The sequence below is a fragment of the Oryctolagus cuniculus genome, chromosome X (genome assembly GCF_964237555.1).
Source record: "Oryctolagus cuniculus chromosome X, mOryCun1.1, whole genome shotgun sequence".
NCBI classification, from domain to species: domain Eukaryota; kingdom Metazoa; phylum Chordata; class Mammalia; order Lagomorpha; family Leporidae; genus Oryctolagus; species Oryctolagus cuniculus.
Window position 1 is genome coordinate 73,395,243 of NC_091453.1, and position 141,842 is coordinate 73,537,084.

At 46.4% G+C, this 141,842-nt stretch overlaps 4 protein-coding genes across 13 annotated transcripts in view; 3 read left to right on the plus strand and 1 right to left on the minus strand.

The window, feature by feature from the left end:
- The first annotated feature begins 828 nt into the window (after positions 1 to 828).
- SEPTIN6 (septin 6) lies at positions 829 to 77,415 on the plus strand. 9 transcript variants are annotated; one of them, XM_008272933.4, is made up of 11 exons: positions 970 to 1,292; positions 17,037 to 17,151; positions 26,767 to 26,962; positions 42,349 to 42,535; positions 45,364 to 45,525; positions 55,953 to 56,049; positions 60,043 to 60,211; positions 63,874 to 64,006; positions 67,265 to 67,455; positions 69,767 to 69,811; positions 76,405 to 77,415. In XM_008272933.4, exons 1-10 carry the CDS (start codon positions 1,263 to 1,265, stop codon positions 69,768 to 69,770), a joined length of 1,284 nt encoding a protein of 427 aa, XP_008271155.1. In that variant the 5' UTR covers positions 970 to 1,262; the 3' UTR covers positions 69,771 to 69,811; positions 76,405 to 77,415. The 9 variants fall into 9 exon arrangements, with proteins under 9 accessions (XP_002720170.2, XP_008271155.1, XP_069923195.1 ...); XM_070067094.1 differs by having other exon boundaries at positions 69,750 to 69,811; positions 76,405 to 76,749; XM_070067095.1 differs by lacking the exon at positions 76,405 to 77,415 and adding an exon at positions 74,455 to 76,202 and having other exon boundaries at positions 69,750 to 69,811.
- Positions 77,416 to 90,453: 13,038 nt separating this feature from the next.
- NKRF (NFKB repressing factor) lies at positions 90,454 to 114,956 on the plus strand. Of its 2 annotated transcripts, none has more exons than XM_070067098.1 (3): positions 90,454 to 91,147; positions 110,473 to 110,603; positions 112,000 to 114,956. In XM_070067098.1, the coding sequence occupies exons 1-3, from the start codon at positions 90,882 to 90,884 to the stop codon at positions 113,955 to 113,957; spliced, it is 2,355 nt and encodes a 784-aa protein (XP_069923199.1). In that variant the 5' UTR covers positions 90,454 to 90,881; the 3' UTR covers positions 113,958 to 114,956. The 2 variants fall into 2 exon arrangements, with proteins under 2 accessions (XP_069923199.1, XP_069923200.1); XM_070067099.1 differs by lacking the exon at positions 90,454 to 91,147 and adding an exon at positions 91,341 to 91,470.
- A 3,144-nt stretch (positions 114,957 to 118,100) lies between these two features.
- On the minus strand, positions 118,101 to 126,530 carry UBE2A (ubiquitin conjugating enzyme E2 A). Its single transcript, XM_017349883.3, has 6 exons — positions 126,289 to 126,530; positions 126,067 to 126,147; positions 125,642 to 125,667; positions 120,553 to 120,642; positions 119,664 to 119,752; positions 118,101 to 119,373 (listed from the first exon to the last, which is right to left on the minus strand). Exons 1-6 carry the CDS (start codon positions 126,330 to 126,332, stop codon positions 119,245 to 119,247), a joined length of 459 nt encoding a protein of 152 aa, XP_017205372.1. The 5' UTR covers positions 126,333 to 126,530; the 3' UTR covers positions 118,101 to 119,244.
- Positions 126,531 to 137,531: 11,001 nt separating this feature from the next.
- Positions 137,532 to 141,842, plus strand: part of STEEP1 (STING1 ER exit protein 1) — a 25,157-nt gene continuing 20,846 nt past the window's right edge. The window contains exons 1-2 of the mRNA XM_051827342.2: positions 137,532 to 137,757; positions 140,675 to 140,792. Coding sequence (XP_051683302.1) covers positions 137,634 to 137,757; positions 140,675 to 140,792 — 242 coding nt within the window. The 5' untranslated portion in view covers positions 137,532 to 137,633. The remainder of the gene's footprint in view (positions 137,758 to 140,674; positions 140,793 to 141,842) is intronic.

Consider the following 141,842-nt stretch of genomic DNA (forward strand, 5'->3'; position numbering starts at 1 on the left):
CAAGGCAATTCTCCAGTCACAGGCAGCTAGCAAGGGGCCAATCCCGGCAGAGAGGGGAGGGTGTCAGGGCTGGGGAGGTGGAGAGATGTGGAGAGTAAGGGACTGCGGTTGGCCAGAAGGAAAAGGAGGGCAGGCACAATCCCTGCCTTCTGAGGTTCTCTCCTTTGCTGCGCGCTGTCCGCTGCCTTGTCCCGATCTGAATTCATGTTAAGGGGAAATCTTAGCGACTCCAGGCTACCTCGCATCACCTGCCCCTCCATCCGGCTCATCAGAGCTGGGGACTCCCCATGAGCCCTGGCTCTAGGAGAGGTGGGTAGCCTGAGCCTCTGCTCTCATTGAGCATCTAAAGCTGGTTGGAAGAGAGGAGGCATAGATTCTGTTTGTATTAAATACCCAGTGGTGGTGAGCTGAGCTCCATGAAATTATAGTCCACGGCACTGGAGGCTTGGGAATCCCGGGGCAGAAGGGACATCTCCCGACCCCTGGCCTAGGACTCCACAAGTCACAGTTCAGTTGCCGGCCGCACTGCGGCTGGCCCCCAGCTGCCCCTTTCTAAGCTCCACTGTGGAGCTGCAGGTGCTGCAGCCCCCTCCCCCTGTCCCCTGCCTCACCCAGGCTTCAGCAATGTTCTCAGGCCATGGATGGGGTGGGGAGGGGACACAGTGGATCACTGAGACTCCAGTGTCCAGCTCTCCCATCCAACCACCCCGGGATCTCAATGGAATGGATGAGAGGGCACAGGGGGCTAGGAGCAGAGGGAGGAGGACCACAGAGCTCAGCCACCACCGAACTGAGGGCGAGAAGGGGGAGGGGCAGGGGCTCCCTTCCAGCCTTCAGGGTCTGGAGACTCAGGGATGTAAAGGAGAGCAGGGGGGTGTGACAATTCAGCAGAGGTCGGGACGTACCATGGAGCCTAGTGGTGGGGGGGGCAGAGGACTTGGTCACCGAGGGGAGCCCCCGCCCCCCTTCGCAGAGGCCTATGGCTGGGGTTGCACCGAGAACTAGAACTGGGCTCGCTGTAGGGAGACGGCGGCACGTTAAATCCACCCTCTCCTCACACCCTACTTCCGAGGGGGTGGGCGATAGAGGCGAGGTTGGGGTTGGAGCAGCGGTGAGGGGGCCCCTCCCTTGCACCTCCCCCCACCGGACTTGGTCGCGCCCGAAGTGTAACACTTTCTCTTTGTCGGAGGAGCTCCTCTGTTTCCTGTGCAGTAGCTCCCGTTGCGGCGGCGCCTGTGGCAGCCCTGGCGGACGCAGGAGCGATGGCAGCGACCGATATAGCTCGCCAGGTGGTGAGTGCGGGGCTTTGGTATCAGCGTCAGGGCCGGGAGCCTGGGGAAGGTCGAGGAGACCCGGCCACCTCCACCGCCACGGAGAGGAGGGCATTGGATAGCATCTAAGAGCCGTGGTACGGCGGGACTTCTGCTCCAGGGGTCAGTGTCCCAGTCCCCCTAGCAGTCCGGGGAACCGGTGGTGGCGGGCTGCTGGGGCTGGTGGCCACAGCCTACGGGCCGGCGGCTGAACTTGCATTGCCGGAGTGCTGCAGTAAACGCCGCCACCTCCCTCGCTGCAGCTGCAGCCCAGCCGCTGGGGCGTTGCCGAATGAATGGCCGCACGAGCTGCCTAGTGCTCCCGGGTCCCTGGCACTCTGGCCTTGCCGCTCTCCTTCGCACAGCTGCCGGCCGGGACCCCGGCCTGTTCAGGAAGAGGGACGTAGGACTGGGGCTAGCCTGGGGCCGAAAGCGGTGAGTGGCGAGGGGGGCGGGGAGGTGACTGGCTGGGGTAAGGTTTCTCCATATGCATTGCATATGTGACTGCGTCTGTGTGTATCAGTGTATGCGCGTATCTGTGCACGCGCGCGCGCACTTCTGCCTGCCGGGGCGGCCGGGTGACCCCAGATGAATCTGCCTGTTAGAGTGTGCTCACCTCTGATGTATGTCCGTGTGTCCGAATGCCTCTCTGTCTGCTCGTGCTGTGTACCTCTGGGTCCCATTTGTGCGTGTTTGCGGGGTGCAGTTCGCGGGCCTATTGCGTATTTTGGCGTATTCCAGAGCGGGCCTCTGGGGGTCTGTCCCGAGTGCATGTTTAACTCGACTGGGCTTGTGAGCCAAAACCTGGGGAGCTGGCTTCCTTCCACGGGGACTCGGGAAAATAAGTGTGAGACTTGCAAAAGCGCCGCTGTCTCTCTTTTCGTTGGCGACCAACTCTGGAAAAAACATCTTCATTTACAAAACTGAAGTTTTCCAGGCTGGGTTATGTAGGGAAATCATACTGAAATGACCTGAGGTTCCATGGTGGTTTTTTTTTTTTTTAGACCAGAAGTTGGTTGTAAAGGGAGGAGGTGATTCCATTTGAGGGGAAACCTAGCTTTTCTACCCATCCTTGAGCACCTGGTATTCTAAGAAGCCCACCTACACTGAGGTGAGGTAGAGCTGGTCAGATCCCAAGACCCCAGATATTACTTGATGAAAATCTCCAAACCACACAAAAACTATTTTAAAACCTTGTAGCTTACTTGTTTAGGGAAATCGTCCATCCAGTGCAATTCTAGTGCAAAACAAAACAAAATAAAGAAAACACACCCACCTCTAGGTATTTGTTGTAATGGAAATGGATTTGTTTTAAACATCTGGATCCGGAATCTGATAGTATTTTCTCTAGAGAAGATCTGTTGATCTATTCGATCTTCTTGTCCCAGTTTGGAAGGGGCAGGGTCGTTTCTTGGAATCCCCCCGCCCCACACACCTCAACACAGCTTTCTATGTAGTCAGGATGTGGAAGAACCAGGCGTCGATAGGAGACAATGGTCTGTGATGATGGAATTTGAGAGAATTCTCTTTCCCTCAAGACTGACACTGTACTACTTCTTGCTTTCGTGTTTCGAGGCCTCTGGGAGTGATTTGCTGCTCCTCGTTACCCGTATTTGAGAGCTTGCATAGCTGAAGTAGAAGGGCAGTCACCTGGATTACACTCATTCCATGTTTAGTGACCAAAAATGACATGAATAATTTTTCTTGTCAGCTAATGAATTTGCATCGATCTGTCCATACTCTCCCCTTGCCTGGATTAGGTCTGCAGGCAGTTGTTGCAAGGGGGAACATTCCAGAAGGTTGTGTTTCATCTCAGGCACAACTTTAGCAATCCCAGGTCCCCTTTGTTCTGCAGATGAGGGCTCTAGGGTGGTTTAGGGCCACTTGGTTTTCTTGGCATGGTTCCAGTTTGCTCTGGCTGGCCTTGCCGTTCTGTGTGATGAAGAACATAATTGTACACCAGACTCTGAAGCTGGAGGAGCAGCCCAAGCGCTTGAGACCTTGTTATCGTGATAAATGGGTTTCTGGGAAAACTGACGTCACTCCCCATGCCTCCTCCCCCCATCCAGGGAAGCTCTTGTTTATGTGTCATTTGTCTCTCTGCTCTCTTTTGTGTCTGCAAGTAATTGTAATTCACCAAAGGAAGATGGAATTAACTCAAGAGACCTTGGATGGGTGGTTGCTGCTGGTTTCTTGCAAGGAACATTTGTCCAGGGCTTGGGAAGAGAAGACTAGAGAAGAAACCTGAGTGTGGCTAGCATAGGAGCTATTTGTAATGAGGTCTGAGACATGTTGTCATGTTGAGTCGCACCCTGGTGTAGATGGGAGATGTCCTTTCCAGGGTCAGGTGAGGGTCACTGTGGCTAAACACCCTTAGTGCCTAAAACAGGCCTTAGAGTTTCTGGGGAAGGTCTACATTTGGACATGGATACAACTTGGAAATTCAACCGTTAGATACATAATATCAGGATACTTCAAAAAGTTCATGGAAAATGGAATTCAAAGTTGTTTATTTTGGTGCAAAACCTTTTTGAAATTCATGCATACCAGGGGTCTTCAAAAAGTTCATAAAAATGTGCATTTTGAAAAAAACTGTACATGGTTTTTCAAATTTTTCGCACCAAAATTTTTTTTCCCATGAACTTTGAGGTGCTCTGGTAACAATTCCATCCGATTTGAATGAAAATCATCAAGGATTCTGTCTACCAACACTGTTTCTCCACTGTGTCCAGCACTAAAGCTAACCCATGACAACTATACAAAAAAAAAAAAGGTAGTAGACACGATCCATGGCTTTTAAGCTCACAGCCTAGTTGGAGAGACAAATTGTGGACACTGAAATAATCAGAAAATTATGGACGATCCTTAGGATACCCCATTGCACCCCCTTGCCTGCAAGATGGTGAGGGCTGCTATTAATACTGTCTGGAAAGGTTACCGACTTGCTTATGGCTCTTCCACTGTGCTGTTTCTTTCAATGTTGCATTTTGGAGCCCAGGCTATATGTAAGTGCTGGCCCACAGGGAGAAGATTTTGTTGATTTTGGCTTGACTGTAACCTACAATGTGAACAATGATGCTTTTTCCTGTGGCAATTTAGGTAATGGCTGTTCTCCCTAATGAAAGACCGGGTGGAGGCTCCATGTGCCCTAGAAAGTTTGGCCTGGGGCCAGTGTCCCAGGCCAACTGCTTACAAGTGGGGCAGAGATTGTTACTGCATGCTGCTCTTGTTATCAAATGGCCATTACCCTTTGATTTCCCCTCGCAGTTCCCTGCCTCAGCCATGCCTACCCCCCCACCCGCACCTGAAAGGTGATCCTATACTCCAAGCAGAGAAAACAAAACCTCCATGTTCACCCATGGGTCTACTGGAGATTCAGTCCTGAAGAAAATTTACCTGGCTCCAAATAAAAAAAAAAATTGAAGATAGATGGGCAATCATTACACTATTTTTCAACTTTCCTGTGTGTCTGAGAGTTTTCAAAATAAAAAGTTAGGAGAGAATGAAATATCCCCCAAACACACATGTCTCCTTTTTTTTTTTCAAGTTTACAATCTAGCAGTGGAGACTGACCCAAATAACTATACAATTATCATTGTAATAAGTGCCACACAGGCAGAGACTGCCTGCCACGAGATGTCATTACAAGGGACCTACTCCAGCAGTGGATGGGGACACTGGGTGACAGAAAGGCTTCCTGAGAGCTTCAGACAGGAAGTGGGTAGCTGTGCAGATGGGGGAGATCTTACCTCTTCTCCTGGGCTGGGAACATTTCATTTGTTAATTTACCAGCTTTTATTTTCATTCATCCATTCATTGTCTTTATTGGGCACGAATTCCGCCAGGCCCTGTGCCAGGTGCTGGGGATGTCGTGGTGGCCAAGGCACGCAGGAACTCTGGCCTCTCAGAGCTTCCAGATGAGAGGCAGGAATAAGCCGTGTTTCCTTTTCACATCCTAAATCCTGCACATGTGGTAGTGGTTTCCTTATTACAAAACTCCATCACAGCAGAATGATTTGTCTGCATAGGAGAATGAGATTTTGATCTGCAGTCATGTGCATAACATTGACTTTGTGGAGTCTCTGCTGTCAATTTTCTATTAATTACGAGCTTTGTTACACAGCTCGGTCCCTCCCTTTGTGTGCTAGAAGGGAGCAAACCCATTGCACTAGACTGAGCAAAACTAATTAAGAAGATAGGTCCCCTGGAAAAAGGTATTCCAAAAGTAAATAGGACTGATTTCTGAACTTGCCTGGGTTTCTAGAGTCTCATTGCCACGGTTTAGCATTAGCATGAACAACTGAGAAAGACTTTGAGTTGCATGTTGTGGAACGGGGTGGGGTTGGGGGGCGGGGAGGGGAAAAAGAGAAAACTGCAGATCTATGGAACATGTTTCTCTCCACTATCTCAAAATGCTTCCATCTGTATGATTTCATTTTTCCCAACAGCTTCCTGGACAAGTCTTATTGTTCTCTTCATTTTATGGCTGCAGGGAGACCAAGTGACTTAGTCCAAAGCGGATGAAGCACTCAAACACCTACCAGATGACACTGATTCTTTTTTTTTTTTCAAATGATGTTTCTAAGAAACTAAAATCCTGCCCTGCCCCCTTCCCCCTCTTCTGATTGTGTTTCTCCCCTCCCCGATGCCCAGCACCCTCATAGGGATCAGAGAAGAGTATACTTGGGGGATTTGAAGACTGATGCTAAAAAGATTCTCAGCTTCAATCCAAGATAGCACAGTCACGGGTTGTGTGGGTTTTCTTTTTTTTTTTTCCTCTCCATATTGCTTTAAATAAAAATCTTGGAGCCACCAGCCATGTAACGATGGGTTATTTTAAGTAACAACTGGAGGGGGGGGTGCAGAATAAATGAGAAAGACAGACCCTTCCTCCTGACTTTGGCAGGAGGCGGCCTGTGCTGTGGGCATTGGAAGTCGTGGGCTTCTCGGCTCCCCGCACATGCTCAGGAGGGTGAGAAAATAATGTTACCCCCTTCTCCGGTGTCTGTTCATTAGAGGCAGCCATCTGCCGAACCACGCAGCGGGCTCTCAGCTGGCCCGGGAGTCGGGTCACCCATTGCTCTCACTTCAGGTGCCTGGGGGCGGGGAGGGTGGGCATTTGCAGGCCTTCTCAGGGACAGGCCTCAGGGCTCAGCTTTCCCTTGCCAGGGCCCTCTCTGACCCCTCGCGAAGGCCCTGGGGTAACAGGAGCAGAACTGTGCTTTCGCGGCCCTGATGAGGTGTGAGGTGGTGTTCGGTTTCCTTTCACAGCGGAGGCCCCTAGCCCTGAACACTGGCGCTGAGGCAGGAACTAGGGTTTTTTTCTTTCTTTTTTTTTTTTTTAAGCTCCCCATTAAACGAGACCAGATGGAGGCAGAGGCAAATTCACACTCCCCAGAGGGCAGTTGGGCATTCACCCAGAGGCCTGTGGGTAAACCTTTGCTTTTCTTTTTCTTTCTTTTCCTTCCTTCCTTTCTTCTTGTTTCTTTTCTTTTTCTTTAACAGATTGGAGGTAACAAAGGCTAGAACACCCAGGAAACTGTTGAGATTGCCTGGCTTGAAGGCGATTTGATTTGTCTGGCTTGTGTGGGAAAGTTAACCAGTCCTGACCACGAGTTGCCCTGCTCTAGGGTAGAGATCATTTACCTGCACTCGGGCTTGTGGCATTAGGTAGGGGCTCCCAGCTCTGGGGCTCTTGAGCGGAGCTGGCAATTGGCCAGGCTGAGGCTTGGGCCAGAATCAGAAGAGGAGGGAAATGGGAAAGAAAAGGAGGGGAGAGGATAAGGAGAAAGGAGCACAGGCCCTTTGTGGCGTCCACTGCCTCAGTTGCCTTCTGTGGGCCAGAGCCTCTTGGTGAGCCCACGGGCTTCTGCGTCGCGTTGCCTGAACCTTCTGCTGACCAGCATCAAGGGCGATGTTCCAGACTTTCAGCAGTGTGCAGAGCTGCTTGTGCCTCTTGAGTCAGCGTTTCCATTTAAGTGTGGCGTTCTGCTTGACAGGGGCCTGGATCCTAGCGCCGCTCCTCACCACTAAAATCACTCTGACTCCGGACAAGTCACTTCCTCTCTCCGGGTCTCTGTTTCCCTTTTTGCAAAAAGAGCCGATTGGATGAGGTGATCTTTCGGGGCGTTTCCAGCCCTTAGCATTGTATGGTTCTTCTGTTTCCTTGTCTTCCAGCCTAGTTTCTTTTAGGCCTTTGCCTGCTTCTGCTTCCAAATGAGGTGGCAGACTGGAACTCCACCCCTTCCCTGCTCTGACTCCTTGAGCTGGGTGGGGAGAGAGTTGGCGAGAAGGCTGCTGTCTGCTTTCTGCTCAGCAGGGGCTCTGTAAGTGGACTAGAAACAGCACTCCAGCCCGGTCTGTCCGGGCAGGTGTGGATAGCTATTGTCTTCCTATGAAGGTACATGACAGCTGAGTGTTCGTCTATTGAATCCCATTTTCAATGCACCAGGAGAGCTGGCTAGTTAATGGAATCCTACTGTGAATCCTTTTATAGAATGAAAAACCACTCTGGAATTTATCTCTGTGTATGTATTTGTGTGTGTGTGTGTGTGTGTGTGTGTGTGTATTTGAAGGTTTGCTGTGTTTTTTTCTTTTGATTTATTTATTCATTTGAAAGGCAGAGTTACAGAGGGAGAGACAGAGACAGAGATCTTCCATCTGCTGGTTCACTCCCCAAATGGCTGCAATGGCCAGGGCTGGGCCAGGCCAAAGCCAGGAGCCTGGAGCCCCATCCAAGGCCTTGGGCCCTCCCCCGCTGCTTTCCCAGGCACATTAGCAGGGAGCTGGGTTGGAATTGGAGCATCTGGGAGTGGAGCAGCACTTGAACTGGTGCCCATATGGGATGCCAGCACTGCAGGCAGCAGTTTGACCCACTATGCCACAGCACCGGCCTCTTATCTTGTACATCAGAGTTTCATCTATTGGATTTGCCAAAAATGGCCCATCCACCCTCTCCCTGTATGGTAGGGTGGTCTCCCTTGTGCTTCCTAGGGTCCCCACGCTGCTCCTCCACTGAAGAACATTCTCGACGGTGCTTAAGGGCACTGCCAGTTTTTGCAAGGCTTATTTCTCCTTGGGACCACCCCCAGATTTCTCTCGGCCAGCACAGGGCGTTAGTACTACTGTCAGTTTCTCTTGCCCTGGCATAATGAGCATGAGGGAAATCCTCATATCTGACGTGCTGGGTATATTGGAAGTGTTGTTTTATGTTTTTTTTTTTTTTTTTTTTTTTTGAAACCTCTGAGAAGTTGACAGGGCTTTTGTGGTTCATATACCTGATGAAAGGATGGCTTCCATTCCCTTGACAACACTGGAGGCAGCACATGGGCTATGAGCCTCCTGATATCAGCTCAAGACTTTTAGCTGCCTGTTCCATTATATGTGATTTTGACTTCTGGTTCCCATGAATCTTTATAATTGTAAGTGATATTCGTTATGCATATTATATGCAATAAGAAGTTAGAATGAGAATAGGGTTTTATTGTATTGTAAAGTAAATATCTTATATACCTTAAAACTGCCCAAAAGCTGAATGCTCTGATTAACCAAATTTTCTGGCCATCTGTGAAGGAAGCACCCTTTCTGGGTGTAGTTTAGGGTTTTTCTAAAACGTCTGAGGTCACTCTCCTGCCTGGCAACATGTCACTGTAGAATCTTTAAAAAAAAAAAAAACACCTTTTTCCTAGTTATAAAATTGAAATATGCCTATTGAAGAAAATTTGGAAAACACAGAGAAGCAAACATCACCAACAACCCTTCTACTCCAGAGTAACCAGTGTCATGATTTTGGTGTCTCTTCTTCCATTCTTTTCAAACGTGTGAGTATACTTTCCTGCCACCATTGAGATGACTCTCTAAGATGTGCTGGTTTTCTGTTGCATTTGCCTATCAATATTCAGTGAGTATTTCCTCACTTCCTTAGGTTTTCTTAGACAACTTTTTTGTCAGCTACTTAATAGTCCATTGGGCATCATTGAACTGGTGAACTGGCTTTGGCAGTCGTGGGGATTTGCAGGCTCTCACAGAGATTCAGTATTAGGTGGGGAGAGAGTTGGAGAGAAGGCCAAGGGGAGAAAGTTTCCGCAGAGCTCGGCATCAGCAATGAGCTCCCAACTTTTTGCTGTCCTCCTTCAGAATAGCAGCTATTAACTCAGTCACCCCGGTTTGAAATGGGGACCCGAGATTCTCCACTGACACAAATGTACCCTCGGTTCGCAGAGGCCTCACATACTGTTTGCTTACTCCACCACTGAGGTCGGAGGAGGTGCAGGGAACCTGGGTGGGTGGGTGGGGGCTACTCGGTGCTTATGCATTTCTTTATTTTCAGAATAACAGCAGTGGGGGAGAGATGCACAGCTGCAAGCACCATAACTCGCGCTTCGTAATGGGAACCTTACGAACATTCAATTAAAAAACGAAATCGGTGTGTCCTTGGGGGAGGAGGAGGAAGAGCAAAAGAGCAGTGTTTTCTGCCCGTGACATGAGATGTGGTATAACGTATTGCAAAACCGCAGGTGACTGCAGAGGAGGGGAAAACAGGAAGTGTGACTGGGGCGGGCTGTGGGCGCTGTCCCAGTTCTCAGGAGCACTCTTTCATTTTGCCTGCCTTTCAGCGCCTCTCAGGCTCTCTGCATCCTAATTACCCCTGCTGCAAAGCTGAGCGAAGGCTCTCTTTTCTGCTATTAAAAATCTTTTTAAATTACACAGGTAATACGTGAATACTTGCTTGCTATAAAAGAGTCCAACAATACGGCAGCAGCCTGCCTGCCCCTCTGACTGGGCCCCTCTTTCCATTCCCCCACCAGAGATAGCCACATTTCTCCGGTTGCGGAGTATCTTTGCAATCCTCTATCACATTCCTTGTAAATACACATATACGGGGTTTTGTGTGTGTAAGGGCTCATATATGGTGCTTGTTCTGCAACTTGTTTTCTACCTTATCATGTGTCTTGGAAAGATTCACATCAACGCATACAGAACCACCATTTTTCCTTCTAGTGGCTGCAGAACATTCTAGAATAGGCATGTGCCATGATGTAGTTAAATATCTTCCTGGTTTTGGACATTTAGGGTTTTGTTTTTTCTAGTTTTCCTGTATTATAAACAACACTGTAATGAATTTCCTTGTGCATAGATCTTTGGCCAGATTTGTGCATTCCTGCAGGTAAATTCTGAGAGGAGGTTGCAGGGTTATGGGTGGTGTGCAATTTACAATTTTGGCGACTGATCTTTCTGGCATCTTAGTTCAAGTCTTGAACCTGGCATCAACTGCTACTCAAGATGACAGCTTGAGGTTTTAGTGTCAGACATGCTGGGCCAAGCTGCCGGTTCCATCTCCTCTTGGGTACACTGTAGTCAAGGAACCATTCAATTAACTGCAATCAAAGTAATCAGGTTCTCAATCAATCAGACCACCTTAAGGAGAAAGAGGAAAGAGATAAGATATCAGGGGCTTAGAGAGGAGGAAAGAAACTTCCAGAGGTCTTCCTGGGGTCAGTTTACATTCAGCCCAGTGTTTTGTCCTTTCTACCGCTACACATTCAGCTTTGAACAATGAGGACTGATACTCATAATGAAGACCTTGGTATCTTACAAGATTCTTCAAAGCAAGAGTTCATGCTTGCTAGACAGGATTTTCTAAAGCAGGAACTACACAGATACAATATTGAAGTTCTCTTTTTTTTTTTTTAAGGATTTATTTATTTATTTGAAAGTCAGGGTTACACAGAGAGAAGAAAAGCAGAGAGAGAGTTCTTCCATCCGATGGTTCACTCCCCATTTGGCCGCAATGGCTGGAACTATGCTGATCTGAAGCCAGGAGCCAGGAGCTTCCTCTGGGTCTCCCACATGGGTGCAGGGGCCCAAGGACTTGGGGCATCTTCTACTGCTTTCCCAGGCCATATAGCAGAGAGCTGGATTGGAAGTGGAGCAGCCAGAACTCAAACTCAAAAAGCTGGCAGCTTAACCCACTAAGCCAACACCAGTCCCCAAAGTTTTCTTAACCACAAGAGATTGAGACAAAAATTTTTGCTGCTCAAATCTTGAGAAGCAAGAAAAACATATTAACTAGTCCCATGCCCCTTTCTTTGTCCACAACATCTTCAGTTAATTTTGGTATAGTGGGTACTAAGTAAAAGATACAGAAGAAGTAAGGATTCTCAGGGTCATCAGTGACCTTCACCAAATCCAAATCAATGGCCATTTCTCTGCAATCCTTCTTTGTTTTAAAAAAGGTTGATTTATTTATTTGAAAGCTAGAGCAGTAGAGAGAGGCAGACACACACACACACACACAGGTCTCTTCCATCCTCGGGTTCACTCCCCAAATGGCCATGCCAGCCAGGTCTGGGACAAGCTATGAACTCCATTCAGGTCTCCCACGTGGGTGGCAGGGACCTTGTCTCTGCAATTGTTCTTTCCCTTTGACTTCTGATGAGGGAGAACTGTTGGATCCTCTCTTTACTTTTCTGATCATTTCCTCTTCTTGGAAGAATCCTGTCCATCTTTCTGTCCTTACTCAGGCCATTTCTTATATCCAGTCTTCAGCTCTTCTCTCTCTGAAGAATATATCCAGTTTCATCTCTCTCAGATTCAGTCCTGAATTTATTTCACAGTCCTGAATTGCCCCAGAGCCTAAAATCCCACATTGCTAACTACTTATTAGATTTCTTCTCCTGGATATCTCACCATAAAATTAAAACTACCTTATATTCTTTAATATATGAAATGCTTTGACAAATCCAAAAGAGAAATACAAGTAGATAAAGGCAACTACAGATACACACACAACACATACACAGTTGAACAATAAAAAAATGCTCACCCTCAGTAATAAAATGCAAATTAAACAACACGATGTTGCTTTTCAACAAAAATGGTTAAAAAGCATCAGAGGGGCCAGCATTGTGGCGCAGAGGGTTACGCCACCACCTGCCATGAAGGTATCCCTTATCAGAGTGCTGGTTTGAGTCCCAGCTGCTCCACTTCTGATCCACCTCCCTGCTAATGTGCCTGTAAAAGCAACAGAAGATGGTCCAGGTGCTTGGGCCCCTGCTGGAGAGACGAGGCAGCCTGGCCCAGCCCCAGCTATTGTGACCATTTGGGGAGTGAACCAGGCGATGGAAGACCTCTTTCTGTCTCTCCCTTTCTCACTCTGCCTTTCAAGTACACAAATCCTTTTTTTTTTTTTTATTTAAAAGCAAGACTTATTTAAATCAGAAGTCTTCTAGCAAAGTGGCAAAACCTGAAGGGGCTGGTATTACTGGGGTTTTTAAGTACAATTTTGGGGAAGAAAAAAACCTTGAGAATCAGGTTGACATTTAGTTACAAAGCAAGGACAAAACCCATCAAAAGACCTATATGTTTGCAAATTAAGACAATGAACCTTGATTTCCTTTATAAAATCTAAAACCTGATCAATGTAATTTTTAAAAAAAATTTTTTTATTTGACAGGTAGAGTTATAGACAGAGAGAGAGACAGCGAGAAAGGTCTTCCTTCCGTTGGTTCACCCCCCCAAGTGGCCTCCATGGCTGGCGCTGCACCTATCCGAAGCCAGGAGCCAGGTGCCTCCTCCTGGTCTCCCATGCGGGTGCAGGGGCCCAAGCACCTGGGCCATCCTCCACTGCCCTCCTGGGCCACAGCAGAGAGCTGGACTGGAAGAGGAGCAACCGGGACTAGAACCTGGCGCTCACATGGGATACCAGTGCCGCAGGCTGAGGATTAAACAAGTGAGCCACAGCGCAAGCCCCTCAATATAATTTTTAAAATAACACTGATTTAGGGGCCGGTGCTGTGGAGTAGCAGATAAACCCAGTACCTGACATCTCATAGAGATGCCGATTCAAGTCCTGGCTGCTCCGCTTCCCATCCAGCTTCCTACTGATGTGCCTGGGAAGGCAGTGGAGGATGGCCCGGGTGCTTGGGCCTTTGCTCATGTGAGAGATTTGGAAGAGGCTCCTGGACCCCAGCTTCAGATCGGCCCAGCTCCAGCTGTTGTGGCCATTTGGGCATTTGGGCAGTGAACCAGTAGATGGAAGACCTCTCTCTGTCTCTCTTCCTTCTCTCTCTCTCTCTCTCTCTCTCTAACTCTGCCTTTCAAATAAATAGATAAATCTTTAAAAATAAAACACTGATTTGAAACCAAATGTCTTGGGCCAGCGTTGTGGTGTAGCAGGTAAAGCCGCCGCCTGGGACACCGGCATCCTATATGGGTGCCGGTTTGAGTCCTGGCTGCTCCATTTCTGACCCAACTCCCTGCTAATACACCTGGGAAAGCAGCAGAAGATGGCCCTAGGGGGAGACCCAGAGGAAGCTCCTGGCTCCTGTCCTCAGATCGGCCCAGCTCCAGCTATTGTGGCCATTTGGGGAATGAACCAGTGGATGGAAGATAAATCAATCTCTCTCTCTCACTCTCTCTCTCTTCCTCCTCTTCCTCTCTGTAACTCTTTCTTTCAAATAAATAAACCTTTTTTTTAAAAAAATATTTTATTTATTTATTTATTTGAAAGGCAGAGTTACAGAGAGGGAGAGGCAGAGGCAGAGAGAGAGACAGGTCTTCCATCCAGTGATTCACTCCCCAAATGGCCACAATGGCCGGAGCTGTGCTGATTCAAAGCCAGGAGCCAGGAGCTTCTTCCAGGTCTCCCATGTGGGTGCAGGGGCCCAAGGACTTGGGTTGTCTTCTACTGGTTTCCTGGGCCACAGCAGAGAGCTGGATTGGAAGTGGAACAGCCAGGACTTGGACCAACGCCGATATGGGGATGCCCGCACTGCAAGCGGTTGCTTTACTCACTACATCACAGTGCCGGCCCCTCATATATAAATAAATCTTAAAAAAAAAAAAACACCAGACTTCTCAATGTCCCCACTAAACAAGTTCACTTCCCTGGCTTTCCTCTTTCTTTCTTAAAGATTAATTAATTTATTTGACAGGCAGAGTTAGAGAGAGACAGAGAGAAAGGTTTTCCATCCGCTGGTTCACTCCCCAAATGGCTGCAATGGCCAGAGCTGGGCCAATCCAAAGCCAGAAGCTAGAATTTTCTTCAGGTCTCCCACGTGGGTGCAGGGGCCCAAGGACTTGGGCCATCTTCTGCTGCTTTCCCAGGCCATAGCAGAGAGCTAGATCGGAAGTGGAGCAGCCGGGACTAGAAGCAGTGCAGAAGGCGGGCCAGCATCGCAGGTGACGGCTTAATCCGCTACTCCACAGCACCGGCCCCATGCCTTCCCTCTTTGTATCCATGGTGCTATCACTCCAAGCTCCTTAGATGTTTAGTCAGCTTTGATTTTTCCCTCACTCTCTCTGCCCAGTCACTCATTGAGTCTCATCCCTTCTTTAGGACCTGTCTGGAATTTAGTTCTTCCTTTTGAGTTCCAAGCCATGTCAGTTCCCTTCAGCTGGCGTTTATTGCCCCAGTGTCGGGATGTCACTCTAACTGTTCAGTGTTATTGGAGTGTCTCGCTGCCCCTCATCTCTCTTTCAGCCAAGGACCTTTTGAAATGGATCTTTCAAAAATACTACCTTGTATTCTGGACCTCTGTGCTCAAAACTCCAAATCCCCCCAACCCAAAGCCCATACTCTTTTGTTTTGCTACTTAGGGCTCTTTACAGCGTTGTGCCTAGTGGGGGATAATTCTGGGCACATGGGAGGTGTTGGGTGGTGAGTTTTTGACCGTGAAATAGAGCTTTCAGAAGAAGGTGTGGAAGCTCTGCCCACTGCTCTCCACTGGCTTCAGTTTGAAAATGCCGTTTCTCTCCTTTTGGCACTTGGACCAGAAGCTTTGAAGCACTTGAAGTTTCAATGCTGCTGAATTTGGAGACAGGAAGAGGCAGCCGGGGGCGATAAAACATGGCTCAGGAAACCTCAACTCTGAGGCCGTCTCAGCTTCCGATGCCTGCTACGTAGGAGGCTCCGTCGAGGAAGCCTGTTAAATCCCTCTCTCCCCTGCGTGGTTGGGGCCCGAGAACCAGTAGTAGGACCCTCCCTCAAACTTTGCCTTAATGAAGAGAAGAAGGGGAAACGGGCACGGGGAAGTGGAAAGGGGTGAATGTAGAAGGAAGCCTGTAGTGACGTGGGCTCCTCCTGGAACTCCGCTGTCCTCAGGTAGGGGCCCAGAATAACGCACTCGGCCTAGATGATGCCATGCCGTTGTCTGTTGAGAATGCCCCGCTGGGGAGTGCGTGCAGTGAAATGGGAGAGGGTCAGGAACTTTCCAGATGACAGTTACCGGCGCCAGCCCTGTGGCTTGTTCTTGGGGGAGCCCGTGATACCAACGGGAGTGGTATCCCAAGCTGGGCAAATGGGCTGCTTAGGAAGCGGCTCCAGCAATGTTGGCTGCCACCGCGAGGCTCCTCCACCGTCGCAGCCCGCCCCTTCCAGTGTGAAAGTGCACCCTGATTACTGAAGAGCCTACTAGTCTAAAAGCAGGTCCAGTCCGCCATAAAAGCTGCCTACTGGCGCAGCCTGGGATGCTGGTGCAGACCTCCTGGCACTAAGCGTGCCTTTCTTGGATTGCTCTTGGCATTGCTCTCGTTATGGAGAGCTTGGTGCAGCCCCACCCGACAGAGACTCTGACTCCTTACATAGTCTACTCCTCTAGCTTGGCTGTCTCTTCTCCCCTCCCCACCCCTGCGGCCCTTGGCAGTTGGCACGTTTCTTGAGTACATGCAGGCCCCTTTTGTCCTTCTGCCTGGCTCTTTGGAAGCCTGCCGCAGTTTGAGACTCTCCCTGTTTTATAAAACCATTAACTATAAGAAGCTCTGGGCCTCGCAGGCAAAGCAAACACCCTCTGCTTTCCAGGGCTGGGAGTGGCCTGGCTGACCCCGATGGAGTAAAGGGAGCAGGGAGGAGGTCATGGAAGCCGCTCCCTCTGGCTAGAGGGAGCCACGTGTTCCCTGGCACTCCAAGTCAGGTTGGAGCGCTGAGGATAACCTCAGGGCAATGAGAAGAGCAGGTACTGTTGACTGAATGCTTCCCACATGCTAGAAGACACTATTCTAAGTACTTGCGGAGCGTTTTCCTCTGTAGTCTTCACAGCAACTGCAGGTTTCTGATTTCACACGTGGGGCGACTTGAAGAAGTTAAGTCACTTGCCTGAGATCACACAAGCAGAAGGTGATGGAGGTGGGGCCCGACCTCAGACATGCCTGACTTAAAGGCCTGTGCGTTGAACCTTTGCACTTTTGTAGGTCCCTACAATGTCCTAGAGTGCGGATTAATTGCTTTATAAAGTCTCTTTGTAATACTTACAGATCCCTTATGCATGCACTGGGCTGGTTATATGAATGAGCACGTTTGAATCTCCCAGTCACCTCTAAGATAGGTCATCTTATATGACAGACATGGAAGGAAATCGAATCTCTGAGAGGTTACCTAGCTGGTGAGTGTAGATTTAGCTCAAGTCTGTGAGCATTCAGGGCCAGCATTCTCCTCCTCTGCCCCTGCCTTGCTGCCCTTGATAAAGCCTCTTTGCAGTTTGCTCTGTCTGGAGCTGTGGAGACAGACATCCAGTACTGAGCTTAGAAAATGCCTGTGCCCAGGAGCCCTGATTTCCAAGCTGATGGGCCATTTTGCTTTGAGACTGGGAGTAGCCGAGGGAAGAAATGACACACTGGGCTCTGGAGAGTGTTACTTCCTAGCACGAGGAACATTTGGATGGAGAAGCGAATCTCAGATGGCTTTTACACACATTTTCATTTTCACCTCTCCCTCTCCTTCCATATTAGGGTGAAGGTTGCCGAACTGTCCCCCTGGCTGGACATGTGGGGTTTGACAGCTTGCCTGACCAGCTGGTGAATAAGTCAGTCAGCCAGGGCTTCTGCTTCAACATCCTGTGCGTGGGTGAGTATTTCCATAGCAGGAAATTCTATTACAGAATATGGATCCTTAATGGCTGGATGTGGCTTTGCAGGTAATTAGGTTAAATAATGTGTCATTCTGATCTGGTTGGAAGAATGTGTCCTCCCCTCTTCTTCTTTTAGCCCTCTGCGTCTTTTTAGTAGCAGTGGTTGTTACCAGTTGCTCCTTGGCCAGATCAGAATATGGGGCCACACTTTGGGGGAAACTGAACTATATGAAACTCAGTGGACATTATATAAGGGAGCTGGCTCGCTTGGTTACCGTTAGTAAGTTCATTTTGACTACAGAAGACAAGATGCAGGGCAGAGTTGAGAGGGAGGTGATGGCTGAGGCCTCTGCATCTTACGCTTGGTACAGTTTGAGCTCAAGTACAGAGTTCTTTTATTCCTCTTGCCTAGATCTTGACTCTGAACTTGTGGGAACCTCATCTTAGTCTCCTCTGTGTGCTGATGGAAGCATACAGAGTTCAGTGATGTTTGTGAAATGGGATGAATGGGTTAACCCCATAGGAACCACTTATTATACTTCTCACATGCTTTCTCAACATTAGCTCTTTTTAAAACATTTTTTTTAATTTTATTTATTTATTTATTTAGTCAGTTACAAAGAGAGACAGAGCGAAAGGTCTTCGATCTGCTGGTTCACTTCCCAAATGGCCACAACAGCCAGAGCTGGGCCGATCTGAAGCCAGGAGCCAGGAGCTTCTTCCAGGTCTCCCATACGGGTGCAGGGGCCCAAGCATCTGAGCCATCTTCCACTGTTTTCCCAGGCCATAGCAGAGAGCTACATCGGAAGAGGAGTAGATGGGACTTGAACCGGTGCTCATATGGGATGCCGGCGCTGCAGGCCAGGGCTTTTAACCTGCTGGGCCACAGTGCCGGCCCTAATATTAGCTCTTTCAGTCCTTACTAGACTGTGATGTGGCAGAGAGAGTAGCATTCACGTCTTCATGGAATAGATGGAGACCCAGAGACTCAAGGAGGGCAAAGGTTTTTATCTGAGTCAACACAGAAAAAATGTCAGAGCTTTAACAAGGACCCAGATCTGGGAGACACCTTGTCCCTCCCACTGCTTCTCTTAACTGCTGCCAGCAACATCTCTTGAGAACACGAAAGCACTTGGGAAACCGTTGAGCACCGATCAAACAAGCATGAGGGACAACGGTTCCTTGACACTCTATAAGACTCTGTCCTTCCACCTTAAAAATTTCAAATTTGCAAACATAAGCATAGCATATAATTCTTACCCTACTGTGCAGGCAAGCATACCTGCATATTTTCAGTGGCCTCCTTCCAAAACTTAATGATCATAAATACTATAATAAAGCCAGTGTTCACACTGGCTGCCACACTCAAACGCTTTTGTTAATTGCCTTTTCTCATTTTTGTATAGAGTGTATGGGGCACTCATTCATGTTGTAGATCTGAGCCACCACTGAATTGGTTGCTTTACTCTTTCATGTACCCAGAAATTCTGTTTTCCCACTAAAGTCATTCATGTACTCTGACTCTTTATTTTGAATAAATGTCCCCAGCAGTCTTTTTCCAGGTCATTTTCTGTAGGAGAATCGCTGCACGTTCCAGGACAAGTAGGGAACAACAAAGCCACATGTAAATATGGATGACAGCCAGCCAGCCAGGCTCACTCACGAGCTAAATCCCCAGGCCCACGCCTCAGCTTTGGAACCTGTGAGGTGGAAATACGTGCTTCACAAGGTTACACATCAGGGGCTTGCACGTCCAAATCTGGGCTGTTAACCCCTCAAATGCTGCAGGTCTCACTCATGGTTATGTTGAGGTGCTATTAGAAGAGATATAAAATAGGGGCCGGCGCTGTGGTGCAGTGGGTTAACACCCTGACCTGAAGCACCAGCATCCCATATGGGCACCAGTTCTAGTCCTGACTGCTCCTCTTCCAATCCAGCTCTCTGCTGTGGCCTGGGAAAGCAGTGGAGGATGGCCCAAGTCCTTGGGCCCCTGCACCCACACGGGAGATCAGGAAGAAGCTCCTGGCTCCTGGCTTCGGATCAGCTCAGCTCTGGCATTGCGGTTAATTGGGGAGTGAACCATTGAGTGAAAGACCTCTCTGTCTGTCTGTCTCTCTCTCTCTCTCCCTCTCTCTGCCTCTCCTCTCTCTCTGTGTAACTTTGACTTTCAAATAAATAAATAAATCTTAAAAAAGAGAAGAGATATAAAATAAATAGAAGTCATAGTGATCAACATTAAGAACAAATGATACCACATCCAATATCAGCGCCACTGAGTCTCTGTTTAACCAACAAGGCCTCTAGTGTATTGCTGCTGGCCAATTTATTTCACCTAGTATTTGATGGCTGCAGTATTTCTGCACAAACATGCAGGAGTCACTTGGCATTCCTCCGAGAGTTCTGTATGTCCTGCAATCTGAGGAAGCTGAGGAGATGAGAAGTGAAGTGACAGACCCTCTCTAAGCATTAACTTTTCAAGCAAGTGCAGTTGGGTGGGCTGATAAGACTTTAATGGAAGGCTGTGGATCAGAATGGCTCTGTGGTGGCAAAGTGCAGGGTAATTTGACATGTGGATCACAGGTTCTTCCTGGGGCCCAGTGGAAGAGGCAGCCAAGTTCAAGGCAAAGCGAGGGGGAAAATAGCGAACCATTGTCCTCTAGCTCCCACCCAGACATTGCACAGCTGCAACGGCCTCAGTATGTACCTGCTGGGATGGGATTGCTCGGGCATGAGGACAGACCCTCTGGGAGGGGAGGCATAGGAAAGGGATCCTCTCACTCCCAAGGAATCACATCCTCTCTTTTTCTCGCCACTCGTCAAATTCCACTAAATGGCTGTCTCAGGAGCTCCCCTCTTACACCTGCAGGTATAACCATTGGAGAGACTGCCATAATTTCATTCCTCATCCCTGATCCAAAAAAAGCCTATAGCTCACGCATCCTGCCCTCTTGCTGTGCTTATAACCTTGTCATTGCTCTGAGAACTCGCAGTTTGGGGGGCCAAGGTCATGAATGGAGTACATCTGAGACTGCGGTCTTAGCCCAGCCATGGGGCTGGGTCCCGTTGCTAATTTGGCAAAGCGCTCATAGCCTGGCTGCTGAAGGTGATCTTCTCTCTCGGAGGACTTCCTGCGACCATACTTTCCTGCCTACTGCCTGTGCTTAACAGTCAGGTTTACTTCCTTAACTCCTGTTATAAAAAGATTCTATTTGAGCATAAAATACTAGGAGTCTTCAAAAGAGTTTGTGGAAACATGCATTATCTTCTAATTCCATTTGTCCACAAAATTTTTCGAATTAACTCTTGTATGTTTTTCCAAAATATTTTCTTTTCTGATAGGACCTTCTCAGTGTCAAGGTACGGCAGTAACTTGATTGTCAACAGAGGCCTAGGATATTTTTTCACGTTGGTATTTCTTTTGGTGCTGGGCTACAGATTGTAGTTCCACGCCTAGCAGAGTAAGTATCCCACATGCATATGTGCGTGTGTGGGTGCACACGAACAGGTGTATGTTGGGAACAAGAGAAAGGGAGAGAGATTTTTTTATGAATCCAGAGCCTAATTTATATGTAAGAGTACAAATAACAGAACCTACAATTATTCTTTTAAGAGGGCTAAGTACATGGGCATGAGCATAGTACAATTCTGCTTCAATAGATTCTCTAGGGCTGAAAATAATCACTAAGTGGGATAAAGTTCCCATCCTGTCCATAAGAAACAACCATATGCTCATCCCTTAGCTCTGGAAATTTCGACTATCCCCTGATTCTAGCCATAGCACTGGAGGCATCAGAGGACCCGCCAGAGCCAGCGGCAGTACAAATGTGCCGGGGCCTGTTGCTTTGCACTGCTGGGAAAGAGACACATCTGTCCAAATGTGCCAGCAACAGTAATGGCTGTGAGAGGCACAAAGGGTCATAATGATAATATTTACTTTGAAGCTGCTCAGGATTCCAGGCTCAACTGGGCTCTGTTGAACTTGGGGAAAAACACACACACAAGAGAATCAGGATTGCAGGAGGAGGGGAGAGGGCAGCCAGCATTCTGTCAAGGTCAAGGGTCAGCTGTTTCATCCCTCTGGCTCTGGGAAAGGTATCTGCTCACCCACTGAAGATAGGCTGATGGCTGTGGCGTGCTGGCCAATGGCTCACAGCCATCTTGGGAGAAAAACTGCTGTGGTTTGCAGTGTCTGCTGATTGCTATGGTATCATTACTCCCACCGTAGCTGATTTTTTAACAAACTGTTGCCATGACTTTTACTCTTTTTTTAAAAGATTTATTTACTTATTTGAAAGGCAGAGTTACAGAGAGGAAGAGAGAGAGAGAGAGAGAGAGAAAGGTCTTCCATCTGCTGGTTCACTCCCCAGATGGCCACAACGCCTGGAGCTTCGCCGACCAGAAGCCAGGAGCCAGGAGCTTCTTCCAGGTCTCCCACGTGGGTGCAAAGGCCCAAGCACTTGGGCAATCTTCTACTGCTTTCCCAGGTCATAGCAGAGAGCCTGATCAGAAGTGTGGCAGCCGGGACTCGAACCGGTGCCCATATGGGATGCTGGCAGTGCAGGCGACGGCTTTACCCGCTACGCCACAGCGCCGGCCCCTGTAGCTGATTTTAAGCTACCAATATGATATCACTACACATGGGCATGGGAAAAGATGCAGGACGTGGGAGGAGCTGGCTCTAGTACACCAGCGTCTGCCAACCCTCTGCAAGATCAGGAAAGAGAAAGGGCGGGGCCACCAAGCCAGCCATGACCTCCGCCCTGTCCTTAGGCTCCCCTGGCCAGCTGGAGTTCCTGAAGTGTTTCCTTTTGGACACCTCCCCATTGAACTCAGAGACATTTTTCTTGGTCTATTCTAATACTCACGGAGCTGGAAGAGACTTTAAGTCCATGAAAACAGGAATTGCGGCTGTCTTGTTCGTTACTGTAACCTCAGCCCCTGAAACTGCGCCTAGCTCGTCTTAGTGGCTTTCTAATTACTTGTTGAATGACCAGATGAACAAACATATGCCTGTGGAACTTGCTAGAACATATTGGTTGAAAGCATGGGCTCCAGCATTGCCTGGATTTAAATACTGGCTGAGCTACTTATTAGCTCATGTCCTTGCACCAATTACTTCCTCCACGTTTTATGGATGAGGAAATCCAGGTGCAGAGAGGTTGAGGAGTTGGTGAGATTCGCACAGCGAGTGAGGGGCTTGGTTAACCCACCTGTAAACTGAGGACAAACCATAGTATCTTCTGCTCAGGCTTGTTGTGAGGCTGAGTAAGAAAATACGTGTCACTTACTGACAGCAGAGCTGGTATGAAGAAAGTGCTCCATTAAACAGCACTCTCCTTTTACGGAGAAGAGACTGGAACCCAGAGAAAGGAGAGGGCTCAATGCAGATCACACAGCAGTTTCCTGAAAACCCAGCCGGGGCTCTTCATTTAATCACTTGTAAGTGACTTTTATGCAGTCGCTTGCATACGGTGCTGGAGAAGGCCCCTGTTAGCAGCCCAGAGGAAAAGGGCTGAGCTTTCCTTTCTTACAGTGCTTTTATTTTTCTTAAAGATTTATTTATTTATTTGAAAGTCAGATTTACACAGAGAGAAGAGAGGCAGAGAGAGAGAGAGAGAGAGAGGTCTTCTATCCACTGGTTCACTCCCCAGTTGGCTGCAATGGCCAGAGCTGTGCCGATCCGAAGCCAGGAGCCAGGAGCTTCTTCTGGGTCTCCCACGTGGGCGCAGGGGTCCAAGGACTTGGGCCATCTTCCACTGCTTTCCCAGGCCACAGCAGAGAGCTGGATTGGAAGTGGAGCAGCCGGGTCTCGAACTGGCGCCCATATGGGATGCCAGCGCTTCAGGCCAGGGCATTAACCTGCTGCGCCACAGCGCCGGCCCCTTACAGTGCTTTTTTAACCCAGGGTATGGAGCCTGGAGGTCCACGTTGGATTGTCCCAGGGCACATGGTTTGAAAAAGCATGTTTCATATTATATGTTTTAAATTTTTTTTAAAAGACAACTGTTATATCCAGGATACCATCTCCATTAAGCCAAGCAGCATGAGGTTCTCTTGGCTGGTGTGAGCTTGGAAAGGTTAAGAAGTCCTCTGTCCACTGGGAGGAGCCCTGGGGGGGGGGCTGGCGAGGAGGAGCCAGAAATGGAGCCCTTGGGACTCCTCGGGTTTCCTGCTGCAGTCTAGTGGCCAGTTTCCCTCTTGCTTGCAGGGACTTGGAATCTGCCGACCTGATCCCAGTTAGGCCACTTGTGTGTATGCCTTTCCCCCAACACTGGGCCCAGGGCAGCTGCAGGAGGGGCAGCACCCTAGGCTCAGGCATTGGCAGAGTCGCCCTCCCCGCTCCCAGTAAAGTGCAGCGGGAGCCCTTGGCAGCCAGAGGCCAAGCTCGCTCCATTTGCTGCCCTCTTTTAGCATTGCCTTTAGCACCATTTCCCTAGTGCCTGCCACTTCTCTCTGCAGACATTCACTGTTGGGCAGCTGACTTCCACAGCCCTTTTGTGCCGGCAGGCATCTGGGTGGTCATTGTCCCGCCTGTGCCTCCCTGCTGCCTGCCCTGCCTGTCCTGGCTCCAGTTCTCCAGCTGTGCAAACAGGGTGGATCCTTGGCTCCACAGAGCTGCTCCTGAGGCCTGCTGTGTGACCCTCAGGACTGCACGAAGATTCTGCCTCAGAGTTCCTAGCATCAGGGAGCCAGCAAGTCTGCTCGGGGTGCTGGAAACCGCCCAGTCCTCTGTGGGAGGTGCAGGGCATTTAGCCAGGAGCTCCGGGACAGAAGAGCAGATAGGGATGTACCTGGAGGTGAGTTAGATGGAGGGAGCCACCTTTGGGCTCCTGACTCGGAGCTCCTGGCCTCATGTGCAGTTGAGCTGCATCCCCACCCTGGGCTGGGTAGAGCACGATATATTCTGTTGTGTGGCCAAGGCTGCCACCTCCCATGGCAAAGGCTCCCACTTCATCGATGTTTTCTTGGGAATCAAATGCTTCCTGTTCCTTTAAGGGAGGGGGGAAAGGGAGCCTCTTCTTGGAGAGTCTTTGCAGCTTATGGGCATAGCAGACCCTGCTGGAAACAGGATCTGTGTGAGGAACCATCTCCCCACACTCTGGCAGTGCAACACACTGCTCAGACCTGGCTGTGAATTGGGCTGGGGCCGGAGAGCAGGGCTGAATTACTGAGTGTTCTTGTTCTCTCTCTCTCTCTCTTTTTTTTTTTTGACAGGCAGAGTGGACAGTGAGAGAGAGAGACAGAGAGAAAGGTCTTCCTTTGCCGTTGGTTCACCCTCCAAGGGCCGCCACGGCCAGCGCGCTGCGGCCGGCGCACCGCGCTGATCCGATGGCAGGAGCCAGGAGCCAGGTGCTTTTCCTGGTCTCCCATGGGGTGCAGGGCCCAAGCACCTGGGCCATCCTCCACTGCACTCCCGGGCCACAGCAGAGGGCTGGCCTGGAAGAGGGGCAACCGGGACAGAATCCGGCGCCCCAACCGGGACTAGAACCCGGTGTGCCGGCACCGCTAGGCGGAGGATTAGCCTAGTGAGCAGCGGCGCCGGCTGTTCTCTCTTTCTGCACACACAGCTGACATCCTAGACACATTTGAAAGCACCTCCTGCATTCATAGCTCATTATTCAGGATAAAAAAAAGGCTTGGAAGATGCAAAGCTTTACACACCCAGAGAGCGGAGGGCAGAGGGAGCATTTCTCGTTTCTCATCATGCAGCTTTAACCCTAGCCCTGGAGCACCTTGTAAGTGTGTGCAATGGGTGCCAAGGGGGCATTTGCCAGGCCAGGAATTGTCCAGTGCAAACCTACTACTGACTAGAGTAAGAAGTTCAAGCTCAAGTTCCCTGGGCTGGGGACGTGGAGGGAAGAAGAGGGCTGATGCTGGCAGAATAGTAGGGCAGTCGATATATTCAAAGGGAAGTCTGGGGTGAATAACTACAGACTGCTATTTCTGCGATTCCTGAATCACTTGGGCTGGGTGAGGGGCCGATGTAGTCTGAGCTTATGGAGATGATGAGTGGTTTCAGTGCCTGGCCCAGTTTGCAGCTTCATATTAGATTCCTGCCCAACTCCCATGTCACCAACTTCCCTCCTACTCAGGACTTCTTGTGATGTCCCATTCCCTAAGATTCCTTGGCTCCTGGCAGTGCCTTGATAGCCCTTGGTCTCCAGAAATAACCTCCCTAACCTTCACCAGTCTGTCCCAGCCCTCCCCCCGCCCCTGACTCCTGTCCCTAGTGTGAAATTGAAGTCTTTTTGAAATTCCAGTCGTTTAATTTCTTAGTGTTCTGCAGCCTGTTAGTTAAACACACCGATGGCTGGTTTGTTTGAAATTAAAGGAGAAGAATAATCTGTGGCCTCCTAAGTTCCCATTAGCTAAAATACAGTCTCACTGAAAAGTCAACCAGGCAGGGAGGACAAGGCAGGGGCCCATGCAGTCTCCCCACTGGGAGACACAGAGTGCATGGACAGAGCCCTTCCTGGGCCCTCAGGGAAGTGGTGAGACAGGGGCTAGAGGAGAGGCCATGTGTTAGACCAGGGGCCAGTGTCTCTTCTGAAAAATTTAAATAGCTCTTTGATTTTTATTACAAAAACTATACACATTCCACTTAACAAACTAGGAAAATACAGAGAAGCATAAAGAAAGAAATGAAAACCACTTATAATCCCATAACCCAGAAATAAATTTTTAATATATATACAACTTCTGTTTATTATAGCAACAATGCTTTTCAAATAATGAAAATAATAGAAATAATGGAAAATAAAATGGTAGAAAATAGAAAAGAATAAAATGGGGCCGGCGCTGTGGTGCAGTGGGTTAAAGCCCTGGCCTGAGGCACCAGCATCCCATATGGGCACTGGTTCTAGTCCCAGCTGCTCCACTTCCAATCCAGCTCTTTGCTATGGCCTGGGAAAGCAGTAGAAGATGCCCAAGTCCTTGGGCCCCTGCACCCGCGTGGGAGACCTGGAGGAGGCTCCTGGCTTCGGATTGGTGCAGCTCTGGCCATTGTGGCCATTTGGGGAGTGAACCAGCAGATGGAGGACCTCTCTCTCAGTCTCTACCTCTCTCTGTAACTCTTTCAAATAAATAAAATAAATCTTTAAAAAAAAGAAAAGAATAAAATGAAATTTACTGTAATTCACTATCTTTTAAAAAACATATATTTATTTATTTATTTGAAAGGCAGAGTTATAGAAAGAGAGGGAGAGAGAGAGAGAGGGGGAGAGAGAGAGAGAGAGATCTTCCATCTGCTGGTTCACTCCCCAAATGCCTGCAGTGGCCAGGGCTGGGAAAAACCAGTTGGGAGCAAGGAACTCACTCTGGGTCTCCTGTGTGGATGGCAGGGAGCCAAGTACTTGAACCTTCATCTACTGCCTCCCTGGGTGTGCATTAGCTGGAAGCTGGAATCCAGAGCAGAGCTCAGAGTAGAGACTGGAACTGAGGCACTCCAATATGGAATGAAGATCAAACACATGCCCTGTAATACTTTTATTAGGTTTAGTCTATGATTATGTAAATTTTCCCACATCAATAAATGTACATCTGAAACGTGGTGAGTAATGACTTCTTAGTCACCATGTGAACGGACCATAATTTATCCTTTCTCTTTTCAGGAGAGACAGGTTTGGGCAAGTCTACTCTCATGGACACCTTGTTCAACACAAAGTTCGAGGGGGAGCCAGCCACCCACACACAGCCCGGTGTCCAGCTTCGGTCCAATACCTATGACCTTCAAGAGAGCAACGTGGGGCTAAAGCTCACCATTGTTAGCACAGTGGGCTTTGGGGACCAGATCAACAAGGAGGACAGGTAAGGAAGGCAGTGGGGTGAGGACGTTGTTGGTGCCCCTGAGTGGAGTTTACCACAGGGGTCAGGGAGACAGCACAGATGCTGGACCCCAGCTTGTCCCCAGAGGGTGTGAGCTGGCAACAAATGCCCCGCATACACCACCCCCACCCAGGGCCTCTGTCCTCAGTTCCGTTCCATATGTGTTGCCGAAGGAAGAGTTTCTTTGCAATACAGGAGGCGATTTCAACAAGTTCATGGCAAAGTGGAATTAAACATAAGTTTAATTTTGTTACAGAACATTTTTGAAATCCATGCATTGTTTTTCATATGCGTCATCTTCTGTGAATAGTGTGAAGACCCCGCCCCCTACACGAATGGGGTCTCAATTGTGTTCTGCAAACATTTATTGAGCTCTTATCTTGAGCCAGGTGCTGCCATGCTCTGACAATCTAAAAAGGAGCAACTCAGTCCCTGCCCTTGGGACTTGCACTCACAGGCAAGACCAGTTTTAAGCAAATAATTTCCATAGAGCGTGATTTCTTCTGTAAAGGATGTGGTACAAACAAGGTAAAGGACAAGTGACAATGAGAGCACGGAGGCGAGAAGAGTCGATTCCGCGTGGGGAGGTCAGGGAAACCTTCATGGAGGGCGAACTCCCTGAGCTGACTCAGCCAGACGAGGGAAGGAGACAAGGGCACTCCAGGCAGAGGTAACCGCTTGGACAAAGGCAAAGTGATGCGGAAGGTTCTGGTATGTTCTAGGGAACTGCAGTTTCTTCTGTTTGGCTAAACAGAGCCAGTTACTGTGCAGCTAATGGAGCATAAACTTCAGCCCCCCCCCCTTTTTTAAGATTTATTTATTCATTTGAAAGAGTTAGAGAGAGAGTGAGAGAGAGAGAGAGAGAGGTCTTCCATCCACTGGTTCACTTTCCAATTGGCCGCATTGGCCTCAATGGCCGAAGCTGAGCCAATCCGAAGCCAGGAGCCTGGAACCTCCTCGGGTTCTCCCACCAGGGTGTAGGAGCCCAAGGACTTGGGCCATCTTCTACTGCTTTCCCAGGCCACAGTAGAGAGCTGAATCAGAAGTGGAGCAGCTGGGACTCGAACCGGCGGCCCCACCTGCTACGCCACAGCGCCAGCCCCCAGGGCCCTTAAGTACATAAAGTCCCTTCTAAGACCTGTGATAATATTGTATTATTTGGGGGAAAGTCCTTATGTTGTATAAATATGAGGCCCTACAAAACCTGGGGCAGCCTGTGGGCTAGCACTTGGAGTGAACTCGAGGAAAGTACGGATGATGAGCCCAAAGAGGAAAGCAGGAGCCAGATCGCGGAGGGATTTAGACAATGTGTAAATATGGAGCTGTTTGAAGAGTTAAATAGAAAAAGGTGCTTTGGGAGAGTATGGAGATAAGCTAGAAGAGCAAGAATATCAATTAAAACACTAGTTAGGGCGCCGGCGCCGTGGCTCACTTGGTTAATCCTCCGCCTGCGGCACCGGCATCCCATATGGGCGCCGGGTTCTGGTCCTGGTTGCCCCTCTTCCAGTCCAGCTCTCTGCTGTGACCCGGGAGGGCAGTGGAGGATGGCCCAGGTCCTTGGGCCCTGCACCCGCATGGGAGACCAGGAGGAAGCACCTGGCTCCTGGCTTCGGATCGGCGCAGCGCCGGCCGTAGCAGCCACTTGGGGGGTGAACCAATGGAAGGAAGACCTTTCTCTCTGTCTCTCTCACTGTCTATAACTCTACCTGTCAAATAAATAAATTAAAAAAAAACACTTGTCAACCAGTTAGATCAAAGTAAGGGGTAAATTGATGCTGAGGTAGGGAAGAGGAGACAGAGTTGCTAAATATTGGGTAGATAAAACCTACGGGAGTTGGAAGAGACTTGGTGTAGGAATGTGAAGGCAAAAGAAAGCTCTAGAATGAGGCTCAAATTTTTGACTTCGGAAAGTGGACGAATGGTGCCAGGTGTTCGGGAAGAGAGGTCATATAAGGTAATATAAGAGACCAGGTTTTTAAATAATCGGCTTTGTTTTGGATAGGTTTTGAGTTTGTGCTCTCTGTGGAATATCAAGATAACACGATGACCTTCGGTGGTAGGCAGTTGAATACACAGAGTTGGAGTTCACATGAGGTCTAAGTTGGAAATACAGATTTGGGTTACTAAGGCATGAAGGATATGTTCCTACCGTGGACGCATGTAAGGTAGCCCAGGGAGCAGAGTAGAGTGAGAACATTGGGAGGAAGACAAAAACCTGGGAATGTTAAGTCAGCAGTTGGAGGAAAAACCATGCTGAAAAGGGAGGTAGGAGGTCCAGGAAAGACTCTGCGGCCCTGACAGTGTGGGCAAGTGAGGGGTGTGGCGAGGCTGAGAGAGGAGGATGTGCTAAGTCCTGGGGTCAGCGAGGGGGTGGGGGTCACACACCATCTGCCTGTAACCAGAAGTCACGTGGCTGTCAGGTGGGCGGTGATTCAGAAAAGGCTACACATCATGTGGAACAGTGTCCACTCAGCCTTGGAAGATTCTCTTGCTTCTGAGAGGAACCATATCCCAAATTTTCCTGTTTCTTCCTTAAAGCTGCAACAGCCATACTCATTTCCTTGTAATGAATACATCTGTGCAGCTTCTTAATTGAACTGAATTCTGTTTTCTGTATGAAATTCCAGAGTGACTTCTCTGCCTTTTATAGCCTTGCTTGTTGTGCTAATTGTGTTTCACTGAGAATAAATTGGACCCTGGCGGTGGAGGGGGCTTAGGGAAGGTAGGGTGCTTTGAGCTTAGCAGTTAAGACACCAGTTGGAATGCACTCTTCCCTGGGATCAAATCCAGGCTCCACTTTTTTTTTTTTAGATTTATTTATTCATTTTGAAAGAGTTAGAGAGAGGGGGAGAGGGAGAGAATCTTCTATCTGCTGGGTCACTCCCCAGATGGATGCAATAGGTAGCACTGGGCCAGGCCAAAGCCAGGAGCCAGGAACTTCATCCGGGTCTCCCATGCAGATGGCAGGAGCCTAAACACTCAGGCTACCTTCCACTGCTTTCCCCAGGCAATTGGCAGGAAGCTAGATGGGAAGTAGAGCAGCTGGGACATGAACCAGTGCCCATGTGGGATGCTGGCCTCACAGGTGGCAGCTTTACATGCTATGCCATAGCACCAGACCCTGGGCTCCACTTTTTAAATAAGATTTATTTTTGAAATGCAGAATTACAGAGAGAGAGAGAGATCTGCCATCCATTGATTCACTCCTCAAATGGCTGCAATGGCCGAGGCTGGGCTAGTCCAAAACCAGGAGCCAGAAGCTTCTTCCAGGTCGCCCACATGGGTGGCAGAAGCTCAAAGACTTGGACCCTCTTCCCCTGCTTTCCAAGGCACATTAGCAGGGAGCTGGGTCAGAAGTGGAGTAGCCAGGACTCATGGGTTGCTGATGTCACAGATGGTGGCTTAACCCTTTGTGCCACAACACTGGCCAACAGGCTTCACTTTTGATTCCAGATTCCTGCTAAAGCAGATCCTGGGAGGTAGCAGATGATGACTGAAGTAGTTGGGTCCCTGTTACCCACATGGGAGACTCAGATTTAGTTCTTGGCTCTCAGCTTTTGCCTAGTCCAGTCCTGGGTGTTGCAGACATTTGGGGAGTGAACCAGCAGATGGGAGATCTCTCTCTGTCTCTATCCCTCTCTGGCTTTCTGCCTTTCAAATTAATTAATTAATTAATTAATTAATTAAATCAGCAACAAAAATATTTATTTATTTATTTGAAAGTCAGAGTTACATAGAGAGAGAAGGAGAGGCAGAGAGAGAGATCTTCCATCCGCTGGTTCACTCCCCAGGTGGCTGCAATGGCCAGAGCTGCGCCGATCTGAAGCCAGGAGCCAGGAGCTTCCTCTGGGTCTCCCACACAGGTGCAGGGGCCCAAGGACCTGGGCTATCCTCCCCTGCCCTCCCAGGCCACAGCAGAGAGCTAGATTGGAAGTGAAGCAGCTGAGACTTGAACTGGCGACTATACGGGGTGCTGGCACTGCAGGCGGTAGCCCCACCCACTACGCCACAACGCTGGCTCCAAGAAACAAAATTTAAAAATTAAATTAGAGCCCAGGGGACATTTGGGCCAGAATATCTTATTTTTTTATTTATTTTATTTTATTTTTTTATTTTTTAAAATTTTTTGACAGGCAGAGTGGCCAGTGAGAGAGAGACAGAGAGAAAGGTCTTCCTTTGCCGTTGGTTCACCCTCCAATGGCCGGCGCGGCCGGCGCGCTGCAGCCGGTGCACTGCGCTGATCCGATGGCAGGAGCCAGGAGCCAGGTGCTTCACCTGGTCTCCCATGGGGTGCAGGGCCCAAGCACCTGGGCCATCCTCCACTGCACTCCCTGGCCACAGCAGAGGGCTGGCCTGGAAGAGGGGCAACCGGGACAGAATCCGGCGCCCCAACCGGGACTAGAACCCGGTGTCCCGGCGCCGCTAGGCGGAGGATTAGCCTAGTGAGCCACGGCGCCGGCTTGGGCCAGAATATCTTGCTTCATCTCAGCCGCAGGTTGCTCAGGAACTCCTCCATTGCCTTTTTCACCATTCTCTCAGTTACATACATTCAACATATCTGGCATTGGACAGTGCCTTGGTAATGATGGTTTAGGAGGACTGAACTGTTGCTGCCCCTTAGAGGCTAATCTATTGCTGTTACAGTTTTAAAGACCCTGTTGTTTTCCTGGTTACAAAAATATAATCCTGCTCCTAAAAATATAAACTCAGATACATAGAAATACACAGAAATGAAAAGCCTCCCTGAAATCAAGCTGGGGGTCCAGGAGTGAAGCAAGCTCTAGGTATCTAGTAAAAGCAGTGTTTTCTTGTTTTCTTTTCTTTCTTTCTTTCTTTCTTTCTTTCTTTGTTTCTTTCTTTCTCTCTCTCTCTCTCTTTTTTTTTTTTTTTTTTTTTTTTTTTTACAGGCTGAGTTAGACGGTGAGAGAGAGAAAGGTCTTCCTTCCATTGGTTCACCCCCCAAATGGCTGCTACGGCCGGTGCACTGCGCCAATCCGAAGCCAGGAGCCAGGTGCTTCCTCCTGGTCTCCCATGGGGTGCAGGGCCCAAGCACTTGAGCCATCCTCCACTGCCTTCCCGGGCCACAGCAGAGAGCTGGACTGGAAGAAGATCAACTGGGACAGAACCGGCGCCCCAACCGGGACTAGAACCTGGAGTACCGGCGCTGCAGGCGGAGGATTAGCCTAGTGAGCCATGGTGCCGGCCTAAAAGCAGTGTTTTCTGCATACTGTCAGGGCCATTCTAACACAGATAGGTCGCTGCAGCCGCGTTGGAACCCAGCATCAGAATGCTCTGCTTCATTCAGGGAACGCCTCATGTGGGAGACCTGGATTCAGATCTGGTCTCCCACCTTCACCTTGTCCCAGCCCCGGCTGTTGAGGCCATTTGGGGAGTGACCCGGCAGCTAGAGATACCTCAGTCTCTCTCCTCTTTCAAATAAAACCAATTTATTTTTTAATAAAGATTTATTTATTTATTCTAAAGTCAGAGTTACACAGAGAGAGGAGAGGCAGAGAGAGAGAGAGGAGAGGCCTTCCATCTGCTATCTGCTGGTTCACTCCCAGATGGCTGCACTGGCTGGAGCTGTGCTGATCCGAAGCCAGGAGCCAGGAGCTTCTTCCAGGTCTCCAACATAGATGCAGGGGCCCAAGCACTTGGGCCATCTTCCACTGCCTTCCCAGGCCATAACAGAGAGCTGGATTGGAAGTGGAGCAGCCGGGACTAGAACCGGCGCCCATATGGGATGCCGGTGCTTCAGGCCAGGGCTTTAACCCACTGCGCCACAATGCTGGCCCCCAAATAAAACTCATTTAAAAAATAAACTAGAAAGAGCAGTTAATAAGGCTGGATGGCTGGATTGTGAAAAAGCTACCAAAGAATGCTGGAAAGAAAGGAACCAAAGGGGAAAACTGAGGACAGGCTTGGGTTCAAATCTGGGTTCAAATCACATCTCGCCATTTGTTAGCCTAAGGATCTTGGAAAAGAGACTTAAATTTTTTATAGCTCAGTTTTATCACTTACTTAGTGAAGATGATGATGTTTCTCACCTATTTGGTGAGGATATTGATGTTGATAATAATACTTTAGGGGCTGGCGCTGTGGCTCACTTGGTTAATCCTCTGCCTGTGGCGCCAGCATCCCATATGGGCGCCAGTTCTAGTCCCAGTTGCTCCGGATCATGGTGAAACACACTAGTGTATGGCTCATGAAATACTTTAGTAATACCTGGCACAGAATAGCTACCTAATAAACAGACTGTATTACTCTGATCATGATTTTTATTGATGGAAGAATCAAGGGAGTGTTGTATCACGTAGCATATGAGAAGGCATGAGAAATGGTGTCTTGGAAAATAAGTACCAAAAAATATTCATTAGACTTGGCAACATGAAGGTCATTGCTATGTTTAGGAATAATAATTCCCAGGGTAATGTGGATAGATTGACGTGACTGTCCAGAGCATGGAAGTAAGGACATAAAGGTATCAAAATAACAAAAAGAACAACAGAACAGAAGAGTAAGTCCAAGATCAGACTCCTGTTTATGTGGAAATTTAGCATATGTAAGTCTGCAGGGAAACAATGGACTATTCAAATTGAAACTTGGAAAATAGGCCATCGGTTTAGGGAAAAAAAAAATGAGACCCTCCCACACAAACACCATTCACAAAAACAGATTTTCATCAGACTAAAACAGTAAGTTCTAAAAATATAGGGAGGAACTGTTGGATAATAGTTTTGTAGTTTGGGGCTAGTGATAGCTTTTCCAATTTTCACACAAATCCAAAGTCATAGAAGTGAAGGCTGCCAGACTTAAATTCATTAAAACAATTTTAAAAAAAACTTTGTACGTTGAAAGATACCAGAAAGGAATGTAAAAACAAGCTATATGCATATGGGGAGGAAATATTTGCAACCTATATAACAAAAGATTTTTCTAAAAGATAAAATGGGTTTCTACAAGTCACTGAGAAATAAACAGATAATTGACAGAACAGGGAAATACAAATGGCCAATCAGCACATGAAATGATGCTTATTCAGCTTCTCCAGTAATTAAGGAAATATGACAGGAAACAATGAAATGTGTTTTATTCATCATATTTGAAACAAAAATATGACATATGCCCACTGACATGAGGTCATTTCATGTTGCTTGGAGAGTACATTGTTACAGGCTTTGGAGGACGAATTTGGCAGTCTATTAAAATGGAAAGTGTGAGCGACTTAGCATCCAGTAGTTCTACTTTGAAACAAACAGCCCAGAGGAACAACTGTATGTGTTCATGAGAAGCATACAAAAAGGATGTTTACTTCAGCATTGGTATCAAATTTAAGAAATCTCTACAGGGGCAAATATTTGATACAGTGGTTAAGGCACCACTGGGGATTCCTGCACCCCATATGGGAGTGCCTGAGTTCAAGTCCCTGCCTCGATCCCAAAACCGGCTTCCTACTAAGGCAGATCCTGGGAGGCAGCAGGTGATGGCTCAAGTAGTTGAGTCCCTGTCACCCACAGTGGAGACCTGGATTGACTTTTGGGTGCCTTTGGTCTGGCCCATCACCAATTGATTTGAGCACCTGGGGAGTGAACTAGAGGATAGGAGATCTCTGTTTGTCTCTCTGCCTTTAATTATTTTTCTAAGAACAGATTTATTTATTTATTTGTAAGGCAGAGAGGGAGAGAGAGAGAGAAACAGAGATACCCTTTCCATCTGCTGGTTCACTCCCCTAATGGCCACACCAGCCAGGGGTGGGCCAGGCTGAAGCCAGGAGCCAGGAACTTCATCCGTGTCTCCCATGTGGGTACAGGGGCCCAAGTACTTGGGCCATCTTCTCCTGCTTTTCCAGGCACATTAGCGGGGACCTGGATTGAAGTGGAGCAGCTGGGACTTGAACTGGTGCTCATATGGGATGCCAGTGATGTAGGCAGTCACTGCTACACCACAACACCAGTCCCCTCTACTTTTCAAATAAAAATAAATCTTTTAATTTTTGAAAATAAAAAATTTAAACAATTTAAATATCCATCAATAGAGCAATTAAATGACCTGTGGTTTAGCTACACCATGGAATTGTGTTTGGCAGTTCAAAAGAATGAGGTAGATCTGTATGAGGATACTTCAAAAAATTTGTGGAAAATGCAATTAAAAGATAAGTTTATTTTGATGAGAATAACTTTTGAAATTCTCGCATAGTTTTTTTCATAATACCCATCTTCCATGAACTTTTTGAAAATCCTGGGGCTGGTGTAAGCCACAACCTGCAATGCTGGCATCCCATATGGGTACCAGTTTGAGTCCCAGCTGCTTCACTTCTGATCCAGTTCCCTGCTAATGCACCTGAGAAAGCAGCAGAGGACATCTCAAGTCCTTAGGCCCCTACACGCAGAAGGGAGACCTGGAAGAATCTCCTGGCTCCTGGCTTCAGCCTCACCCAGCCCTGGTTGTTGTGGCCATTTTGGGGAATGAACCAGTGGGTGGAAGATCTCTCTCTCTCTCTCTCTGCCTCTCCTCCTCTCTCTCTGTAACTCTGACCTTCAAATAAATAAGTAAATCTTTTAAAAATTAAATAAATAAAAAATAAAATCCCTCAGCTGTATGGATTTCCAATTTTTTGTACCAAAATTGATTTATCTTTTAATTTTTTTCACACACTTTTGAAGTCTCCTTGTATGTACACAGTTGAATAGATTTCCAGCACACGTTAAGTGAAAAAAGAAAAGTTGCAGAGTGATACACAGATCATGATGCCATTTGTATAGATCTGTCCCTCTACTCCCAATAAAATGAGACATTTCTATTTATGTGTATAAATGCATAGAAAAAAGATCTGGCATGGTAGCCAACAAACTGAAAATAGTGGTTACCTCTGATGAGGGAAGAGTTATGTGCATGCGTTTCTTGCATAATTAAAAATAAATGGAAAAGAATAAAGTTTTTAGAAAGGAAGCAAAGTGGGTGTAGACGACTCACTTTTTTTAAAAAAGATTTTTATTTTTTATTTATTTGAAAGACAGAGTTACAGAGAGAAGTAGAGACAGAGAGAGGTTTTCCATCTGCTGGTTCACTCCCCAGGTGGTCGCAATGGCTGGAGCTGTGCCGATCTGAAGCCAGGAGCCAGGAGCTTTTTCCGGGTCTTCCACGTGGGTGCAGGGGCCCAAGGACTTGGGTCATCTTCCACTGCTTTCCCAGGCCATAGCAGAGAGCTGGATCAGAAGAGGAGCAGCGAGTACTAGAACCGGCACCCATATGGGATGCCGGTGCTTCAGGCCAGGGCTTTAACCAGCTGCGCCACAGCGCCGGCCCCTAGACTGCTCGTTTAAAAACTTTCTCTGGAGAGAGAGGCGTTGAGCAGTCCCTAGGAAGCCCTCATTTCATCAGAGCCCCCCTTCCCTCCTGGCAGGACATCTGGCTTCAGACTGGTAGTGGCGGCGATGGGCCGGGAGGGCCAGAACCAGGTTGGGTGGACCCCCGACCCTGCCTGAGCTTCTAGGGCCCTCCCGGGGGTTGCACTGGGCGCCGAGGTGTGGAGGATTCCTGCGTGCCCGCTGCCGTATGACTTCTGCAGAGCGATGGCATCCTGCGCCCTGCAGCTCGCCATGGGCCTCCTGCCTCAAGGCAGCCAGGAGACCTCTCAGCCCGAGGGCAAGGCAGGGGAGCATTTCTGAGGGGGCCCTCCCCTGAGTCCTGTGCTGCCCCACCTGGCGCAGTGAAGCTGGAGGAGAAGCTGGAGCAAAACCCCAAGGAGTCCCAGGACATCAAAGCTCTACAGAAAGAGCTCTGACTTTTTTTTTAAAAAAAGATTGTATTTATTTATTTGAGAGGTGGAGTTACAGACAATGAGAGGGAAAGAGAGAGAGAGAGGTCTTCCATCTGCTGGTTCACTCCCCAAATGGCCGCAACGGCTGGAGCTGTGCGAATCCGGAGCCAGGAGCCAGGAGCTTCTTCCAGGTCTCCCACGTGGATACATGGGCCCAGGCATTTGGGTCATCCTCCACTGCCTTCCCAGGCCATAGCAGAGAGCTGGACTGGAAGAGGAGCAGCCGGGACTAGAACCAGCACCCATATAGGATGTCAGCGCTGCAGGTGGAGGATTAACCTACTGCACCACAGCTCCAGCCTGTGACTTTCAATAAATAAATAACTCTTTAAAAAAATACTTAGTAACCATGTCGATGTGAGGGATCTAGTGCAGCTTATCAACTACTAAATATCTACTCTGTGCCAGGTACAGTGTGCAAGTCTAGAGATGAAAAGGAATACGGCAGTGCCTTCAGTTAAGGAGCTCTCAGCTTAGAAGAGGGACAAATATGTACGCAGATTCTACCTAATGTGCTAAGTACAGTAGCAAGTATGTGGAGGGGGACTGTGGGACAGGAAGAGCATCGATTGGTCAAGTCTGCTGGTGAGAGTATAGGGTAGAGGTTGCTGAGAGAGGAGAGCAGGTCATCAGGAAAGGCTAAACTCAGCCTTGAAGTCTTGTAGGATGAGTACAGGATCAGCTGGCATATAGTGGATATTCAGTATGTATTTGTTGAATAAATGAATGAATGAAATATACATTGCCGAGAACAATATAGAGAATATCTGTAAGTTTTCATCATTTAAAACCAAAAGTGCCCATCGAATGTTTCCTAGGATGGTGGTATTAGGATAGAATACAGCCTACAATGTGTTGAAGACTGCATGAGAATGCGATATATATATATATATATATGAGTAAATTATTCTTTGAAGACATTTCCATCCATCTATTAAATGGTTATTGGGTACCTATTGTATGTGTGAGATGCAGAAGACAAACATGGCTGTGAAGGGCAGGAAAGACATAAGGAAGTAGTAGTTGGGCAGAAATGGGTGGCTGGGGAGGAATGGGTTGAGAAAAGTTATTTTTAGAAATGAGAGAAGAGGCCGGCGCCGTGGCTCAATAGGCTAATCCTCCACCTTGCGGCGCCGGCACACCGGGTTCTAGTCCCGGTCGGGGCGCCGGATTCTGTCCCGGTTGCCCCTCTTCCAGGCCAGCTCTCTGCTATGGCCAGGGAGTGCAGTGGAGGATGGCCCAGGTGTTTGGGCCCTGCACCCCATGGGAGACCAGGAAAAGCACCTGGCTCCTGGCTCCTGCCATCGGATCAGCGCGGTGCGCCGGCTGCAGCGGCGGCCATTGGAGGGTGAACCAACGGCAGAGGAAGACCTTTCTCTCTCTGTCTCTCTCTCACTGTCCACTCTGCCTGTCAAAAATAAAAAAAATAAATAAATAAATAAAAAGAAATGAGAGAAGACTTAAGAATGTTTATAAGTTACCAGAAAAGAGTCAGTGGGAGGTGAAGTAGGTAGATGGAGCAAGGATCTCACAGAGCCTGAAAGGGCTGAGATTGCGTCCACCAGGGGCAATGAGTCTTGACCAGGATAAGGAACCCTTCATGTTCAGAAACAGGGAAAGTTCGGTTCATTTTAATTAAAATGATGTTTTGCACCAAGGTGAACTTTAGCATTTTAAAATTTTACTTATTTGAAAGGCAGAGTGAGAGAGAGACAGAATATCTTTCTTCTGTGTTCCCCAAATGTCCCCAACAGCCAGGGCTGGGCCAGGTCAAAGCCAGGAACTCAGATCTTCATCTGGGTCTCCCACGTGGGTGGCGAGAACTTGGGCATTGTCTGCTGCCTCCCAGATGCATTCACAGAAAGCTGGATCGCAAGTGGAGGTGAGACTCAGTCCCAGGCACTCCAGTCCAGGTTGCAGGCATACCGAGTGGTGGCTTAACTCATTACACCACAACACCCGCCCCATGAGTCATTTTTAGAGGATGGAGAGTGAGGCGGAGTGAGCGTGATGGCCCCAAGTTTGTCGGTAAGTTAGAAGATACAGTCATCTTGTGAGAATGAAGGAGTTAAGTTTTGGAAGTTGAGTTTGAAGGAGGTAGAAGTTTGGAATGGTCAGTGCGGTCGATGGGAAGGATTGTCATTTTGCTCTAAATGCCCATCTGCGACAGGAGACTGTAAATTTGTAGTAGTGTCAACACCTAGAGTGTTGTGTTTCTCTCCAGCCAGCTTCAGCAGCAGCAGTATACTAGCAGAGCAAGCAGACCCTGCAACTTAATTCAGAGGAGCAATTTTGTTAGACAAGTAGAGTAGGAGGTCAGGGGTGGAATGGAGATGAGGGTGTTGATAAAAAAAAAACGTGGCTCGTGTAATTGATCATGGGATTCAGCCTGGGCAAACAAGGAAATGAGGCCAGGAAGGAACTGATATCCTGTGAGATAATGGAGAGAGCGAGGCTACAGAGGCCTGTATGAAGTGAAAGATGGGCTTCAGCAGGATTGAAGGCCTAACAGAGTTGTATAGATGGGTGTGTAATATATACATATCATTATTTGAAATGAATAGACATTCTCTAGATCAGGGGTATTTTGTGCCCTTGCCTCCTTTAGCAACCTAGTAAGATCTATGGGCTCATTGTCCAAATGGCATTTTTAAGTGCCTGGATAATGCCACTAATACAAACAATGCAGTTACCCAAATATTTAAACATCGTGATTTAATAATCCATGTGCTTCTCTGCTAATTCCTGACATAACCATATCCATAGGCAGGCTTAACAATGATAAGAATTTAGAAGTTGTTATGAGCAGAAATGCTATCTTGAGGTATTTTCAACAACTGGAACAGAAAATGAAAATAACAGTGGGTTGGTTTTGTTTTTTTGTTTTTGTTTTTGTTTTGGTTACACAATCACGGGTGCTGCAAACATTACTGTAGATAGTTTCCTACATTTGCAACTGAAGAAACTGCTGGACTTCAGTTAGAAATCAATAAGGCCGGCGCTGTGGCTCACTAGGCTAATCCTCCGCCTTGCGGCGCCGGCACACCGGGTTCTAGTCCCGGTCGGGGCGCCGGATTCTGTCCCGGTTGCCCCTCTTCCAGGCCAGCTCTCTGCTGTGGCCAGGGAGTGCAGTGGAGGATGGCCCAAGTGCTTGGGCCCTGCACCCCATGGGAGACCAGGAGAAGTACCTGGCTCCTGCCTTCGGATCAGCACGGTGCGCCGGCTGCAGCGCGCCAGCCCTGGTGGCCATTGGAGGGTGAACCAACGGCAAAAGGAAGACCTTTCTCTCTGTCTCTCTCTCACTATCCACTCTGCCTGCCCCCCCCCCCCCAAAAAAAAGAAAGAAATCAATAAAAGATTTTTTTTTCTCATCCAAGTTCAAGGATCTTTGATCCTTGGACCCCAGGTTAAGAACTGCTGTCTTACAAGGTCAAAAAGACTAACAGCGGCTAAGAAGAAGGTTGAGTCTGCTGGAAGTGGTCTTTGTCAGAGATGGAAGGGATCCTCACAGAAAGGCAGGGAAGAAAGAGCTAGGGAAGCTGCCTTCTCTCTGCCTCCGTAGAACTTAGGTGTAGGGGGTGTATAAGTGTCCAGTCGAAGGACCTGAGGTATCACTTGGAAAAGAAGCAGGGTGTGAGGAGGTTGCCTCTGTGGGGGAAGGGATTTTGTTTATCATGGATCAGGGTCCAGAGAGCATAATGGAATGAGGGGAGCACTGTGGGAAGATGAGCCACTGGGGGTGCGGGCAGGGGAGCACAGGGTGGTTCCTGCCAGACAGCAGGCTAGACACTGAGGACACAAAGATGACTAAGACAAAGCTGAGTCACCCATCTAGGATTCGTCTAAAGCAGATCTTGCTGGCTGATTGGCTGGTCTGACTGGGCTGATCACGCACCTCTTCAGAGACTCTGAGAGCCAGAGGCAGTAAGATAGGCACAGGGTATCACTGGAGACTCAGGGAGAGAAAAGCTAAAAACCTACTTTTTTCTCTCCCCTCCTTTGATCGCTTTTACAAAGCAAAAAAAAAAAAAGTTATATAATGGAGGAAAAAAATGAAATAGTGTCATGTTCAGATAATTCAAAGCAGCCAGTCATCCAAAAATTAATTAGATAAAGCTAAGGGATGTGTCCCCCTCCCTCACTCTGAATTCTTCGGGAAGCTTCTAAGGATCTTTGCAACCAACAGGTTCTTTGATGCTCTTACCCTTCAGAACACTGTGGACTGGGAAGGATCAAAGGAAGACAGGATAGACTATATTTTTAGATTTGTCTCTGGGGCTCCTTGCGCCTGGATCTCTCCTCTGTCTGCAGCTCTCAGAATTTAGGATTCTGGGATTCTTTTTTTAAACTTATTTCCCCCTTCTCTTTTAGGAGGATCTTTCAGAAAGGCTCAGGATGGAAGCTGCTGAAGGTGGGAGGTGTTGGTTTGGGCCCAGTTCCTCCTTTGATTCTGTTCCCTTATGCCAGTGGGAGCTGCGAGCTCCCTGCCCTGTGCCCAGTTAACAAAGCTCTTCTGGGCTAAAGGGAGGCTGCCCCTCAGGTGGAGAGGCAGCGGATAGACAGGGGAGGTGAGAACAGAGGCAGGGCTGAAGCTAAGCTGACCTGGATAGAGCAGAAGCAGGCTGTGGGGGTGGTGGGAACAGCCTGGGAGGGAATGGTCCAGGGAGAGAGGGAAGCATCCCAGGGGGGCCCTGGACACAGAGGAGTAGGGAGCTGACTATCATTTAAAAAGCCTTGGCAAGACTTGGAGGCCACCCAAGGAAAGCTGTGTGTGGGTACAGTGAGCTGGGATGCATGTGCACACGTGTGCAAGGTGTATGTGTGTGTGGGAGGGGTTGTCTCTTTATCACATGTGCCCCGAATACTTCAGCTTCAGTGGCACAACAGTGGAGGAAATGAGAACTGGAAAACTATATGAACCTTTGGGGAGCTCCACTCATCCTAGAAAAAGTGCTAGAGTGTTCTGCCAGCATTTCCCAGTAGGAGGTCAAGGAGAGATCTTGTGTACCCAGCTCTCACCCTGGGTACCATGGTGGGGAGAGACACAAAGCCAAGACACGGGGCCAGCTTGGAGGACAATCAGTCCATCCACAGATGCTACCAGTAGGCGCCACACTGTGTTGGGACCCTGTGAGGAGTAGAGATGCCCTCCAGGAGGACACAGACTGAGACAGCACTGATCCTTATAAAGCCACACTAAGCAACCTGTTACTGTATATGCTTGTTAATGCTCCTGGCTCACAGAAGGGGTTCTGCCTGGAGGAAGGAGGTGGCCATTACACTGAGCCCTGAGGTCTGGGAGGGCAGGATTGGGATGAGGAGAGTGACATGGGCTTTTCAGAGGGAAGGTGCACAGGTGAGCCTAAGTTCGGCTCATACGGGAACCAGGTATGTGGCCAGGCTGACAGGATCGGAGGCCTACCGAGGGGCAGATGGGCAAGTCCATGTGGATGGGGGAGAGTCAGATTCCGGAGGGCATTTTAAACTTCTAAAGGGACTGTGTCAAGGGTTTGAAGGGTTCTGATCGTTTCCCTACTCTCGCCCTTAGCTACAAGCCCATCGTGGAATTCATTGATGCACAGTTTGAGGCCTACCTGCAGGAGGAGCTGAAGATCCGACGAGTGCTGCACACCTACCACGACTCTCGAATCCATGCCTGCTTATATTTCATCGCCCCCACCGGTCATTCCCTGAAGTCGCTGGACCTGGTGACAATGAAGAAGCTGGACAGTAAGGTATGCAGGTGGGGCGGGGCTGGGAGACTGGACCAGCTGCACTCACACTTACTGATCTCCTGGCAGAGGAGATGCCAGATTTCAGGAGAGGTTCTGTGGCATCCTCCTCCCACCCCTCATTCCCTATTTCTCCAGAAGGATGGTGTTATGGATCCAGCACCTGTGTCTTAGGCTTTGGCATCTGTTTTCCTAGTACTGGGGCTGGCATGGCCCCGAGCCTTCTTTCTGCCCTGCTCCCTCTTGGGAAGGAGGGTGCAAGATGGCTGCGCAGGTCTAGGAGCAAAGCCTTGAACAAGGGAAAGGTGCTTCTTCTTTCTCCCAACAGTAACTGCCCTGTGCTAGAATCGAATATGCAAACTTGACATTGAGAATTGTCATTATTCTTATCAATAATAATTTTTATAATAGCAGCCAACATTTATTAAACCGTGATTATATGCCACCATTGCGTTATGCATCTCATGGAGAATCTCACTGAATCCTCACACCGCTGTGAGGTGAGCACCACAGAAGAGAAGAGAGGTTGAATGGCTTGCCCATTGTCATATGGCCAGCTACTGATAGAGCCTAGATTTGAACCCAGATCCAACAACAAGGGGGCCGGCACTGCAGCTCACTAGGCTAATCCTCCACCTTGCGGCGCCAGCACACCGGGTTCTAGTCCCGGTCGGGGTGCCGGATTCTGTCCCGGATGCCCCTCTTCCAGGCCAGATCTCTGCTGTGGCCCGGGAGTGCAGTGGAGGATGGCCCAAGTGCTTGGGCCCTGCACCCCATGGGAGACCAGGATAAGTACCTGGCTCCTGCCATCAGATCAGCGTGGTGCACCGGCCACAGCACGCTGGCCACAGCGGCCATTGGAGGGTGAACCAACGGCAAAGGAAGACCTTTCTCTCTGTCTCTCTCTCTCTCACTGTCCACTCTGCCTGTCAATAAATAAATAAATAAATAAAAAATAAAAAAAAAGAAAGCAACAAGGACAACTGCCTTTGTCTGCCCTTCCACCTTGGCAAGGGCTTTGACACCCCACCCTTAGTCCCCAGAGACTTCTAGAGAATGCCCCCAAGGTCCAGATCCTGATTCCTGTGTGATATCAGCCTTCAGAAGCACCCCGAAGCTGAAGTGTAGAGGAGGCAAGACTTATCTTCCAAGTCTAGAGCTCCCAGACCCCGGGGCCTGAGCATCACCCGTGCTGCCCCACTGAGGCCTACTGGCAGAAACTATTTTGTTCTCCCTGCAAATCTGAGCTTAGATGTGCTCTGTCTCACACAGCCATGTACATTTCAGGATTCTTTACCTCTAGATAGTAAAAGCTGAGGGTTGGTGTAGTGGCATAGTGGGTGAAGCTGCCACCTGCAGCGCTGCCATCTCATATAGGTGCCAGTTCTAGTCCTGGCTGCTCCTCTTCCAATCGAGTTCTCTGCTAATGCACCTGGGAAAGCAGCAGAAGATGGCCCAAGTGCTTGGGCCCCTGCACCCTCATGGGAGACCTGGAGGGGCTCCTGACTCCTGGCTTTAGCTTGGCTCAGCCCTGGCCATTGTGGCCATTTGAGGAGTGAACCAGTGGATGAAAGACCCCACCACCACCACCCCGTCTCCCTCTTTCTGTGTAACTGTGCCTTTCAAATAAATAAAAATAAAAAGATAGACAGTAAAAGCTTTGTCCTCTCTTGGAGGAATTTTAAGGACCAGGGTTCAGGTGGGATGAACTTTGGGATGACAGTAAGTCTTTTGCCTGCAGTCTGAAATAGAGCATTTAGATCTGCTCTTTTACCAGAAATTAGCCAAGAGACTCGGGCAGTATAACTATTTTGCATAAGATTCATATCAAATAGGTAACTGAGAAAGTCTTCACCTAACTAGGTTGGTTCATTGTTGTTTGTTGTTGGAAAGAGAACCAGGTTTACATTCTCTCTGCGTGTTGCTCCTACCTCCCTTCTCTGCCATCTCCTATATGGATCCATATTACAATAAGTGTAGCTGGCTGGATGGGTTAATACAGTTTACTGTTAGCAAGGAGTGGCCACCTTTCCCCCTGGCAACCATAGATTCCCAACTATCATCTTTCTACTTCCAGTCACCCAGCAAGTGACCTTGATTCCAAGATATCACATAGCTCATTCACTAGGATCTGAACTGGTAGGCAGCTCATAGCTAAGACTGTGAACTTGGGATAAGGGTAAACTTGGATTTGAATTCCAGCTCTGCTAGTTGCCTACTCTTAATTTTTTAAAAAATATATTTATTTAGAAGGCAGAGTTACAGAGAAGCAGAGGCAGAGAGAGAAGGGTCTTCTTCCAACCATTAGTTCACTCCTCAAATGGCCACACCAGCCAGGGGTGGGCCAGGCTGAAGCCAGGAGCCAGGAGCTTCTTCCAGGTCTCCCACGTGGATGCAGGGGCCCAAGCACTTGGGCCGTCTTCCACTGCTTTCCCAGGTCATATCAAAGAGCTGGATCGGAAATAGAGCAGCCAGGACTGCAGGCAGTGGCTTTACCCGCTATGCCACAGTGCCAGCCCCCTTTGACCTTGGACAAGTTACTGAGCCTTTCAATGCCTCAATTTCTCATTGGTAAAATAGTGGTCATCATATCCCCTGGATATTAATCTCGCAGGATTAATGGGATTAATCCATTTGAAATACTTGGTTCAGTGCCCAGCACACAGTACATCCCCTTTGCTTTTGTTGATGATATTGTTTGGCTGCAGAGTTGGTCATTCTAGACCACTGGGCTGAGCTGTTCTCTCTGATGGCTGCTGCAAGTCCTAGGTCATGCTTCCGTCACTTGCAAGTTACCAACAACGATCCCACTTTGCTCCTCCTTTCCTTAGGTGAACATCATCCCCATCATTGCCAAGTCAGATGCCATCTCTAAGAGTGAGCTAACGAAGTTCAAAATCAAAATCACCAGTGAACTTGTCAGCAACGGCGTCCAGATCTATCAGTTTCCTACAGACGACGAATCGGTGGCAGAGATCAATGGAACCATGAATGTGAGTGGGAAGAGAGAGGTTCAACTCTCCAGTCATTTTCTCTTTATCACTGTTATTTTACATACTAGCACTCAGCATGTTCGCCATCCATCTTAGTGTAGTCAACTCTCAATGATCGAATCTTGGGTATTTGTGAGAAGATCCAGAACCCAGACATCTCCTCCTTCCTGGTGGTGGCTGCTGCAAGCCTCAGAGGTGCCGAGGTTAACAGCCAAAGAATGAGGGAAAGGCAAAGGCCGGCTCCAGGACGAGTATGGAGCAGGGAAATCAAGCCCGCCCTCCACCCATCCATCTCCTTGATTCACCTCTGATCTAGGCCAGGGAGTCCCCGTGGGCCTGCAGGAATGCAAGCAGGTCTTTGTCTCTGACCAAAACAATGCTGGGCCAATCGGTGCAGTGCAAGAAGTGAGAAGTTCATTGGTTTTGCAGACTCAGGGATAATCTGCACTCAGACCATCAAGCCCCCTGCCCTGAGAGTTAGACATGACGCATAGCCTCGAACTTCGTGCTGTCTAGAGACTTGTTGTGAAATATTAGGGTTATGTTTTGCTTTATGAAGTGTGACTGAATAACAAAACCAGGCTGCCCTCTTTCCTCTCCTCCCCCACAGTCCCCTACTGGAGGAATGAGTAACAAAGGAGGCAAACCTCTCCTCATGCTTCTTTGCGATGTGTTGATGCTGCTGCTGTGAAATGTTCACTGTTGTGATTTCAAGGAGACAGTTAATAGCTTTCAGAAAGCCTCTGCTTTGGGAACAGATTTCTTTTTCTCTATTGAGAGGCATCACTTTTTCCTAATGACATAATGCCCGGGTATAGCCAAACTCAGGAAAGCCTTGTAATAAAAGCCATTTTTAGAAAACTTTCCTGCTGCTGCTGCCCTCTAGATTCTCATTACGGCGTCAGCTGTAATCACCCCCTAGGAATTGGCCAACAAATCAGCATAGCGGGGCAGCAAGGCATTGTCTCGCTTGGACTTGCTGCACCTCAGTACACCCAAGATATGTTTGTTATTAGAAGTCTATCATCCTCTTTGGCAACTCGAGCTCAAGAGTAAGGCCAAGGGGGTTGTGGGAGGTGGAGCTAGGTCTTCTTTGCTTGCCTGTGGGCAGTCAACAGCAGATTAGCACTTGTCCTCAGGAGCAGTTAGGGCATTCTGCTGGGGAAGCTTGAAAGGGTGCCTGGCCTGCAGCAGAAGGGGAGCCTTTGAGAAGTGTTATCTGGGTGTCGCTGGCACTGATGTCTGGAGTGTCCAGAGGCCTCAGCACATCGGCCCCCATAGAGATCTGGCAGACTGCTTCCCTAGGTCACTGAACAGCTTTCGGTCTTATGGTTTGCTTTGCTGAGAATAAAAAAGAACTAAGAGTTCTCAGCACTCTGAAGGTGTCACACACAAAACTGCAACTCACTACATTTGGATTGGGAGTGACAGCTACCCTGGTCCCTGTTCTCAACTCAGCTCTGGCCTCCTGACTGACCCTCCAGCAGGTTCAATCACAAGGCTAGAAGCTCCCTGAGTCAGGAAGCAGCTGTTCTCCACCGTGCTGGTGTTTGTGTGTGTGTGTGTGTGTGTGTGTGTGTGTGTGTTTGACAGGCAGAGTTAGGCAGTGAGAGAGAGAGAGACAGAGAGAAAGGTCTTCCTTTTTCCGTTGGTTCACCTCCCAAGTGGCCGCTATAGCCGGCGTGCTGTGCCAATCTGAAGCCAGGAGCCAGGTGCTTCCTCCTGGTCTCCCATGTAGGTGCAGGGGCCCAAGGACCTGGGCCATCCTCCACTGCCTTCCCGGGTCACAGCAGAGAGCTGGCCTGGAAGAGGGGCAACCGGGACAGAATCCGGCGCCGCAACCGGGACTAGAACCTGGGATGCGGGCGCTGCACCAGGCAGAGGATTAGCCTAGTGAGCCGCGACGCCATCTCACCGTACTGTTAAGGCTGTGAAGAGGTTATCAGCCCTCTTTACTCATCCTAGTTTGCCCATGTTTTACTTTAAAACACTAAATTCAAGTGGATTCAAGGTATGCTATAGTGACGTCACTCACGGCTCACTTCCTTGTATTCCAGCACAGTTTTTTTTTAAAGATTTTTTATTTATTTATTTGACAGGTAGAGTTATAGACAGTGAGAGAGACAGAGAGAAAGGTCTTCCTTCTGTTGGTTCACCCCCCAAATGGCCGCAACGGCCAGAGCTACACCAATCTGAAGCCAGGAACCAGGTGCCTCCTCCTGGTCTCCCACGCAGGTGCAGGGGCCCAAGCACCTGGGCTATCCTCCACTGCCCTCCTAGGCCACAGCAGAGAGCTGGCCTGGAAGAGGAGCAACCGGGACTAAAACCCATATGGGATGCCGGCACCACAGGTGGAGGATTAACCTAGTGCGCCACAGTGCTGGCGCCCCCAGCACAGTTTTTTGAGTGGGAAAGAGAAGGGTGGCCTCACAGCTAGTGTGCCTACAATTGTGCATGCCTGTGGGAGGGGTCTGCTTGGGAGTGCCCTGGGCTTCCTGTGCTGCGATGGCGGAAAGAGTGAGGAGTTACTGCTATAAAAATACATACACAGGATTGCTTAGCCTGCTGGCCACCAGAACCACTGTGGCAAAAGTTCCCAAGTTCGGGGCGAGCCTTGTGGCTCAGCGGGTTAGTTAAACTATCACCTGCGATGCTGGCATCCCACTTGGGTGCTGGTTCACATCCCAGCTGCTCCACTTCCAATCCAGCTCCCTGATAATGCTTCTGGGAAAGCAGCGAAGAATGTCCCAACTGCTTGGGCCTTTGCCACCTGCGTGGGATTCCTGGAAGAAGCTCCTGGCTTTGGCCTGGCCCAGCCCTTTCTGTTGCAGCCATGTGCGGAGTGATCCAGCAGATGGGAGATCGATTTCTGTCTGTCTCTCCATCTTTCTCTGTAATTCTGCCTTTCAATTAAATAAATAAATCTTTTAAAAAGTTCCCAGAATCCCCAGACAAGTCATGATTGTCTGAATGAGGCTGCTTCATCGGAGACCTGTGCTTGGACGGTAGGAATAATGGGTGCTGGCCTTTCAATTCTGAACTACAGTCCAGCTCCACAGCCTCACCACCCCAGCCAATTGCCATGGGAACTAGATTGGAAGAAGTGCAGGAAGTCTGTTGCCTAAGTGGAGATTATACAGCTATCTCATTGCTTACCATTAAGATTTATTTGTTTGTTTATGAGACAGAGACGGACACACGAAGATGGGATGTGATCCTGTCTGTTGGTTCACTCCCCAAATGCCTGCAATAGCCACGACTGGGCCAGGCTGAAACCAGGAACTCGGTACTCAATCCAGGTTTCCTGTTTGGGTGGCAGGGACCTAATAACTTAAGCTGGAGCCAGAACTGAAACCCAAGTACTCAGTGTGGGACACAGGCATCCTGACTGGCAGCTTAACTACAAGGCCAAATGCCTGCCCCATCACTAGGCTTTTATGGCAGTAAATGTGAGTGGTGAGATCTCAGCCTCTCACTTTGCTTATGGAAGGCTCAGGGAAACCTTCTTTCAGGTGGGAGGAGGGTTGGGCCAGACAAGGGAGAGAGAGAGTTTCTTGCATGCAACTTGCAACCTGTGCTCTGATCTCTCTCAAGGTTAATATAGTAGAGTTTAATATTTAAAATTGCTAAATTGTCTAAATTTAATGTTTTTCTTTGAACATCTCAAATCCTGACCAGGAACCAGGGCAAAGCCCAATTATTCAATTAAGCTCAGTTGATTGGCCGTTTTTGAGGTCTTGGAGTTGACTCCCACAAAGGGCATTTGGGCCGAGTGAGAGCACATTGCTGGCCATTGTGGGTACAGGGAGACCCGCAGGTACAAGCCCATCCCTTTCCTGAGACAGCAATGGTATTTTGACTGTTTGCATGTGCAAATGACCCCCTACTTAGAATGGTTTGACTTAATTTTTCTGTTTTACAATGCTGGAAAAGTGATGCACCTTCAGTGGAAAGCATACTTCAGAATCTGCAATTGTGTCTTGTCCTGGGCTAGCCGTGTGCAGTACCATCCTCTCTTGCAGTGCTGGGCAGTGGCAACAGCCACAGCTCCCAGTCAGCTTCATAACCACAAGGGCAACAAGTGAGACTCCAATGGAGTTCTGTGTTGCTCAGCTAGGGTATGTGGTAGGTTAGGTGGATTCAAATGCATTTTCAGCCTATGATATTTCCAACTTATGATTATGTTATTGTACCTTAGCCCCATCATAAGTCAAGGAGCATCTATACTTTTGGAAGAATCACTAAGGCTTGACTTGAGAGAAAATTAGGTAATGATCTTTCTCAGCTGCCAGTAGGAGCTTGAAACAGGGACAACAAGACCTGGGAAACTTTCGCTTGTCCACCCTGGGCAGAAGCCAAGCACAATCAAAACACTACCATCATGGGTGTTGGTGCTGTGGTGCAGTGAGTTAAAGCCCTGGCCTGCAGTGCCAGCATCCCATATGGGTGCCAGTTTGAGTCCTGGCTGCTCCATTTCTGATCCAGCTCTCTGCTAATGCACCTGGGAAAGCAGCAGAGGATGGCCCAAGTGCTTGGGCCCCTGCACCCACATGGGAGACCCAGAAGAAGCTCCTGGCTCCTGGCTTTGGATCGTTCCAGCTCTGGCTGTTGTGGCCATTTGGGGAGTGAACCAGCAAATGGAAGACTTTACTGTCTGTCTGTCTCTCTCTCTGTCTATAATTCTGCCTCTCAAATAAATAAATTAAAAAAAAATGATGGGGACCAGCACTGTAGTGTGGCTGCTGCCTGCAGTGCTGGCTGGCATCCCATATGGGTGCTGGTTTAAGTCCCAGCTGCTCCTCTTCTTCTTCCTTTTTTTTTTAAAGCCTGGCTGAGCATGAACTGACAATTTTATTTTATTTATTTTTAAAGACAGATTTACAGAGAGAGGTAGAGTCGGGGGGATAGAGAGAGAGAGAGAGAGAGAGAGTCTTCCTTCCGCTGGTTTACTCCCCAGATGACTGCAATGGCCAGAGCTGAGCCAATCCAAAGCTAGGAGTCTGGAGCTTCTTCCAGGTCTCCCACAGGGGTGCAGGGGCCCAAGGAATTGAGCCATCTTCTACTGCTTTCCCAGGCCATAGCAGAGAGCTGGATCAGAAGTGGAATAGCTGGGTCTGTGAACCAGCACCCATATCGGATGCAGGTGCTGCAGGCTGGGGCTTTAACCCACTGCACCACATCGCTGACCCCTCCTCTTCCAGTCCAGCTCTCTGCTGTGACCTGGGAAAGCAGTAGAAGATGGCCCAAGTCCTTGGGCCCCTGAACCCATGTGGGAGACCTGGAAGAAGCTCCTGGCTCCTGGCTCCTGGCTTTGGATGGGCGCAGCTCCTGCCGTTGCGGCCAACTGGGGAGTGAACCAGCGGATGGAAGTTCTCTTTCTCTCTCTGCATCTGCCTCTCTGTGACTCTGCCTTTCAAATAAATAAATAAATCTTTTTTTAAAAAAAAAAGATGTACCAAGAAGAATCTAAGGTTAGACACAGCCAATAAAGGGAGTACTGTGATTTGGATATGCTCCTCTGAATTTCACGTGTTGCCCCTGTGATAATATTAAGAAGTGGTGATTAAGCCATGAGGACTGCTTCCCTTGTGTAGGGGATGCAGGCCCTTGTAAAAGAAGCATTGGGGTGGGTGTTTGGTGCAGCGGTGAAGCTGCTACTTGACACCCACATCCCACATCAGAGTGCCAGGGATTGAGTGCTGCCTCCACTTCCAATCCGGCTTTGAGCTCATGCTCACTCTGGGAGGCAACCGCTGACAACTCAAGTCCTTGGGCCCCTGCCACACATGTGGGAGACCCAGATGGAGTTCCTGGCTCCTGGCTTCAGCCTGGACCAGCCCTGGCTGGAGTGGGAATTTGGAGAGTGAGCTAACGGATGGAAGATTTCTCTCTCTCTCTCTCTCTGCCTTTCAAGTTTAAAAAAATGTAAACAAAACAAAACAAAAAAAACCCTTCATGTAGGATTTGATTGGCTTGCCCTTCTGCCTTTTGCTATGTGAGTATGCAGCAAGAAGGCCCTCATCAGACCTAATGCCAGAACTTTGACTTTGAACTTTCTAGCCTACAGACCCATGAGAAATACATTGCTGTTCTTTATAAATTACCCAGTCTTAGTTATTTTGTTGTAGCACTATGAAATGGGCGCAGATGGGTAGTGAATCTGGGAACATATTTGCAAGGGGAGGCTTGAGACCACCTTTTGGAATTTTCTGAGATGGGGACACCTGCTACCCGGGCTCTCCGTAGGAGATCCGAATGAGAGTTATATGGAATCTGTCTCCACGAGAGCCTGTCTGCACTTCAGCAGCAACACCGCCTTGCATCAGTCACAGTCTCCTCTCTGGGCCAACACCTACAAAAAAGTCACTCCTGGCAGTCTCTTGGAGTGACCTGGCAAAAACAACAACAACAACAAAAATAAAAGCAGAGAGCTGAGCCTCAGATTTGGATGCCATGGGTAGGAGCTAGGGGTGTCGTTGGAAGCTGTATATCTCCTCCCTGCTCTGCTCAACTCCATTCTGGGTATCACAGCCATCTGTCTCTCAAAGAGCAGCAGGACACATAGCCTGGTCCCCCATGATTTCCTGCCTGTCATGGTTAGCTTACTTCAAGCAGATGCCATTTAGCAAGGGAGCGGATCTCAGGCCAGTGCTGGGTGGCTGGGGGAAGCAGGCAGCCACACTGCTCCCTGGCAAGAACTGGGCCTGGGGTTAGGGACTTGGGTGACTCATCTAACCCCTCTGTGCCCCAATTCCTCCAAAGCACGAATGGGGTTTGTAATTATGGCCCTGGAAGGCTGTTGTTAGAAGCAAATGAAATGGGAGTACCCAGGAACACTCTCTTTGCATATGCTTAGCAAAGCGGACTTTGATGTCAGTTGCAAAGTAGTGTGCTGTGGGAGGTCTGGGGAGGCTTCTGAAGTCGATTTAGTGGGGGCTGTGTATTTGAGAGCAGAGACAGAGCTAGAGGAATCCGGTGCCAGCCGTTTGAGAAAGAGGGGAAGCAATCTCTTGATGATAAGAATAACAGGCCCAAGGAAAGACTGACATCTGTTATACCTTTATTTCCTTCTTGGGTTTTATTCCACTTTTTGTCTTGAGCGCAGAGGAAAAGTACCTCCCACTTCACACACCTTCTTCCTCCATCACTTCCAGCTGAGAGCAAGATGTGACATGGTTTCTATTTCTCGCCTCCTCCCTCGGTCTAGCCTTCTGCAGGCACTGCCCCTCGGAGTGTCATGTGGCTGAAGCCTTGGCATCCCTGCAGGGGGAACACTTTCCCAGAAAGTGTTTGGAGGTGGATTTGAGGCTTCTGACATGTCTGAAGTCCCTGAGTGTGTCCCTGCAAAGCCAGCTAGTAAAGTTGGAGATGCTCAGGTCTTTGGGCAGTGTTTGCGGGAATTTAGGGCTCCCGGGATGCCCCGTGTGTCACCTCCGTTGGTCATTCTATTAGGGCTGACCTTTCCTACGGCCACCTTCCATATCCATAGCTTCCTCTTCCCCTCTTTCCCATGTCCCTATTTAAGGACACTCAGTGGGCTGGAAGGGGCTGGGGAGGACCAGAGATGATCATCTGAGACAGCAGAGTGAAGGAGGAGCAGCCTCAGCTGATGGCCAAGCTCCTTGGGGGAACCCGTGGCCGTCCTGGGGAAGCACCGCTGATGAAATCCTGTGTTTTTCCACTCTGAAGAACCTTCTCGAGGTCCAGAGCTAGAAAGGAGTGGAAAGGAGGATTTGGCTGTGAGATCACAGGCCAAGCAGATTAAACAAACAACAGATACGCTGTGGAGTTCCCAGAATCGAACTGCCTCCTTCAGTCTGGCCTTGCACAGCCAGCCAGTTCTACACAGGGCGTAACATGCCCGCATCTGCTGCTCGATCCCATAAATGGAAGGGGCGGGCGGATTGTGCACCGAGCTCTGTCCCTTCCTGCTGTGTGCCTGCTGGCAAGTCACTGAGCCCCCCCACTTTCCTCATCTGTAAAATGAGGATAGTAAGTACCCACTTCATAAAGATTCAATGAGATAATGCATTGTAAAGTACCTGCTACATAGTGCCTATGGCTCTGTATGCGTAACTTGTTGCTGCTACTGCTTCTGTAGCTGCTAATGCTATTAGTACCATTGCTACCACCTACTCTGTGATACCTGCTTTGACTTCCTGTAAAGTTGGTTGCCCCCAATTTGGGTTCCCCCAGCCCTTGAGCCTGATCTTACTGTATTGTTGATGCTTCTTTCCCTCCAGTTAAACTATAGCTCTCTGGAGGCAGGCCCTCTGCTTTTTCAACGTTGTATTCCCCTTAATGCCCAGCACACAGTAGGAGTGATGTAATTTTTTTTAAACAAAAGGTTTATTTATTTGAAAGTCAGTTACAGAGAGAGAGAGAAAGAGAAAGAGAGAGAGAGAGAGAGAGAGAGGTCTTCCATCCACTGGTCCACTCCCCAGATGGCTGCAACAGCCAGGGCTGGGCCTCTACGAAGCCAGGATCTTCTGGGTCTTCCACGTGAGTACAGGGGCCCAGTGTCTTCTGCTTTCCCAAGCACATCAGCAGAGAGCTGGATCAGAAGAGGAGCAATCAGGACACGAGCCAGCGCCCATATGGGATGCCAGTGCTGCAGGCAGAGGCTTAGCCTACTACGCCAAAGTGACGGCCCCCCCAACGTAAATTTTTTTAAAAAGATTTATTTTATTTATTTGAAAAACAGTTACAGAGAGAGATAGAGACAGAGAGAGAGAGAAGTCTTCCATTTGCTGGTTCACTCCCCAGATGGCTTCAAGGACTGGAGCTGGGCTGATCCAAAGCCAGGAGCCAGGACCTTCTTCCGGATCTCCCATGTGAATGCAGTGACCCAAGTACTTGGGCCATCTTCTACTGTTTTCCCAGGCATATTAGCAGGGAGCAGGATAGGAAATGGAGCAGCCAGGACTCAAACTGGTACCCATATGGGATGCCCATGCTACAGGCCAGGGCTTTAACCCTGCTGCACCACAGCGCTGGCCCCTGCTAAGTAAATATTTGTGAAATGGATGAGTGAGCAAATGGGTCAGACTGCCAGAGACTGTAGCCTGTTTCTCCAAGCAGGCTGAGAAAGCCTGTTCCAGTGGACTCCTTACCTGCCCGTGGAAGGCCCCGCCTGGGCTCACCCATTTGTCAACAGCATTTATTCCGTGATTCCATCTGCTGCAGAGCAGGGCACTGTGAGTGTTTTCCAGGCCTCTCACTCCCAAATGGGGGCGGCTCCCCTCTTCTCTGACCTCACAGCCAGGCTCCACACCTCATCTGTAAGCTGTTCTTTCTTCCACCATTCCCCCTGCCATTCAAGCAGTAGATACTAAGTGCCTACTATGTAGGGGGCAGCAGATCCTACATTTGGGTCCATGGTATCTCATATGACTTGGGGTGTGTGTGTGTGTGTGTGTGGTGTGGCTTCCCCAAAATGATTTTAAGCTCTTAGAGGGTGAAGTATATCTTCCACTTTTTTCTTTTTTTAGGATTTACTTACTTATTGAAGAGGCAGAGTTATAGACAAAGGGGGTGAGACAGAGAGAGAGGTCTTCCATCTGCTGGTTCATGCCCCAAATGACTGCAACGGCCAGAGCTGGGCCAGGATCTTCTTCTGGGTCTCCCACGTGGGTACAGGGTCCCAAGCTCTTGGGCCATTTTCTACTGCTTTCTCAGGCTATAGCAGAGAGCTGGATGGGAAGAGGAACAGCCAGGATTTGAACTAGGCTCCATATGAGATGCCAGTGCTGCAGGTAGAGGCTTAACTTGCTATGCCATAGCACCACACGGCTGCCCTCCCCCCCCCACCCCTCAGTTCTTTTGTCTCCCTTACACTATCCCAGACAGAACGGAGCACAGCCATGGGCATGTGGGTGGACACTCAGTGACTTGCTCTCTAGGTGCAAGCATGATCCTTGCTGCAGGGAAAGATGAAAACAGGGACAGTACAGCTCAACCAGCTGTGTGGTTGAGGGACACACTACGCTGGGGCTTTCACCCTCCAGGGAAGGGGCACAGGGCCAGTGATCCTAGCCCCTTAGTTTTCCTGCACCCTCTGTGTCCCACCTAACCCCCTCATCCCATTCATTCACATTCCAAAGGCTCTTCTCTCAACAGCAGCTAGAAGTGGACAGCTTGCTGATCGCTGTATCTGCCTGTTATTCTGCTCATTTTCTCTTTCTCCGTGCCCTGTGCATGTGGTTGTTAGCTTCTGTTGGGCATTTCTGAGCAGTGGAAACTTGGACTAGTCCTCTTCTCTTGATTCCACCCCCTGCCCCCGTCTACCCCCACATGCCCCCACGCAGCCCGGGAGCCTGGTGATGATGACACTGAGGGGCATTGCAGAGCAGGGGCCAGAGGCCCTTAGGGCATACTCAGTGCCTTTCTCTGCAATCCCACGTTTTTGTTTTTGCTTTCTGTTTCAGGCCCACCTGCCATTTGCTGTCATTGGAAGCACAGAAGAACTGAAAATAGGCAACAAGATGATGAAGGCTCGGCAGTACCCTTGGGGCACTGTGCAGGGTAAGTGAGAAAGGAGCACCTTCTGTCTGTCTCTTTGTCCCCAGCCACTATCTATGACAAATCCCTAACTTGTCCCCATGTAGCTTGAATCTCAAACAGCCCATAGGGGGCGCTAGCAAGCAAACTCTGGCTGCCTACCTGGATTCTCTGATGTGAGCTCATTCCTTTCGTCTCTACTGGCGAAAGCTCTCCTAAAACAAAAGCAAGGTAGGAAGGCATGTGCAAGAAAGCATGCATAGCAGCCCAATAAATAAATAAATCTGTGAGCCAGAATGCTTTCAGCAGTGCTCTTTGTACTGACATGCTCATGTGATGGGATATTATGCAGAAGGGAAGTGAATGAACTACAGTTACATCTGCGTGAATGAGTCTCAGAAACATAGTGCTGAGCTAAATCAATCAGAGAGTACATGCTGTAGGATTCATTGATGGCAATTCCAGAAGTAGGCAACACTAAACAAGAGAGAGACAGACTTTTAGCGGTACACTGGTAAAACTGTAAAGAAAGACAAAGCTATGAGAAACCACAGAGTCAAGGTTGTTGATGAGTCTCATTGCCAGAGCAGGTAGGGGATGGAGAGGCAGGCCTAAGACTGAAGGGTTACCAGCAGTTTCTAAGGTGCTATTAATGCTTAAGTTGGATTGTGAAGACATTGATATTAGTGGTTTTTTATTTTAATTCTCTAAATTGTGTATACAAGGTGTCTGTTAAAAAGTTCATGGATAATATGCATTACAAAAAAAAATGAATGAGTTTCAAAAATATTTTTCACCCAAGTAAATTTACCCTTTTAAAAGCAAGATTTATTTATTTGAAAAGCAAAGTGACAGAGAGAGAGAGAGAGAGAGAGAGAGAGCTTCCATCTGCTGGTTCACTCCCCAAATGGCTGCAACAGCTGGGGCTGGGCCAGGCCAAAGCCAGGAGTGAGTCAGGAGCTTCTTCCAGGTCTCCCAGGTGGGTGACAGGAACCCAAGTACTTAGGCCATCTTCTGCTGTCTTCCCAGGTACATTAGCAGGGAGCTGGGTCAAAGTAGAGTTGCCAGGCCAGCGTTGTGGCATAGTGGTAAAGCTGTTGCCTGAGATGCAGGCATCCCATATGGGCACTAGTTCAAGCCCCAGCTGTTTCACTTTCTATCTAGCTCCCTGCTAATGTGCCTGGGAAAGCAGTGGAAGTTGGCCCAAGTGCTTGGACCCCTGCTACCCATGTGGGAGATCTGGAAGAAGCTCCTGGTTCCTGGCTTCAAACTGGCCCGGCTCTGGCCATTCAGGCCTTTTGGGGGGTGAACCAGCAGAAGGAAGATATCTGTCTCTTTCTGTAAACTCTGCCTTTCAAATAAATAAATAAATGCATCTCTTTTCCTTAAAAAAGAAGAAGAGTTTCTAGGACTGGAAGTAGCACTCCAATATGGGATGCCAGTGTTACAAGTAGTGGCTTAACCTACTGTGCCATAACGCCAGGCCCCAAATTTATCTTTTAATTCCATTTCCATGAACCTCTGAGTCCCCTCCACATTTCATGCACTTTTTTTATGCTTCCTAACTTTAAAAAACTCAGATATAATGTATAAACACTCACTCAAGAATGTTCCATTTGTGGTCTGCCTGACACATGTTAAGTTATTCTTGGGACTAGTTGGTGCAGTGAATAAGACAGGGCCTAGACACTGCCATGGGTGGGAGAGGTCTCTGGTCCTCAGAGTCTACAGCTGTAAACTGGGCCACAGACTCAGGGGCCTCATGTGATAGTGTGGCAGCTTCTCTGTAAGCTCCTTCCTAACACTGGGCAAACAGCTGACAGTGGCTGGTGAGTTGTCCACATCACATACCAAAGCTGGGCACACTAAAGACCCTCTGGAAATAGCTGGATTTTCAATAGATAGGACTATTCCAGTGATGAGAAGTGTGCTAAACTGTGTTCTTCTTTGCCATTGAGGGCTGGAGATGCTCCACCAGGAACACTTGCAAATGGTTTCCAGAGCAGTGGTCCCACCTTGGGGTGACTTTGTGGTCTAAGAGACAGGAATCCAAGGTGAGAGGAAGAGAAGCCAGCAGACATGACTCCAATGAGTGATTTCCTCTGACCTGAGCTACCCTGTACCTAACCAACAAGGGGCATTTGGAAAGCTTTGCTTCTGAGTCTGTGTTGACTGTTGGGTTTGAATGAGGCAGAAATTGTGTGCTGCTTGGGCAGCCTGCAGGGGCCCTGGACTCTCCCACCTTCTGACTGAGTACTAGGCGGCATTGTCTGGAGATGGACATGCAGATGGAATGTAGCATGATCCTGAGAATTTGTCTTGCTGATGCCAGTGTTTTTAAAAAAGATTTATGTATTTTATTTGAAAGTCAGAGTTACACACAGAGAGAAGGACAGGCAGAGAGAGAAAGAGGTCTTCCGTCCCCTGGTTTACTCCCTAGATGGCTGCAATGGCTGGAGCTGGGTTGATCTGAAGCCAGGAGCCAGGAGCTTTTTCCAGGTCTCCCACGTGGGTGCAGGGGCCCAAGCACTTGGGCCATCTTCTACTGCTTTCCCAGGCCACAGCAGAGAGCTGGATCGGAAGTGGGGCAGCCAGGACTGGAACCGGCACCCATATGGGATGCTAGCACTGCAGGCAACAGCTTTACTCATTACGCCACAGTGCCAGCCCCTGATGCCAGTTTTAATATTAACCCATGTTCTAGGACAGCAGGGAGCTTTATCTCAAATGCACCGCTTCCCTAAGCACAGGGGTTGTTATGTGGGTCAAGTTGAGCTTTGAGAAGATTACTCTGATGACTGCAAGGCAGTCTGCCACAACTCTCCCTGATCCTGGATCCCAGAACCCCTTCTCTACCACATCACCCTCTCCCAGCCCTTGCAAGCCAGAATCTGGAGTGCCTGGACCTGTTCCCCACTGGCCCTACATGGCCAGGCCAAACGCCACATCTCACACAGTGCAGTCATGCCTGCTCAAGACCTTCTGTTCTAGCTGGAAACTATGACTTGGTCCTGCTATGACTTGGTCACACATCTCTGTCATTCTCAACCCATATATAGATCATTGCCACATTCTCTCGAGGTGGGAGCTTGTTCATGCATGCCAGAAAGTGGGGTCCACTTTCTCCTGATCACCATTGCTACTGTCAGGCTATTACCTGCCCTTTAAAATATGCCTTGGAAGCTTTTGCCATCCAGATGGGTCATGCCTTTGGGCCACACCCTTCCTTTTCACTGTCATCTATCAGTGCCCTCATCCCCCACCCCCTATTCTTTGGAGATGTCGTCACCGTTTGTAGCCTTTGCCTCTCCCCTTCATTGCCTGAGTTTGAGTCCTAACTCTGCAGCTTGCTAGCTAAGTGCCCTTATCAACCCCATTGAGAACTTCCAAGGAGTGTTCTTTTCTGTACTGGCTAAATCCCTAGTCTTCCTTCCAGAATCATCCTGGGGGTTGTCTCTTTGGGAAAGCCTTCACTCCCCAAGGAGTTCTTCCAAACTTTCACTGTGAGGATGGCTATAGCTCCATTTTTGTGATTTTTGCATTGTATTATATTTGTCTTTGCACATCTGTTCTTCCACTAAGTAGTAAACTGCCAAGGGCAAGACTCCATGGTTCATTTCTAAATTTCCAGTGCCTTGGACAATACTGGGAACAGAGGTTCCACAAATATCTATTGACTGGCTGGCTGGCTGGCTGGATGTGCATGTGCTGTTGTCCATAAAGTGGTGCAGAGCAAACATTCCTGTGAGATTGTGACTGGTGAACTTGTATTGAGGTGCTCTGAACATATTCTTAGATAGTTTTATGGTATGACAGTTTTGCATTACTGCCATTTTTCTAACATTTCACTTGCATTTCCAGTAGAGAAGCGAATCAGGAGATAAATTTGCAGGCTGTGTGTACCCAGGTTGCAAGATGATGTCAACTGCTACACATTCTGCCTCTCATTTTTGTCCATTTCTGCTTCTGCTGGCCTTGCTTTCAATATCGTCTCAATACCCTAATCCTGCTGTGCAGTTGAGAACGAGGCCCACTGCGACTTTGTGAAGCTGCGAGAGATGCTGATTCGGGTCAACATGGAGGATCTGCGGGAGCAGACCCACACCCGGCACTACGAGCTATACCGCCGCTGTAAGCTGGAGGAGATGGGCTTCAAGGACACCGACCCTGACAGCAAACCCTTCAGGTACCACTCACGCCAGCCCAACCGAGCCCACCCAGGTGGTGTAGACGCCTTGCCCTGGAGAATTCACAGGAGAAGCAAGACTTGGGTGCTATGACCGGAGGAGCAGGGGTCATTCACTTGCTAGTTCCACTAGCCCATCCCCTCTGTCCAGGGGAGCTGTGGCAGGCTTAAGAAGCGCTGTGGTGCTGCTTGTGAGAGTGAGGGAAGGGAGGAGGCTCAGGGGAGCAGCAAGGCTGGTGCGTGCACTCACACACGCACCCAGCAACTCGAGTCAGCTGTGCTAGGGGGAGCTTGAGCTGGGGCCTTGCTCCCCAGGGTGGCAGTTTGTAGCTGTCCTCTGCCCCATCTTCTCTATCCAGTTCCTGCTGCAGGTTTCGTGTGTCTTCTTTCCCCTCCTTCCCATTAACAAAACCAGATGGGACTCAAGTGGCAGTCCCTTTCCGTGTGTTGATGAACTGTAGGTTCTTCATTCCCTGTCCCAAGTGTTTGCATTCAAGTGCCAGTTTTGTTTTGACCACAGGATGTTAGTGATCAGCAACATATTTCTTTAATCAGAATCTAAGATGCTTTCTGGGAAAGGGGAGGTTGTGAAAGCAGTTTATTATGTGATGAGAGTGGCAGACAAGGTGGAAGCGTCTGAGCTCTGTGCATGATGTGTGACATAAACCTTACATTGGAAATGACCATGCGCTGTCCTTCACTGTGGCTTGGATTCCTTTCAGGAGCTGGCAGGCATCGCTAAGCAAGTGGGAGGGATCTTTGTGGGTGAAGACAGCCATCAACTGTCTTGCAGATCCCAGAGAACCTATTACAGCAGAAAGCTGGCCCAGGGCAAAGCACAGCCAGTCCTTTGGGGACACCTGCATCAGGAGGGGCAGCCTTGCTCCTGGACAGGCAGGGACAGGCACCACTGGAGCTGCTGAGGTTGGAGGGAGGCATGCCTGACTCTCCCTTGTGGGAGCCCCCAGAACTCTTCTGTCTCCTTCTTCTCCAACAGCTTTTGCGTGCATTTGTGGAAGAGGAGGCGTGCTTCTCCCTGGTTATTTAGTCGCCTCCCTCTGGCCTTGGTTCCATACTGAGTCGTTCTGTTTCCATGTTATCCTCTGCACTCCTCTGCTGGTTGCTTTCTGTGTAACTGTTCTCATCCTGGAGCAACTCTCCCTTAACTCTGCTCTTTCTCTGCCCTATCAAGAAGTTTGGCACCATGCAGTCAGTCATTCCCTTGGTATTGGGGGGGGGGGGGGTTGTGGAATTGGACTTTCCTTCTTTTTTTTTTCTTTTAAAGATCTTATCTATTTGAGATGTAGAGTTACAGACAGAGAGAGGGAGGGAGAGATGGACAGAGAGAAAGATCTTTGATCCTCTGGTTCACTCCCCAAATGGCCACAATGGCCGGAGCTGTGCCGATCTGAAGCCAGGAGCCAAGAGCTGTTTCTGGGTCTCCACATGGGTGTAAGGGCCCAAGCACTTGGGCCATCTTCCACTGCTTTCCCAGACACATTAGTAGAGAGCTAGGTCAGAAGTGGAGCAGCTGGGACTTGAACCAGAGACCTTGTGGGATGCTGGTGCCACAGGTAGTAGCTTTACTCACTATGGTACAGCACCTGCCCCAGACATATTTTTTTCAAATATTTTCTATCCACAGTTGATTGACCCTTTAGGTGAAGACCCTATGGATACAGAGGACTGACTGTATTTGCCACATCCTCTTCCTAATCTCTCATTTACTGCTCAACTCAGTGCCTCTGCTTTGAGCACTCTACTGAAATGCCTCTCAAAGGCCAGCAATCAAGGACTTATGACCGATTTTAGAGTGGCCATTGAGTTCCATCTTCTTTACTCACAATATGATATTTGATACTATTTCCCACTGTTTTCCTTCTTGAAACACTCTCTGCCTTTGGCTCTTGTATTAGTGGCCTCACTGTCTGTCTCTCTCGGTTCTGAGCTTCCTCCCTCCTCTGCAGGCTCATTTACTTTAGTTTACTGCTTTAAATGTTACTGTTTCCTCAGGAGTCTCTCCTAGGGCCTCTGTCCCTTTCCCTCGGTATTCTCCTTGCAGCTTGGTCCTTTCTACTCTCACAGCTCTAATTACGTCCTAGAAATAGATGACTCCCAAGCTGAACTCTAACTTGAGTTCTAAACCCATTGATCTGGTTGCATACTGGACTTTCCACTCACACACTCCATAGAGGTCCTACTTGCAACTCAAGCTATCCATTATCTAATTCATCTTTTGTTGTTTTAAACATGCTACATTGCCATTGTGGAAACTTGATGGTGGCACTTGATGGTACTGCCACCCACGTGGTTGCCTAAGCCGAACACTGGAAACATCTTTGATTCCTCTCAAGTTCCAAGAGTTCTGCTGCCCTTACTGTTCCTCCAGCTCCTCCATTCCCTACCAGCTCTTAACATTAAGATACTGGCATTGCTTACTTGGATTGTTGGGGGAAAAATCTGTCCTTTGCAACAGCCAGAGTGGTCTTTTCCTTTTCAAATTGGATCCAGTCTTCCTGCTTGAAATTATGCAGTAGCTATATGTCCAACTCTCTTTTTTTTTAGATTTATTTATTTATTTGAGAGGCAGAGTTACAAACAGAGACAGACAGGTCTTCCATCCACTGGTTCACTCCCCAAATGGCTGTAACAACTGGAGCTGGGCTAATCTGAAGTCAGGAGCCAGAAGCTTCTTCTGGGTCTCTCACGTGGGTGCAGGGGGCCCAAGGACTTGTGCCATTTTCTGCTGCTTTCCCAGGCCATCAGCAGGGAGCTGGATCAGAAGTGGAGCAGCCGGGACTAGAACCGGCATACATATGGGATACAGGCATGGCAGACGGAGGCTTAACCTACTATGCCACAGCGTCGGCCCCCAATGTCCAACTCTTTAATACAGTATCTAATGCCTGCTGTCCCCTGCCAGACTCAGGAACCTCGTCTTTCACTATTACTCTGCAGCTCTGATACCCTCCTACCATGTTGAACTGTCTCCAAGGGTGCCATTCTCTTTCCACTTGTGCCTTTACCCAGGCTGCTTTCTTTGGGGGCACAATTCTCGCTCTCTGTGCCAGCCTAATTCCTATTTCTTTACAAATGAGCCCAGGCTGGGGCAGGGAACCTTAGCCCAGGGATCTGCCAGTTCATGAGTTCCTTGATGGCAGGCACAGTGGCTACTGGCTCTAGATGTTGAGTGACGAGCATAGTGGTCAGCACGTGGTGGCATCCCACCAGATGTTGTTGAAATAGTGAATTTCTGTGGTCAGTCTCAGAGCCGGCGCCTTGCAGTGCAGTGCAGCAGGTGGGCCCAGAGGAAGAGCCAGGAGACACAGCTTCTGGTCCCAGCTCTGCCTCTCACTAGCTGTGTGATCTTGAGCAGGGCATCTCATTTCTCTGGGCCTCAGTTTCCTCATCTGTAAACCAAGAGGACAGAGCCAGATGCTCTAGGTCGTTCCAGCTCACCAGGGCTGCGCCAGCCCCCAAGCAGCCCTGTGATCCTGCTGTCATGTGCTGAGTTGACTGTCTTGTGCTTCTGGTTTTGTGCTTGTCTCGGAGTTGGGTGGCGGGGAGAGGACAGAGAAACCCTGGGAAGATTCCCAGGGACCAGTTTTCATGACATCGGAGCCATTGTGAGGGCAGAGGGAGTAACCTGACCCTGTTCGCAGTTTACAGGAGACATATGAGGCCAAACGGAATGAGTTCCTAGGGGAGCTGCAGAAGAAAGAAGAGGAGATGAGACAGATGTTCGTTCAGAGAGTCAAAGAGAAAGAAGCAGAACTCAAAGAGGCAGAGAAAGAGGTAAGCGTGATCTGGGGTGCTAGGCAGGAAGGGAGAGGCGGCTGTACCTGACAAGGAAGCCTGTTATGGCGGCTTCTGCCGGAGGAGAGCGGCCCCTGGGCAGGGCTGGGGCGTAATGTCTATAGCCCTGCCTTGGCTGGTCCTGGGAGGGGCTGTGAGAGCTGGGTCTCTGTCACCCCTATTCCCCAAGGCCAGGATGTTTTCCATCCTGTGCTACTCGGTTCTCCAGAGCCCTGCTGTCCCACGTGGTAGCCACTAGCCATAGGGGGCTGTTTAAATTGCTTTTGGAATTTTAAAACTTCTATTGTTTTAAGGTTATTTTATTTATTTGAAAGGCAGATTGACAGAGAGGGAGAGGGAATAAGGGGACAGAGAGAGAGAGAGAAGAGATTGATTTTCCATCTTCTGATTTGTTCCCCAAATGCCTGCAACAGCCAAGGCTGGGCCAGGCCAAAGCCAGGAGCCAGGAATTCTATCCCAGTCTCCCACATGGGTGGCAGGAGCCCAAGCACATGGACCACCTTCTGCTGCCTTCCCAGGTACATTAGCAGGAAGTTGGATCAGAAGCAGAGTAGCCAGGCCTCAAACCAGCATTCTGAAATGGGATGCAGGTGTCCCAAGTGGTGGCTTAACCCAGTGTACCACAACACCTGCCCCTAAAATTTTATTTTTAAAGGCAAATAATAATTGTATATGTTTATGGGAAACAGTGTGATGCTTTGACATAGTTTACATTATGGGATGATTAAATCAGACTAGTTATCAGCTTGCATACTGTTTTGAGTGAAACACTTAAAATCTACCCTTTTGGCCATTTTGAAACATAGAATAAAATGTAAAACTCAACCCCTCAGTCACATTAGCCACATTTCCACTGCTCAGTCCTCATGCAACTAGTGACTCTCAGATTGAACAGCACGGATAAAGAACATTTCCACTGTCACAGAAAGTGCTACTGGGCTGCACTGCTACCAAGTGAAGCTCTTATCACTGACAGGCTGGTTCTTTTCCCTCTTCCTGGGAGTTCAGAGCTCCATAGGGACAACTGAGCACTTTCTTGGCTGGCCTGCCACAGCCTACGTTCATCCTGTCAGGAAGGATGGTCCCAGGCAGTCCTGGGTCATTTGCTGAAAGCTAAAACATCAACAGCGAGGGCATTTCCCATTCCCTTGGACAGTCTATTCCATCGCATTTTAAAAAACAGTCAGCTCTAGAGAGTTTTCACAGATTTTTAAGTTTATTTATTTTAATCTTGTTTGAGAGAGAGACCTTTCATGTGTTGGTTCAATCGCCAGGGGTGGTCCCGGCCAAAGCCAGCAGCCCAGAATTCCATCTAGGTCTCCCATGTGGGTGACAGGGATCCAAGTACCTGAGCCATCACCTGCTGCCTCCTAGGGGTCTCATTAGCAGGAAGCTGGGTTGAAGGAGGAGCTTGAACTGGAAACAAGATGCAGGTGTCCCAAGCTGCGTGTTAACCACTATGTCAATTGCCCAGCCCACTGGCTAGCTTTTGACCTGAGGTTTGATAGGCTTGTCGGGGGGCTTTCATTACTTAAGCTGTCCACAAACCTGTATAGTTAGTCCCCTAATAGCATTGCCTCCAAGGTGTCCTCTGCCAGTTCATCTCCTGCTCATCGACTGGCCTAAGGCACAGCTTTGCCTACGTCAGCCACAAAACCCCTAACCATAAAGCAAGGAAGCACTTAATTGCTTTCCAAGTCTCTTCCACCTTTAATCTGTGATTCTCAAGGCTTATCACCAAAGCCTGTGGCGAGGATATTGACTTTATTTTGGTTTTACTTTTGAAGGCGAAAGACGTTATATGCTTGGAAGATAACCCAGAGTATTGGTTTCACTTTTGTAAAGAAAAAATGTTACCCAGCACTTTTAGGAGGAGAGGTGAGGGGCTCCCAAAGATGAATGAATAAAAGGGAAATGAACAGATGCCAGGTTAAAGTAACTCATGGGCAGCCCAGGGGACAGCCTCATGCCAAGTGACTACTGAAAGTTGGTTTATACACCAGAATTTATTAAGTGACAGTCCCAGATACCCGGAGGACTGATCTTCATGGCATACTGCATGTGCCACAGAATCCTCAATTCTCTCCTCAATCCTCCAAAGAAAGTGAAACGAATTACACTTGCCCTGCACCTATTGTTCAGAGGAGCGTATCATGTTCTGGTTTGTGATCATCTGTGCCCCTTGTTCTCTGATCCACTTGTCACAGCGGCATGCCAAAATATTATTGCTGATCTTTGGGTGTCCGGTTGTATTAGGGCTAGTGAAGCTTCTCCTTGGTTAAGGCTGAGGTCTCTGCACTAATTTCATTTTTTATAAACAAATTTTAAAAAAGATTTATTTATTTGAAAGTCAGAGTGACAGAAAAGAGGCCAAGAGAAAGATCTCCCATCTGCTGGTTCACTTCCCAAATGGTCACAATGGCCAAGGCTGGGCCAGACCAAAAGCAGGAGCCAGGAGCTTCATCTGGGTCTCCCACATGGGTGCAGAGGCCCAAGGGCTTAGGCCATCTTCTGCTGCTTTCCAGGAGCATTAGCAGGGAGCTGGATTGGAAGTGGAGTATTAGGGTCTCAAACTGGTGCCCATGTGGGTTGCCAGTGTTGCAGGTGTTGACTTCACCTGCTAAGCCACAGCACCAGCCCCCCTCATTCCATTTTATAAAACCCTTTTATCTCTTCCCTGTCCAAGTTCAAGCCTTGCTACTGCTGAAATTTTCTCTGCACTCTTTGGTGATCTTTCTTGATTGCAGAGGATAAGAAAAGGTAAGGGCCTCTTACATATGGGCGGTCCTATTATATAATGCTTTAAAGATTGGGTTGACCTTGGGCAAATTCCTTAACTTCTCAGACCCTATTTCCTCATAAGATGGAGATAATAACTGCTTATAAAAGTTGGGGCTTGGCTTATAATAAGCACTCAGTGGATGCTGTGTTATTATAATGGACATTATTAACCATGAGTAGTAACTATGGGGACTTAATCGAAATGGTTGATTAAGCAGAATTCACTGTTCCTTGACCTTATTCGGGAGCAGAGACTTGGAGATAGAATGGCAGGAGCAGAGAACTATCCAGAGCATGGTCCCTTTTGGTGTTACCATGGTGGCCCCAGACAGAAATGTCTCCAGCAGCCCCAGAATCCTGCAGCGTTGCAGCCCTGCTGGTCTCCGCCGTGGGCTCAGCTGGGCTAGGGGCTGCTCGCGGAGGCCTCCCTCCGAGCTCCCTGTGCTTCCCTGCCAGCTGCATGAGAAGTTTGACCGCCTCAAGAAACTGCACCAGGATGAGAAGAAGAAGCTGGAAGATAAGAAGAAGTCCCTGGATGATGAAGTGAATGCCTTCAAACAGAGAAAGACGGCGGCCGAGCTGCTCCAGTCCCAGGGTTCCCAGGCTGGAGGCTCACAGACTCTGAAAAGAGACAAAGAGAAGAAAAAGTAAGTATCAGGCTGCCCTGGACTGGTGGCTTCTTTCTCCTCCTGCTCATCCCCCTCTGAGCAGGACTCGGAAGCTGAGGGCTGGTGACCCGCGGGGAACCATGGGGCTGTTCAGCTAGGCTGGGTGCTGGTCTCAGTGTCCCTGTGCGACCTTGCTTCCCTGGGCTTGGGGAGCCGAGATGAGACGAGGCCGAGCCTCTCCCCTCAGCCTGCTTAGGAAAACCCTGCAAACTCGAGGGAGACGACAGCCGAAGGGCAAAGAGGAAAAGCAGAGGCCCTCAGAGAGCAGAAGGCAAGGAGCAATGAGAAGACCAAAGTTCTGAGAAAGAGAGACACAAAGAAGAATCCTCTAACGGCAGAGGAAGATATGGTGGTTTTGTAGAAGGCGCCGGGGCACCCCCTTCCTCCCCTCACGCGGCCCCACAGGAGGGAATGGATGTGACTTACAGGCCTCCATGCTGTGTCTGTAGTCCAGCCCTGTCCACCTCAGCTGCAGCCAGAGCGCGTAACGCCTGCCACTGGAGGCTGCAGCCCAGGGCTGAGTTCCCTCCCCTTTGCTAGCCCTCCCTGCTGGCTGCTTAATTGCACCCAGTCTAGGGTCCTAAGAACATAGTGGGGAGCCTTCAGATGCCAGTGTGCTCTGTGCGCCCCCACCCTCAGTCCCAGAAATGATTTAAAAACCATCCTATCTCTCCCAGTATGTGGTAAGGCCAGGGTATCATGGGCTTCTCGTGGTCAGCATGTGGGTCAGTCATACTGGCCTGGCCCCGCTCTCTGCCTGCTGAAGTGGCCCTGTTCCTCATGCCAGAACCAAAAAAGAGAAAAACATTTGTGATGGTGCCTAAAGCACGCCAAGCACGTGTCCAGCAGCCCTGTTGTGTTCTGTAGTTGCTTGGGCAGTGTAACTTGCGGGGCTCCCAGATGGACCAGTTAGCAGTGTCCTTACTTAGAGGGTCCTAGGAGACCTGAAAGATGTCCAGGGTCATGACCTTCTATTTTTAGGCACTTGTTCCTGCATTCAACTATTGGATATTTTCTAGAAGGAAGAATCATCTTTCCTCTGTGCCTAGCTTATCACTTAGGAATAACACGGTGACTTTCGTGTAGCAGTGAAATATTTCATATTTGAAGGCTATCACTTTTGCAGTCTGATGATTCCTCATTCATAGGTGTCATTTGAACATTTTTTTACCCATTAGTCAAGATATTTATTACTGAGTGTTAACACTGTATAAGGGTCTGTTTCAAAAGATTGTGAAGAAATGAAATTAAAAGATAAATTTATTTTGGTCCAAATTTTTAAAACAGTCTGTGCATCATTTTTCCATAATACACGTTTTCCATGACCTTTTTAAAGATCCCTGTGTGTCAAGTTCACTGATTAATTTTATTCATCTGATAATACCTTAATTTTTTTATTTCATTTTTTCACAATCTAGCTAGCTAGAAAAGAGTCTCTGGATGTACCGTATATTTACTTATCCATCATGGTGTATTAGTTGCACCAGCGGGAATAGATTCCTATCTTTAAGATCAGAAAACTCTAAATTTGTCCTGCAGCTCTACCCTGCTGCCTTGGTAGTCCTGGGGTGTTTGTTAACTCTATCCCTGGGGCAGAGTCACTGCCTGCTCACAGGGACTGGGAGATCGTGTGGTTTGTTCATATTGCACTGGCACAAAACTGTATGTGAATAATTCCCTATTGAGATGTTCCGTGAAAATTCCTCTCAGGCCAAGCTTCCCACCCATGCCTTCCTCCCAGCCCAGAAAGAAGACCCCATACAGAAAGACCCCCTTTCCTGTCCCCAGCCCTGTTTGTGGGTTGATGATGGCAAGCTTCCCCAGGTCTGTGGCACCTCACGTTAGCGGGAAGGGCCTATCCTCTTCCATCCTCCCAGATGTGTAAGTGGCCCCAGGTCTGGGCTCCTGCCAGAGTTCCATGAACAACTGGTCAACTTTTGGAAGCCCCCCCACCACCACCACCACCATTAGACCTGTGTCGCTCTGCTTACATGATGGCGGTGGTGGCAGTTTGGAGGGTAAAAATGGTGGTAGCAACGTTCCTTCTGAGAGGTGGAGGTTGGCCCTAATGCAGTCACATATTCAGGAAGGCTTTCCTTTGGGTGTCCTTAAAGAGATTAAGAACAAATAACAGTGTTTCAGGGGTCCCTACCAATCCACCCTCCCCTCCTCCCCTACCTGCTACCCCTAATCTCCTTTGACTTCTAACTCTTCATTGTTTGCGTCAACTCATAATATTTGATTTCCCCTCATGCTCACCCCATCTTCATCAGCTCTTACTGTTTTACAGTTAACTCTGCTGTTTGCTGCATGCTGCATGAGGCCCAGGGTCCTGGTAAGCTTTATTAACTCTAAATAGAACTGGCCGTGACTTCTAGAACATCACTCCCCAAATCACACACACATCTAATCCTAAACGAAGTTGCCTCTTTGGGCTAGCTGGTTTCCTCTTGTGACTTACAATGTTAAGAAATAGCCTGGGGTGATTTCACGTGTGGAATGCCTGCCTGTTTGATTAAAATGGCAAGTGGGGGTGGGGGGTGGGGGAGTGCAATTTTGGGGGGGGGGGCTACTAAAACTTTTGGGTAACATAGGCAGATCCTGCAATCGATATTTGAGGCTTAAATTTGGGCAGTTGTTTTTTTCTTAAAGAGCCATAACCCTTACTTTCAAAAAAAGGAATTAAACTGTAGTGATGAGAGAAACAGCTGAGTTTACAAGTCATGTCCCTCAGTGTTACAGTCCATGTTGACCCCCCCCCACCCAGGTTTTGGGAATGTCCAGAGCCAACAGGAACTAGCTTCCTTCTCAGTTTCCCTCTGGTGGCTGTTTCTTATCTGAGAGCTTCTCAAATTTCCTTTGGCTGTGTGCCCCACCCCACCCCCCCCCAAGCCATAATAGAAATAGAGGGAAAGAAGTGAAGAGACCCCAGATATTATAGAGAATCCCTTACATTTAAGTGTGTAAGTTCCAGTTTCAGGAAAGCCTCTGACAAGGACATTAGGCAGGTGGTCTTTGTGAGAAGTTCATAAAGCAGTCCCTGGCGTCACATAATTCATAGTGAGACTGAGAGCAGTGCATAAGCACCGTCTGTCTACTGGACTCAAAGAGTGGAGGAAGAGGAAATATGCGTTTTTAAAAGATTTTTATTTATTTAAGAGGTAGAGTTACAGAGAGAGGGAAAGACAGAGAGAGAGGTCTCCCATTTGCTGGTTCACTCTCCGAATGGCTGCAATGGCCAGAGCTGCACCAATCAGGAGCCAGGAGCCAGGAGCTTCTTCTGGGTCTCCCATGTGGGTGCAGGGTTCCAAGGACTTAGGCCATCTTCTACTGCTTTCCCAGGCCATAGCAGAGAGCTGGATGAGAAGTGGAACAGCCGGAACTAGAACCGGCGCCCATATAGGATGCCGGCACTGCAGGCAGCAGCCCCCCCCCCTTTTAATTCTTTATATTTATTTGAAAGTCAGAGTGATGAATAGAGAGAGAGGAAGAGAGAAAGATCTTCCGTTCCCTGGTTCACTCCCCAAATAGCCACAGTCAAGTGCAAGCCAGGCCGAAGCCCAGAATCAGGAACTCCATCCTGTTCTCCCATATGGAGAACTCGTTCCCAAGCACTCGTTCCATTTCCCACTGCCTTCCCAGGTGCATTAGCAGGGAGCTGGATTGGAAGCAGGGTGACTAGGACTAAACGCTGTGCTCATATGGGATGCAGGTGTTAGCAAGTGGTGGCTTAACCTGCTGGGCCACACTGTGGGCCCCAGCTCCTGCCTCCCCATTTTCAGTGGGCAGAGCAGAGAAAATGTGCTCTGCTAAATTAGATCACAGTTCATTTGGGTTGCCATGTACATTGCTTGGCACGGTTCTATTCTGGTTTCCCCAAGTAAATTTAATGGCCATTCCCAAAATGAGTTCTGGCAAAACTGTAATGAAAGCCACACTTGATAAATGAGAGGCAGTTGGTGAACAGGTGGGCCAGCCAACAGCTGACCCCAAGTAAGTTGGTGTAGGCTTCTCCCTAGCAGACCCATCAGTCAGTCAGAGGAGGCCTTGGCTCCCCAGGATCTGCAGCAAAGGCCAGCATCTCCTCCCAGGGCTGGATCACCAAGGCCACCTAGCGAGCAGCCGGAGTGAGGCTTACTGTTCCTCTCTGGTTTGAAAGTTCCTGGGGCACTCCTAGTAGTGGTCTCCGGTGGTAAGAAGTTCCTTTGGGACCAGTACACAGTGGCAGATACTATCTCCCAGTGCTTAGTGACCCTTTGGGGGGTGCATAGTATGTGGACAGTATCCACACGTTAAACGTGCCAGCTTTTCCATTCAGCCTAGGACCTAGACCAGTGCAGAGTTTCTTAGGTTACTCTTTCCCTGGAGACTAAGTCAAAGAATCAGATAAGAGATGAGCCGTCCTTTAGCATTTTGTTACTTTTTCAGAGGGTTGTGCTGTGTGATATCCCAGTTTGTCCTCGCAGTAGTTCTGTGAGGTAGGAGAAGGAAGTACAGCAGGCATTTGGCAGGGGCCTGAAAATGCAGTAGTGGCAGAACTGGAACCAGAACACAGAACTCCCATGCCTGCTATAAATTGTAGTTCACCTGAGTGTGTGTGTGTGTGAGAGAGAGAGAGAGAGAGAGAGAGACATTCTCACATATGCAGATGTTTCTGTCCCCACTGTCAATACCTCAGTCTTTATTTAATGGGATAAACATATTCTTTTTTTTATTTTTTATTTTTTGACAGGCAGAGTGGACAGTGAGAGAGAGAGACAGAGAGAAAGGTCTTCCTTTTGCCATTAGTTCACCCTCCAATGGCCACCGCGGCTGGCCTGCTGCAGCCGGCGCACCGCGCTGATACCATGGCAGGAGCCAGGTACTTATCCTGGTCTCCCATGGGGTGCAGGGCCCAAGTACTTGGACCATCCTCCACTGCACTCCCTGGCCACAGCAGAGAGCTGGCCTGGAAGAGGGGCAACCGGGACAGAATCCGGCGCCCCAACCGGGACTAGAACCCGGTGTGCCAGCGCCGCAAGGCGGAGGATTAGCCTAGTGAGCCGCGGCGCCGGCTGGGATAAACATATTCTTGAGGTAATGAACAGAGGGTCAGATCCACGGCCAAGGAATTATTGGTGGCACTGGTGGGATGGAAAGTCTTCATTAAACAGCTCTGACCTTGGCCGTGATGCTCTGTGACAAGTTAGATGACTTCTGTGTGTTTCTCAGTCTATTCATATGGGAAACAGGGATCAATACTGCTTGTCCTATTTATGTCACACAATAAAGTTAAGGAGGGAGGTCAAAGCGCTATGCAAATATAACCAATAATTGGTATTTTCATAGTTCATGTTGTTGGGTAACTGTGGCCTGGACCCAAGGGTAGGACCTAGCAAGCATCCACACACACTTCCCAGGCAAGCCTTGGCCCAGCTGAGCAGTTAACTGGCAACGGCTGCTCCAAAGGCTAACCGAGGTGAAAAACTCAGCTTCTGCTGTTTTCTGTATGGGAGAAGGAAATGCAGTGCTGAGAGCCTGCTGCCCTGGCGGGGGCCCTAAATCCACCTGGACGTTTGCTGCACGTATTCCTGCACAAGGCATCAGTCAGGACCTAGTAATGACGAAGAGAGCAAAGTCTCTTGGTAGCTGGTAATCATTATTTGACAGTTCATGCCACCAGTGCTGCCATTCAGTGTGTGGGTGTGTGGGTGTGTGAGAGAAAGCATGTTCCCAAAGCCAAGGCTAAAAGACCTTAGGACCACCTAACATAACTATCCTCTGGTTTGTTCCTTGTGTGTTGTCACTTAAATGATTTGCTTCTGACCCTTGTTGGTTTTGTTTTTTTTTTGTTTTTGGGTTTTGTTTTTTTTTTGTCCATGAATCCCTCCATTTATTAACCCAGCTTTTCTTTCCATTTTCAGTTTGGGCCTCCCGTAGACACCCCTTTCCTGCCAAACAGAACCGGGCCTCTCTTTTCTCTAATCCCCCTTTAACACGTCCAGGGGATACAACCTGTGCCCCCCCACCCCCACCCCCTTCCTGCCAAGGTCGCTAGAAAGCTGAGAGTCCAAGAATAGCCATCTCTCTCTCTGCACCCCAGCCATCTGCACCCCGGCCGTGCTGGGCACACTGTAATGTGTTCCAGGGGCTCACCCACTCCTCTTCCCCACAAGTTTCCCTGTGTTTCCTGGAGTGGGTTGCAGCCACCATGGCTGGTTACACACTGGTCAGCACAGCTTTGCCAAATCTCTGGCACCCCAGACACTGGTCTCACCTGGCCTACCCCATTCCTGCCCCCAAGAAGCCACAGCCCCTTCAAAGAGGGCTCCAACAGGAGATTCTTTGGGGGGCACAGAGAGGCTTCTCCTTCTGGTCACTTAACTCAGCCCTTTCTGCTTTTCATTCACTCAGAGTCCCTGTGCACTAGCTGTGTTCAAAATTGGCAAAAGGGTTAAGGACCCCAAGCCCTTCCTGTGAGCCACAATTGCTGGGGAACAAAAGCGTCCCTCCTCTAACTCCGGGTGCCTCCCAGTGCAGAAGGGAGAATCAACGGGAATACCCGCAGGGTGCCCCTGACGTGGCTTGGGCTCCTCTCGCTTAACTGGCAAAAGGGACAGAGGAAGAAGCATTTGGGGTTTGCGCTGATACGTCTTCTAGTCCATTTGGTGAATGTGGTGATGATTTTGAAGACACATTTTGGGCATGCCCCCAGTGACAAGAGGAGAAACGACCAGCTGGACCAAGGGAAAGAAGTGCTAGGCCTTGGAAGGGCTTTAACTTTATTTCCAGTCTTGGTATTTAAAGAAAAAAAAAATGATCCCAGCCCGTATTTTCACAGTGGCTCCCATATGGTAGTGGCTTCTTTGGGAACCCGTTTGATTTAGGGAACTTGAGGCAGAGTGGCTTTTGGTATCTGGCCAGTGACAGGATGAGAGCTGGAGGTGACCTGGCAATGACCTGTGGCTAACACGCCATCTCTCTGCCCTTCCTTTGCAGTAACCCATGGCTGTGTACCGAATAGTATTCCCTGCTACAGCTGGACTGGACTCCATTTAGCATTTTAAGCCAAGGTTCCTATTTTAACTGACAGCTTTCCTTTGGGGTGCCAGGCAGCTGGGCTCCCCAGTCCTGCCTCGCACTCCAAGCCCCACTTCTTTTTGAGTTCTGCAACTTGTTCCTGCCTCCTACTTCCACTGGCACGGACGGTGACCTCCTTTCTTTTTTTTTTTGTAAGGTTGTTTTTTGTTTTGATTTTTTTTTTTTTTTTTTTTGATCGCTTACTCTCAAATCACACAGGCAAACAAGGCCAGGCCAAATTTCCAGGCCTTTCTGCAAAGGGGAAGGAGTTTTTCTCTTTTCAATAATAGATCATCATGGGAAGGCAAAAATAAGCAAAAAAGTAGAAAAAATGGAAAGCAGATCAACGCACACACTTTTTTCTTGTTGGCAAAGCAAGAAGGTGGTTTTGGTAGGCATTGTTTGGCAACTCACAGATTGGTTGGTGTCTGCAGTGAAGTATGGAGGTGATAGGACCAAAGCAGAAGTAATTTCATGGGATAAGCCAAATTGGGGTGGAGCATTTTAGGAGATCATAGGCTTCAAGTAAGAAAAGAACCAACCAGCCCCAGCACCCAAAACCCCAAAACCCTTTGGCTACTCAGCCAGTAGCTCAGAGGGATGCTGAGTTGGGGCTGCCGAGTCTCCCTGAGAAAGGCTTCTGTAGCTTTGATGTTTGTGTGTCTACCTTCAGAGATTCAGGTAACCACTACTACCCTGGGTCATTATTTGCATTACAAACAGGGGCCCCTTCGTTTGCATGTGTTCACAGATGACTTGAGACTTGAGAAGCTCTAACTCCTTCCAAAGTGTTAGAGCCACACAGTCTTGGAGACGCCTTGAGATGCTAAGCACGAATTTTGTCTGAAGGGAGAAATTTTGGCCAGGAGATAAATAGAAGCCACTTAGTTCCTAAGAGAAAACTGAAGCCCAGAGAAATGAAAGCACTTACATGCCTGGGATCCTGCTGTTGTCCTGTGGCAGAAACCACACTGGATTCCAGCTCACCTTGCCTCCCAGTCCACTGTATCAGAGGATGCAGGCAGTCTCTCTAGACTCGTGTATGTTCCTGGGGACAAGCCTTTTGATGCTCAGCGAAACTGTGTAGTCAGTCTTAGAGGATCCTTGAAGTTTTCTCCCCACAGAAAACCATCCTGGGAGGAGGGGTGTGAGGTGGCAGTGGGCAAGTTGAAGGCCCCTGGGCAGCTTCTTAGCCTCACGCTGTTGCCAACAGGGGCATGAGTGGGTCACCTTGGTGCCAGGGTTGGAACAGGGCGAGTGGACGCATAACAGGTGCTCTGGGTGAGCCTTGTGAATCAGGGAAGATGGGGAACGAAAACTCGAACCTGTGGGTGAAGATAGGCCTTTCTAAGGCTGGGCGAGCGTGAAAAGGCTGTTTACTTCTGGTGAAACAAAACCAGTCATTAGAAATGGTCTGTGCTTTCATTTGCCCAGAAAGGAATGGAATGGAATGGCTTCACACACACAAACACACACACACACACACACACACACCCTTTATTTTCATGAAGCCAGCAAGTGTGCTTTCCCAATGCAGATCACTTTGTTTTTGTTTTTGTTTTTTTTCTTTTATTCCTTTGGCCTTCACCTGCGGCTGTTAATATGTGCTTGTTTTTTTTTTTGTTTTTTTTTTTTTTTGTTTTTTCATTAAAACAAAAAGCTACAGACTGGTGTGTGGTGTTCTTCAAAGCTCCTCGGCAGATTTCCCCCTGGTGATGGCCCACGGGTGACCCCGTTTCCTAGCCTGTCTTCTCCAAGTTGAATCTGTGCTACTTCACGCTGCCCACTCCCCTGCCCTGTCTTACTTGGAATGACTTTTTTTCTTTGGCGAATTTCATGTGTTCTTTCTCTTTCTCTCTCCCTTTCCAGCTTTTTTTAATCCTGTCTTCAGCCGCTGCACTAAGTCTAAAGGAGAAGACTGCCATGATAGAAGAGTTAGGGTTCCATATTGTCTCAAACCAGAAAGCAACCCATTCCCCCTGCCCTCAAACTGCGCGCACATACACACACCACTCGGCAAGTGTCCATGTGTCCCTGTGTCCAGGCAAGAAGCTCTCTTCTGACTTACATGGTATTTTAAAGGGAAATGTCTTGTCCTAAACTAACAAGGCAGGAAAAGAAGCATCAGAGCTGGAAAATGGACCAAAATGTATCCTGAGAGAGACAACTACAGGATCACTCACCCAAGTGTAAGTGACTGGGGCAGGAGACCTCAGCTGTGGGTGTGCAAGTGTTGTTCGCAAGTTTTTCTTTGAATTTTATGCCTTTCTTTTGAAACAACCATTCTCGGTTCGATGGGTTGACTATCTCCGTTCACTATTCCATGTTTCTGAATAGAGAAGAGAAAATCAAGTGACATGTCTGTCACCTTCAGCTTTCACAGAACTTCTGGAAACCCCACTGAGGGGAAAACTGGATCCACTAACACTCAGGTGGGGAAGGGAGAGAGGAGAGAGGGTTAAGCCTAGTGCGAGCAGAATTATTCCACTCAACCTCCCAAGGCCATTTGGGGTTTTGAGAGAGCTTTCTGCTCAACCTGGCACCTGGAAGGAGAGCTTTGATGTTGCTACACCTGCCTTGAATTCACTGGCTTACCTTGTATCCAAATACCATGTGAGTGTGCCCATTCCCACATATCCCTACCACCATCACCACCATTCCGCTGTCCAGTGTTTCTTGAGAGCCTCTTTGCATGTTTTCCAGAAACTATGTTCGTTTTTCCTTTCTTCTCCTTTGTTCTTTTTGCTCCAAGGTGTGACCAGTCACTGCCCTTCCAGGGCTTTCATTCTCCAGGAGAAACATCCCAGAACCAGCACTGTTTAGCTTGATACCTTTCTAATGTTCATGTCAATTTTCAATAAAACCGAAAGAAATGCTAAATGACTGTGTGATCTCATCTTAAATAATTAGGTGACGGGGCCCACTGTGGTTGCCATAGGGGGAGTGGGTGGCCGTCGCTTCCAACTGGGAGGGGCTTGGGGAAGCACCAGCAGCCCATAAAATCTTGTTCGGAGGGTGGCTGCATCTTTTTGCTTCCACCATCTGGGCCTGCAGTTGCCACCAGTATAGGGTGGGAGTGAGCAGGAAGTCCTCTACGTTTCCTTTATTAGCATGAGTTTAACTGATCAATTGAGCTAGGTCCTAGGATAATAGATGGAGAGAGTGGAACGCCAGCTCCTACAGAACACTATTCAGGTGAATTTCAATTCTGGAAGGAAAAAAACTGCACTACATGCCTTCTCACGCTTAATCCTGTGATGTAAGCATCCCCTAAATCCACGGATATGACTTCTTCATGACACGAAAAGCATTCTGTGGATATGTGTCCTGGGTCTGCAAGAGAGAGAAGGCTCCCATCCCCCCAAGCATTAAAGTGGCCAAGTGAAAGAGTGGCCATTTTTAGAATTCTGGTTGCAGGCGAGCTGAGGTTTCCTTCCCTCCGCTTCATTGGCTCAATGGCCAGATGCCGAAGACAAGACTGGTGTGCATCTCCCTTATACGGAAGCCTGGAGGCCTGTGTGGGTTCCAGAAGAAGCGACATCAGCCTGCCTTTGTGCTCTTTGCACACTAGGGGGCATCAGAGTGAGACAATACTCGCCTGTGTCAACACTGAGTTGTGGAAAAGTACAAGCTCTGCAGCCAGAAAAATGCTGCTGTGTGTTCTGGGGCAAGTTTGGTTCAGTTTGGTTTGTTTGTTTGTTTGTTTGTTTGTTTTAAAAAAAAAAAACTTCTCTAGAAAAAGAGAATACCATTGACTCCCTTGCTGGATCATTGTGAAGACTGATCTAATTAAAGACCTAGACACTTACTATTGGGATCCCTTATTAAGAATGGGGCTTTCCTTGTGCTAGGAAATACTCACTTTAGGGCTCCCTAATCTAGGGTTTCTCAGCTTAAATATCATGGTCATTTGGGACCAGATTATTCTTCCTTGTGTGGGGGCTGGCCTGTGCATTGTAGAAGATGGAACAGTGTCTCCGGCCTCTGCCCACTAAGTGTTGGTAACACACTACCCATCCCCTATGGGTGGGACAACCAAAAATGTTTCCAAAGTGTCCAGATGTCCTCTGGAGGACAAAATTGCCACATGTTGAGAACATTGCTCTAGAATAGGAGTCAGCCAACTTCCCCTGTCACAGGCTAGTTGGTAAATATTCTGGGGTTTGCAGGCCATATGAGCTCTGCATTCAACTGTTAGTATGGCATGAAAGAAAGCAGCTATAGATAATACATAAAAGGATGAATGTGAGCATGTGCCAATAAAACTTTACTTAGGAATACTGAAATCTGAAAATCAGGGTTTTCCACATATTGTGAATTATTTTTTAAGATTTATTTATTTGAAAGGCAGAGTTACAGAGGCAGAGAGACAGCGAGGTCTTCCATCTGCTGGTTCACTCCCCAAATGGCTGCAAAGGCCTGAGCTGGGCCAATCAGGAGCCAGGAGCTTCTGCCAGGTCTCCCACATGAGTGCAGGGGCCCAGGGACTCGGGCCATCCTCTACTGCTTTCCCAGGCCATAGTGGAGAGCTGGATCAGAAGTGGAGCAGCCGGGACTCCAACCAGCACCCATATGGGACACTGGCACTGCAGGCGGTGGCTTTATCTGGTACACCACAGGGCCGGCCCTCTTTTCATTTTATCGAGCATTAAAAAATATAGCCATTCTTACTGCAAGGGTCAGAAATACAAGCAGTGGGGCCAGATATGTGGGCTAGATTGGTGACCTTACCTCTCATGCATTTCAATGCTTGTTTATGCATTGTTTAGCCTAAAAGTGTCACAAGCAAGTAGCCTCTCAAATCTGAAATGAGGACCAATGGCTGCAGTTTTGACACAAGTTAGTGGGCAAAACGGGTTTGAATTTCCTAAGATTTACATTCAGGTTTGCTAGAGCATGGATGGGAGTGGCAGTGTCTTCCATTTGAAATGCCCCTGCTTAGGGAGAACCATCCTTCTGCTAAAAGGACAGCCTTCTTGCCAGGCCGATCCTTTATACTCTGGGCACTCTTTGAAACAGTTATGCATTGGGACAGTAGTACTCCCTAATGTTGTGTCACCATCACCAACCTTTGGTATCTACTTTTGTTTTTGCACTACCTCTTACTTAGCTTCAGTTTTTTTTAATTTGTATGTAACTCATAAATACATTAGGAAAAAAGTCATTCTTCCCACCGTGCCCGCACCTCTGCCCTGGACTCAATACCTATAGAAATTAAATGGTGACTGTTACATATAGGACTGGGGACGAACTCCTTATCTTTTGGACTTAATTAAATCTTTTGCATGAGATCTAGAGAGATGCTGCCCTTGGCCCCATCTTAGTAACTCAATCCTATTTACAATACTTGCTAACATCTATTCTCCATTGGAATCCATGCAGTCTCTGCACAGGCTTCTCCCAGAGTTACACAAACTGATGACTCTGTCTGAAAAATCCTCTGATTTAAATCCTGCCTTCAAGGCTCATGCCCTATCTCTCCTTAAAGCCCTTATTTAAAAAAAAAAAAAAAAAAAACAACCACCTCATTTGTTTGTTTTCATTGTATTTGAATGAGAAGAGAGAGAGAGTAACCTTCCATCAGCTGGTTCATTCCCCAAATACCCACAACAGCCAGGGCAGGAGCCAGGAACTCCATTAGATCTCCCATGTGGTTGGCAGGGCCCCAAATGCTTGAGCCATCATCTGTTGCCTCTCAGGGTGCGCCGTAGCAGGAAGCTGGAATGAAAGCAGAATAGCTCAGCACCGGTGTTGTGGTACAGCAGGGTTAAACTGCCCCTCGTGATGCTAGCATTCCATAGTGGAGTGCTGGCTCAAGTTCCAGCTGCTCTGCTTCTGATCCAACTGCTTGCTAATATGCCTAGAAAGGCAGTGGATGATGGTCCTAGTACTTGGGTCCCTGTTACCCATGTGGGAGACCTGGATGGAGTTCCTGGCTCCTGACTTCGGCCTGGTCCAGTCTTGGCTGTGCAGCCATTTGGAGAATGAACCAGTAGGTGGAGATGTAGAGGATTCTCTCTCTCTTTCTCTCAATCTCTCTCTCTCTCTCTCTCATAAATACAATAAATAATTCTTAAGGATTTTATTTATTTCAGAGGTAGGGTTACAGAAAAGACAGAAAGAGGGAGAGACAGACAGAAAGGTCCTCCATCTACTGGTTCATTCTTGAAATTTTGGCAGCAACAGCCAGAGCTGGGCCAATCCAAAGCCAGGAGCCAGGAGCTTCTTCCGGGTCTCCCACGCAGGTGCTGGGGCCCAAGCACTTGGCCATCTTCTACTGCTTTCCCAGCCCATAGCAGAGAGCTGGATCGGAAGAGGAGCAGCCGGGACAAGAACCAGCGCCGTAGGGCCAGCACTGTGGTTTATTGGGTAAGGCTGCTGCCTGCAGTACCAACATCCCATATGGGCACCAGTTCGAGTCCCGGCTGCTCCACTTGCGATCCAGTTCTCTGCTATGGCCTAGGAAGGCAGTGGAAGATGGCTCAAGTCTTTGGGCCCCTGAAACCACGCAGGAGACCCAGATGAAGCTCCTGGCTCCTAGCTTCAGATCAGCACAGCTCCAACTGTTGCAGCCAATTGGGCAGTGAAACAGGGGACGGAAGACCTCTCTCTCTCTCTCTCTCTCTCTCTCTCTCTGCCTCTCCTTCTCTCTGTGTAACTCTGACTTTCAAATAAATAAATATTAAAAAAAAAAACAGTGCCATGTAGGATGCTGGCTCCACAGGTGGAGGCTTAGCCCAGTATACCACAGCACGGGTCCCATAAATAACTTTAAAAAAGGGGGGGGGCAAAATAGCTGGGATTAGAAGCAGGCACTCCTAAATGGGATGCTGTGCCAAAGGACTGCCCCTCCTTGAGGCCCTCCTTAACCCTTTCCACCTATCATGATCTCTTCCAATTTCAGACTTCGCAGTCTTGTTTAAGGGACCATCCTCCTTAAGACACGTTAAGCCCCTCCTCCATGCCACTCTGGCTGAAGGTCTTTGACTCTAAATAAATCTTACTTTATAAATCTAAAAAAAAAAAAAAAAAAAGTCGGCTGGCACTGCAGCTCAATAGGCTAATCCTCCGCCTTGCAGCGCCAGCACACCGGGTTCTAGTCCCGGTCGGGGCCCCGGACTCCTCTTCCAGTCCAGCTCTCTGCTGTGGCCCAGGAATGCAGTGGAGGATGGCCCGAGTCCTTGGGACCTGCACCTGCATGGGAGACCAGGAGAAGCATCTGGCTCCTGGCTTCGGATCAGCGCAGTGCACCAGCCGCAGCAGCCATTTCAGGGGTGAACCAACAGAAGGAAGACCTTTCTCTCTGTCTCTCTCACTGTCCACTCTGCCTGTCAAAAAAAAAAAAAAAAGATTAAATTTCCTAAGAGTAGGAAGATCAGGTATAGCCCTCCAGAGGTCCCACTAAAGTGCTGACACACAGCACAACGATTAAAAAGTAGCTAGGTTTATGTTCTTCACCAATGTAGGAATCTATTTTCTTTACAAATAATTAATTTTGAAACTAAGTTACAAAAGCAGTACAAAGTATACTTACATATTCTTTTTTAAAATGTATATATAAGCCGGCGCCACGGCTCAATAGGCTAATCCTCCGCCTGCGGTGCCGGCACCCCGGGTTCTAGTCCCAGTTGGGGCACCGGATTCTGTCCCAGTTGCTCCTCTTCCAGTCCAGCTCTCTACTGTGGCCCGGGAGTGCAGTGGAGGATGGCCCAAGTGCTTGGGTCCTGCACCCGCATGGGAGACCAGGAGAAGCACCTGGTTCCTGGCTTTGGTTCAGCGCGGTGCACCAGCCGCAGTGTAGCGGCTGCAGCGTCCATTGGAGAGTGAACCAACGGCAAAAGGAAGACCTTTCTCTCTGTCTCTCTCACTGTCCACTCTGCCTGTGAAAGAAGGAAAGAAGGAAAGAAAGAAGGAAGGAAAGAAGGAACAACAGGGAGAGAAATGGAGTGAAAAAGGGAGGAGGAGAGAGCTCTCATCCATGGGTTCACTCCCGAAATACCCACAATCGCCAGGGCTGGACCAGGCCAAAACCAGGAGCCAGGAACCCCATCCTGCTCTCTCCTGTGGGTGGCAAGTGCCCAAGTACTTGATTCATCAGCTGCTGCCTCCCAGGGTGTGCAATAGCAGAAGTCCATATTAGAAGTGGAGGTGGTGCTCAAACCCAGGCACTGTGATATGGGATGGTAGTATCCCAAGCAGCGGCTTAACCCGTTGCACCACAATATCTATCCCCATTCACATACTCGACCCAGACTCATCAGTTGATAACATGTTTCCCAATTGTTCTATCATTGGTTTCATTTTGTGTGCTCTCTTGCTATATATAAATATATATTTACAAACACATGCATACATAGACATACATAATAAAGGTATTCTTTTACATAACTACAGATAATTGTCAACTCCAGTAAATTTCATGTTGTTACATTATTGAATAACACCCTTGCAGCACAGGATCTAGTCCAGGATTATGCACTGTGTCCTTTTTAGTCTCCTTTCATTTTGGAACAGCCTTTCTTTGTCTCTCACAACATTGATTTTTTTTTAAAGATGTGTACTTGAGAGGCAAAGTGTTAGATTGCGTAGGAGACAGAGCTTCCATTTGCTGGTTCCCCAAATGCCCACAACAGCCAAGGCTGCATCAAGCCAAATCCAGAAGCCATCATTTGCTGCCTTCCCAGGTGGATTAGCAGGAAGCTGGATCAGAAGCAGAGTAACTGAGACCTGAACCTGTACTTTCATATGGGATGTGGGCATTACAAGCAGCAACTCAACCTGCTGCACCACAACACCTGCCCCTCATGACAGTTTTGAGACCTTATTTTATTTTATTTTATTTTAAAAAGACATGGGGCCAGTGCTGTGGCGCAGCGGGTAAACGCCCTGACCTGAAGCGCCGGCATCCCATATGGGCACCGGTTCAAGACCCGGCTGCTCCACTTCTGATCCAGCTCTCTGCTATGGCCTGGGAAAGCAGTAGAAGATGGCCCAAGTCCTTGGGCCCCTGCACCCACGTGGGAGACCTGGAAGAAGCTCCTGGCTTCGGATCGGTGCAGCTCCGCCCGTTGCAGCCAATTGGAGGGTGAACCATCGGATGGAAGACCTCTCTCTCTCTCTGCCTCTCCCCTCTATGTAACTCCAACTTTCAAATAAATAAATAAATTTTTAAAAAAAGACATAAAAATTGGGGCCGGCACTGTGGTGTGGCAGGTGTGGTCACCACCTGCAGTGCTGGCATCCCATTTGTGTGCTGGTTCAAGTCCCAGCTGCTCCATTTCCAATCCTGTGCTCACCTATGGCCCAGAAAAGCAGTAAAGCAGTAGAAGACAGCCCAAGTCTGTGGGCCCCTGCACCCAAAGGGAGACCTGGAGGAGGCTCCTGACACCTGGCTTTGGATCAGCCCAACTCCGGCTATTGTGGCCAGTGGATGGAAGACCTCTCTCTCTGTAACTTTGCCTTTCAAATAATAAATAAGTCTTAAAAAAATTAAGACACAAAAGTTTATTTTAAAATGGGGAAAGTATCTGAATATACCTTTCTCTTGATAAGATATTCAAAAAGTCAGCACATTAAAAGATGTTCAAATTAGTCATTAGGAAAATCCTCAATGAACATTCACTGCACACCCAAGAGGTCTGCTTAAAAAATTAGGCAATAGGGGGCTGGCTCCGTGGCGCAGTAGGTTAATCCTCTGACTGCAGAGCTGGCATCCCATATGGGCACCGGTTCTGGCTCTGGCCATTGAGGCCATCTGGGTAGTGAACCAACAGAAGGAAGACCTTTCTCTCTGTCTCTCCCTCTCACTGTCTGTAACTCTACCTCTCAAATAAATAAAGAAAATCTTTTTTAAAAAAATTAGGCAATAACAAGTGGTGGGGAGTAACTGGAGACACTGAAACCTTCCAATATTACTGATGTGAAACTCATACGCTGCTGGTTTTCAATTTTGCTGAAGTCCAATTTTTTTTTTATTGCCTGTGCTTTGGAGATCATATCTAAGAAAGAATTACTAAATGAACCAGAACTTCCACTCCAAGGTATGGAAACTCTATTTTTTAAAATTTTTTAAATATTTATTTATTTGAAAGAATTACACAGAGAAGGAGAGGGAGAAAGGGAGAGAGGGAGAGAGGGAGAGAGGGAGAGAGAGAGAAAGAGGTCTTCCATCCACTGGTTCACTCCCCAGTTGGCTACAATGGCCAAAGCAGCGCTGATCTGAAAACAGGAGCCAGGAGCTTCTTCCAGGTCTCCAACATGGGTGCAGGGGCCTAAAGGCTTGGACCATCTTCTACTGCTTTCCCAGGCCATATCAGAGAGCTGGATCGGAAAAGGAGCAGCCGGGACTAGAACTGGCGCCTATATGGGATGCTGGATCCGCAGGCAGTGGCTTTACCCACTAAGCCACAGTGCCAGCCCCTGGAAACTCTATTTTTAAAAAATAGAATGTTCATATGTTAGTTAAAGATGTTGTGCAGTTTCTCTACTATATACTCATTTAGGGATTTCTCTTTCTTCCTTGGTATTAATAAACAATCTGTGTAGAAAAGCATATAAGTCCATACAAGCATATAAGTCCATAGTATTCCTCACCAAAACTTCCCCCTAGGTTATCTATTAATAATTCTTGCCCGAATTAACCTACAAAATGATAATTTTCCAACTCCAGCACTCCCTTCAGGTTTACCAGTCAGCACACAACATTATACAAGTAAAGGCCCTCCCTTCTCTGTCACTCATTATCTGATTAGTATCACTGTGGACTTATAGCTCCCTATTTTTCTCAATGGCTTAAAATTCACTGCTATCCTTAATTATTTTGGGCCTCAAATTACCCAGATTTGGCCAGTGGACGTGTCTAGTAATTTCTTTAAAATTTTTTCTTAAATTTATGGGAGGGGGAGGAGGAGGGGAGGGGAGAGGGAGGGGGAGAGGGAGAGGGAAGGGAGGGGGAGGGGAGGAGGGAGGGGAGGGGGAGGGGAAGAGGGAGGGGAAGAGGGGAGGGAGAGGGAGGGGGAGAGGAAGAGGGAGGAGAAGAGGGGGAGGGGAAGAGGGAGGAGAAGAGGGGGAGGGAGAGGGAGGGGGAGGGGAAGAGGGAGGAGGAGAGAGGGAGAGGAAGAGGGAGGGGAAGAGGGAGGGGGAGGGGGAGGAGAAGAGGGGGAGGGAGGGGGAGGGGAGGGGGAAAGGGAGAGGGAGATGTTCCCATTCACTGGTTTGCTCCCCAGATGCCCACAACAGCCAGGGCTGGGCCAGACTGAAGCCAGAAGTCAGGAAGCCAATCCAGGTCTCCCACACGGGTGGCAGGGGTCCAAACATTTGAGCCATTTTCTGCTCCTTCTCAGAGTGGGCATTACCAGGAAGCTAGAGTTGGAAATGGAGCCAGTACTCAAGCCCAGACTCTATGATATGGGATACAAATACTTCAGCAGTATCCCCAGCAGTATTTTAATCACTGTGTCAAATGCCGACCTCCTACTCCCTGCTTTTAATCTATTAGGAAACATTCTTCAAGGGCATATTGTGATGCAGAGTAGTCTGGTCAAGAACTTCAGGTGACCTACTAATTTCTGAGACAGTTTATAGGAGAGGTGATTAGTCAGGGTCCAGGTTTCTTTCCTTTGATCACTTATAGACTCCCCTATATGAAAGACCATAAAAGGAAGCTTAGGAAAGTCAGTGTATGTATGGGGTGTGGTATAGAGACAATGGCATCCAAGACACTGAGGCAAAAAAATCTCCCATATGAAGGATCTTGGTGGGTGAGACCCCAGTGGAAAGAAATGGTCCTCAAAGAAGGATGTACTTTTCTCTGAAGGGAGGAGAGAATTTCCACTTTGCTTATGGCCCTGACTAAATACTGACAGTGTTTGTGGATTCAAAAGGCTTTCATAGCCTAGGCTGCTCATGTCAAGAGCCTGGAGTGATCACTGACGTCATACATAAGAGTGTTAATTGTTAAATTAACAAGAGTCACTGTGCTCTAACTTCCCATGCAGGATCTCTGTCCTCAAAGAGTTGTATTATAACTATGTCTATGTGCTCCAAAAAGATGTATCATTCTTGGGTGCTTCGTTAATTAATTTTTTAAAAAGGTGAAATTAACTTCAATATGCAATGACTGAGCAGCCCTTGTCTCAACTATTGAGGAACAGTTTTGTTTTTTGGTGTTTTTTTTTTTTTTTTTTTTTTTTTACCGTGAAAATTGTTGAACTCTTTACTTAGTATAGAGTTGGTCTTCTGTGTATAAAGTTAATCAAAAATGGATCTTAAGGGCCGGCACTGTGGCATAGTGGGTGAAGCTGCCGCCTACAGTGCCAGCTTCCCATATGGGCACCGGTTTGAGTCCCGGCTGCTCCACTTCTGATCCAAATCTCTGCTATGATTGGGAAAGCAGTGGAATGTGACCCGTGTGGGAGACCTGGAAGAAGCTCCTGGCTGCTGGCTTTGGATCAGCTCAGCTCTGGCCATTGCGGCCATTTGGAGAGTAAACCAGTAGATGGAAGACCTCTCTCTCTCTCTGGCTCTACCTCTCTCTGTAACTCAGTCTTTCAAATAAATATAATAGTTTTAAAAAGACAATAGCATGAACCTATGTTATGGCAGAGAATAGCCATGGAGGGGGAAAAGAATGGATGATAACAGGAGGTTCCTGGATTGTTTTAGTATTCCAATGACTGCCTTTATCATCTCTCCCTCCTACACATCTCTTCAACCTTTATTCAGATAATCTATTTCTGCTTAGAGGTTTTATCTCCTATTCACTGGGAAACCATCTGTGGCTTGTGAGAAGGAAATGGGCTGAAACAGTTTGGCTGAACAATCTTTTTTAAAAACAATTTATTTATTTGAAACAATTTCAGAGAAAGAGGGAGAAATGGAGAGAGAGAGAAAGAATCTTCCAACCACTGGTTCACTTACCAAATGGCTGCAATGGCCAGGGCTGGGCCAGGCTAAAGCCAAAAGCCTGGAACTCCATCTGGGTCTCTCACCTGCATGCAGGAGCCGGAGCACTTGGGCTGTCTTCTGCTGCTTTCTCAGGTGCTTTAGCAGGGGACTGGATCAGAAGTGGAGCAGCTGGGACTCAAAACAACACCCATATAGGATGCAGGCAGCGGCTTAATTTGCTGCACCACAACACCAGCCACATGGCTGAACAATTTTTTAAAATATTTATTTATTCAAAGAGGCAGGGATATAGAGAGGAGAGAGAGAGAGAAAAGAGCAACTGAAATGGATGAAACAGTTATATAGAGAGAAAGAGAGAGAGAGAGAGAGAGAGAGAGCTCTCCCATCTGCTTGTTCACACCCCAAGTGCCTGCACCAGCTAGGACTGGGCCAGGCCAAACCCAAGAACTCAACCCAAGTCTCCCACATGGATTGCAGGGACTAAGTACTTGAGCCATCACCTGCTGCTTCCCAAGATGTGAATTAGCAGAAAGCTAGAGGTAGAGGCAGGGTTTTTTTCTTACTATTTGTTGAACTCTTTACTTAGCATGGGGTTAACCGTCCAATCATTAAGTAAAGTGAAAATAGATCTTCGTAAAAATTAAGAGTGGGACTAGGAGAGGGAGGAGGAGGAAGGGTTGGAGCGTGGGTGGGAGGGAGGGAAGTATCACTATGTTCCTAAATCTGTATATATGAAATATATGGAACGTGTTCAATTTAAATAAAATTTAAAAAATATATGGAATAATAATAAAAAAAGAAGTCGGGGCTGGGAATCGAATGCAAGTACTCCAATGTGGGTTGTGGGTATCTTTTTTTTAAAAGAAAGCTTTTATTTAATAAATATAAATTTCATAAGTACAACTTTGGATTATAGCGGTTCTTCCCCCCATACCCACCCTACTTCCAAACCATCACACCTCCTACTCCCTCTCCCATTCCATTCTTCATTAAGATTCATTTTTAATTATCTTTATATACAGAAGATCAACTCTATACTAAGTAGATTTCAACAGTTTGCACCCACACAGAAACACAAAGTATAAAGTACTGTTTGAAGACTAGTTGTACCTTAATTCACATAGTACAACACATTAAGGACAGAGGTCCTACATGGGGAGTAGGTGCACAGTAACTCCTGTTGTTGATTTAACAATTGACACTCCTATTTATGATGGCAGTGATCACCCAAAGCTCTTGTCATGAGCTGCCAAGGCTGTGGAAGCCTCTTGAGTCCGGTTGTGGGTATCTTAACAGTCATCTTAAACAGTAGGCTAAATGCTCAACCCAAAGAATTTTTTTAACTTCTAATTTCATAATAGTCTTCAACTTACAAAGCAAAAATTATGAAGTAATACAGAGTCCCCATACACCCCACACCTGGCTTCCTCTATTGTTAACATCTTATCATAGTATGATTCTGAAGAATTTTTTTTTATCAGAAGGATTACCAAGGAGAGGTGGTCACAGAGAGTCACTCAAATTTTTGTTTTGCTTTCTTTTCTAAAGATGAAACCATTTACTCCAAAAAGGAAATTGCAAATGCAAATCAGTATGGCTGTCCCCAACTAGATGGCCTCTTATGTCAGCTTCATTACTTTGAATTTTGTAACCCAAATTCACAAGTCATATTGAAATTATTCATTTCTGCATGATAGACAAATTTTCATCCAAGCTGAAAGGAAGAAGTTTTTCTAAGATCATTTTCTGGGAGAGGTGTGTATTCATTGCAGTACTGATCTTCATGACAATTGGCAGCTTAGGCTGTGTCTTAGTCTGCTGTGCTGCTATAACAAAATGCCCGGGACTGGGTAACTTATAAAGAACAGGAATTTATTTTTCACAGTTTTGGAGGCTGTGAAATCCAAGATCAAGTTTCTAGCAGATGCCACGTCAGGCGAGGGTTGCTTTCTGTGACTCTTTGTTTTTCTTTAGTGCCTTATGCTTGTATCCTTTGGAAGGGAGGAATCCTGTGGCCTTATGTGGCAGAAGGCAGAAAGGCAAACAACAGAATGTTAGGTGAAGCCTTTTGTAGAAGGACCTTATTCCTTCCCAGGAGGGAGGAACCCTCATAATCTAATCACGTTAATGGTTATCACATTGGCTATTCAGTTTCAACACTTAAATTTTGGAGGGGACATATTCAACCAGCTGAAATTAATCCAACTATAAAAGAAATCACTTGTTTTTAAAAATATTTTTTATTTATTTGAAAGGCAGAGTTAGAGGGAGAGGGCGAGAGAGAGAGAAAGAGAGAGAGAGAGATCTTTCATTCTCCATCTGCTAGCTCACTCTCCAAATGGTTATAATGGCCAGAGCTGGTCCCATCTGAAGCCAGGAGACAGGAGCTTCTTGGTCTCCCACCTTGAGTGCAGGGGCCCCTTTTGTATTTTTATATTCTGTAAAATTTTACATTTTAAACTGAGAGGTGAAATTGAATTTGCAATTATCATCAGAACTGTGTAAACATGAGTGTCTGTTTGTAAGCCATCGGAATGGGGAGTATGGACTATAGAAGCGGTTGACTTCAGGCACTGTCAGTGATTTTCTTTGCAAGCGTTTCAATTTTACCAGGTTTTCCTAATAAACTACAAAGCTAATGATGCGTGTGACACACAAAGCTTTTCAAGCTATCCTCTGGGACAGGGGGGGAAGGGGGGGCGGGGGGGCGGAGATGCTTAGGAGAGTTGACATAAAGGGCACGGCCTCATTGTTGCACCACGCAGAAATCCAAGCAAAAGCGCCAGAAGTGAGTGCTACCAACCAGCACCCCGAGGGTACCTTTCAGGGATTTAACGTACCCACGTTCTAGAACCCCAAAGAACCTTCCTCACTCCCTTTCCGTAGTCCCCGCCCTACGCGAGTCACCACAATGCGTCAGAAGCCTGTAGGCGTCAGAGAGGGGAAAAACTAGGTCGCGCGAGATTCTCCGACGGGATTTTGAAGTTAGGGAACAGCCGCGGCGCATGCGCACTGGCCTCACAACCTCGGGGCGGCACGCGGGTAGGTAGGCTACAGCCCAGAGGAGGGGGAGCCGAACGAGCTGGTGGCTTTCTTCCCCTCCCCGCGCAGTGCGTGGGTCTGAGGGTCGTGGAGTGCGGAGCGCAGGGCTTGGCTTTGCCTCCCCTGCGCGTGTGAGTGCGGCGGGAGCCGTCCTGCGCGTCCACGAGTTGGAGGGGTAGCGGGCATCTGTCCGGGCATCGGGACGTGAGCTCGAGCCCCCCACCCCCATCTTTAAACGGTCGCCCCCACGCATACACTCCAGTCACCCGAGAGTTGGTCGCGCTCCGGCGCCTGCCTCCTCACGCCCCCCCTCCCACCGATCCCTGTTCCCGCCGGGTCACTGACTCGCTGTCGGTAGTTGGCTTCGTCCCTGGGGTCCCTGCTTGGGGGCGGAGAAGATGGCTGGAGGACGTCTGCTGTTGGGGGGCGACTTCCTGTCGCCGCCGCCGCTGCCGCCCCTCCCGCCGCCGCCGCTGCCGCCCCTCCCGCCGCCCCCGCCAGAGCCAGTGCTGGAGCAGTGGCGCTATAGCCACGAAAGTGACTGGCAGTGGGCTCTGCGGCGCAGCTTCATCTGTCGGCACCTGCACAGCTATCCGGGGGCTGCCCTCGACCAGCTCCTCGCTCTCTCCGCCGCCTGGACCAACCACGTTTTCCTGGGTTGCAGGTGAGGGAAGGGCGCGCGTAGGGGGAGGGGCGGGGCGGGCTAAGAATGAGGATGGGGGGGTGAGGGAGGTCGGGTTAGGGACCGCGGTGGATCGATTGTGACGGTGGTCAGGATAGGGGCAGCCGCTGGATGCGGATGACGCCTTGGAGCCTGGAGATTTGGCGGTGCTGGGGAACACCAGAGGGTTCTCTGTTAGCCTGGGGGTGGAGTGGCGGACTGTGGTGGCAAAGCATAGTATAACAGTTACGAGGGTGCGGGGATCAGCGGCCACTCCAGGACCAGGTATGGAGGTGGAGCAGCGCCTGGAAGAGGATTATTGAGAGGTGATCATTGTGGTGGTTGGTGGTGTTGGAGGGCGTGGGAAATAAATCTCAGAACCTCGGACCTGCGTTGGGCCTTCCAAGGATGCGGTATCTGCAGAGAATATTCTATAGTCGGGGCTGCGGGGAGTGGGGAGGTGGGGGAATCCCACAGTTCTAATCCTAGTCTCTTGACCACTCTTCTTCCATCCTCATTGAATAAAACACTAGCCCCCTTTCCTTGCAGCCCCCAGCTGAGTCTTACTGTCTTTTCCTGAGGAGGTGGTATGTATCAGGTCTCTGAGCCGCAGCGTCAGCCTTGCCTGTAGATTTGCGCATAATGTGCCTGGACTCAAACAAAGAAATGGATATATCTACAGAAAAATGGATTGTCCTCTTTTTACCTTAAATGGGATAAGGAGGATTAACATTTGGCTTCTAGTGAGGTTTTAGGGCTGGCTGTGTGTGTGTGTGTGTGTGTTTTCTTCCTTTCCTAGAACCTGGTGGCATTCTGAACAGGCCTCTTTGAAAGCTCTTTGCTTTCAATGGAGACTGCAGTACGGTTCCAACGCAGTTTTTTTTTTTTTTATACACACTTCTTGGATTTCTGTCCTTCAGAATCCCTAAATTGGCCCTTTATTAAACTAGCCATTCCTTTGATAAATAGGGAGGCTTCTTTATTCAACATTCCTGCCTCACAGTCAGTTTTTCATTAGGAAGGCTCTGAAATTCAGGAAAATGATCAGATCAATGTCAACCCAGTTCAGTTCCAGGAATGACTAGCAGATGCAGAAAAGTAGGATTGCCCACTTCTACCCTGAATTGTTGAACAGGACATCCAGTATGATACTTTACTCTCATCACAGAAGTTTATTTTTTCCTATTTTCTCTAGGTTAGAGTAATTTCTACCCTCAGAGATAATGATTGTTTCACTGGAGGAACTGAGGAAGCCTTAATAACTATCAAGTCAGATAAATCTAATTGAGCTTCACCTAATAATGTTATTCTTGCAGTAAAAAAGGTACCTTTATTGTGCCCTGGTCCACTGCTGGTGGGAATGTAAACTGGTGCGTCCATTGTGGAAGACAGCATGGAGATACCGCAGAAATCTGAATACACACCTACCATATGATCCAGCCATCCCACTCCTGAGAATTCACCCAAACCAAAAGAAATCAACATATGAAAGAGTTATCTGTATCCCCATGTTCATTGCAGCACAATTAACAATAGCTGTAATGTGGAATCAACCCAGATGTCCATCAGTTGTTGACTGGATTAGGCAATTATGGTATATATGCACTATGGAGTACTACTCAGCTGAAAAAAAAAAAAAAAGAAATCCTATCTTTTTCAGCAAGATGGTTGTAGTTGGAAACCATTATACTTAGTGAAATAAGCCACTCGCAAAAAGACAGATACTGTGTTTTCCCTGATCCATGTAACTAATAATTACCTGAAATGTAACATATTGGAGTGAAATAGACATTTTGAGAATCTATGATTGTTTATAGCCCTTGTCTCTTCCATTGAGGATCAGTGTTTAGTTTTGTTTTCTTTCTCTTCATACTATTTCTTGAACTCCTTTACTTAGAGTAGGGTTAACTATATGATCATTAAGTATACTGAAAATAGATCATTGTAAAAATTAAGAGTGGGAATCCGAGAGGGAGGGGAAGGAAGGGTTACAGCATAGGCAGAGGGAGGGAGGATTGGGGAAGTGCTACTATGTTCCTAAATCTGTTGATACACTGTATGAAACTCATGTAACTTAATAACATTTTTAAAAGATATCTTTAGCCTATAATCGCATCTAAGTATCACAGAAGGATGTGGGAAATCTGAGTCCTTTAAAAAAAATGGGAAGGAGCATAGCCATCTTTTTGTTTTAAAGATTTATTTATTAGGCCGGCGCCGCGGCTCACTAGGCTAATCCTCCGCCTAGCGGCGCCGGCACACCGGGTTCTAGTCCCAGTCGGGGCGCCGGATTCTGTCCCGGTTGCCCCTCTTCCAGGCCAGCCCTCTGCTGTGGCCAGGGTGTGCAGTGGAGGATGGCCCAGGTGCTTGGGCCCTGCACCCCATGGGAGACCAGGAAAAGCACCTGGCTCCTGGCTCCTGCCATCGGATCAGTGTGGTGCGCCGGCCGCAGCGCGCCGGCCGCGGCGGCCATTGGAGGGTGAACCAACGGCAAAGGAAGACCTTTCTATCTGTCTCTCTCTCTCACTGTCCACTCTGCCTGTCAAAAATTAAAAAAAAAAAGATTTATTTATTTATTTGAAAGGCAAAGTTACAAAGAGAGAAGATGCAGAGAGAGAGGTCTTCCATCCACTGGTTCACTCCCCAGTTGGCTGCAACCACCAGAGCTGTGCCTATCTGAAGCCAGGAGCTTCTTCTAGGTCTCTCACGAGGGTGCAGGGGTCCAAAGACATGAGCCATCCTCCACTGCTTTCCCAAGCCATAGCAGAGAGCTGGATTGGAAGTGGAGCAGCCGGGACTCAAACTGTTGCCCATATGGGATGCTGGCACTGCAGGTGGCTTTACCCACTATGCCACAGTGCCAGCCCCACCAACTTTTATATTGATAATAAATCCTACCTTCCCATTAGAATGTAAGGTCCTTTGGGGAAAGCGCCTTTGCTGCATAGTAGCTGCTCCAGAAGTCTATGTGAATTGGATGGATGTATACAGCTTTATAATGTAGAATACATTTTAAATATTTATGATCTGAGTTAATACAACAACCTTGAGATTACATGAGTATCATTTTTACAGCTAAAAAAGTGGAGGCCAAGAAGTTAAGTGACTTGTTCAAGGTCCCACAGTTCAGGCTAAGACTGATCTGCTCTCTAGTCCATTGCTGTTTCCACTTTGACACAGCTGTAAAGGATGGTCCAGGAGTGAAAGCAAGTAGCTCATATAAGCCACGTCATTATATCTCAGAATTTCACTGCAAGAACAGCCTTGTACATAACCAGGGCGTTCACAACAAACTAGGTCAGTGGTAGATAGTATTGAAAGCTCAAGCATCCAGGATGTCTTGTGTATGTACATGTATACATTTGTGTGTAGCATGTGTACTAAAAATCATCGTGTTACATTTGATGTAGCATTATCAGCTTAATTGAAAAGTAGTGCTTAGGGCCCACACTGTGTGGCACAAGGGGTAAAGTTGCTGCCTGCAATGCAGGCATCCCTTATGTGCACTAGTTTGTGTCCAGGCTGCTCCACTTCTGATAAAGTTCCCTGCTAATGGTGTGGGAAAAGCAGGGGAAGATGGCCCAAGTATTTGGACCCCTGCATGCATGTGGGAGACCCAGATGAAGCTCCTGGCTTCTGCCTGGCCCAGTCCTGAATGAACATTGTGGCCATTTGGGGAGTAAACCAGTGGATGGAAGATCTCTGTCTCTTCCTCTCTCTCTGTAACTCTTTCGAATAAATAAATAATTTTTTTAAAGTAAGGCTTGCATTATATCTGATAACTTAAGTGGGAGAAAGAGAAGGGCCAAAAAAGAATCTTGGAAGCTGGGGACCAAGTACATTGTTCCAGTTTAGGAAGGCTTTATGTTAGCTCTTGTCTTCAAGTGGGTAAAATTTGTATTCTAGTACTTGGTGTTAGTGTTGATGTTGATTGAGCTTTTGTGTTGACAGAATACTCTCTTCTTGAGTGATCTGCAGAATACTTGGTGAACAGCCCTTTCTAAAGTAAAATTGCTCACTTGTTCAAAGTTCATCACCTGACAGACCAAGTTGTGAACAGTAGCAGAAAGGGAAGTTGCACATTTTTGCTTGGGCAGGGCTTATAGTGTTTGATTTTAGTTGGGACTGAAATAAACTCCCAGGTCAAGGATATTTGAAAATTTCTTGATCATAAGAAAAAAGCCAGCAGGAGCTCAAATGTGCAGGGAGGCAGATCATATTACTTTCCTTTTGGTGATAGAGGTGATTTCCATGGGATAAATTTGAATATCTTCTTTCTTGTAACTGTGGTTCTCAAGCATGCATCAGAATCATCTGTTAAGACACAGATTTCTAGGTCCTACCTCTGAGGTTTCTTTTCCCTTCTTTTTTTAAAAGATTTATTTATTTGAAAGTCAGTTACACAGAGAGAGGAGAGGCAGAGAGAGAGGTCTTCGATCTGCTGGTTCACTCCCCAATTGGCTGCAACAGCCAGAGCTGCACCAATCCAAAGCCAGGAGCTTCCTTCGGGTCTTCCCACATGGGTGCAGGGCCCCAAGGACTTGGGCCATCTTCTACTGCTTCCCCAGGCCATAGCAGAGAGCTGAATTGGAAGTGGAGCAGCCGGGACCAGAACCGGTGCCCATATGGGATTCTGGCACTGCAGGTGATGGCTTTACCCAGTATGCTACAGCGCTGGCTCCCCCGCCCCTTGTTTTAAGATGTATTTATTTACGTGCAGAAAGGGAGAGTTCACTCCCCAAATGGGTCATGCTGAAGCCAGGAGCCTGGAACTCCATCTGGGCCTCATACGTGGGTGGCAGGGCCCAAGCACTTGGACTGTTACCTGCTGCTTTCTCAGGCACATTAACAGAGAAAGCTGGACTGGAAGAGAGATAGCCAGGACTCAAACCAGAACTCCAGTGTGAGATGCCAGTGTCACCTCAATGCTGGACCCTGCCAGGGTTTCTGATTCAGTAGGTCTGAGGTGGGGTCCCAGTGTTTGCATTTCTTTTTCTTTTTTGTAGATACTTATTTTATTTCAAAGGCAGAGTTACAGAGTAAAAGGGGAGAGACAGGGAGATGTTTTCCATCTGCTGGTTCACTCCAAATGGTTGCCAGGGCTGGACCAAGCCAAAGCCAGGAGCCAGGAACTTCACTAGGTCTCCCACATGGGTGACAGGGGCCCAAGGACTTGGGCCATCTTCTGCTGTTTTCCCAGGGACATTAGCAAGGAGCTGAATTTGAAGTGGAGTGGCTAGGACTTGAATAGGCACTCATGATATGCTGGTGTCCCAGGCAGCAGCTTAACCCACTCTGCTACAACACTGACCCCCAAAATCTGCATTTCTAACAAGTTGCCAGGTGATGCTAATGTTGCTGATCCAGGGACTACACTCTGAGAACTGTTCTTTACAGGATAAAGTAAAGCAATATCTTTGTCTGCCTTTTAATCATTCCCCCCTCATTGTCCAGGCAAACGGAGCTCAAATTGCTAAATTAAATACCCTATTAAGGATTTTTCCATAAGCAGTTTCTAAGATGTCTTGTATCTAATAAAAATCTAGTATTACTCTTTTTTTTTTTTAAAGTTGTTCATTTATTTGAAAGATAGAAAGCTCTCCCACCTGCTGGTTCACTAACCAAATGTCTGCAACAGCCAGGGCTTGGCCAGGCTGAAGCCATTCAAGAACTCAGTCTGGGTCTCCCACATAGGTAGCAGGTACTTGAGCCATCACGTGCTGTCTCAGGGTGAACATTAGCAAGAAGCTGGAATGGGAAGCAGAGCCAGGACTTGAACCCAATTACACTGGTATGAAATGTGGGTGTCCAAGTGGCATCTTAACTATTATATTAAGTGCCTGCTCCTAGTCCAATCTTCTAATCTTCTGAACTATATCTACTTAAATATTTATGTGGATACCTAAGGAATGGTACAATTTTTACTTAAAATTGCAGATAGTGGCCGGCGCCGTGGCCCAATAGGCTAATCCTCCACCTTGTGGCGCCGACACACCGGGTTCTAGTCCCAGTCAGGGCGCCGGATTCTGTCCCGGTTGCCCCTCTTCCAGGCCAGCTCTCTGCTGTGGCCAGGGAGTGCAGTGGAGGATGGCCCAAGTCCTTGGGCCCAGCACCCCATGGGAGACCAGGAGAAGCACCTGGCTCCTGCCTTCGGATCAGCGTGGTGCGCCAGCTGCAGTGCGCTGGCCGCGGCAGCCATTGGAGGGTGAACCAACGGCAAAAGGAAGACCTTTCTCTCTGTCTCTCTCTCACTGTCCACTCTGCCTGTCAAAAATAAATAAATAAATAATTGCAGATAGTGTATATATATTTAATAAAACAGAATGATAACTGAAACATTCAGTTTTCCAGTCATTCCTTTTTTTAAAAAAAAGTTTTATTTATTTATTTGAAAGGTAGAGTTACAGAGAGGCAGAGGCAGAGAGAGAGTCTTTCACCCACTGGTCATTCACCAATTGGCCGCAATGGCCAGAGTTGCGTCGATCCAAAGCTAGGAGCCAGGAGATGCTTCCAGGTCTCGCACGCAGGTGCAGAGGCCCACACACTAGGGCCATCTTCTACTGCTTTTCCAGGCCATAGCAGAGAGCTGGATTGAAAGTGGAGCAGCTGGGTCTTAAACCAGTGCCTATATGGGGTGTTAGCACTGCAGGCGCTGGCTTTACCTGCTATGCCACAACACCAGCTCCATCATTCCTCATTCCTTTTTTTTTTTTTTTTTTTTTTTTTTAGACAGGCAGAGTGGACAGTGAGAGAGAGACAGAGAGAAAGGTCTTGGTTCACCCTCCAATGGCCGCCGCGGCCGGTGCGCTGCGGCCGGCGCACCACACTGATCCGATGGCAGGAGCCAGGTACTTCTCCTGGTCTCCCATGGGATGCAGGGCCCAAGGACTCGGGCCATTCTCCACTGCACTCCCTGGCCACAGCAGAGAGCTGGCCTGGAAGAGGGGCAACCGGGACAGAATCCGGCGCCCCGACCGGAACTAGAACCCGGTGTGTCGGCGCCGCAAGGTGGGGGATTAGCCTAGTGAGCCGCAGCGCCGGCCTCCATCATTCCTTTTTTAAAAAGATTTACTTATTTTGAAAGAGTTCAGAGAGAGTTCTTCTATTCACTGGTTCTCTCCCCAGTTGACTACAATGGCTAGGGCTGGGCTAGGCCGAAGCCAAGAGCCAAGAGCTTCTTCTGGGTCTTCCGTGTAGATGGCAGCAGCCCAAGCACTTGGGCCACTTTCCCCTGCTTTTCCCAAGCCATTAGCAGGGAGCAGGATCAAAAGTGGAGCAGCTGGGACGTGAACATTGTACGATGGCGGTAGCTTTACCTTCTACACCACAATACCAGCCCCGCAAATCATTCTTGATCAGTAGAATTAGAAGTAGAATTCTGGCCTAATCAATCATCTTTGATGAGACATTGAGAGTATATATATTAATGAAAACAACTTTGCTCCCTTAATTGTCTCTTCTCTTTCTCATTGATACAAGACTGGCATTTTAAAGGTAGGTTATGCTGGATTCATAACTACCTTTACATATAGCATGTAGAGTGTGTATGATATGAGGTAATGAAGTGAGAGGTTTTGAAACACCTATCAACAATCTGGTTGCATGTCATTGACTTCCAACATTAGGAATCTTATGAATAGTTTGAATATGTTTATAGTTTGAAATGTTAATCTTTGCTTCATTCTCAAACCTCAGCTTTTAAAAAATTATTTACTTATTTTTTATTAGACACACAGAGAAAGGGACAGAGAGAGCAAGCAAGCTCCCATCCACTGGTTTATTCCCTAGATGCCGACAATGACTGGGGCTGAGTCAGGCCAGAGCCATGAACTCAATCAAGGTCTCCCACTTGGGGGACAGGAACCTAACTACTTGAGCCATTGCCACTGCCTCCCAGAATGTGCACTGAGACCCAGACATTTTAATTGCTAGGCTAAACACTCACTTCCAAGTCAACTTTTTAATTTGGACTTAGCAGAACGGTTAATATACTTTTTAAAAATTTGGAAGCAACTGTTACTGAATGTTTATTAAATTTCAGGTGCCATTGTATATTATTATGGTTTATAGTCTTCTCACAGCTATGTAAGCACCTCTATGTTCAGGAATGTAAGATTCATGAAAACAAATTTTTTTTGTCCATTAGGAATCATGTTTTTATTTATTTTTAAAACTATTTACTAGAGAGGCAGCAATCCCTCATCTATTTGCTCACTCTCCAAATGCCCACAATGGCTAGGACTGGGCTGGACCGAAGTTGGAAGTCAAGAACTAATGTAGTTCTCATAGGGGGTGGCAGGAGTACAATTACTTAATTGCTTGAGTTATTTCCATTGCCTCTCAGGGTCTACATTAGCAGGAAGCTGGAGTCAGGAGCCAGAGCCCAGTTATCAGACCCAGGTACAATGATATGGAATGTGGGAATTTTCAAATGATTTATTTTTTTGGAAAGGCAGAGTGACAAAGGGAGAGATAGAGATCTTCCATCAGCTGGTTCACTCCCCAGATTGTCATAATGGCTGCCTGGGGCTGGGCCAGGCCAAGAGCTCCATCCAGGTCTCTCTATGTGGGTGGAAGGGACCCATGTACTCTGCTGCCTTCTCAGGTACATTTGCAGGGAGCTGGGTCCTAAAGTGGAGCAGCCAGGACTTGAACCAATGCTCCGATATGGGATGCTGATGTCCCAGCTAGCAGCTTAACCCACTGCACCCTAACACCATCCCTGAAAATCTTTTTATATGCTAGATATAGAGGGGCAGTTGAATAGCATTCTGATTTCTAAAATCTTGGTATATTACAAGATGCCTTTGAGAACTATAAGAACTGTTGGAGTTCTTTGGTTTTTCTTTTTTAAGAGAAAATGAGGCTGGTGCCGTGGCACAGTAGGTTAATCCTCCACCTGTGGCACTGGCACCCCATATAGGCGCTGGTTCTAGTCCCAGCTGCCCCTCTTCCAGTCCAGCTCTCTGCTATGGCCTGGGAAAGCAGTAGAAGGTGGCCCAAGTGCTTGGGCTCCTGCACCCGCATGGGAGACCGGGAAGAAGCTCCTGGTCCCAGGCTTCAGATCGGCACAGCTCCGGCCGTTGCAGCTATTTGGGGAGTGAACAAACAGAAGGAAGACTTTTCTCTCTGTCTCTTCCTCTCACTGTCTGTAACTCTACCTCTCAAATAAATAAATATTTTAAAAAGAGAGAGAAAATGAGTAACTTAAATGGGGCGGGAGACCCGGAAGAAGGTCCTGGCTCATGGCTTCAGATCGGTGCAGCTCCGGCCATTGCAGCCAACTGGGGAGTGAACCATTGGATGGAAGACCTCTCTCTCTCTGCCTCTCTTTTCTCTGTGTAACTTTGACTTTCAAATAAATAAATTTTAAAAATCTTTTTAAAAAAGACTTAAATATATAATATGCAGGCATCCTAAAATTACTATATTAAACTTGTCTCAATGATACTTTACATCTTACTCCACAACACAGAATGCAGCATTACTATTAAAACTTACACGGTGGCCGGCGCCGCGGCTCACTAGGCTAATCCTCCGCCTTGCGGCGCCGGCACACCGGGTTCTAGTCCCGGTCGGGCGCCGGATTCTGTCCTGGTTGCCCCTCTTCCAGGCCAGCTCTCTGCTGTGGCCCAGGAGTGCAGTGGAGGATGGCCCAAGTCCTTGGGCCTTGCACCCCATGGGAGACCAGGATAAGTACCTGGCTCCTGCCATCGGATCAGTGCAGTGCGGCGGCCATTGGAGGGTGAACCAATGGCAAAAGGAAGACCTTTCTATCTGTCTCTCTCTCTCTCTGTCCACTCTGCCTGTCAAAAAAAAAAAAAAAAACTTACATGGTACAGCATATGTTTAAGCTTGGTTGTCTCATGTTGGAGTACCTAGATTCACTACCCATCTTTGGCTCCTGACTCTAATGTCCTGTTAATAGCTGACCCTTGGGAGCAACAATTGATGGTTTTAACAAAAAAAGATTGTTTATTTGAAAGGTAGAGTTACAGAGAAGCAGAGAGAGAGAGGTCTTCCATCCTCTGGTTCACTCCCCAAATGGCTGTAATGGCCAGAACTGGGCGAGTCTGAAGCCAGGAGCCAGAAACTTCTTCCAGATCTCCCACGTGGGTGCAGGGGCCCAAGCAAGTGGGCCATCCTCTACTGCTTTCCCAGGCCGTAGCAGAGTGCTGTATCAAACAGCTGGGATTCGAACCAGCACCATATGGGATGCCGTTACTACAGGTGGCAGCTTCAGTGGCTACACCACAGCGCTGGCCCCAAGTGATGGCTTTAATAGTTGCCACTCTTGTAGGAGACATGAATTGGGTTTGTGGCTCCCAGCTTTGGTCTCCTGGCCTTTGTGCGCCAGGAGTACAGAATCAACTAAGTAGGTGTGAGCTCACTTGCTCTCTGTGTCACTCAAATAAATAATAAAAATTTTTTGAACTTGGAGAAAAAGCTTATGATAGAGTCAGTTAAGAAAAACAACAAGGGGCTGGTGCTGTCATGTCCCATATGGGTGCTGGTTCCAGTCCCAGCTGCTCCACTTCTGATCCAGCTCCCTGTTAGGACCTGGGAATGCAATGGAAGATGGCCCAACTGCTTGGGCCACTTCACCCATGTGAGAGACCTGGGAGAAACTCCTGGCTTCAGCCTGGCCTCGCCCCGGCCATTGGGGCCATTGGGGGAGTGAACCAGTGGATGGAAGATCTCTCTCTGTCTCTGTAATTCTGACTTTCAAATAAATAAATAAATAAATCTAAAAAAGAAAAACAGCAAAAAGAAAAAAAATTCCTACCATGTTGCAAATCAACATAGATAATCTGATGACAGGGAGGGTTATGAAAAACAGAAAAGGGGATATGAATTTATCACTGACTAGGATTATAGATGCTTTTATTGGTGAATTTTCTTTTTTTAAGATTTATTTATTTTATTTGAAAGAGAAGCAGAGAGAGAGAATGAGGTCTTCCATGCACTGGTTCACTCCCCAGATGGCCACAATGGCCAGGGCTGAACTGATCTGAAGCCAGGAGCCAGGAGCTTCTTCCAGGTCTCCCACATGGGTGCAGGGTCCCAAGGACTTGGGCCATCCTCCACTGCTTTCCCAGGCTATAGCAGAGAGCTGGACCGGAAGTAGAGCAACCAGGACTTGAACCAGTGCCCATATAGGGTGCCAGCACTGCAGGTGGCAGCTTTACCCGCCACGCCAACAGTGCTGGCCCCTTGGTGCATTTTCTAAAATTTCTGGAGTTGCAGGTTTTGTTTTTGTTTTTGTTTTTGTTTTTGTTTTTGTTTTTTTTGACAGGCAGAGAGGACAGTGAGAGAGACAGAGAGAAAGGTCTTCCTTAGCCGTTGGTTCACCCTCCAATGGCCGCCGCGGCTGGCGCGCTGCGGCCAGTGCACCGTGCTAATCTGATGGCAGGAGCCAGGTGCTTCTCCTGGTCTCCCATGGGGTGCAGGGCCCAAGCACTTGGGCCATCCTCCACTGCACTCCCTGGCCACAGCAGAGAGCTGGCCTGGAAGAAGGGCAACCGGGACAGAATCTGGCGCCCCGACCGGGACTAGAACCTGGTGTGCCGGCGCCGCAAGGTGGAGGATTAGCCTATTGAGCCGCAGCGCCTGCCTGTTTTTAAGATTTATTTGGGGGGCTGGCACTGTGGCTCACTTGGTTAATCCTCCCCCTGCAGTTCTAGCATCCTATATGGGCACCAGGTTCTAGCCCTGGTTGCTCCTCTTCCAGTCCAGCTCTCTGCTGTGGCCTGGGAGGGCAGTGGAGGATGGCCCAAGTCCTTGGGCCCCTTCACCCATATGGGAGACCAGGAAGAAGCTCCTGGCTTCAGATTGGCACAGCTGCGGCCATAGCGGCCATTTGGGGAGTGAACCAACGGAGGAAGACCTTTCTCTCTGTCTCTCTCTCTAACTCTGTCAAAAAAAGAACAAAAAAGATTTGTTTGAAAGGCAAAGTGACATAGAGAGAGGGAAAGAGAGAGAGTCCATCTGCCGGTTCACTTCCCAAATGGCCACAATGTCAGGGCTTGGTCAGGCTGAAGCCAGGAGACAGGAGTTTCATCCAGGTCTCCCACATGGTTGCAGGGTCCCAAGCATTTGGGGACCATCTTCATGCTTTTCCAGGTATATTAGCAGGGACCTGAATCAGAAGTGAAGCAACTGGTGCCCATATGGTGGTAGCTTAACCTGTTATACCACAATGCTGGCTATGAAAAAAACACCATGGAAAACAGTAATGAAAGCCCTACTGCCTTGGCTGATTTCATATTTGCATACTCATCTTCATCCTTCGATAGCTACTTTCTGGATAATTTTTAAAATAGGGATGAAATCTAATGATCGTATTCATGACTGAAAAAAAGACTTTTAGACTTCATCTCAGTCTTTTGTTAAAGTGGAATTCCAACTCTGAATGGAAGTGATATGTGGAATTTATGTTTTAGACTGTTTTCTAATGCTCAGATGAGAATAAATGAAAATCAGATCACTTTTTAGTTATTTTTCTGTAGTGCTGCTGTTTCACTATAAAACAGCACTAGCAAATGTATATTGCAAAATTAAGATAGTGTTCTTTTCTCTGGCACTGTACAACTAACAAAAGCTGTTGTGCATTCCCAGTTACTTCCAATGGAAAGATCATTACATTTTTTGACCCCAGTCCAGGGATGAATATAAGCAAGTTACAATATTACATAAGGCTTAAGATAATGATGTTATCCTTGAATTACATTATTTGTATAACTAGTTTTTACCACAGATAACTTCATGTATTCTGAATACTAGTGCCTAGAGCCTAGTATAAAAATCACAAGGTACTGTGAAAAATATGTATATTGTGTTCATCTGCAGTCATTACAAAGTTAGGGGATATTTTCTTCCAGTACCAGAGTTGAAAGTAGTATTTCTTCCCATCATTATTGCTAGAAGTTGTTAATTTAAGTCGTGTCTGCTGCTAATTTAAGTCGTGTCTGCCACTAATTTAAGGCAAAACTTTGATGGATTAAGTTATTCCATACTAGTTCATGTAAGGGTTCCACTTTCATTCCTCAATAGATTTTATGTATTTCTCATAGGCTTCTTCACTCATTAGTTCATCTAGTTCTGAAAGGTTACTCAGTGTCATCTTGATCCGCCATAACAAGATTTGTTCACGAGTCGTGGGTTTTCTACAAGGGCTTCATTAATTTCAGTTACTTCTCCTGATAGAGGAGAACAGAGTTCACTAGCAGCTTTCACACTTTCCAAAGCACCAAGCTCATTTTGTTTTTTTCAGTTTTGTCCCAACTTCAGGCAGACTACAATAAACAACATCTCCCAAAGCTTCCTGTGAAAAATTGCTGATTCCCATTGTTCCAATACCATTTTCTGTTGTTACCCATTCATGTTTCTCTGTGAATTTACGCACTGAGAACAGAGCGGGTCCAGTGCACAGCATCTGGATGGCACCCGCCTGCAGTCACCAGGGCAGAGGCAAGCAGGGTGCAGCAAGCATCGAAGCCACGACCAGGCTGCAGGCCGCAGTCCACACACTCCGCACCACTCACAGCGCCATGTTCTGAGTCACTCTTGATATTTAAAGTATGGGTGTTAGCAGCAGCAGATATCAGTAGGAAGTGCAGGTTACAGTTGCGCTAGCTTCCAGTAATCTGTCAAGGAAGGCTTCCTTGTCTTCTACTTTGCAAGGAAAGACATATGATGGGTGTGGAACTTACTGTGCCAAGAATGTAAAATATTGCCCTCCTTCATGTTCAGAACTGATTCTTTTCACTTGTTTTCAGAACTTTCTTCCCAAATGCTGCCAGTAATCTCTTTTTTGGTTATAGGCTGGGAAAGGCTATGAAGGTAGGAAGGATGAGCAAGAACCCATCATAATTAAAACTTGACCTGAGCTCAGGTTTTTGTTTCTCTGAAATAAAATGATATTCTATCAAGCAACCAAGCTTAATAATTCCTGGAAAGTTGGAATCAAAATGTTTATTTTGATGCCACAAGTTTTGAAATCCATGCATAGTTTTTCATAATATGTATTTTGCATGAACTTTTTAAAATGCCCTGATACTTCACAAGAAGCTGCTTTGTAATATATATTTTAAAACTTTTTGCTATGGAAAATTTCAAACTGACAAAAGGAGAGAAAAGTTTAAGGAACTTTCATGTACTCATGTACTCATCACTTGGCAATTATCAGCAATCTGTTCTGCTACCTTTCTTATGCTATCTATTCTACCCCATTTTCTAGTGGAGGGTAGACTGGGGAATATTGAAGAGAAATATCTGTGTCCCATAAGAATTTTTTACAGTCACAAGAGACCAGTATTGTGGTGCAGTGGGTTAAGTTGCCACCTTTGATGCCAGCATCCCATATGAGAGTGGTTCAAGTCCTGGCTGCTCCACTTCCATTCCAGCTCCCTGCTAATGTGCCTGGGAAAGCACCAGAAGATGGCCCAAACACTTGGACCCCTGCTATCCATGTGGAGTTCCTGGCTCCTGCCTTCAGCCTGGCCTAGCCCCAGCTGATGCAGCCATTTGGGAAATAAACCAGCAGATGGAAGATCTCTCTTTTCTTTCTCTCTCTCTCTAACTCTAACTCTGCCCTTCAAATAAATAAATTTAAAAAATAAAAAGTCATAATACAGTTGTTAATACTGAACAAAATAGTAGTCTCTTAAAATTATCCAGTGCCTGGTTCGTGTTCAATTCTCTCAAGTCTTTTTGTTTGTTTTGGAGAGAGACAGACAAATGTAAACAGAAACAGAAATGCCTACAGTGATGGGTTGGACTGAAACTAGGAACTTAATCTGAATCTCCCACATGGGCAATGGGAAACTTCCCAGCAGGAAGCTTGAAGCAGGAGTGGAGCCAGGACTTGAATCCAGGTGTCCTTACTGACATATTAACTACTAAGCCAAATGTCCATCCCTCAAATGTCTTTTTACAGTTGGTTTGATTCATGATACAAAGTCCACAATGTATTTAATCTCTTTCCTATAACCTGTAACCATTTCTCTTCCTTTTTTTTTTCATATCATTTATTTGATAAAGAAATTAAGTCATCACACACTTGTCCCTCATTCGAGATTTGGCTGGTTATGTTCTTTTGGTGGTATTTAATGTATTTCTGAGAGTTAGGGGCTTGATTAGATTGATATTCAGTTATTTGGTGAGCAGAAATGTTTTATGGGTAGTGCTTTGTATGTCGCATCAGAAGACATGCTTGTCCCACTTTTAATGATGTTAAGATAAAATGATGTTAGATAAAATTCCCTATTATTAAATTTTTTATTGAGATAATTGTAGATTCATATGCCATTGTTGAAATAACACAGAGATGTCCAGTGCTCTTTACAGTTTCTCCAGTGATAAATTTTCAAAATTACTATTTATTACTATAACTAGGATAAGGACATTGTCCTTATCCCTCAGTCCTCAGTTTTAGTAGTAATTGTAATTTAGTTCTATAGAATTCATCACATGTGTAGATTTATGTATCTGCCACCATAGTTGAGATATTGGACAGTTCCAGTACCACAAGAATCCCTCATGTTGTCCTTTTATAGCCACAGCCATCTCCCTCCCACTCATACACACTGTTGTATGTATGACTAGTTTGTTCCTTTTTGTTGCTGAATAATTGTCCATGGTTTGTGTGTACCAAAGTTTAGCCATTCACTTCTTGAAGAATGGCTGGTTGCAGTTTTGGGCTTCTACAAATAAAGCTTCTATGACCATTTATATACAGGTCTTTGAGTGAAAGTCTTTATTTCTCTGAGGTAAGTGTCCAGGAGGACGATTGCTAGGTTATGTGGTAATTGATGTCTGATTTTATTAGAAACTGCAATTTTATATCCTCACCAGCAGTGTCTGAATGAACCCTCCACATTCTTGCCATTCTGATAGGTGTGTAGTGATATCACATTGTGTTTTTTTAAAAGATTTATTTTTATTTATTTGAAAGGTGGACTGACAGAGAGTTGGAAGGGGGCACGCACAGAAAGAGGTCATCCAGGGGCCGGCACCATGACGCAGTAGGTTAATCCTCTCCCTACGGCGCTGGCATCCTATATGGGTGCCAGTCCTAGTCCCAGCTGTCTCTCTTCCAATCCAGCTCTGTGCTATGGCCTGGGAAAGCAGTAGAAGATGGCCCAAGTGCTTGGGCCCCTGCACCCACGTGGGAGACCTGGAAGAAGCACCTGGCTCCTGGCTTTGGATCGGCTCAGCTCCGGCTGTTGTGGCCATCTGGGGAGTGAACCAACAAAAGGAAGACCTTTCTCTCTGTCTCTTTTTCTCACTGTCTGTAACTCTTAACTCTCAAATAAATAAATACAATCTTTAAAAAAAAAAGAGGTCCTCCATCCACTGGTTCAATCCTGAAATGGCCACAGTGGCCAGGACTGGGCCAGGCTGAACCCAAGAGCCTGGAACTCCATCCAGGTCTCCCATATAAGTGATAGGGTCACAAATAACTGGGCCATCTTCCACTACCCTCCCAGACACATTATAGAGAACTGTATTGGAAGCAGAGCAACTGGGACTTGAAAGGGTGCTCTGATATGGGATGCTGCTGCTGCAGGCTGCCAATTAACCCACCCGGCTGGGATGAGGCCCCCTCATTGGGGTTTTAAATTGCATTACCCTGGTGGCTAATGATGTTGGATATCTTTTTATATGCTTTGCAGTTGGTCTGTCTTCTTGGGTGAAATATTCTGCTCATGTCTTTTACTCATTTCCTAATCTGATTTCTTTGTTACTGTTCAGTTTTGAGATCTTTATGCTAGATATTAATCTCTGTCAAGTGTATGCTTTGAATATATTTTCTCCCAGTCTGTAGCTGGATTCTCATCCTCTTCACAAGGTCTTTTAAGGCCAAGGTGTTTTAATTTTGATGAGACCTGTTTTATCACTATTTCCTCTCCTGGACCATACTTTTGGTCCACAAGAACTTTAGCCTAGTCCTAGATCATGACAATTTTCTCCTTTATTTTTTTCTTAGATTTATTTTATTTGTTTGAAAGAGATAGGTAGAGAGAGAGGTCTTCCATCCGATGGCTCATTCCCCAGATGGCCGCAACGGTCGGAGCTGCGCTGATCTGAAGCCAGGAGCCAGGAGCTTCTTCCAGGTCTCCCACATGGGTGCAGGGACCCAAGGACTTGGTCCATCTTCTACTGCTTTCCCAGGCCATAGCAGAGAGCTGGATCAGAAGAGGAGCAGCCAGGACTAGAACCAGCGCCCATATGGGATGCCGATGCTTCAGGCCAGGGCGTTAACCCGCAGCACCACAGTGGTGGCCCCCTCTCCTTTGTTTTTTATAAAAAGCTTTATGGCTTTGCATTTAAGTCCATGATGCATTTTGAACTAATTTTTCTATAATGTTTGAGGTTTAGATTGTGGATTTTGTTTAGTTGCCTATAGAGGCCCACTTGTATTGGCACTGTTTGTTCATTTGAATCGAATTGCTTTTACACCTTTACCAACAGTAAGTTGAGAATATTTGTGTGGGTCTGTTTCTGAGTTTTCGCCCATCTACTTTTCCCCTGTTGAGTTTAGCAGCCATTGATGAACATCTATTACGTTATTATGGTTTGAAAATGGTAGTGGTCCATTAGTTCTTCACTTAGTAGCTGGAGTGCTTCTGTAAAACAGATTTTCTTCAATAACTCTGTGGTTACTCTGAGGTACAATTTGTATAGGAAAATGTAGGGAAAATGCTTGCTTCCTGCCTTTAATGTTTACCTGCTTGCAGAATAATGCCTTATTCCCTCTATCCTCCAAAGGTGACCGATAATGTGTGTGTAAGTATCATTATGAGCTAATGGATTCTGAACACATTTAATGCCCTTTAATCCAGTGCTATTATTGTTCTTACTGATACTCATGTTGGCTCACTTTGCCAGTAGAAGTCTACTCAAATTGGCTTCTGAGTCCATTTGACATAGCCCTGTGGTCTTGGACAACTTCCTTGTCATTTATTTGAAATCTAGAGTTACACAGAGAGGAAGACACAGAGAGAATTTCCATCCACTGGTTCACTGCCCAAATGGCCACAATGGCTAGAGTTGGATCAGGCTGAAGCCAGGAGCCAGAAGCTTCATCAATGTCTCCTATGTGGGTGACAGGGACCCAAGCACTTGGGCCACCTTCTGCTTTTTCAGGCACATTAGCAGGGAGCTGGATTGGAAGTGGAGCAGCCAGGACTTGATCTGTTGGAAGGCCATCATCACAGGTTGCTGCTCAACCCACTATGCCCTAATGCCTGCTCCATCTTAGACATTTCTTGCCCCTTACAGTCAGCCATTTCTCTAAGGATCCTGATTACTTTTCATGAGACATTATAAAGACCACAACCTGAATGTCAACTTTTTTTTAAGATTTTATTTATTTATTTGAAAGTCAGAGTTAGAGGGGAAAGAACAGAGAGAGATACTGGTCTTTCATTTGCTGGTTCCCAAAAATGGCCACAAGAACCATGGCTGGGCTAGACCAAAGCCAGGAACCTGTAACACTATCAGGTTGCCTACATTTTTGGATGGCAAGGGCCCAAGCACTTAGGCCATCTTGTGCTGCCTTCCTTGGCCATTAGCAGGGCACTGAATCAGACATGAAGCATCGGGGTCAGTGCTGTAGCAGGTAAAGCCACTGTCTGCAGTTCTGGCATCCCATGTGGGCGCCAGTTCAAGTCTAGCTGTTCCACTTCTGATCCAGCTTTCTGCTATGGCCTGGGAAAGCAGTGAAGGATGGCCTAAGTCCTTGGGCCCCTGTACCTGCGTGGGAGACCCAGAAGAAGCTACTGGCTCCTGGCTTCAGATTGGCTCAGCTCTGGCCATTGAGGCCATTTGGGGAGTGAACCAGCAGATGGAAGACCTCTCTCTCTCTCTCTCTCTCTCTCTCTCTGCCTCTGCATAACTCTGTCTTTCAAATAAATAAATAAATCTTTTTTAAAAAAAGTAGACACAGAGCATCTGGGACATGAACCGGCACTCTTAAAACTGTACTTGTATAAAAATGTAATTATTTATAATTATTGTATGTATGTGAAAGGGAAAAATAAGTCACAAGTTTATTCTGATTTTTAAATTCAAATTGAAGATCTTTGCCGACATTTCTTGATTTTATATTTCTGTGTCTTCTCTTATGCTGAAATATCTTGATGCCTGAGTGAATCATTTGAGACATAAATGTTTAAGGGCTGATTCTGTGGTTTTATAGCCAGGATACCCTGTTAGTAAAGTCTTCTTGGAGGAATGATAAGACTGGCTCAAACGAGCTTTGGAAAAAAAAAAAAAAGGATATCCTTCTCCATTTTAATTGTAAATCATATTATTTTAAATAGGTACAGCCCACGCTTGATGGAAAAAATTCTCCAAATGGCTGAAGGTATTGATATTGGAGAGATGCCTTCATATGACCTAGTACTGCCCAAACCTTCCAAAGGTCAAAAACGCCACCTCTCAACATGTGATGGTGAGTATACTTGTTTCTGGAAGGTGGGATTTGAAGAAACAGTGTGGCTCTTTTTAAAAACTGATATTAGTGTGATGTCCGATTTTAAGTAACATTGGTTCTTACACAAAGTTAGAGGAGTTTTAATTTTTACTTATGTACTTTTTTTTTTTTTGACAGGCAGAGTGGATAGTGAGAGAGACAGAGAGAAAGGTCTTCCTTTTTGCCGTTGGTTCACCCTCCAGTGGCCGCCACGGCTGGCGCCCTGTGGCTGGCGCACCGCGCTGATCCGAAGGCAGGAGCCAGGTGCTTCTCCTGGTCTCCCATGGGGTGCAGGGCCCAAGCACTTGGGCCATCCTCCACTGCCTTCCTGGGCCACAGCAGAGAGCTGGCCTGGAAGAGGGGCAACCGGGAAAGAATCCGGCGCCCCAACCAGGACTAGAACCCGGTGTGCTGGCGCTGCAAGGTGGAGGATTAGCCTAGTGAGCCGCAGTGCTGGCCTTATGTACTTTTTTTTTTGAGGATACTAAATAGAACTTAAAACTAAGAATACTGAAGATAAGCTTTAGTGCTAGTCTCCAAATCTATGCCATGGAACCTCCCTCTGAATAGAACAATCTTATACTGTAATCATTTGAGCATCTAGGTAACTAAATCTTCTTGGATGGGTCCATAATGGACCAGATTTTTACTGAACAATGTTACAGGGAGGAAGCTCTAGTGTCTGGGATGGTTTCCAAAGAGAGTTCTTCCATAGCTTTAAATTTGGTATCCCCCATAAATCAATAGTTTCCACCTATTATTTGTTCTACAAAAATAAAGTGTAGCAAAAACCTTTTTATGCAGAATAGGCCAGAACTAAGGTTTTGAAGTTGAAAACCTTTGGGAAAGTTTGATAATTCTTTTTCTTTGATTTTTAGTCATAACTATGTAAAGCACCATCACATTAACCAGCTCTGATGTAAATGCGTAAGGCTTTGTAAGTGCCTCTGCTCATCATCTCTGTTGCATTAGAGCCATCTGTTCCATCTGCAGCCCTTAAATGAGCTTTTCAGCATAGGTGGCATGAGATTGTATTGGAACATCCTTCCAGTACACTTCCCATTCTTTAGCTCATTTGGTGCAAAGGGATCTACCAGTCATGAGTAGCAGTGACTCATACATACTTGATACAAGTGTATGTTCTCTATCAAAAATCTTCCCTTACACATGGAAGGACAGGAAGCATCGCTTCTTACTCTGGAGTCACCCCTCGATACTTGAGTCCCTTCACCCAAATGACTTGAAGTTTTTGTGATGGCACATGTCTTGTACCAACAAGGCAGTTTGAAAATAATAATGTTGGTACTGATTTTCCTGCTTGGTTCTCTTGAAATATTCCCATTTTAATGAATTGTAAATTTCACTCATTCCATAGGTCAAAATCCTCCTAAAAAGCAAGCCGGTTCCAAATTCCATGCGAGACCTCGTTTTGAGCCTGTACATTTTGTAGCTAGTAGTTCAAATGATGAAAGACAGGAAGATCCTTATGGCCCTCAAACGAAAGAGGTAAATGAACAAACACATTTTTCCAGCATGTCAAGAGACATCTACCAAGATTACACTCAAGACTCCTTCAGTATACAAGATGGAAATTCTCAGTATTGTGATTCGTCAGGATTTATTTTCACAAAGGAGCAGCCTGTAACCGGCAGCATGTGTTTTGACAGCGGCAGCCCTGCCCCAAGCAGCGCATCACAGCAGGCGAACTCTCAGTCAGCTGCCGAGCCTTCACCGTCGCAGACGTTTCCCGAGTCAGTGGTAGCCGAGAAGCAGTATTTTATTGAAAAATTAACAGCGACTATCTGGAAGAACCTTTCCAATCCAGAGATGACTTCTGGGTCGGATAAGATTAATTATACCTATATGTTAACTCGCTGCATTCAAGCATGTAAGACAAATCCTGAATATATATATGCTCCTCTAAAAGAAATCCCTCCTGCTGACATCCCCAAAAATAAAAAACTTCTAACAGATGGTTACGCTTGTGAAGTTAGATGCCAAAATATCTACTTAACTACAGGTTATGCTGGCAGCAAGAATGGGTCCAGGGATCGAGCTACTGAGCTAGCTGTGAAACTCTTGCAGAAACGTATTGAAGTTCGAGTTGTCCGGCGGAAATTCAAGCACACAATTGGAGAGGACCTTGTGGTGTGTCAGATTGGCATGCTTTCGTATGAATTTCCTCCAGCTCTGAAACCACTGGAAGACCTGGTGGTGCTAGGTAAAGATGCTTCCGGGCAGCCAATTTTTAATGCTTCTGCCAAACACTGGACCAATTTTGTCATTACAGAAAATGCAAATGATGCAATTGGTATTCTTAACAATTCTGCCTCATTCAACAAAATGTCAGTTGAATACAAATATGAGATGATGCCCAATCGTACATGGCGTTGTCAAGTGTTTTTGCAAGATCACTGCTTAGCTGAAGGTTATGGAACCAAGAAAACAAGTAAACATGCAGCTGCTGATGAGGCTTTGAAAATTCTTCAGAAAACACAACCCACCTACCCATCTGTCAAAAGTTCACAATGCCATACAGGCTCGTCACCCAGAGGGTCCGGAAAGAAGAAAGATATAAAGGATCTTGTAGTGTATGAGAATTCTTCAAACCCCGTGTGCACACTGAATGACACTGCTCAGTTTAACCGAATGACAGTTGAATACGTCTATGAAAGGATGACAGGCCTCCGCTGGAAGTGCAAGGTGATTCTAGAGAGTGAAGTAATTGCAGAAGCAGTTGGAGTCAAGAAAACTGTCAAATATGAAGCTGCTGGAGAAGCTGTGAAAACCCTTAAAAAGACCCAGCCAACTGTCATTAACAACTTGAAGAAAGGAACTGTTGAAGATGTGATTTCACGAAATGAAATTCAAGGCCGCTCAGCAGAGGAAGCTTACAAGCAACAAATCAAAGAAGATAACATAGGAAATCAGCTGCTGAGAAAGATGGGTTGGACGGGTGGTGGCTTAGGTAAATCCGGTGAGGGTATCCGGGAGCCTATCTCAGTCAAAGAGCAGCATAAACGGGAAGGCCTTGGTCTTGACGTAGAGAGGGTCAATAAAATTGCCAAGAGAGATATTGAACAGATCATCAGAAACTATGCCCGCTCCGAGAGCCACACGGATTTGACTTTCTCTACAGAACTGACTAATGACGAACGGAAACAGATACATCAGATTGCCCAGAAGTATGGTCTTAAGAGTAAGTCGCATGGGGTGGGCCATGATAGGTACCTGGTGGTAGGGAGAAAAAGACGGAAGGAAGACCTGTTAGATCAACTCAAACAGGAAGGCCAGGTGGGGCATTATGAACTTGTTATGCCTCAAGCAAATTGAAAGCTTAACTAATTTATTTTGTAAATGCCTACGAGGCAGATTTGTGAATTAAAGAAATGCTACATGTTCTGGTTGCAGACTATATTCATTCTTAAGATGTTTCACCTTGTTCATTTCATAATAGTGCTTTATTATTAGATATTGGAATCCGAAGAGTTCTGTTCACTTGTATTAGCTTAACCCAGCAGATAATAATTGTGCAGTTTACTGTTGTGTCTTTGATATTGCTGTGTCCCTCAAGATTTTAGTAGTTTGTTTAAGCAAGAATACATATCCAAGTGGAATTTCACCCTGGTAAAGAAATTCTCATTTTAAAAGGCATAGCACAGCAATCTGCAACAATATGTAAAGTTGATATTAACCACCATAAACTGCAGTTTTATTTCCAGACTTATTGAAAATGTCAGATCATTTTGTATTATCAATCTTCATCTATGTGTGAATGTTTAACAATAAATCGTGCTGTATGTGTAAATGTCCTTACAAAGTGATGTAAAATTTTTCTTAAAGTAATTTTAGTGTTCATTTATTTATAACTTCTACCATGTGATTTCCAGAATATTGGAAGTAATTTACTGTATCTTGTGATATATGAGTTTTAACAAATTCTAGTCTTCATGCTGAGAGAGCACTACTTGAGAGAGCAATTGAAAAGTTTCACAAACTGACTCAGTCTGAAGAAAGGAAGCTTGAACTGTTCTTGGTGCCTTGCAGAGAGACTCACAGCAACTCTCCATTTTAGCTTTCACACGGTTTGGATGTACAGCACATCCAAGACAACCACAGCTGTGGTAGAGCTTGGTAAAAGACTGAGGATCCATTGGTGCTTTGATGAAAAGGTCAGTTGGCTGGTTCCTCTCTCAAAAAGCTTGTTAAGCCCGAAAAGCCAACTTTGTAACATACTTAAAACTGCTATTTTCGCTTATTTCTGGAATGTAAAAAATGTATAAAAAGACTTAGTGTATGCTTCCTGAATAAAAAGGAGCCAATGTTGATCAAGATGGTGGTGTGCCTGTTTCTGAGCAGCAGCCTCGTAGCAACACTTTCAGTCCTTAGAGAAGGGAAGTAGTGTCTGCACAGAATCTTTCAGCGCCAAAGCACATGTGAGGAGTGGAATGATTAGCAGATAGGAATCAGTCACCTATCACATTTTTCATATGGACTGACATGTTGACTTCAACTAAATCTTGGGCTATTCACTTTTATGCGATTTTGGTTTTGTGCCTCAGGTAAATCAAGTCTTAACTTCACCTGTAACAGCACAGATGAATATTGATAGTGAAACACCTCCAGTGAAATGGTGTTCAGGACAAGTAGGTTATTTGCAGTATCTTATAACATTACGTTTGATATGTAATTGGCCCACAATAAGCAATAATTGTCCCCTCTTTTTTGTATTTTACATTAAATGAGCATTATAGTTTAATGAATATTTTTAAAATCTAAAGGGATTAGCCTTACAGCTGGATCTCTGTGACTTCTAGTCTCCTATAATGACTAACACAGCATGTGGTATTTGCTTTCCACTCTCTTCCTTCCTACACTGTGAGGTCTTTCCCAATGTTGATAGGAAAAAAAATGAGGTATGTGTTTATTTGGGCACTTGATATTTTAAAAACTGGTGAAAAGAACTAAGCTAACATCTTTATATAGTTGGTAGTGTTTGTTTTTTTCTTTTTAAACTATAAGGTGCATGCTGACCTAGAGCTATGATGAGTGAGTCAGGAAAAAACTTGATTTCTTTGAATAAGAGTAGCTGTGGGTATTAAGGGATCTGAGAACTTGACTCATTTCTGTCTTCACATTTCTTTCTCCTTCCCTAATGGAGTTTTCTTAAAGAAAAGATAGGAAGTGTTACATATAAATTGGTTTGTTTATATGAGTTAAACAAAACATTAATATATACAGCTTAGAAGGCTCAAAAGTAATTGGGCCGAGAATATACAAATTTGGTTCCTGGATTTGAGGAGCTAGACTTCCTAACTTCTTAGAACAAATTTGGCAGTGATGTGGATGCAGGATTAGAGTGAAGTCACTAAACCCTGAGAATAAAATAATGTTGAGAAGTGGGGTTGGTAAGAATGAGCTGCTGACAACCTTGCTGTTCCATTTTGTTCTTTTAATTGATTCCTTTATTTTCCCTTTCTTTGAAATAGCAGGGACGTTTAACCCAGTAACCTTGCTCTAAAACCTGCATAGGTATATGAACAGTTGGAAGTTTTATTTGGATTGCTTGCATATGTTACACTGGGGAACTAACTATTCCTCTCCTTTGATTGTAAATGATGGGCATATCATTGATGTATTCCAGTGCATTCGCATTGTTATGAGTAACCCCTGAAGCTGAAGCTGGGGTCCTAAATAAAGGACTCTAATTACAACTTTGGTTCTTCATCATTCCCCATATCAGCAGGTGCAGAATTGAGGACTTAAGTTCCAATCTGAGTGCCATTTGAAAAGGGACCTTGCAAGTCCCTTTTACTTTTCGTTACAGGCAGGTAGCAAATTATAAAGAGGGGAAAGAGGCAATCAACCCTGAATGTTCAAATTAGTAGTTTGTGGTGCCTTATCTGTGGACATGGTGTTTTGGGAGGTTGTGAGGTTTTAAAAGGATTGTCCTATGAAAGATGCTGGGAATAGTTCTTAGGTGTACAAAATAAAATGTTAAATCTTCCACTCCTAGTCTTAAATTTCCTCAAGTATATTAATAGTGTCAGTGTTCAAGGTACTCAGTCACAGCAGGATGAGTAAGTTAATGCAAAACTACCCACCAAATAAAGACAACTTAATGTGATTCTACTTTGAGGCAGAAATGGACTGAGGGAAAATATTAGGCACACTTAAGGGCATTGCTCCTAGATGAAACAATCCAATTGATATGATGTCCAGTGCAGATTGAACTCTCCCACATTAAGGCTTAAGTATGGGGAATGGGGCACATGCATAACAAGGACTTGATTTCATTTAGACTCCCATCCACTCAAACAAGTACCAAGAGGTGATAGTCATAGTCGCTGTTGATGTCTCTTTAAGATCAGATGGCTTATTCTTCAGAAGCAAGATTTTGTTTAAACAAGGTGATAGACTTTACATAGGATTTAAGACACCATTTTATCAAGTTTGATATTGTTTATTTTTAAGCTAGGGCATTTTATTTAAGGACCAACAGGTTAGGTCTTGGTTTCTGAAAGTGTTGATCAATACCCAGGTTTGTTTATTCTCACCTCTTACAACAATTTCATTCCTTTGATTGGCTGTAATGTATGCTGAATTGACTTCATCTTATTTAATCATTTTATATATTTTTAAAGATTTATTTATTTGAGAAGCAGAGAGGTCCTCCACTTCCTGGTCCACTCCCCAGATAGCTGCAATGGCCGGAGCTGGGCCGATATGAAGCCAGAAGCTTCTTCCAGGTCTCCCATGCAGGTGCAGGGGCCCAAAGACTTGGGCCATCTTCTACTGCTTTCCCAGGCCATAGCCAAGAGCTGGATCAGAAGTGGAGCAGCCAGGACTCAAACTGGCACCCACATGGATGCCAGCATTGCATACGGCAGCTCCACCTGCTATGCTATAGCACCGATCCCTAATTTTATATTGTTAAAAGATTTTTTAAAAGCATTAACACTTAAGACTGAAAAGAAAAAATTATTCTCTCCAACAATATCTACCCTTTTTGTTTTTCCACTCCCACAATCAGTATTGTTGCTTTAAGAGGTGGGGGGAAATGAGTAGGTATGAAATCCCCAAGGGCCAGCGCTGTGGCACAGTGGATTCAAGCCCTGGCCTGAAGCACCGGCATCCCATAAGGCCGCCAGTTCGTGTCTCAGCTGTTCCTCTTCAGATCCAGCTCCCTGCTGTGGCCTGGGAAAGCAGTAGATGGCCCAAGTCCTTGGGATCCTGCACCCATGAGGGACACCCAGAAGAAGCTCCTGGCTCCTGACTTTGGATCAGCTCAGCTCTGGCAGCTGTGGCCATCTGGGGAGTGAACCATCGGATGAAAGACCTCTCTCTCTGTCTCTACCTCTCTGTATAACTATTTCAAATAAATAAAAATAAATCTTTTTTTTTTTTAAAGAAATCCCAGTAAGAGTTAGTACTAAAATTCATACTGAGCTAAAATGTAATTATACCTTGACTGCAAAATTTTAAGGTTATTTTTATTTACAAGTTTTGAAAAATGTACATTTTTTACATGGGTTACTTGTGCAAAGTTAGATTTAGAAAAGCAATAAATGCATAAAAGATAACAATGGAATATCAGACAAAACATTTACAAGCCTTGTCCCACACTGCTACTTAAAGGTACTATATCTAAAAGTGTAAATATTGAAAGAAAGATTGCTGACATTGGCTTTAAGGTTGTCATAACGTTGAAAAGGAGGAAGAAACTAAAGCATGCAGCGGTAACTCAGAATTTGAGTGGAAAATACTTTGCCACAGATATGCTCCCTTTGAATTAAGTCAAACTAAACAACAAAAAGATGGAGGACTGTAAGTTTATCTAGGGCAACTGCACTCCTTTAGAAAGACTAAAGGATCTCCAACTTTTCCCTAGCTCCAAAATTGATGAGTTTCCATTCCTCTGCTCCCACACCTCTTTAAAAGCAAAACCCTAGAAAACCGGTGTTCTGAAACTTAGCATGGATGTAGCTAACCACTGTCTTGCAAGGAGAGGATGTGTCAGGTACTACAATGGCTGTACTAATTTGGCTGCATCCTTCAACATTCTTCCTACCAGGAAACATCATCTTATAATTCATAAGATTGTATCGGAATTTTTGGCCTCCATTCCCCTTTCAAAACTAATGTTTGGATGGCTTGTTTCCTTGCTCTCTAGGCCACAGTCTAAACACTTTTAAACCCAATACAAGTGAAGGACCAGCCAGGATGAAACACCTCAGCCATCACTTTGTTTAGAGTAGTATCTTCATCATAAAGCTATGCATAAGAAACCACTTGTTAACAATTCATTTAAAAACCTTACTGTAAAGTACAGTAACAAATAATTGCCAAAGACTGGAAATGAGATACAACAGAAAAGGAATTAAGCATTAGTAATTGTTGCAAGTAACCCAGGTACAGTACATTTGATGTCACAGAGGGTGTTGCCTGGTGTTCAAGGAGAGGGGAGAAGGGCTAGGAACAGTTCGGCAAGGGAAGATGGAAACAGCACAACAGCTTTTTGCTTTTAATAAAGTAAATTAATGACAATGAGGAATAAGAAGGTGACAAATACATCAATATATTTTTTTCTTATGGTTACTTTCTTTTGCTCCCTCTGGGGTCAACAATCACGCCAGCTCTGTTCTACTATGGCAGAAACACGCTTTTCATATTCCCGCTTGTTCTCCTGGTACAGCTGAGCAGCCTGGCTGTTTGCTGGACTATTGGGATTTGGTTCATCCAATAGAGACTGTAAAGAACAAATTGAAAATGTCAGTTCCTCAGTGCAAGAAATACACTATATAAGATAGTAACAATTGTCCTAAGTCACAGCTAAATTTACTGTCTGTACATTACATTAATCTGTTAGTGTCTATGCAAATAATGTGTTTTCTGGTGGCCTGGGTCTGAATGGTCTACCTTTTACCTATAAAATAAGTCTTTGCCCAGAATTAAAAGGCCTATTAAAGTTATGACTTTCAAAAACAATTACTAATATAAATACATTAAAGGTCGTAGTTATATTGAGAAAAAACTCACCTGTATGGATGTTAAAATGGAAGATACATCATAGGTTGGACTCCAGCGGTTCTGAAGTATGTCCAGACATATACTACCATCTGCATAGACTAAGAGTATAGATGTAGATATGTTAAAGTGAGACCACTAAGGTTTTAATATTAATTAAAGACAGAATCAAGAATACTTTACTTTTGAAGTTGAAAAAAATATTCCTAGCCTGCTTCCCAGTTAACTGCCTAAAATGACAGGTCATAATCATTACCCATGAAATAATCAGGGTGATCAAAAAATGTCAAATGTGATAGGGATAAAGCTAGAAAATACTTAGTGCACATTCTTCTGAAAAGACTGCCCCATTATACAGGAAATCAAACACATTTTCTAACAGGGTTCCTAGCCATCCATTGACCTTTTGGCAAATTCACTCCACCAAATTTGTAAACTGTATTTCCTACCTGAAGTAACACAAGATAGCTCAGGGGACACAAGGTTTCATTTTGGCATAAAGATATGGGTCAGGACATCTATATCTTGCAAATGTTCCACGATAACTCTGATAGGCATCTGATATTGAAAACTACTGTTCTAAATGCCAGTGAAAATTAGAACACAAGAGTAACCCAATCTCGCCTAGCATTAAAAGGAAATCTTATTTTTGTCTGACAAGTAAATGGCAAAAATCGTCGAAACCAGGAGGCCCTGAGACTCTAAGCAAAAGGAAAATACCTTCACTGCTTCAACTCAAGGACTACAGATCTAAACAGCAGTACATCACCACAAACAAGTTCAGTTTCAGGAAAGAGCAAGATGCCTAAACAAATACTCAAGTATTAGAAATAAGAAATGTGGAATACTTCCATAACAAACACTGAGATAGTTTAAAATACTCTATAAAGGTGATACTTGCCATTTGGATGAAACATCTTAGAGACAAATCTAACCGTGGGTGGCTTGTTTGGATATTCTTCAGTGAATTCTATTGTAAGTTTGAATGTTCCTGTAGTTAGAAAAGAAGGAGTTAAGTATTTATCACTTTTCTCAGTAGTATTTTGTTTTTAATGCTGTGTGAGTCTTTTCAAGTATTACATGACATAATGTACAGATAAAGGGTAAGAGAGAAAGAAGGTAACAAATACAGCTCTAGGAATTTCTCTACAAAGGGAAAGATAGTTTAAGAACTACCACCCAAAGGTGATGGGTTTTTGTTCGGCCATTTTTCTCCCCCAATCTTGACAGCCACCATAAACTCAAAATTACGCCTGCAGGACAGCTTCATCCACTGTTCATTTGGAAAACATCCTTAAAATAAATGACAAGAAGCCAGGCCCAAATTTGGGCCTTCTTCCTTTAGAAAACTGAAAGAGCTCAAAGGCCTATTTTAGTCAGCTGCCATCTTCAACTCTCCAGTGATTTTTAAATGGACTAGAAAGAATGAAAGCACAAAGGTTCAAAACCTGTGCTGGAAATACAAATCCATAGTCAAGTTATTTTTAGAACAGAAGGGAAGAAGCATAAAAGCGTTCACTGGGTTTTTTTTTTTCATGTGATAGTGACTCCGTGATGAATACCTAATTGAATTTAAGCTACAGCAAACTTTATAGTCATTTTCAAAAACCCTTAAGTATTACTCAGAAGGTACTTCACTATAAAATTAACTCAGTCATTACCTCATGGAGGGAATTAGCAGCAGAAATAATTTTCAAAATCACATTGGGTTTAGAATGCATTTATGACTCCAGAAATATATCTTTCTAATGACATTTGTTTAGACTACTACTATTGAAATTCTTTTTTCTGAATGTGTCAACCTAAGGTACAGGAGACCCTAACGCATACTAGTTTACAGACCTATCTGGATCTCATTAAGAAGTGTAGGCTATTGTTATGTGGGGAGACCATGTTCTTCAAAATGTTAGTTTTAATTTGGTTTGTTAATAAATTTAAGAAAACAACTGGATTTTTTCTAGGTTGAAATTTTGTCAAGTAAACTCAAAGGAGTTAGTTACCCTCTGGTATAAGGTGATGCATGTTCTACTACGTTACTCAGGCCCATTTAATAAGTTACTTATTCCAATACAATAGACCACATTTCAGATAGTATAATTTATTACTGGTTCCTTCTGAGTTAGCCATTTATTTCCTTCTTGCTCCCCTCAATTGGTTTATCACTGCTTAAGAAAAGAAAATAGGAGAATCATTGTACTGCTACATCTGTTATATAACACCAGAAAGTTGTTTCCTACTAGCAAGCTCATGGGAAACAATTTGCCAACAAAGTTGCACATGTGGTGAAGGTGCAGCATACTTTAAAATGCAACATATAGAGACAAGTTTCCCAAACAATTGTTACTCTCTAAACTTTTCTTCTGAAAGCCAGGTCTGAAGATTCCCTGCATTATGACTAAGGAAAGAAAGCAAAATATTATGGACCCGACAAACAAACTATAGTCCACCACCTGGTCATAAACCTTCCTCTTTTAGAGGAAGAAAGGAGAATTCTTCCTTTTCATTATTATTGCCATTATGATATACAAGAAAAAGTGGGAATGTCAGAGTTGAAAACTTTGAGCTTCCTTATATATCTCAAGTGTAAACACTTTCAATCAATGCTGGAACCTGGTTAAATTATACGTAAGAGACTCAGCATTGAAGGGTTGCTCTAAAAGCACAGAGATCTCAGCTAGCTACCTGAAATTAAAGCCACCATTAAATATGACACCTAAAGGTGGTAAAGCACTACAGTAAGGCACAAGCGAAAACAGCAGGGTTAAGTAAGAGCACGGGCTTTGTAGTCAACCAGGCTTGGGTTCAAATCCTTGCTTTGCTACTTACTAGCTGGGAAAACTTGAGGAAGGTGTTCAACGTGAGTAAATGTCAAGTTCCTCATCTATAAAATGAATTCAATAATAGCACCCACCACACAGCATCACTATGAGGTTTAAACGAGGGAAATATGCATAGTGCCATAAAATAAGTGCTCCTTAACTATGAGCAACTGTTTTTGCTGGAATAATTCCAAAGCATCACTCTCTAGACCTGGCTAAAGACAAAAATCAAAAATCCAGATGTCTCTATCAGTAAGACCCAAATCTTATTCAAGGTAGATATTTAAAAGGAGGTATTTCATATTTTTAGCCAAATTAAACAATCAAACTCTTTAGTACAACCCTCAATGCAATTTCTGAGATCTAAATCAAATGATAAGGAAATTAAAACTCAGAGAATTAATATACAATTTGAGACTAGAGCTTACCCTCTGAATATTTAGATGGGTAGGCTCTAAAATAACTGAAAATGTGGGCCTCACCACTGTTACAATCTCTATTGATTTTGCTTATCTCCCTGAAGAGGCCAAAAGATTGTAAGGAAAACCCATCTACACACAGAGACCAAGAGAATCATGTAAATATGTTAAATGCTGGTGTGTGGCAATAAGGAGTGATGTGATTGTGAACTAGTGAGTTCTGATTAAAGACATTCACAAATTCAAAAATTCAAAAATGCTATGTTGGCCAAAGACAACACCTCTGCAGGTGTTTTCTACCATTTGGCCACCAGTTCGTGACCCCTTAGGAGCAAAGTACATGTATTTAAACATTTTTTTCATGACCTTAAAATTCTGATTTATTTAAAGATAATAGCCCAAACTTTTTAGCATAAGATTTGTTTACCCTAAGTGGGCTTTAAGAAACTCAATTTGAAAAAGAATTAATACTCAAATTCTTAAGAACACACCTATTACAAAAGCAGATACTAGTAGTTTGCCATTTGTATTAACAGTTGATAGATGATGATAGGAATATCATATTCCATAACCTTGGTATTCAGCATGTATACCAAGCTATATGGATGAGGAAGCATTTCTCCCCAACGTTTTGGTACTGTAAACTCTTGAGAACATATACCTCTTAATTCAACAGTTCTTTTTTCTAATATTGCAGCTGTTCCAGAAATGTCCACAATGAATGGTTTACAAGGAAGAAGGAAAAGTAGTCTGGGGGGGATCTTAATTTATAGACTACATTGGAAAGAGCAAAATCAACTATGTCAGTTATTCCTAATCAAGTCTTTTGCCTAACAGCAAACTCTTCAACTGTAAATAAGGGGTATTAAAAATGGGGAAAAATATATTTCTTTGTAGTCACAGCCAGTGTTCTAGACACCTGAGGAGCATCCCTGGGTAACAACAGAATCATAAAAGAGTACTGCCATTTAGCCTGCGTAATTCCCTTCAGTAATGCCAGGATGGATACACATCATCAAAAATAGAGCCAGTAATGTCAGAGGGGACAGTTCCAGGTAGATAATGGATTCCATAAGTACCTTTTCAATTCATACCACTTAAAAGAAGAGAAGCACCCTTGAAATATTAAAGTAGCCAACCCCTGCCAGTGATGTACTATTAATAAAGCTGTGCCTAGCATAACGCAGTCTGAGTAAAATGAAAACGGAAGCCAGTGAAAACAAAGCCCACCAGAACTGAAGCAAATAACAGTTTATCTGCACACCGAGCTTTGCTATAAAGAACTAGCACACATTTAGTAGAGGAAAATTAAGTCTACCTAGCTCTTGCTACATATAGATCAGTTCCAAGGATTAACTGCACCAAAGTAGTATGACCTTAGTATCACTCTGTCCTGTTATCATTTACTTTTATTGCAGCACTGAAGAGCAGTGATATTTACCCAGGGGCATGAAGGTAAAGAGGAAGCTAAAAGTATTCAGGTGACCGTCCACAGTTTCCTAGGGAAATCTGAGCTTTGAGACAGACTGTAGAACTGGTTGATAGTGACTGACAACATTTTGGGAACTGGGAGCATAAAAAAGGCATCTGACTCAGCAATATAAGCATGGATTAAGTAGTTTACAGAGATGTATTTGTTCCCACCTCCATACCAAGGGGGGTGTGTGTATAGGTGTATCAAATGCTATACAACCAAAGGAATATAAATCATTGGGGAAAAAAAATTTTCCTCCTTAAAAATACTTCAAATATTAAAGAATTTCATGAATTCAAATACATTTAATAATTGAAAATGTGTTAAACTTTCAAAAATAATTAACTATACATAATACACACACAACTGAGTGCATATAAAACTATGTCAATGTCAATTTTTCTGGTTGTGACATTATAGTATTGTCATTCAAGAAGCTACCAAATGGGAACTGGCTAAGGGGTATACAGGATCTCTTGTATTATTTCTTGCAACGGCACATACATCTGTAGAAAGTTTTTAAAAAAGCAATTAGCATGTGTGCTTAGAAGTTAAAAATGTTACTTACATACATGTAGTATGTTCAAGTAGGTTAAACATGGTCAAGAGGGTACCTTAAGGTTAATCTCAATTCTGAAGCTGCTTTGTTTGAGATTACTGATTTTAGTATCTTGATGAAAGCACACTCTCAAAATTCACTTAAAAATAAGAAACAATACTATACTCAAACTAGGCATTTAAGGGCATCCTGGTGTAGCGAAGATGCCGGTCAATGTCAGATTGTAGAAACTGGACAGTTGTGTGCAAGGGATTCCTCAATCTATTCAGCATCCAAGAAATACATATTAGATATCTACTGAACACGATTCCTGCCCCCTGGGGTTGAGTGCTGAAGCAGGTGGCCCCTGGGGTCTCTGCTGGCAGCACCTGGTTGGGTTTATACTAATTCGGTGTCTTGATGAGAGACTGAATTGAAGAGGCTCCCAGCCCACATCTCAAAAACCCTTAACACCAGTGCTCTGACACTCCTTTGAAGAAGTGGCTGCCTTAGCAGGTTTTCTAAAAGGGTAGAAAGCAAGAGAAAGGGTGAAGTTCTAGTCAAAGAGACAAATATCCAGAGCAGCCTGCCACACATCGGATTCTGCTCAGGCCTTTAGTAAGCAGAGGCTCGGCAGAAGCAGGTGCCGAAGTAGGAGGCACTTCTAGGATGGCTGGGAACCCTCCCCCCCCGCCCCCCCCGAGGATCAGGCTCTGAAAGGTGAGTAAAGAAACTCTTACCATCCTCAAATGGGGTCCCCTCGGGCCTGCAACACAGAGGAAAACAGTCAGTCCCTACTTAAGGGCTCCCTTCTTCCCGGTTTATCCTAGAAGGCTATTCCCAGCTCTCCTACTGCAACCTCTGGGCAACCACCTTCGCCCAGGTGGGAAAGCCACCACAAATAGATGTTTGGGCTCAGACACAGGGCAGGCCGCCGCGCCCAACAGCACCACTCCTCACCCTGCCCCCCACTAGAACCCCAAACGGTTCCCCTAGCAGCGGGAACCAAGCTAATGGAGGCACAGGCTCCGGGGAGTTGTCTAGGCCTAGGCAGACCCAAACCTTTCCCTTTCACGCCCCGCCTTCGTTAGGGGCCTGCCCCAGGGTACACAGTGAGCTAGGTAGCGTCACCCATCCCTGGCCACCGCCTGGAACGCAGACTCACCCAAAAATGACCGCATTCCAAACCATTATGTTGTTCTCAGAAGGAGCCCCGCTGACTCCAGCTGGAGGATCCTCCTGTAACCTTCAGAGAGACAGACAGGAGCCCCCAGCATCAGCCACTGGCGCTGGCTGCCGTTTGTGGGCCCCCTCCCCCGGGGAGCCTCAGGACCCGCCCTGAGCCCCGGCAGGCAGTCCCCGGCCTCGGCTGTCCCTGAACGGTTACCTCTTAAAGTCCCGCATGAGGCGCCGGCGAGCCGGGGTGGACATATCTCTCGCCGGGTCAGGGGTGGGGCATACACCGGGGTCTCGGGTCTCTGCGGAAGCTAAAGAGGTCGAAGAGGCTACAGAAGTCGAAGAAGGTGAGGACGAAGCACCTAGAGGAACGGCACTGCCCCTCCGAAGTCGAGGGTCGGTCTGGCGCCGGCTAAGCACCACCCCGGAGTAGACGGGGGCTGAACCAACCTGGAAGAAAAGAGAGGGGGAGGGAACGCCGGGCAGGGCCGTACCAAGGCGGGGCGGGGGGGGGGGTGGACGCACACGACGAAAGTTGCTTATGTCATTAACCCCCAGCAGCAGACAGGGAGTGGTGCGGGCAGGGTCCCGCGCGAGGCAAGCGGTGGGGCAAACGAAAACCCACGATTCACAACGATTTAGTCGTGGAACGGGGTCCATCGTAATTTGCCGATTCTAAGACGGATCCTGGGAAGTTTTCTGCTGTTTACTTTTTCCTTTCTTGCTTTTAGCATTTGAGACCAGATCATTTATTAAAGTGCTCAGTATGGCTGGGGAGGAGGAGTGCGGTGGAGGTGTGAGGGAGAGATTGGAAGATCCCAAACTAGGAGGAAGATGGAATGGGCGACGGGGGATGGGGGAAGGCTGGGGGGGGGGGGGGCAAAACTGGTTCTCATAAAGCGGAACTGTAGAGGGTGGACGCGCAGCGGGGCGGGGTGTGTGTGTGTGTGTGACCGGTTAAAATCATGGAAAATCGAAAGAATAAATCGGCTTTGACTATGAAAAGGACCCTTTGCTAACGGATGATAATGTGCACTTTTCAGGTCTCTATAGTTTAGGCCAATGATCACCCCAAACAGAATCAAATGGCGTTGTGTTTCCTCGGGGAGGAAATGAGACCTTAAAGCAAGCGGAACAGAGTGTGTGTGTGTGTGTGTGTGTGTGTGTGTCGGTGTTTGTTTCACTCTGGGCACTCACAATTTGGCTCTGGAACCACATTTCCCCTTGGCAGTTCACCGAGCCAAGCGGCTACTATATGTTCAGAAGAGTCCAAGGTATGAGAGTATCCGACTGCAGAGAATTGGAAGGACAGTAGATCTGAAGTAAAAGTAGCAGTCAGATGCACGTGGAAAAGCTGCAGTTTGCAGGGAAGAGTCACAGTTAGTACGCGGACCTGCAAAAGCAATAACATTCTTAAAGAAGAACTTGTAAAGGTCAACCCAAAATAACATAGAAGGTAGGCAAAATACACATTTTAAAATTTTTGAAAATATGAGAGAGCTAGGTTTGCATTAAATCATGGAGAGTGTGGAATGCCAAGCTAATGGATTCCTTGGAAGGTGGTTGAGCAGGAAAGTGACATCATGAGAGTTGTGTTACTCAGAGACTGGTCCCCGGAGAGCTGGAAGCCTCTTGCAGAATTCTAGGAGAGAGATCCTCAGCTACCGGGTAGGAGTGAATGAAGAGGCCTTGGCAGCAGATGGAATGTGGGAGCAAGAGAGGAAGGAATCAACAATGACTGAAGCGCTAAGTCTCAAGATAACTGGGGCTTGGAAGGTGCCATTAACACAGTTAGGAAACAGACTAGAAGCAGGAAGGCTAGTTGAGAGGCTATTTCGGACAGGACTAACTAAGTTCATGGGACTAGTGAGCCATCACCATGAAGATGTCCAGGAAGTGTCACATATGTAGGAGTTTGTTTCTAACATGAGAGGTGGGAGGCACTTGACAATGTTAGTGATTAGCTGCGGCTTAACAACAGGTACTTTCAAGGCCAAGGGTTTATATGTCCCATTAACTCCAATATATCAATTAAGACAAGTCTTCCTAATAACATCACATTATGGCTGTGGTGGGAAGGGGGCACAAAAATAAATTCTTTAAAGCTCCTTTTTCTATCACTTAGAAACTTGCAGTCTATTATCATACACCTAATGAAATCAACAAAAGTAAACTCTACAAAAACAAGTGCATCATTTTTCTTTTACTGCTAAAACAAATTACCACAAGTTGTTGGCCCATTCAAGTTCCTTGTGGTCATAAGACTGAAGTCCCTATGTCCTTGCAAGCTGCCACCGGGGGAGCATTCTCAGCTCCTAGGGCCCTCCCGCATTTCTTGCCATGTGGTCCACTCTAACTTCAAAGGCAGCAACAGAGAATTTCTCTCTGATCCAATCTCTCCAACGCTTTGAATCTCTCTTTTCAGGAAGAGCCCAGTTCACTTTAAGGGCTTATCTGATTAAGTCAGGCTCACCCTGGGTAATCTCCCTATGTTGGTATCATCTGATTTGGGACCTTAATTACATCTGCTAAATTTCTTCACAGCAGAGACAAAAATGGCGTTTTCTTTAAAAACCAGGATAAGGTGCATGTGCATACCAAGGGCCAAGGATCTCAGGAGGGGATGGCATGTTAGGGTTCTGCTGACGCCAGCAGCAGCAGCAGGAGCCATAGCACTCGCATGTGAACCCAACGATGCTGGAACATTGCCCAGCAGAGGAATCTTCAGTCTGCTGGGGTCAGGGCAAGCTTCTGGAAATGTATCTACCTCAATTTCTTTCAAAAGAAATGCAAGCAGAGCTGGAGAGAGAAGAACTCAGGCAGTTTATACAAGGGCAATGGAATGAACAAGGGCATGGGGCTAGACCATATTCCAGAGATAGTGGGCAGATTAGCTTGGCTGGTGGAGAGAGTCTTTGCTGGGGGAATGATGAGACCTCAGCTTAGAAAAATTTGGGTGACAGAAGTTGATTACATTCCTTCAGATATGAGGAAGAGGGATGTAGGTGTGAACGGCAGCTTTTACAGGTGTTTGAGCATGAGAGTGTGGCGTCACATATGTCCTGTCGAGAAACAGTGTGTCCTGTATTAGAGGGTGTGAAAGGGCCTGAGAAACCTCTGCTACTACATATAAATGTCTGAAATTAATTAAAGGCTCTAAATGTGTTTGAGTCCATTGTGGATTTTTCTGGGGTTTTATTTGAAAACCCTTTTTCTCTTCCTTTTTTTGGACTACAAGGAAACTAAAGAAAACTCAGGAGCATGAACTAAGGGAGTTTGGAAGCTCAATGGCACCTGTGTGGGAATAGCATTCTCTAAGTGCCGAATGGAACGGCACTGTAGCAACACTGTGCCCCCACCTTCCTCATCAAAAGCAGGCTTCTCACAGCAAGGAGTAACACAGAAGATTGCCTCCCAGCACAAATGACTATCAGACTAGAACATACTAACTATAGCACAGTTGGCCAAGCATTCCTTCCCACCCCATCTCAGTTTGACTTCTTGAAGAAATACCCTCATCACAGCTAAGCACCACCCCTACCCAAGAGCAGAGGTCAAAAAACAAGAAGTGCTTTCCAAGTAAGGGAAAAAAAGGTACTAGTAATGTGGCTGGACGTTTTCACAGGTCTTGACAAACTCAAGGAAAAGAAGGAATTCTAAATTGGCCACAGGCAAGGATTTGAGAGTTTTCTTGAAAGGGAGGACTGTGAGATATGGGAATACGTGACTAGGGAAATTGTGAAATTTCATTCCTGAAGATTTCAAAATGCAGAATAGGTTCTGATTTTCCTGAACTATTTTGGACTAGACAAGACTGAACAAACAATTATTTTCTGGGTTATGAGACTTCGGATTTGTATTTCTGTTATCCAGTGAAGGCAAAGACTTTTACTTTCCTATAGTTTCCACATCTTTTGATAACATTTAGTATAAATGGTAGAAAGAACAACAAAATAAAATTGAAAAGTCTCTCAAGGGCCGGCGCTGTGGCACAGCAGGTTAATGCCCTGGCCTGAAGTGCCGGCATCCTATATGGGTACCGGTTCTAGTCCCGGCTGCTCCTCTTCCGATCCAGCTCTCTGCTATGGCCTGGGATAGCAGTAGAAGATGGCCCAAGTCCTTGGGCCCCTGCACCCATGTGGGAGACCCGGAGGAAGCTCCTGGCTCCTGCCTTCGGATCGGCACAACTCTGGCCGTTGCAGCCATCTGGGGAGTGAACCAGTGGGTGGAAGACCTTTTTCTCTCTGTCTCTACCTCTCTCTACAACTCTTTCAAATAAATAAAATAAATCTAGAAAAGAAAAGTCTCTCTTGACTCCAATAGTCTCAAAAGTCAAAATAATTACTTAGAGTCTTGTGGTGAGAAATTACCCTGGATTAAACAGGTAGGCCTAATACAATCACATTGGCCCTTATAAGAATGATTAGCAGAAGACAGTTCAGAGAGAAGGCCATGTGATGACAGAACTGGAGACAGGAGTGATACAGCCACCTGCCAAGGAGCTAAGGGATGCTGGATTAGAAGCTTCAAGAAATAAAGGATGTATTCTTCTCTGGCACCTCCAGAAGCAATCAGTCCTGCTGACACCTTGACTTTTGACCAGTGAGACTGGTTTTGGACTCATGATTTCCAAAACCAAGATTATAAATTTGTGCTGTCTTCAGGCATTCAATATATGAAACTCAGACACATGGCTACAGTGTTATATGTGGAAATTCAATCAAACTAACTACAGTGTTCATCGGACTATAACCAAATCCAGTCTGCCATCTTTTTTGTATAGCCTGCAAGCTAAGGATGGTTTTCTACATTTGTTAATGGATGAAAGAAAAAGAACATTTACTAATAATCATGACACATGAAAATTACATATAATTCAAATGTCTAAGTTTCACTGGGATGCAGCCATACCCTTTCACCCATGTATTGTCTGGGGCTGCTTTTGTACCAAAATGGCAGAATTGCGTAGTTGTGACAGACTGTGTGGTATCTCATCACTTCACCCTGTGGCGTGGTGTGCTACAAACTGCAGTGATGCAGTAGAACTTGATGGCGTTTTGAGTTCATGTGCATTGCCACATCATAGCTTTTTTAAAAAATGCAAATGCATATGTATAATGTTAAAAACGAGACAAACCTGTAGATTTTGAATGTAGTACTTTTTAAGGCACAGTTGCATGTGGATAACTTGTTTATGAAATTAGCTCTGGCTTTTGTGGCCATTTGGGGAGTGAACTAGCAGATGGAAGATTCTCTCTCTCTCTCTCTCTCTCTGCTTTTCAAATAAATAAATAAGTCTTAAAAAAAGAACATTTTCTGGATGAGAAGAACCACTCTGGGGCTGGTGCTATAGCGTAGTGGGTTAAACCTCTGCCTGCAGCACCAGCATCCCATATAGGCACCGGTTCGTGTCCCAGCTGCTCCTCTTCAAATCCAGCTCCCTGTTAATGCACCTGGGAAAGCAGCAGAAGATGGCCCGAGGACTATAAGTCCCTGCCACCCACATAGGAGACCCAGATGGAGGTCCAGGCTCCTGGCTTCCACCTGGCCCAACACTAGCTGTTGTGGACATTTGAGGAATGAGCCAGCAGAAGGAAGATCTCTTTCTCTCTGTTTCTCCTTTTCTGTCACTCTTTCAAATAAATAAAATTATTTTAAAAATAAATAAAAATAAAAAAGTAATTAAGAATATTATTTTTAAAAGCCACCTTTGACCACTGTTATTGTACACTGAATGGTTTTTGTAATTAGCTTTTGCCCCATTCCCAATAATTTTTATTAATTTATACTTCAATATATATTTATAATTTATTTTTCATGGAATTGAGTGCTTTTTTTAAAAAGATTTTATTTATTACTTATTTGAGAGATAGAGTTACAGTGAGAGGGAAAGACAGAGAGAGGTCTTCCATCTGCTGGTTCACTCCCTAAATGACTGCAACAGCTGGAGCTGGGCTGATCCAAAGCCAGGAGCCAGGAGCTTCTTCTGGGTCTCCCATGTGAGTGCAGGGGCCCAAGGACTTAGGCCATCTTCCACTGCTTTACCAGGCCATACCAGAGAGCCAGATCGGAAGTGGTGCAGCCGGGACTAGAACCAGCATCCATATGGTTTGCCAGCACTACAAGTGGAGGATTAACCCATTGAGCCACAGTGCTGGCTCCTATAATTTAAAATTAAGAGTGCTTATATGTGACTCATAATGCTTATATGGCAGTGAAGTCATTAGACAACAACTAACATTGAGTCACAAGCAATGTCAAGTTGCATTAATCATCTTGTGTGTTGTGTAAAGTTAAAACAAAAATCAAGATTTGCTTTCACAAACTCTCATTGGATATATTTCCTGAGCTCAAATTATAGTTCCAGCAGTGTTTTTCAGATTTTGATGCAAGTGCAAAAGAGATTCTGTATTTTAAAATAAATTTAATTCTGCAATTGAGGAGCTTCCCACCCAAACTTCAATTGGAAGTGATTAATCTGCAAATACCAAGAATCTAATAGAATTCTATAAATGCCTTCTGATAGATGAGTATACTTAACTAAAGTCATACACATGTGGATTGATACCAGTATATGGCAGTGCTTAACCACGCGAAAGCATTTTCACAGATGAAATACATAAACTTTCACTACAGATAAGCTTTAACAGATGCATATCTGTTTGCAACTGATTTTAATGAGAGGAAACACTCACTTTGAACCCTAATTAAGTAAAATAAGAGGGTACTTCAAAAAGTTCATGGAAAATATAATTTGAAAGTTTATTTTGGAACAAAAATTTTTGAAAGCCATGCATAGTTTTTTCATAATATGCATTTCCATAAACTTTTTAAAAAGATTTATTTATTTATTTGAGAGTTACACAGAAAGAGAGGGAGAGAGAGATCTTCCATCAGCTGCCTCACTCCCCAGATGACTGCAACAGTCAGGGCCGGGCCAAGGCAGGAGCCAGAAGCTTCATCTGGGTCTCCCACATGGATGGCAGGGGCCCAAACCCTTGAGTCATCTTCAGCTGCTTTTCCCAGGCCATTAGCAGGGAGCTGGATCGGAAGAGGAGCACCCAGGACACGAATCAGCACCTACACAGGATGCCCGTATCACAGATAGTAGCTTCTGCTGCTATGCCACAACGCTGACCCCTTCTGTGAACTTTTAGGAATACTTATTTGAAAGGCAGAGACAGAGAGACAGAGAGACAGAGACAGGTAGAGCTCTTCCACCCACTAGTTTACTTGCCAAATGCCTGCAACAGCTGGAACTGGGCCAGTTAGAAGTCAGAAGCCAAAGCAGTCAATCTGGTCTCCCACGTTGGTGGCAGGGACCCAAAATACCTGAGCTGGATCGGACCTGCTGTCTCTCAGGGTGTGCATTAACAGAAAGCTGGCTTTAAAAGTGAACTGAAGGGGCCAGCGCTATGGCGCAGAGGGTTAACACCCTGGCCTGAAGCGCTGTCATCCCATATGGGCACCAGTTCTTGTCCCGGCTGCTCCTCTTGCGATCCAGCTCTCTGCCATGGCCTGGGAAGGCAGTAGAAAATGGCCCAAGTCCTTGGGCCCCTGCACCCATATGGGAGACCCAGAATAAGCTCCTGGTTTCTGGCTTCAGATCAGTGCAGTTCCAGCCATTGTGGCCAATTAGGAAGTGAACCATCGGATGGAAGACCTCTTTCTCTCTCTGCCTCTTCTCTCTCTATGTAACTCTGACTTTCAAATAAATCAATAAATCTTTAAAAAAAAAAAAGAGAAGAAAGTGAACTGAAGACTTCAACCTAGGTACTCTAATATGGGATATGGGCGTCTCAAGTGGTTATCTTACCTTTTTAAAAATATTTATTTATTTACTTGAAAGGCAGAGTTACAGAGAGGCAGAGGCAGAGAGAGAGAAAGAGAGAGATGTCTTCCACCCACTGGTTCACTCCCCAAATGGCCGCAATGGTCAGAGCTGGGCCGATCTGAAGCCAGGAGCCAGGAGCCAGGAGCTTTTCCCAGTTCTTCCAGGTGGGTGCAGGGGCCCAAGCACTTGGGCCATCTTCCACTGCTTTCCCAAGGCCATAGCTGAGAGCAAGATAGGAAGTGGAGCAGTCAGGATTTGAACCAGGGCCCAAATGGGATGCCAGCACTGCAGGCGGCAGCATTTACCCACTATGCGCCAGCCCCACCAAGTGGTATCTTAACCTCTGAGCTAAACACCAGCCCCTCCATGAAATTTTTGAAGATCCCTTATATTATTCCACTCCATGAAAGAATATCATTCTTCTCACTAGTAGACCTCTATTACAAAATTTATACTTGATTATTAATATAATTTAATTTTCTCAATAGAACATGTGTGGAAATTTGTTTTCTTTTTATAAAATTACCTACACAGTGTTATTGATTTTGCTTATTAGGCCTTATAGCCAAAATATTTTTCCATAGCCTTTTACAGAAATTGTTCTTACCCTCACACCAGACTAAGTCACCTAAGGGGCTAGATTGTGTATAATTTATCACTATATTACCAGTATATATTAGAGTGTCTGATATACAGAAGATTGATAAATATTGAATAACGTAGAATCATAGGGATGAGATTAGACTGAGACCTAGGAGGAATCACTGTGATTCTCTGGAATTTAAACTGCTATTTCTTTGATACTTAATTATCTTCATTCAAGGACTGGTGGGTTGCTTTCAGTTCCCTTCTATTTAGACCTTGTGTATGTTGAACACTGCGCTTCTTCCAGCCAACCTGTCATTGCTCTAGTCACAAGCTCCTGCTGCCTTCAGTAAGGTCTCTGCTACCAGCCTCCTATTTTTGATTATTCAAGTTATCCAGTGTATACTGTCTCAATGTCCTTATTCTGAACTCCAGGCTTCTGTCCTCCTCAAAGAGAATCCTGGAAGAGTTCCTGGGTGGCAAGCAAGATTACTAAGATTCCTTACTTATGAATCTATTAGATTAATGATTAGAATCCAACATTCAGAATATATAAAGAACTCTTACAATCCAAGAGTAAAATGACAAGCCAATTGAAAATAGGCAAAGGATTTGAATAGACATTCCTCCAAAGAAGATACATAAATGACCAAGAATGTGGAGGGGCTGGCGCTGTGGCGCAGCAGGTTAATGCCCTGGCTTGAAGCGCCAGCATCCCATATGGGCACCAGTTCTCATCCTGGCTGCTCCTCTTCCGATCCAGCTCTCTGCTATGGCCTGCGAAAGCAGTAGAAGATGGCCCAAGTCCTTGGACCCCTGCACCCACGTGGGAGACCCGGAAGAAGCTCCTGGCTCCCGACTTTGGATCAGTTCAGTTCTGGCCTTTGCGGCCATCCGGGTAGTGAACCAGCAGATGGAAGACCTCTCTCTCTGTAACTCTGTCTTTCAAATAAATAAAATTAAAAAAAAATAAAATAAAGGTTCATAGAAGAAAAAAAGATAACCATTAAAAAAAAAGAGTATAGAAACGTAGTCAACATCATTAGCCATCAGGGAAATGCTAATCAAAGTACAATAAGATATCACTTTACAACCACCAGGATGGCTATAATACAAAATGCAGATAGTAATTATTGGTGGGGCCGGTGTTGTGGTGAAGGGGGTAAAACTGCTGCCTGCAGTCCTGGCTGTTCCACTTCTGATCCAGCTCCCTGCTAATGGCCTAAGAGTTTGGGCCCCTGCGCCCACATGGGAGACATGGAAGAAGCTCCTGGCTCCTTCCTGGCCCAGTGCAGGCCATTGTGGCCATCTGGGGAGTGAACCAGTGGATGGAAGATTCTCTCTCTCTCTCTCCCTCTCCCTCTCTGTAACTTGGACTTCGAAAATAAAATTTTCTTAAGAATTATTGGCAAGGATGTGGAGAAATCAAACCATTATACTTTGCTGATAAGAATGTAAAATTGTAAGCCACTTTAGAAAACACTCTGAGCAGCGCTGTGGTGTAGCGTGTAAAGCCTCCGCTTGCAGTGCCGGCATCCCATATGAACGCCGGTTCGAGTCCTAGCTGCTTCACTTCCAATCCAGCTCTCTCCTATGGCCTGGGAAAGCAGTGGAAGATGGCCCAATTGCTTGGGTCCTTGCACCCACGTGGGAGACCTGGAAGAAGCTCCTGGCTCCTGGCTCCTGGCTCCTGGCTCCTGGCTTCGGATCGGCCCAGCTCCAGCCAAACCAGTGGATGGCAAACTTTCTCTTTGCCTCTGCCTCTGTAATTCTGACTTTCAAATAAATAAATAAATAAATAAATAAATAAATAAATCTTTTTAAAAAACCACACACTCTGGTAGGGGAACTCCACCTGGCATGGTTCCCACCCACCTCCGCCTTAGAGCCCAGGATGCTCGGAACAGAGGCCACCCCAGGCTCCGTGCTTCCTTAGCTTGTAGAAAGAACCTCTCCCAGCTGCCTTTCTCCCCATTCCCCACGGGTGTCCTGAGGACTGCCCTGGGCTCCATGTAAGTGTCTGAAGCTTTGGACTGCAAGCCCCAAGTTAAGCTTTTGTCTTTTTGCACCAAAGAAACTCATTTTTAAATTTTTATTTAATTTATTTAATTAAACTTTAATTTAAAAATTTTAAAAAAGGAAGAAAAAGAAAACACTCTGATAGTGCCTCAAAATGCTAAACATAGAGTTGAAATCAGACATGACCCCCGATTTCGGAGTTACCGTAAGACTCAGGAGTTCTACTCCTGGGTATACTTCCAAGGTTACTGAAAACACATCCTCACAACGACTTATACGTAAATGTTTGCAGCAGCATTATTGATAATGGCAAAGAGTGTAAACAAGTAGAATGTCCATCAACTGATGAATGAGCAAAATGTGGGATATTCATACAGTGAAATATTAGCAATAAAAGGAAATGAAATACTACAACATGGATGAACCGTGACAACATTATGCTACTGAAAAAAGCCAGACAAATGGTCACATACTGTATAAAGTGTACAAAGTGTTCAGAACAGGCAAGTCCGTAGAAAGAGAAAGTAGATTAGTGGTTGGTTAGCAGAGGGCTGGGAAGGAGGGTCGGAGAATGATTACTAATAGGTGTGGGATTTCTTTTTGAGATGATAATATTTTCGAATTACATAGTGGTGACAGTTGCACAACTTTATACTTAAAAGAAAAACCCACTGAATTATACACTTTAAAATAAGGATGAACTTTAAGATATGAATTATATCTTAATTTTTAAAAATGCCTCTACTTCATTCAATACTCATCCTGAATACTGAGATTAAAAATAAAAATATCTAGAGGCACACCTAAAATCTGTATTACGCAATATATAATGTATAGTTCTTGTATATTTTTGTATATGCATAACTTATAGAGATATAAATAAGTAACTTCAATCATGTTAAAGGTGTGACAACTAAATCAGTCCCATCTAACTGGCCAAGGCAAAGGAAGTTCCGGGCGGCTCAGGGCGGGCCCCCGCGCCTTTAAGCGTGATGGGGCCGCCCGGAAGTTCATTTGACCAGAGTCGCGGAAGAGAAATAACGCAATGTGCGCCTTTGACGTCACTTCTGCGCGACTCTTTTCCTAGGCGTCTGGTTCTCGGGCTACTCTTCTGAACTATGCCTAAAGTAGTGTCGCGGTCGGTAGTCTGCTCCGACACCCGCGACCGGGAGGAATATGACGACGGCGAGAAGCCCCTGCACGTCTACTACTGCTTGTGTGGCCAGATGGTGCTGGTGCTGGGTGAGTAATCGGGAACTGGGGAGCGGGTGCCGGGAGTGAGACTTGGGGTTCTTGAGGGCGAATTTTCTCTGGTCTCGATCGGGGAGCCGCCTCTCATTGACGATTGGTTGGCTTTGCCTTTCCGTCAGAGTCTTCCCTACAAGTCCTCGCCCCACTCCAAGGCAATTTTTTTTTTTCTTTCTGTTTAACTGAAACTCCCTCAAAACCAATCTCCTCCTTCAGGGGAAAAAATACTGTATCTCCCTTTCAGCGTTCTGCATATAAAGATGCTGCGTGCAACAGCTCCCATCTTAGAATAAACGAGAATAAAATCCTTCTTTGACCCAATGTTCCCCTCCGACTATAACCTCATTTTTTTTTTTTTTTTTGCTGCTTTTATAGCAAAGTTTCTCAAGCTGATTATATTGGCTATGTCTGCATTCTCACTTCTCATGCTCTCTTGACCTTATTTCAAACAATCTTTCCTTCCCACCTATCTAAGGTCACTCGAGAAAGTTTGTGGAAAATGGAATTAAAATCGAAGTTTATTTTGGTGAAAAATCTTTGAAATTCATGAAGAGGAGGGTCTTCAAAAATTTCATGGAAAATGCACATTGTTTAAAAAGTGCTTAGATTTCAAAATATGTTTTGCACCAAAATAAACATCTTTTAAGTTCCTTTTCCACAAGCTTTTTGAAGTACCCTCAAATTTGTCAAGGTTACTAACTGAACTCCATGTTGCCAGTTCCAGTGGTCAGTTATTAATGTTCATTTTAATCCCCTTCTCACTGGCATTTAATAGAGATGATTGCTTCATTGTTCTTGACACATGTATTTTGGGAGGTGTTTGGTGCAGCAGTTAAGACTCCTGCATCCCATCTGGGTTCAAGTCTCAGCTCAGCTTCTGATTCCACCTTCCTGCTAATGTGTACCCTGGGAGGCAGCGGTGATTGCTTAAGTAGTTGGATCCCTATCACCCATGTGGGAGATCTGAATGGAGTGTCCTGGGTTTCTGGCTTCAGCCTGGGCTGGGCCCAGCTGTGGGATGCATTTGGGGAGTAAACCAGTAGATTGAAGATGTCTTTCTCTGTGTATGTCCCTGACTCTTGGCCTTTTGGATAAAAATAAATTTTTTAAATGATTATTTATTTATTTATTTATTTTTGACAGGCAGAGTGGATAGTGAGAGAGAGAGACAGAGAGAAAGGTCTTCCTTTTTGCCATTGGTTCACCCTCCAATGGCCGCCACGGCTGGCGTGCTGCGGCCGGTGCACCGCGCTAATCTGAAGGCAGGAGCCAGGTGCTTCTCCTGGTCTCCCCTGGGGTGCAGGGCCCAAGCACTTGGGCCATCCTCCACTGCACTCCCTGGCCACAGCAGAGAGCTGGCCTGGAAGAGGGGCAACCGGGAAAGAATCCGGCGCCCCGACCAGGACTAGAACCCGGTGTGCCGGTGCCGCTAGGTGGAGGATTAGCATAGTGAGCCGCGGCGCTGGCCTAAATGATTTTTTTAAGAAAGAAACATGTCCTTTATTTGTTTCTAAGACCAGAATTCTGATTTTCTTCCCACTTCAGATTTTGCCCCTTTTTGGTCTCTGGCTTCTTTTTCCTTCCAACTTTTAGGTATTTCAAAATCCTAATACTTAGCATGCTCATCTATTCTTGCTCTGTACACGCTCCCTGGATGATCTACACCTTTTCCAGGCTTTAAGTACTGTTAACTCCCAGATATTCACCTTCAACCTACACCTCTCCTCAAATTCCAATTGCCTGTTCAACATCTACACTCAGATGTGTAATGGACCTCTCAAATACATAGTGTTCAAAATTGAATTCATGATCCTCTGCTCCCTGCTCTGCAATTGCTCCTCTTATGTGTTGTCTTTCCTGATGCAGTCATTAGTACCATGTTCACCCCGTATCTTATTTCAAAGAGTAAATGAGCTAGTGTATGAACTGTCTGGCGTTCAGTAGCACCCCTCTCCACTTCTTCCATTAATCCTGAGTCTCTCTGAATGCTTGACTTTCTCTATGATCCTTTAGATACTTAATTTACATTATATTAGTTTTCCTTCTACTTGAAACTGTTTCCTGCATGTTTTCTGTTTTTCAAAAAAATTTATTTTTTTCTTTATTTGAAAGGCAGTGACAGAGAGAGTAACAGAGAGATCTTCCATCTGTTGATTGACCCCTCAGATGGCTCCAGTGGTCAAGGCTGGGCCAGGTCCAAGCCGGGAACCAGGAACTCTCATATAGGTCTCCACAAAGGTGGAAGGGGCTCAAGTACTTGGGTTCTTCTGCTGCCTTCCTGGGCACATTAGCAGCAACTGGATCAGGAACAGAGCAGCCAGGACTTGAATCAGCCCTCTGATATGGGATGCTGGCATCACAGGTGGCTACTTAACCTGCTGTTCCAAAATGTTTCATGCATGTTTTCACTGTTTTTGTATTAAAACTCCTTCAACTAGCTTGTGTCATCTGCAGACTACATGTATCATTTCACCTACCCACTTTCTCATTTCTTTAGCACTTACCTACTTTTCCCAGTGCCTTCCTTGTAGGACTTCAAGAATGCTTCTTTTTTTCTGACTCTGTAATGTATATTATAACACAAACCAAATGTACTGAAATTACAGAAATAGCAATTTGAATTGCAGTGCTGTGAAGAACTTTCAAGATAATATATCTACTCATCTTCCAAATGAGGAAAACATCCCTGAAGGAAGAAGTGATTGGCCAAAGATCGCCAGGGTAGTAACAGAGCTGGGACCAACACCAATGTCTCCTAACAACAATTCATTTTTAGTAGAGAAACTCAGTAATAGTATTTACAGTAATTACAGTAGTAAATTATAGTGCATAAGGACCCCACTTAAAATTTTGATTAGCTCAAGGTATTTTCTAGTAACTCTAGTGACTAAATCTGTCTCCATTCCTTCAGACTGTCAATTAGAGAAATTACCCATGAGGCCCCGGGACCGGTCCCGTGTGATTGATGCTGCCAAACATGCTCACAAGTTTTGTAACACAGAAGACGAGGAGACTATTTATCTTCGGAGGTAAGAGGTTGATACTCTGTCTAGGATTTTCTATTGTCTTAGGGTCTATTCCTGAAGAGTATAAGTATCCCATCTAGTGTCAAATAGGTCACTCAGTTGGGCCTAGTACCTTGGTGTTCATTGTAGCTCTCTAACTTCTGTTAATGCAGCAATATCTTGATTGTGCTTTGTTGAGATTTTGCTGAGATTTGATTCTATTGCCATTTTTTTTTTTTTGACAGGCAGAGTGGATAGTGAGAGAGAGAGACAGAAAGGTCTTCCTTTTTGCCGTTGGTTCACCCTCCAATAGCCGCCACGGCTAGCGTGCTGCGGCCGGTGCACCGCGCTGATCCGAAGGCAGGAGCCAAGTGCTTATCCTATCTCCCTTGGGGTGCAGGGCCCAAGCACTTGGGCCATCCTCCACTGCCTTCCTGGGCCAGAGCAGAGAGCTGGCCTGGAAGAGGGGCAACCGGGACAGAATCCGGCGCCCCGACTGGGACTAGAACCCGGTGTGCCGGCACCGCTAGGTGGAGGATTAGCCTATTGAGCCGCGGCACTGGCCTCCATTGCCATTTGATAGCAGTAACTTGATTACAAATTATAGGTTTCAATGAGTTCATTCAACCTGTACTCTTTTGGAGCATATCGTGTGCCAACCACTGAGTTAGGTATGGATCTGTGAAGGTAAGTAAGGTATGATCTTTATCATTAAAGAGCTCATGGCTCAATGAGGGAACAGACTACCTATTGTAAAAGGAGGAAGCACTGGTGTTGTGATCAAACATTATGGGAAAACAAGTCAGTGTGGGTCACCCTGTGTGAATGGAAAAACTCCAAAAGATAGTGGCATTTGTGTTTGGCCTGAACTAGAGTTTCACCAAGTAGATGAGAGGGATGAGGAATATCCCAAATGGAGGGAATATGGTAGCATCAAAAGCATCATATGTGGCATACCTGGGAAGTTTCAGTAGTTCTCTGCGGCTGGAACACAGGTTACTTTAGAGAAAGGAGTTCATGCATATTGGAGAGAGAACAGAATACAGTGTTGAAATAGGCAAGTTTGGATTTTAC

Coding starts and splice junctions, on each gene's coding strand:
- SEPTIN6 (XM_070067094.1), top strand. CDS start 1,263: ATGGCAGCGACCGATATAGCTCGCCAGGTG. Junction 17,152..26,766: donor CTTCAACATCCTGTGCGTGG/GTGAGTATTTCC, acceptor TTCTCTTTTCAG/GAGAGACAGGTTTGGGCAAG. Junction 69,812..76,404: donor GCATGAGGCCCAGGGTCCTG/GTAAGCTTTATT, acceptor CTCCCTTTCCAG/CTTTTTTTAATCCTGTCTTC.
- NKRF (XM_070067098.1), top strand. CDS start 90,882: ATGGCTGGAGGACGTCTGCTGTTGGGGGGCGACTTCCTGTCGCCGCCG. Junction 91,148..110,472: donor CACGTTTTCCTGGGTTGCAG/GTGAGGGAAGGG, acceptor TATTTTAAATAG/GTACAGCCCACGCTTGATGG. Junction 110,604..111,999: donor CCACCTCTCAACATGTGATG/GTGAGTATACTT, acceptor CTCATTCCATAG/GTCAAAATCCTCCTAAAAAG.
- UBE2A (XM_017349883.3), bottom strand. CDS start 126,332: ATGTCCACCCCGGCTCGCCGGCGCCTCATGCGGGACTTTAAGAG. Junction 125,668..126,066: donor TGGAATGCGGTCATTTTTGG/GTGAGTCTGCGT, acceptor TCTGTGTTGCAG/GCCCGAGGGGACCCCATTTG. Junction 119,374..119,663: donor CCATTTTAACATCCATACAG/GTGAGTTTTTTC, acceptor TGTTCTTTACAG/TCTCTATTGGATGAACCAAA.